Consider the following 144,179-nt stretch of genomic DNA (forward strand, 5'->3'; position numbering starts at 1 on the left):
GAAAATGGAAATGGAGAATAGGGTCTCTTGAGAATAGTTTGTAGAAAGATATTCGTGCTTCGAAATATGGCTTATGGAAGAATCTATCTAGTTCTAGAACTTCAAAGCATGCGTATAGATGGTGGTCTATATTAAACAAAACATGTAAGGTTGGGCAGGGTACTGATTGGTTTGATTCTAATATGGAATGAGCAATTGGGTCTGGTGAAAAAGTCATGTCGTGGGAAGACGTTTGGGTTGATAATTGTCAAATGAAGTCAAATTTCAAAGGTTGTTTAATAATTCCCTCATCTTAGACAACCCCCTGTGTGGCTTTGGTAAATGGTATAAAGACAACTAGGTTTGAGACTTCAAGTAGAGAAGAGAGTAGTTTGAGTGGGAGAAGGCTCAAGTAGATGAATTTATGTCTATGTTCGAAAGTCAAACCTTGAAATCAGGTAGGGACAACAAATAGTTACGGAGAGACCCACAAACTTGTGAGTACTTTGTTAATCCGCCTATGCAATCATTTCCAATTCACTCTCGGGTGCAAATAATGTTATGTTTAGGGTTTTGTGGGGTTTGTTGGTGCAACCATCGGGACAATGCTTTGTTTGGAGGGCATTGCAAAATAGGATATCTACAAATGAAAATTGATTAGATGGTCGGTCCATCTTGCAGATTCATTGTTTTCTTTATGTTTAGGATTTAGGATTTAGAGTTTCGTCACACCTTCTCTTAACTTGCCAAATTGTGAATGATGTTTGAAATTTATGTAGTAAATTGATTGGGGTTAGATCTGTAAATCATTATGCTCTGAAGGAACACTTCGACCAATTCCATTGTCCTTGGTTTAGCAAAGAAGGCAATAGGTGTTGGAAAGAAGTGTGGGAATCCATCATCTGGTGCAATTTGGAAACATAGGAATGGGATAGTGTTAGTCAAGCAAAAGTGGATGCAAGTGAAATTTTCTTCTTGACTCAAGTGCAATCATGGGCTTGGTTAAAAAACAAGGTCCCAATGGCGTCTTTTTCTTTCTCCGATTGGGTCCAATGTCCGAATACATGTATTAATATGACAACAAAATGTTGAATTTTGTGTGGGTAGATAGGGTGAAATTCTCTTCTAGCACTTGGTCGAGCAAGTGTTGTTTACAGGTTTGGTAGGTGGAGTTTCAGTATAGGGAAGGAAAGCTATATTGAATGGTAGATTGGACGGAAGCAAAGACAATATGGATTAGTTCTGAGGGATTAGTCGAAGCAAATTGGTAGCAGATCGATATATGAGGCTGTTTGTCTTTTTACGTGCAGATGCAATCTTTTGAAACATCCAATCACGGGGAATGGATGTGTTCTTAGTATATATTTTCTTCTATGTTTCTATGGTTATAATCTGTTGTGAGGTGCAGTTTTCTTTTCTCTTTTGTGAATCTGTAATGCGTATCCTGCACTCAATTATGGGAATTCTCGTATGGTAGGTAGTATCTTTCAATGTTGATATGATGTTTTTTCTGATTTACATTGCTCTTAATTGGAGAGTGCAGTGGACATTTTTGCTATATATTGGCAGGTTTGCATTCTTTTGTAGGGTGCTTAGAGAGTATATTTTGTGTTCTTAAAGTGTATAAGGGTTGAAGCACCTCTTTGTATTTTTTTTTCAATTAATTTATTGTCTGTTGATTAAAAAAAATGGAAAAGTAAAATAAGCATCTAGCAATTACATGAGCAATCCAAAAGAAATATTAATAAACAAATTAAAATAATAACAAAGTATGAAGGAATAAGGAGTGAAAGAAAACTCAATTATCATAGTAGCAAAGTAGGAAGGACAAAGGAGTGGGAGGAAGATTATAATTGGGATTTGCATAGCAGCCAATAGGCTAGGTGCAACCTTAACATGGATGGAGTGCATGTGTTTTGTTAATTATGCTATGAAGTGGCTGGTGAGGAGAAGATGGGCAGAAACTAAGGCAGCAAACATAATAATCTCAGACTCAAGCATATCACTTGAGTATCTATTTGGATTAACAATATGTTGTCCAATGCATAATGGATTTAGGATCTAGTAGCCTGAAAAAGGGTGTTGAACTACAAATTGATAAGAAGTGAAGGAAACATGGAAAGTTTAACAATTAAATGTTGAATTTCTAATGTTATTTGATGACAAACAATGTTTTTCTTAGAATCAAACCAACTTTGATTAGATTAGTTTGAACACACTGATATAAAAAGGAAAAAAATGAAAAAATATTCTCAATTGTTTTAAAACCCCAACTCCATCACCAATATTTGAAATCCTACTGTTCTAATGATGAAACGGTGACTTTTACTCTTTGTTGAGTTACAGAAAGAATTTCTCACCGTAGATTTGAATTTCAACCTTAAAACTTTGCCGTAACTTTTGGGATTTTGTTCCCTGAATTTAATGAGGATACCATTCATGGCTGTGCTAATTGGTGGTTACTAAAGTTCAAAGAGATTGGTCATGGCTAAGGTAGATGAGAAGTAAGAAAAATTAGTAGAAGTTGAAAAAAAAAGCCACGAAAAGATTGGTTATTGTGGTGATGTATTGCCTTTTTTTTTTACTTATTTTCTGTTCTTTTCATTTATCTATATTATGAAATGAAACTTCATTTTAATGTTGGAATAAAATTATATAGAAGTTAAAAGAGAATAAATTGGTCTGGTAATGTGAGGGAGATCAATGATTTTATAGTGACTTTCTATCAATTTGTTTTACAATTATATTTTATATATTGCTAAAAATATTATAATAAAAAAATGATTTTGGGATATATTAGAAAAAATTGGTTAAAATAGATTACATCTAAAATATTTTTTAAAATCTAGAATAATTCATACAAAAATAAATAAAAGTAGGAATTACATATGTAATAAATCATAGTTTCTTATATTCTAATCAATATATATATATATATAAATTTATCTTTTTTGTAAAAAAAATATTAAAAAACGTGATAAAAAACCAAAGTTTTACATTTTTTAAGAAATCAACTCTATCCAGGAATAATTTAAAAAAAAAAAAAAACTTGTAACGAAATGTAACATTTTCATGTAATAAATACAAAAATTAATTTTGAGTAAAAAATAATACTAAATCAATTATATCTAATTTGGTTCATGGTCTGCAATAGGAATCATTGTCATCCCTGTCCCCATTATTATGAAATGAAGATAGATTATTAAAAAGCCTGCAACTTAATTAGAATGTATTTTCTTTATCATATGATGAAAAAATTATGATTCTATGTAAAATGGATCAACTGGATTAAAGGGTGTTTGAAGTTAATAATTATATTTGTCCTTGTTAATAACAATCTAAGAGAGATTCAAAAGTTCTAAAACAAGATAATTGTTAGCTTCATTCTTATTTTTGATAGTTGTCGACGGGTTATTTGGAATGATTAGATAAACTGTCAAACAACAAATGTTGGATGAAATAAAAGAGAGAAGACAAGATGTAGAAGTAATAGTCTCTTGATGGTTCTCTCTTTCTATATGTGAAGTAAAAGCACACAAAAAAAATCTTGGTTTTCAAATATATTCTAAGGTGCTTCAGACTCGCTTTTAGATAAAAAGTTAATTTCACTAAGAATAAATTAGGTGGAGTATGTAGAAAAAAACACATGAGTATATTTTCTCTAATTCTAAATTGTAGCTTAATGGAAATACCATTCATCTGTTAGAGGATGTCATTTACCTAAATTTGGTATATGTATTAGGTTTTGAGAAGATAAATGGGATGATGAGAAGTCACACTTACATAAATATCCTGAATTATTTGGAAACTCAAATTCAAAGGTCCACTGTGTAAATTGGAGAGACAAAGCGACAACACTTGAAAATTAGAGTGGACAAGAGAGTAGTTTAAATGAGAATATCTTAGGTAAAAGAATTGTCACAAGAGATATTAGGCTACCTATCTAGTAACCTAGGAGAAGATACTTGATTTAAGAAAAGTTTGGTTTGATTTGTAGTCATGTGTTTGCCACATGAGTTATGAGTTTTTTGGTGGTAACTTTTTCAGAAGTCAACCGGTGTTTTGATGTTGTAATTCCGATGTTTGTATGATTTGCTCGGATAAAATTAGGTATTCCTTGTTTGGGGAAGAATAGGTTTTTTTGGGAAAGGGAACTTTTCTGGTCTTTTATGGTTGTTTTTTTATTGTAAAAGGGTTGAAGTATCTCTCAAATACTTCAAGTAATTTAATTCATTCATTGCCGATAAAAAAAAAATTGAGAAGGAAAAGATGATTAAGTGATTTCCATTATATCAACATATATAAAATTCTACAAGATAATGTGTAGGGAAGAATATGAACTTTTCAATGAATTTTGGAGTATCAAGGATTTATCATCTGATATGCATTTTTCATGGAGAAAGTTATGTTGGAAAGAGAGTGGTTGGCACAAATAATATTATCCTGAAGGGAATCCAGTTGAGAAATACTTTTGTGTGCAATGTGTTGGTTAAGTACAAAAATAATTGATCACCTTTTTCTTACTCTCAAAATTGCTAGTTTTTTTTTTTTTTTGAATTAGTGCAATAAATGGATTTGAGTTATGCATAGGAAAACTAAAAGCCTCAAGAGTAAAGGGAGAAAAGGATTAATCAAGCGACATGTGTTCTAGGATCAACAATTAAGGTTAGAAATTTCATACTTGTAATAACTTAGTGTTTGATAATGCCATAACCAACTGTAATATATTGTCCTGGCTAAGAAATGTGCTTTATGAAGCAGTTAGACTTTGGAACCTAAGTAGGGATATAAGGGTCACGTTCTCTAAGAAAAAATGAAGTATAATAAGGAAAATAGAGGAAATGGAAGAAATGGATATTAGATAAGACAAAAAAATAGTTGATAGGAAAAAAGAAGGTAGTAAATGTAAATTATAAGTATAAACATAAGGGGAGGGGGGGTAATTGTCTAGTAACCCTAGTAAACATGTACTTGTCATGTGGATATAATGAAAATAAAATATGGGAGGAAGAAATTATTAGGGTTACGAAGGATGAAGAAAATAAGGCATGGGGTATGTTGGGGACTTTAATACGGTTAGGAACCTAGGTGAAATGAAATATCTCAGGAAAATGAGTAACAACAGAAAGTACATAAGTTTATTGATTTTATTGAACAATTGCAAAATGTTAGATATACCAATGATAGGGATAAAATACACTTGGTATAAACCAAATTCATCAGCTAAAAGCATATTAAATAGAGTTTTAGTATCACATGAATGGTTGGATAAATGGTCAGATGTAAGCAATATATTCTAGACAAAATAATGTTTGATCGTTGTGCCTTAGTGTTAAAGACAAATTTAGTTAATTGGGGCCCTAAATCCTTTAGAACTTTGGATGTTTGGCAGACAAATAGGCATTTTAGGGATAGCTTGGAAAGACAATGGAAAGACTATATTGGTTAGTGTATGCTAGAATTGAAGGAAAAACTAAAAAGACTAAAACAAGATCGAAAGTTTTGGAATAAAGAAGTCTTTGGGAATGTGAATCAAAGTAACCAAAATATTATAAAAAAATAAGTGAACTAGATAAATGGATGAAGAAAGTAGCATAGAGGAAAAGGGAAAGATTGAGAGAAAAATGTTATTCGTTGAGTGGAAAAAGATATGCTTTAGATGAGAATCACTAGCGAGACAGAAGTCTAATGTTAAATGGATAGCATTCAGTGACATGAGCATAAGGTACTTTCTTATGATCACCAACTAGAGGAGAGTAAATAATGCAATAAAAGAGAAAAAATTAATGGAAAGTGGTGTGAGGAACCAATAAGGGTCAAAAAGGAGGTTAAAGCTTTTTACACAACTAGATTGAATGAAACATCAAAGATGGATATTAGGTTGGGAAATATAGAGTTCTCCTCATTATCTTACAAAGATAAAAATATGTTAATTAATACCTTTATAAAAATAGAGATTAGGGAGGCTATGTGGAATTGTGAGAGTACCAATATCCTTGACCCAAACTACTACAATTTTAGTTTTAATAAGTACTTATGGGAAATTATAAAAGTGGATGTAATGAATGCAGTTAATAAATTTCATGGAAATGAGAAAGGGCCAAGAGGAAACAATGCATCATTTATAAGACTCATACCTAAATTAGATAATTCCAAAGGACTGATGAGTATATAAGTCAATATCCTTGATTGGTAGTATGTAGAAGATAAAATCAAAGGCATTATCTAATAAACTTAAAAATAGTCTTACAAAGGTCATTAATCATAAGTAATTAGCTTTCATTGAGGGTAAATGACTGATGGATAGTGTGTTAGTAGCTAATGAAGTTTGGATGAAGAAAGATTGAAAAAGAAAAATTGTACCACTGTAAAGATAGATTTCAAGAAAACATATGATACAATGAAGTGAGAATTTTTATAATATATGAGGAGAAGAATGGAATTTTTCACAAAATGAATTAATCAGATAAAAGAATTTGTAGAATCATCAACAAATTCAGTCTTAGTTAATGAAAATCCAACAAAAAAATTTAAACCATCACAATGACTAAGACATGGAAATCTGCTAGGACCATTTTTATATTTGATAGTGGTTGAAGAGTTAGTGAGAATGGTGAGATAAGCAATGAAAAAGCATAAGCTGCATGGGGTAAGGGTAAGAAGCAAGGATGGTCGTTGACATGATAGTGATGACATATTATTCATATGTGAAGTAAATAGGCAGAATATCTCAGTACTAAAAAAATTCTTAGATGCTTCGAACTCACATCAAGGATTGGGTGAACTTTTGTAAGAGTAAGATTGTGGGGGCGAGGGTAGAACCACATACCATAGAAAGATTCTCAACGATCCTAAGCAGTAACATCATAATTTATCCATTTGTATACCTCGAGGTGGCAGTCAAGAGAAATCCTAGGAAGAAACAATTATAACAATGTGTAATAGAGAAAATTAAGAAGAGACTTGCAAAATGAAAAGGAAAAAAAGTTATCTTTAACGGAAAAAGTGTGCCTAGTAGCATTTGTTATAATTGCCTTACACTTATTCTATTTACCAAGTTGCCTTCAAATGTGGGTAACAAGATTAGGAAGCTTCAAAGGGACTTTTTTGGGGCTCGAAAAGGGAAGGTAGGAAAATAACAAGGATTAAATAGGGAAAGGTAGCAAAATGAAGTAAAAAGATGGACTTAGAGTGAAAGATGTAAAGCTTTTTATCATTACCTTACTAGAAAAATGGAAATGGATATTAGAAATGGAAAAGAAAGGCTTGTCGAAGGACATATTGGAATCAAAATATGGGACATGAAGAAGTTTGAACAATAAGAGTGATACTATACATGGATTCTTGGTGGTGGAGGAATATAAGAAAGTTAAACATGGATGGAGAATGACGAGATTGGTTTGAAAGGAACATACATTAAAAAATGGGAACATGAAAGAAGAACAAGTTTTGGGAAGATAGGTGGATAAGAGATCTACCTCTAAAAAATAAGTTTCTAATGAACATAATTTTATTCACACTTTAAAGCTTTAATCATATATTCTTGGATTGCATTCATGAATAAATTCACTGTTTTAATTGAGATTCATATAATTGAGTTTATTTTGGCCTTAACTGTTATTTCTACTAATTTTGTGTGTTTAGTCAGAGTATACGATTTGACTACATGATCTAGTCGTTACACGTTATAGACAATTTGATAAGAGCCTCTAACTAGATGGTCTGAAGGAAGTGTCTACCTTTGCGAGTGAGCTGAATACACGATAACTCAAGTTGCTTCCTTTAATCAAAACAAAAGATAAAATTTGACTTAACTAAACGTCGTTATACCGTTCTTTTGTACTAGTGTTGGGGGAGGAAGGGTATATTGTAACTTTGCACAAGTGAATACGGACAGAACAATCTCTGTAGGCTGATAGAGATCTGTATATCTAATAATTAAGTGAAACTATGTTACCCAGTTTTTAACTTTAAGTTGATAAGATTGTTAGAACATGTTTTAAGAATTTTTTTCTGATGATGTTGTTGGAAAGAGCTTTCTATATATAGTCTTGAAATTATAGGTTACAAGAAAGGCTTAATCGTGAGTTGGAAGCTTCGTCATAGATTTTTTAGGGTTAAGAATGATTATACAGGAGAGTTAAAAGGAATATTATCTTTTTAGTAAGGTTCAAGCTCATGACTTATCATACTATATTAATTTTTTTAAGGATTGAAATCTCTCTTAAATGCTTCCATTTATTTATTTATTGTTAAAAAATATATCAAAAAAGATTAAGATAATAGAAAGATATAAGAGGAGTATTTTACTATGCATGTATTAGTTTATTTTGTATAAAGGTTAAACATAAGTCCCATTATAATATATATTTTTTCTTAAAGAAAATCTTTTAAACGTCTTCTTTTACTTTTTATTCTAAGTGGTTTTTATTTTTATAAAGTTTAGTTAAATGTACACAATTACATGTGTATGAAGTAAAGTTGTTTTCCAAACATATATGTTAGGATTTACTTGAATATAAAATTATTATTATTCAATTCTCGATATCAACACTCTTCTGGAGTCTATCCCAGATCTATTTCAAATATGTCAAAATCACGTCATTCTTAAGGTTAGTTGTTATTACTTTCAGATTTTTTTTTTATATTAGAAAAAGAAAAACTACTTTACAAAATCATTTCCAAAGACAGAAAGTGGTGAACTAATCCACTCCAAACACATGATGACTCTCATCTATCCCAAATATATTAAATTATTGTTTACCATATCTTAATTTGAATGGGTTATCTCTTCCCATATTCATGTATATGAGGCACAAGGCTATTTTTGAAGCTAAACAGTTCACCTTGTTCCATAATAAATATCTGACAAGGGAAGATGGTGACAGAGTGAACATCATCTCATGGTAAAAGCATATTGAAATGTTCAAAGCAACCACTCTCTTGTCTGTACTCAGTATCCAATAACTATGGTTTCACACTCTCTTCATACCTTCCAAAACCATGAAAGGGATCACATTCTATCACTATCATAATCATGTCAACACTCTCAGACACACATTTATTTTATTTTATCAATATACATTAATTGTATATATGTTTGTGTGTGTCATTTTTTTCATACTTTTCCTCATGAACAATACTTATATATTGTTTATATTTTGCAGAGCTTGATACTTCTAAGTTGAATTACTAATCAGATATAATCTAATACATATACTTTGCACAAAAGAAAGATGGTGAAAATAATGATAAATGGAAGATAGTGTGGAAGAAATATATATGGAAAGCTTTTTACAGAATTGGAAATATATATATATATATATATATATATATATATATAAATGATAAAGTATACATTAAATTAAATTATGATACATATATTTGAAATATCTTTTATGAATATAATTAATTATAAATAGAGTATACTTTTTTCTTCAATAATAAATATAAAAAGTATAATTAATAATTAATGGTAATAATAAATAAAATTATTAATATTTTTTATTTTACTCGGTTATTTTTTGCTGAAAAAAAAACTCGGTTATTTTAATTAAACATTTTATTTATATATTTTTTACTTATTGTTTCTTTCTTTCTACCAAGGACACGGATAGTTGTTCAATTTCTTATAATTTAATTTGAATTTCATTCAATATTATAAAATAATTTGTTAAACAAAATTTATTATATTACATTATATTTTTATCATAGTTTTAGTAATATAATTTATTCACAGAGAAATAAACATTTCCAACTATAAATTTGTTAACCATAACTAAATATCCTATTGTAATCCACTAAAACTTCAATACCAGAAAACTTATAACAATATTAATAAAGCCATGTAATTATCATATTAATTGATTATTTATCTTCCTAACAATGTAATTGATTTAATATATGTCGATAATTAAGTGTATGTGAACTCTTTAATGTTTTATTTTCAGAAAGATCGTGTTTGAATTGTGAATTAGATATTTAGCTTCTTCGTTTTTCTTCTCGGGGTTTTCTCTTCAACCAAAATACACAATTTGCAATAATCATTTCCTTGTGTGATTTCTGCAATCAGTGTAGGGGCCATGAAACGTGTCTTGTATAGGTTTTTTTTTCTTTTGGTGAACCTGTCTTCTTGTTGGCCTATGTATTCATCTTCTAAATTCATGCTTGCAATTCATATTTCCATTTACTTTTATTGGAAACAAGTTCTAGTAAGATGGATAAATTTGATTATATATATATATATATATATATATATATATATATGTGGGGGGGGGGGGGGGGGGGGGGTGTGCAAGCTCACCCTTTTTTAAAACTATTAATTAAATAATTTATGTTGGTTCCAAGTGCTTTATGATGGTAAAATAATTTATATTGAAGATCTTTTAACAGGCTTTGACTGTTATTTTTATTTTAATCAATGGGAGAAATTGAGTATGTAAATTTAGATTAATATATTATATTTGTAGAATACACTATTTGAAGGGATTTTTTGTGTTGTAATTTCAACTATGAAAAGAGAAGTGAATTAATAGAATAACTGGAAAATTTGAACAGAAATTTTAAACATCTAAGAATTGCTGCAACAACTTGATCACAATTTATAAGCAATCAAAACAAAGATGAAATTGAAACAAACCCATACAAATTCACCTCAATAAAGGGAATAATAATAACAATGATGATGATAATGTTTGAAGATATAGAGGACTTACCTCAAAGGTGCTTGTACCTCATAAGGGACAAAAAAATCCATAGCAAATGTGTCATTGTTGCTTGTTGATTACTTGGCTATATTTAGCAAAATAAATAAAAATAAAATGGGATTAGAAAACTTGAGATTCGAGTAGTTTTCTTTTTAGGGTAACAAATGAAATTTTGATACAAGCATTTCATAAGAAAAGAAGAAGTAGAAAAAAAAAATGAAAATGGCAATGATTGCTGACCTAGATATATAGCAGTGAACTTTTTTCATGGCTCGCTTCCACATCTGAGTCAATGTAGGCATAAGTGATAAAGCCATCATTCAAAAAGTCAATACAATCAATATCTTGCCATTGATGAGTGACGAAAGAAAAGATTTGCAAATTCGAAAAGTTGTGCTTCATACTAACAAATTGGGTAAATTCTCATTACGATTATTGATGTATAATCTCGTGTAATTTAATATATTAAAAAATAATTTTTTTTATTACTCATTATATTTTCTAATGATGATTTTGATTATTAAGTTATTTTTTAAGTCTAGTTTATTTCTAAAGTTCAAAAGATTTTGTAAAATAATATTTTACTTATGTTTCTATATATTCTGTATCATATGTGAAATAAATATATTATATAAATTATGGATGTGTATTAATTGCATACCTACAAATATATAATCGTAGATAATCATTCGATACCATAACGTATCAGCACTACTCATATTTTCACACTTATTTTTATTATAAAGAGAGAAATGCAATGTTTTTTTTATGAAAGCTATGTGATGTGCTCAAAATCACAAGAAAACATAGAAAGCAACAAGAACAAATGTGATTGAGTAGAAAATGTTGTAAAATGTGAAGTGAAAATAACACTACGTATCCTTTACCAAATGCCCAAGAATGAACACATTGTTCTGTTTCAATGGATTAAAAACATTCTTCGAATAAGACTGTAAGAATTCTCATAGAAAAGTAACTTGAAAATTCAAAATTAACCACCAAATTCGTGTATAGAAATTGAAATAAAAAAGGTATAGACAAGATTTTGGGTTGATTGTAAATATGAATTGAAAATCCAGTTTTGTTGAATATAAAATACTTATTATTATACTTTTATTTTTAATAAATAGTTCATATAATTATCCTTTAAAATAAAAAACTACCAAAAACGATTAACTTGTATTATAATTTATAAGACATTTTTTCAGAAGAAATAAAACCATTTTCTTTTCAGTAAAAATGCATCACTTTGAAACAAATGCATACATAATAAAAGAAAAAGAAATGGTCTTTTTATCCAACAGTGACTAAACATGAAACAGAAGAAAGGGGCAAGGTCTCAATGCAGAGACAAATTGACCAAACCAGAAACACAAAGAGAGAAAGACAGATCTAGCTAGAGAGAGAAGACACAAATAGTTACCTGAGAGAAGAACTTGTTGAACACAGCAACTGCAGATGATATAGTATTCTTTATCAGGCAGATATGTGTAAGTTATCAGCATCTCTCGACAGAAGATAAGTGTTCCAAGAACAGAAGAAAATTAAGTAGCAATGCATAACCTATAGAGTTGAGACACAGAGATGAATGAATGGTAAGAGAGTGTTTTTGTGTGAGTTGACAAACACAACATGTGAAAGCAAATATGCATCATATATAGAGAGAGGGATAATAGATGTTATATTTAGAAAGAGAACTGCGTGTGCATTTTAGGTTTGGTTGCAGAAAATGAGTAAAGTGAAGTAGTTTTCTTAGGTTCTATTGCATAAAAATAAGATCTGACTGGTACTCTGCAAGCCTTGGATGTCATATGGTAGAAGCCTAATTGCTACAATTCAGAAATAGAGAGAGAATTTAATGTGTGTGTGTGCATGGAAGGCCAGTGTTGCAGTATCATACGTCACTCTCTCCCTTGGGCTTTCTCTCTGGGCTGTATGCAGCAGCAATTATAAAAAACACTGTTATTGACTATGACAAAATGGTTTTCTTGCACCCTTATGAAGAAAATGCAGAAAAAGCAAAAGGGGTGATAAAAAGATAAGTGTTGATTGAGAATTTGGAATTTAGAAAAACAAATAGGAATGCGTGTTGATTCTGAAATATCACTAATTTAACACTGTTAGTAAACAATTTGAGAGAAATGTATATGATTATAGTGACATCATTCATGTAAAATAACAAAAGGAGGGGCAAAGTTTTTCTTTTATGTGAGGCGACATCAAATTTATTTTAAATATAAATAGGGTTAATCAACTTCACTTTTTTTATTCGAAAATAGTTAATGTGTATATCGTTATTATAGAACTCAATTAGTATTATAAAGGTAAGAATTTAGAAAAAATAACATATAAATATTTTATTATTAAATTTAAAAATATATATAAATAAAAAAATCGGTTATTTAAGTTTTATTTTGATATAACTGATATTTCTTTTGTATTTTTCTCTCTTTTAAGATTTTAACCACCTCCTTCATCAAACTGCATCAAACTGAAGTTCAGAGGTTTCCCTGATAGTAAATAAAAGAAAATTATCCGATCAGAATTTTAGTTAGAGTAAGTTCATAATTTCTCATTTTCCTTTTGAATAATTAGTGTTTACCAAAGTAGATGTGTTTGTATGTGATATTTATAGCTTTAGAATTAATTCCTATTAGTTCAGAGTACTGTCTGGATCATTAATAAGGACTCTGTAATGCATGTTAAGTTATTTATATGTTATTTAGGATTTTGAACTCTTTGTAAGCATGCCTACTTCTAATAAGGTAAGTAAAACTAGTTTTACCTTTAAATAGAGTTCTAGGTTAGAAGATCTAGATGTGAATGTTATGTGGTCACAAGCTTCAAATTATCTTGCAGGATTTATTGTTGAGTAAATTAAAGTATTTTGATTGAGATTGAATGTGAAAATATAGAGATTGTCAATCTTATTAATTTGGTAAATTACAGGTTGATTGTGATGTGAATAAGATTTTGAATGTGTTTGAATTGTATTATGTATCATTTGAAGTGTAGACTTTAGTTAATGTTGGTTGTTTGAATCTGGATGTTGAATCTAAACGAAATTGATTTAGAAATCATGAATATATACATATATAGTTTGACATGGGAGTTCTATGTACCTGTCCAACTCTGAGCAAGGTGGTATCATTTTGGACTTATATATTTGTGAAAATATATATTTGGTATTAAATTTTGAGAGAAAGCTTGAAAGATATCAAAATTGTGAGTTTTATTTATACGAATTTTGCTCAAATGAGAGATATTCGCTTAAGCGAAAGATCCTCGCTCAAGCTAGATTAGGTTAGAAAAATCCACCTTGTTCTCAGATCCTTCTAACTCAAGCGAAAACGGGGTGAAAATTTGGGTTTCTCTCGAGTCTATTTTCGCTTAAATAAGGGAATTTTCGCTCAAGTGACGAGATTTTCGCTTAGGCAAGAGCAATTTTCGTCAAGCTAAAAGAAACTTAAACTTTGAAATTTACTTATGAAATATTGTTTTATAATTGTTTATTGTTTTAATTAAATTTTATGTAAATTTTTATTTATATATGTAGTTGAAAACAATTAATTGTGTGTTTATGTGTTTTTCTATGAGATTTTTGGATTGTTTAAAATTCTAAACTTTGGTGTGATTGAATGGGTGTATTTATGTGTGAAATGAAATATGAATTATATGAAAATATGATCAAGAGATAGTATTTTCAAGAAATGAAATACCGTGTAGAGATTGTTATGATGTCCATTGACTAGTGATTCGTTTAGAAGAAGATACCCTGACTCTACTGATATATTGAAATCATATAGATAAGATTATCAGGTGGAGACAGTCGAACGAGGTTCATATAAATGGGTATGCGGTTTAAAAGATAACTAGTCTGACCTGTTATATGAATGAACTCTGTCATATGATATGAATTGGTGTTGAGATTATTATGTGCATAGTTGTGTGGATTTCATAGTGGGGTAGTATGACAAGTGCAAATCTCTAAGTCTAAGTCAATATACAAATCTTTCGAAAATAAATTCAAGTGTTTGTGTATGTTGGTTAGTGGAATTCTCACATAAGTAATATTGAGTATGAATTATTTATAGGCACTTATTGTTTTGATAAAATGTAATGTATGAACATTGATACATTTTATGTTTGTGATCTAAAGTTACATTTATATTGGAAGTTTTAAAAAAAAATATAGAATTTACCTTATTGTTTGTGTTGTATTTATTTATTTTATCTGTGATGATTGTGTATTACATGAGAGCAAATGATGGTGCAGGTGATAGAGCTCCATATTAAATGGATGGAGGGTTTTATTTTCTTTTGACTTTTTGTTTTTGATACATGTAAATATTAAAATCCTTATAAAGATAGATATATAAAAAATATAAATTATGAGAAGACTAAGATTAAAAAACGGAATCAAATAATCTATATTCAAGAAACTGATTACAGGGAGTGGGTTAACGATAGTTGGGAGTGGAAGTTGGGAGAGGTTTGTTTGATTGGAAAAATAGTCAGGAAGTCCAGTTGTTACAAGAGGTGCATGGAAAGGCCCAGATCTTTAGTATTGAAGATAGTCGGGTTTGGAAGGTTGGTAAAGATAGCGGATTTTCGGTAAATTCTGCCTATGCTAAATTAAGAGGCTCCTATGAGGGAGATAGTCTGCTTGTCTCCCTCTGCAAGACTTATGCTTTGCCTTCTTCCCAGTTTACTGCTTAGAGGGTGTTGATTAATTCGGTTGCTACAAAAGTTAACTTGGAAAGGCGTGGGGTTTCGGTTGATAGCAACCTCTGTAGCTTTTGCAGGATGGAAGTGGAGTCGAAAAATCATTTGTTTTTTGAATGCAGGATTGCTTGGCTTGTCTAGAAACAATGTTTTACATGGATGGGGATTACGTCGATTGATCACGTTGATCCAGTTTCTCACTTCTTGCAGTTTAATTTGTTAAATGCTTCTGCCTAGGTTAACGTTGTTTGGAGTAGCGTTTAGATTGTAGTAGTAAATGAAATATGGAAGCATAGGAATAAACTTATTTTCCAAGGTGGAGTGATCGATCATTCAGAAATGTTCACCTTGGCTCAATTAAAGGTTTGGTCTTGGGTAACGTCTAAATCTGATTCTGCTTGTTTTACTTATTCTGAGTGGTGCATTGATCCTATGGTTTGTATGTTTTCAATTAAGTGAGCTTTTGCAAGGTTATTTCCTTTGGCTCGGGTGTTTGTTGTTTTAAGTTTATAAGGATTAGGTTGGTTTGAAGGGGTTTTGAGGGTTTGTTGTGTTATGGTTATGTATAAGGGTTGAGTCACCCCTACAGTGATTCATATTTATTTACTTTTTCTTGCCGATAAAAAAAAGGAGTAAGAATAAAAAACTAAATCAAATCATTTATATTAAAAGAACTCAAATATATTTATATACATCATTCATAACTCTTTTAAAAAATAGTTAACCCAAAAGAGAACTCATTACAAGAAAATCATCAAATAAAAACTAATTTTAATTAGATAATATTTTGGAGACAAAGAAAATTATTGATATATAAGATAGTTTTTGTTATTAATAAATAATTTCAAAATTAGTATCTAACTTGTTAACAATGTTTTAACTACCGACTTTAGATTCTAAAGTAGTTGGTAACTAAAATCTTGATAGCTATTTAAATATTAATTTAAAAATTAGTTTAAATTTTTTATTAATAATAAAAATTATTTAGATATTAATAATTATTTAGTTTTTAAAATAATATTTAACTTAGTAAATATAATAATTAATTATTTTTGTTTTTGAAAATTTATTTTTATTTAATAAAATATTGGTAGTAACTCTTCTTTGATTTATGCTTAAATGTATTGATTTTTTTATAAAACTAGACACTTATTTTCATATTCTAAAATTAAGTGTAAGAGACTTTAAAACACATGCCAATAAATATTCACCACATTATATCTATAGACAATTACATCATTTTATTTTTACTTGTTCAAGGGCTATTATCATGACCCCGACTTGAAACCACTTTAATATCATTATAAGCCATATAACCGTGAATGTATTCACTGTTAAAGTCTCTAAAAATATCAGCATTTAAAGAAGGACTAGGAACACATTTAATTTCCAATTTATTATTTTTCTTTTAATCAGCATTTAATTTCCAATTAATATGGCACTTAAAGATGTCAGCTAAGAGTTTTATTTTTCCATTGAACCATAATGATAATTTTTTTTTGCCTTTTCTTGGTCAAGTTGTCAAGTCACCTCTGGGCAAACATTCTAGAAACTTTTAAAACATTTAATAAACTTCTAAATTTTTTACAAATTAATGTACTTTAATCTTCCCAACTCTTGCTCTTCTCTTCCTTGTCTTTGAATATTTTGGTACTACATAGAAAAAGAAAGTACAGCTTATAATTTTAAAAAGAAAAGAAAATTTTAGTGTTATATATATATATATATATATATATTTGTTTTTTTTATTTCAGAGAGATTGTCTTCTTAATGTTATGAAATGTTTTTTCAAAATATTTTGAAATTCCTAAATTTCTAATTTTTTCATTGAACATTAATTTCCATTATATTAAAAAGAGAATATGAAAATAATTTGCTATTTTGTGATACTCATAACATCGACTTTACCCATAAAATTTAACACAAACGATATAAAATGTTTATATAAAATTTTGTCAGTAAAAAATTATTATATAACAACTACTTTTAGAAATAAAAATAATTAATTATTATATTAATTAAATTAAATATTAAAAATAAATTAAAAAATTATTAATATCTAAAATAATTTTTATTATTAATAAAAAAATTTAAATTAATATCTAACATTAATTATCAAAATTTTAATTATTAACTATTTTAGCTCTTAAATTAAATTTTATAGTAACTAATTTGGTAATTAGAAATGAACACATCTATACTCCAAATTCGGATTCAAAATTATTGATTAAATTTCGCACATTTTATGGGTATTAATGGTGATACCATCATAGTTACACGTACAATTTGAAACATTAAATAATTATTATTTTTATTTAATGAAGAGGGGTTAGTAAGATATTATGAAGTTGAGCCATGACGATGAGTCGCAGAGCCATCATTGTCATTGAATTCTCGGTTTCTTTCACTGGAAATAATGTTTTGTATGCACTATATAGTTCTGCAAAGAGGAGCAGAAAATCCAATATTATAATGTGAAGAAATCTTAGAAAATGATCTTCCAGAGACTAAAGGGCTTCATCAGAGTGCAGCATCATTGGAATATGAAATCTCTACTACATGACACATCTCTTTCTCCAGCTATTTTCCTGTCCCTCTTATGCACTACCAATTCCTTGCATATGATGCAGAATCTCAAGGCTTCCTTTCCTACCTCTTACCAACTATATAATGCATTATTAGATTTCACATTTTTAATTTATAAGAGTTTTTATTATCTAAATTTTTACTTTTACTTATTGTATAAACTATAATTTGAATTTGTTGAATTATTTTATTTTATTTTTTTCCCTAAAAATGCTTATAAAGAAACTGTGAACTTAACCTTACCTAAAATCCTAATTGTATATATAACTTATATTACAGATACCCTAAGTTTGGTGGTTTGAAATCCTAACTATGCACTGCATAAGTAGAGGCACTGATTACATATTTAGAAAATAGAATCTGTGTTCAGAACATAAAACAATTTTATACACTTAAAATGTAAAATATCAAATCAATTTTTAGAGATCAAAATAATTAATTATAATAGTAATTAAATTAGAAACATTTCAAAAACTAATTTTTTATTTATTTTTAAATTAGTTTCTATTATTGTTAAATAGTTTATAAATTGGTATTTAATTAGCAATTAATGTTTTAACTACTAATTATTTAGTTTTTAAATTTGATAACAAAAACAGTGGTTGCTCTTTAGATACCAATTTAAAAACTATTTAATAATAATAGAAATTAATTTAAAAATCAATATTTTTTTTTAATTTTTAAAATAGTCTCTAATTTAGTTATTATTGTAACTAATTATTTTGGTTTCTAAAAATAGTTTCTATTTCATGATTTTAATGATTAAGTACTTATTATAAAATGGTGATTGAAAAACAAAATCAGTTTTATAACATGTTTGATCATGTTCAGAAATACAGTTTTACATTAAAATTCTGTTTATGAACTTGGTTCATATATATAAAAAAAGACTTGGGTTATTTTCTTAAACTCAACTTTTAAGTTTTTAAACTTAAATCTCTAAAGATACAGAAAGTTGTTTTGTATGTATTTTCAAATGCTTGGAACTGCTTCTTGAGATTATCAATCACTAATGATTTGTCGTAGTCTTTGGAATATGTGTCATTTCATTCAAATACATTATTATTCCCCACTCCCCATTTTGTACCCAATATAACGAACTCATGACAGCCACATAACTAGCAAATCAACCATCATTTGTGATTCTTAATTAGCACAAAATTTGAACCAGTTTCCTATTATTGAGGTTTTAAGCTTATTACACTTATATAATTAACCTTAAAAGATAAAGTACCATTTTCTTCAAGGTTTTCCAATGTACGATATATATACTTCCACAATTACAATTTTTACATAAAAAAATGTTTTGTTTTCTAATTATTTGGTTAGTTTAATAAAAGATAATGAATGGTTTTTAGTACAAAACCCTATTAATAGTGTTTGAATTTCAACGTTGGATTCGGCTAAGTTACATGCAAATGATCGCTACTATGACATAGCCTGTGTTCATTGACTGCCACGAAATTGTTTTGACCAACATAGCATTGCTACATGCAATTTGTTGAATATTTTAATACTTTGGAAGAATAAAATTGTACGAGGAGTACGTGTGAGTGTATCATAATGAACCCTAGCTAGGCATAGGACGTAATGAACACGACCTTTAATGGTTTGACCAACCTCGCTGTGTCATCTTCCTTTCATTCATCTTTTTAATTACCACCGAAATTTTGTTGAAAGAATGCATTTTGTGGATTTTTCATCACATTTTTACAAAATAATTTACGGGACAGTTGAATGAGACATGAGGCACTGGGTGATGACATAAACCTCTTAGTTTTCATGATGAATATTACCTCAAACCAACCAATCTAATAAAATTGTTGGAAGAAAGAATAAAAAAATGCTATTTTTTAAAAACTAAATATTGTTTACAACATACTCTAATTTATAATTGAGTTTTTTTTATATATATCAATTTAGAGCATTTAATGGATGTTCAAATTCTTTATATAAAAAGAGTTAACTTAAAAAATAATAAACTTAATCATTTGGTTTGCACCCTAACATCCCTCTAAACCGAATAGCCATGCCTATGCAACACAAATTTATGGACCTGCTCAAATTCTTATTTCTAACAAATTAAAGTCTATAGCTGAACTAGACAATAACATAAATTCTTTTAAAAAATATTGGGAAAGATTTCTTGAAATAAAATAATCAAATCAAAAAATTAAGCAACATCATAAGGTTGAAAAAAATACAAAAGTACTTTTCGGATTCATCTTAACTATATCACAAGTAAGTGCACATTAACCTTGAAACAAATGTCATTTCTTTCAGTTTTCTTTTTCTTACTTATATCTTTCTCAACCAAACCTTTTCGCATGTTACAATCTTCTTTTGAGAGAGGTACTTCTTTTTATACTCCTACGTCATATCTTAAAAAAGATTTTCAAAATAAAAAAAAAAAGAAAAATTTTACTTCTTTGTATTCTTCTCATGTTTCCAATTTTCTTCAAAATAAAAAAAAGAAAACTTTTACTTCTTTGTATTCTTCTCATGTTTCCAATTTTCTTCATGTGGATCTTTGAACCTCGAGGAATATGCTGAATTTTTTTATCATGGTGGCTAAATGATAAAAAGGAGTTACATCTAAGGTCATATCTTTTTCTAAGGAGGGAAGTCTAATGGAGGACCATCTTTACTAAAGTCATCATTCTTCTCAACTAAGAGCAAAAGTTTAACTTGGAAAAATTCTTCATAAATAGTATCCACCTTAATTTTTTTTGTATAAACTGTAAATTATAGAATAATATTTTTTGGCTTTGTATTTCTTGAGCCAACTTTAAAATAAGAATATCATTCTCTCCAAGCAAGACTACCTTCCTTTGACGCCTTTGGCTTTGCATGTTGGCTCCTTAAGAAGCTAGACGCCTCCTTCCACGATTCTCCAAATCACTCAAAGACACATGGCAAGCTATGATTGGAGAGCTTTTTGTAAATAGAATTGCCACATGGCAAGCTAGGAAGGGAGAGCCTCTTGTAAAAAGTGAGAAGTTAGGAATGGAGAGTTTTATATCCATAGGATTGCCACATGGCATGTTAGGAGTGGAGAGTATTTTGAGAACTCACTAGTCATTTTTAGGAGTCTTTTAGATTATAAATAAGAGACTTCCCTCTTGTAATTTTCAGACTTGCTTGATATATGAAATCATGTTTATGAAATTCTCAACAAATTTTATCCAAGTCTCTTTCTATGATGTTTCTTGCATTCTTAGAAACTCAAGGAAATTGACCTAATATCTTCCTTAACCCTTACACCTTTTAAAACTCATACCCAAACCGAGAACTTCCATGACCATTCGGTGCTTCCTCCACAAATCTACAAGTCTTATGTTACCTTCCATCAAACTCCAGTCAACATTTAAGAAGAATTACATCACAACATGATGTGAGTTGATTTTAAGATTGCACATTTTATGGGTTGCACTTTGTTTATGGTTTTTAATTTTAAGTAGAATATGGTGAGAAACCCAAAGAAGATTCCCACTGGACACCAACGTAATCATGTGGTTAAGTAAGTGTGAAGGTTCACTTCTAGAGGACAAAGAAAAAACACAATTATATGGTGTTCATGATGAAAAGGTGCGAAAATAAATAGCATATAAGGGAAAGAAAGAAGATGTAAACTGAATAGAAAAAGATGAACACAAGAACATAAAAGAATGGAAAATAAAAAGATGAAAGGAAAGAGAAGCTTAGGATGATGAAGGTGTCACACCACTTGGAGGGGGAAGAGTGATAAGTTCCTAATTTCCGTAATAATTCATATTAAAATATAGGAACTTATGAGTATTAATTGCTAATTTACATATAAAATAATCCCTAATTTATGAATTTATACCTTTTTACATTTTTTATGATCTTTAATTGAATAAAAGCATTTTATTCTCAAATTTGTTGTTAATTGCAGGTTTCTAGGGAAGAATGAAGATTTGAACTAAAGAAGAATGATATATGCTAAAAGAAGAAAGTTGGAAGGCCCAGAACGCACAAAAGAGAGAAAAAAAAAGAGTCAAACTCAAAACTGAGAATGCGACAAATTAATTGAGCTATTTTTATGTTTTTATCATTAAGCCCATGAGCGCGACGCATGAAGTCACATAACCCTAGCAAATTAGGTTAAATAGGGGCTAGAGGCACAACCCTAGTGTGCTAGATTGATGGAGATCAAGCTCAAGAGGAAATAGAGGCCGAAGATCAAGGACAAAAGGAGGTAGAGGCCGAAGTTGAAGAAGCTCAAGGAGACAGTACCTTACCTCAAAGGCTTACAAGGAGCAAGTTTAAGGAATTAGGAAGTAGTGGTAGATTGTTTTCTCTTTTTATAGTGTCTCTTGTATAAAAAGTAGAATGTTTAAATACATAGTCTTTAGGAAGGTGCTTAGAGGGAAACATTAGACACCTCTTTTGTAAAAGCATCTTTAGGCTTTAGCTTAGAAAATTCTAGAAGCTTAGGCATTAGCTTAGGAGAGGCGGTAGCTTAGGAGACTTTTGAGTAGCTTAGGATACAAGCTTTGTAAAGCTAATGACCGACCCTTGCTCCTATAAAAGGAGGGCTTGGGTCCTTCATAATTCAGAATTGGAATTTGTAGTATCAAAACTCTCCCAAATTGGTGATTGAGTGTAGTGAGAACCTGTCTTCTCCTCTTCCTAGTCTCATCTTGAGTGCCTTGGTTATCTCAAGTGGCGGCATTGCACACTTATCTTGGAGCATTCACACTTCAAGTGGCGTGTTCATCAACCAAGAACTACAACCACATAAGTCTTCTTTCTTCTCCATCTTCTCCTTCCATTTCTGTGCCTATTTGAACTCCTAAACATGTCTTAGATTCTTTTCTTGCAATTTCATTCGGTGCTTTAGCTTTTGTTCATGTTTTGTTCAGTTCATATTCTCTTTTGCTGGATTCAATTGGTTCTTCTTCATTTCCTATTTATTTGTTCGGTGCATTTCAATTTCTAAGCAATTTAAACGGTTCATTTGGTTTTTTACCTCTTTTAATCGGTTCAATTGGCAAGAAATGGGTCTTCCATGTGAGCTTTGGTGTTTGGCACAAGTTTTGGTGAGTTCTTGAAACATAGAACATTGATTCATTTCTATAAAAGTGCCTATTCAATCTCCAACTCAAGTTGATTCCATAAAATGTCAAAGAATCATCTATATTTTGCTATTGGAATCATATCATGTGGTATCATGAGTTTAGGTTTCTTCTTCTTTGTGTTTTGAGTTGTGTTGCACTTTTAATTCAAGAACTCTATATTCTTGTTGTTTCCTTTCTGTTTTTAGTTATTTTTTAGTTTTCTTGCTGTTTTCTTTTTGATATTACATTGTGTTTGTGTCATTTTAATTTTTGAATCCTTATAAGTTTTGTCATAGTCATGTTTTTCCAAGAATGTCATCACTTCTTTGTAGTCCTGTTGTTGTAATTTTTGTTTCTTGTTTTGTGTTAAGAACAATTTTTTGTGTTTGATTCTTGATCCTTTGATGCATTTTCTTTTTAGTATTGAGTTCATACTTGTATTTTAGACCTATACAAGTTCTTACACATCATTTCCATTATGTCTTTGCTAGTTCTTAATTTTGTTTTTCATTCCTATTAGGATTCCTCTGTTTTCATGCAAATGTGCTGACTGTTTCGCCTTATTGCAATTGATTTACTTACTGGAAATTTCTGAAATTTGGATTTGTGTTCGTCAAAGTGTTATAAAAAAGTAGAAAAAAGTACATCAAAATTCAAAGTACAAAAAAAATGATAAATCAAAAACAAAAAGTGTGTAATTCTGCCGAAAAAAATATGGTAATCTGGCAGTGATTTTAGAAAATTTATCTCAATTAATTGGCTTACTGTTTTTGCGTAATTTCAGTGCCATTGTTGAGCTAAGATCTTGAATTTTCTGTGGTTACAATTTCCTTATCCAGTTCGCTTTATATCATTCCAGATGAATCGGTGAACATCAAGCACAGTTTGCACAAAAATATTTTCCAGTAGTTCTCTTTTTGTTTTTTTTTTTCATCTACTCTAGTGCTTTTCTTTAGGTCTCTTTTGTGTGCCTTCTTTTTCATTGAGTACCTTATTTTCTTGCTTGTCTTTTCTTCATTACTCTTTGAGTTTGTCATACATCTTGTATTCCTTTTGTTATAGCCTTTTCTTGTTTGTCTTTTATTGTTTCTTTGGTTTTGTGGTGATTAGCTTTGAGATTGTGTGCTCTTGCTTTGACATCTTTCATTTGAGGTTACTAAAGGCCTCAAGTTCAGATTGGTAAAGGGGAGTATTCTTTCTTTGGAGTGTTTTTAAGTGACACTTCACTTCGGCATTTGTTTTAAATTTTGTGTTGCTAACATTGTTTCTTAACATTTGTGTGCTATTTTGTTTGCTGTTTTTCTTTTATAAATGGCTTCATATTCCAGCAGTGATTCTTCCAAACAGCATTCTCCTAGCAAAGCTTCTGTTCTTGTTGAATTAAAAAAAGGCAAATCGAACCATTAATCTCAAAGATGAAGCTATAAGAAAGTTGGAGGAAAGATTACAAAAACTTGAAATGAAGCAACCTAGGTCCTCTCATTCTATCAATGAAGAACATCATTCTCATAGACCTTCATCTAGAGGTTCTTCCAATGATCATGGCCGTGAAGAGGAACATAGAAGAAGGAGACATCATCACCATTTTCATGGATATAGACCTCACGCTCATGGAGAAAGACATAACTGTGAAGATGCATATCACCAAGAAGCCAAGTCTAAAATTCCTTTTGTAAAAGTTCCTAGTTTTAGTGGTGATAGTGATCCTAATGTGTACTTAGATTGGGAGGCTAAATGTGAACAAATCTTTGATGTCCATGAGGTCCATGAAGACCACAAAGTTAAGATAGCCTCCTTAGAATTCATTGATTATGCCATGAAATGGTGGCATAGTGTTGTAAAGGACATTATCTATAACAAGGGTCCTCTCGTGGACTCTTGGAACACTATAAAGCAACGCATGCGCCTTAGATTTGTGCCACCACACTTTAGGAAAGACCTCATGTTGAAGCTCCAACGGTTTCAACAAGGCACGCTAAGTGTGGATGCTTATTACAAAGAATTAGAAACGCTTTTGCTTAAGGTAGATATGCATGAGAGTGATGAAGCTATGATAGCTAGGTTTGTGAGTGGTCTAAGGAAGGATATTCAAGATATTGTTAAGCTTCAATAGTATTCATCATTGGGTTCTTTGGTTCATCTTGCAATGAAGGTGGAAGCCCAACTTGCAAAGAAAAATGCTTTTAAAAATGCTCCTAATGATGGTTACTACAACAATACTTGGAAAAATAAAAAGTCTTTTTCAAAATTTCCTTCTAAAGATTCTTCTTTCAAACCTAAGGAATCTAAGCCTTCTACTTCTACTCCTAAATCTCCAATTAAATCGTCTAGTAAGAAATGCTTTAAGTGTATGGGTTATGGTCACATTGCGGCTAATTGTCCTTCTAAGAGGAATATGTTTGTGCATAATGGCATTGTGATGAGTGAGCATGATTCAGATTCACCTAGGCATTCTCCACATTCTAGATCATCCAGTGAGCATGAGAGTGAGAGTCCACTTGAAGGAGATTTGTTGGCTGTGAGAAGACTTCTTGGACAAGTTTTACAACCTTTTGATGAAAGTCAAAGGGAAAATATTTTCCATACAAGATGTCTTATTCAAAACAACATTTGTTCTTTAATAGTGGATGGGGGAAGTTGTGCTAATGTGGCCAGTACAAGAGTAGTAGATAAGCTTGGATTGCCTACTATCTCTCATACAAAGCCCTACAAATTGCAATGGTTTAGTGAAGTAGGCGAAATCATTGTGAATAAACAAGTCCTCATTCATTTTTCTATTGGAAAATACAAAGATGAGGTATTATGTGATGTTGTGCCCATGGAAACCACCCATGTTCTTTTGGGAAGGCCTTGGCAATATGATAGAAAAGTTTTTCATGATGGTTTTACAAATAAACTTTCTTTTGATTTCCATGGTCACAAGGTCATTTTAAAATCTCTCTCTCCTAGAGAAGTCCATGAGGACCAAATTCTTATGAAGAAAAAGAAGGAGAGTGAAAAAGAAAAGAGTCATAAGCATTCGCTTTTCATTTCTAGGCATGAGGTCCAAAGGGATATAGTGCCTCACAATCCTATCTTCTTAGCTATTCCTAGACCTCATAAGTTAGAACCACTTGTAGATAGTCCTCATTGTTTGGATAATTTGGTAAAAGAGTTTCATGATGTGTTTCAAGATCCTCCAAAAGGCCTTCCACCTTTGAGAGGGATTGAGCACCAAATTGATTTAATTCCGGGATCTTCTTTACCCAATCGTCCGGCCTATAGGACAAATCCAAGTGAGACTAAGGAAATTCGCCAACAAGTTGATGATTTAATTGCTAAAGGTTGGGTTCAAGATAGCATGAGCCCTTGTGCTATGCCTATTATCCTTGTCCCTAAGAAAGATGGCACATGGAGGATGTGTTCGGATTGTAGGGCTATAAATAACATCACAATTAAGTATAGGCATCTCATACCTAGGCTTGATGATTTGTTGGATGAATTGCATGGTTCAAATTTTTTTACAAAGATTGATCTTAAAAGTGGCTACAATCAAATCCGTATAAAACCGGGTGATGAATGGAAGATGGCTTTTAAGACCAACTTTGGTTTATATGAGTGGTTAGTTATGCCCTTTGGCTTAACTAATGCTCCTAGTACTTTCATGCGCCTCATGCATCATGTTTTAAGACCATTCATTGGCAAGTTTGTTGTTGTTTATTTTGATGATATACTCATTTATAGCTTGTCTTTGTATGACCATGGGATGCATGTTAGACAAGTCTTGGAAACCCTTAGGAAGGAACATTTGTATGCTAACCTTGCTAAATGTATGTTTGCACTTGATCATATAGAATTCCTAGGGTTTGTTGTGAGTAGTAAAGGGGTCCATGTGGATCAAGCTAAGGTTGTGGCCATTCAAAATTGGCCTACACCTACAAATGTGAATGAGGTCCGAAGTTTTCATGGTCTTGCTTCTTTTTATAGAAGATTTGTACCCAACTTTGGTACCATAGCTGCACCTCTCAATGATATAGTGAAAAAGGATGTGGTTTTTAAATGGGGAGAAGCACAACAAAATGCTTTTGATGTTTTGAAAGAAAAATTGACTAATGCTTCCATTTTAGCCCTTCCTAATTTCACTAAAACATGTGAGATTGAGTGTGATGCTTCAAGTATAGGCATTGGGGCTGTTCTCCTTCAAGAGGGCCACCCCATAGCTTATTTTAGTGAGAAATTGAAAGGAAGTCCTCTCAACTATTCCACTTATTATAAAGAATTATATGCACTTGTTAGAGCTTTGTTTACTTGACAACATTATCTTTTTCCTAAAGAGTTTGTGATTCATAGTGATCATGAATCTCTTAAATATTTGAAAAGCCAAAACAAATTTAACAAGAGGCATGCTAAGTGGGTGGAATTCCTTGAGCAATTTCCTTATGTGATCAAGCATAAGCAAGGCAAAAATAATGTTGTGGCCGATGCACTTTCTAGACGCTATGCCTTGCTAAATCTTTTGGGTTCTCAATTTTTTGGCTTTGATCACATTAAGGATCTTCATCATGATGAATTTGATTTTTCTCTTATCTATCAAGAGTGTATCAAAGGAGGACACAGATTTTTTTATCCAAGATGGCTTTCTCTTTAAAGGAAAACGTCTTTGTGTTCCTCAAAGCTCCATTAGATTATCTCTTGTTAGAGAAGCACATGAGGGAGGATTAATGGGTCACTTTGGGGTTGCAAAAACTTTGGATGTGTTGCATGAACATTTCTATTGGCCTCATATGCATAAACATGTTCATAGTTTGTGTGAAAAATGCATAGCTTGCCACAAAGCTAAATCTAGATTGCATCCCCATGGTTTATATACTCCTCTTCCTATTCCTTCAATGCCTTGGGTTGACATTTCTATGGATTTCATCTTAGGATTACCCAAGACATCAAAGGGAAAGGATTCCATTTTTGTGGTAGTGGATCGTTTTTCAAAGATGGCTCACTTTATTCCTTGCCACAAAGTGGATGATGCATGTCATATTGCAAACCTCTTCTTTCAAAAAGTGGTTCGTTTGCATGGGATTCCTAGAACTATTGTGTCCGATAGGGATTCCAAGTTCTTGAGTCACTTTTGGAAGACCTTGTGGGGTAAGCTTGGTACTAAACTTTTATTTTCTACCACTTGTCACCCACAAATCGATGGTCAAACTGAAGTGGTAAATAGAACTTTGGGACAAATGTTGCGATGCGTTATTTCCGGGAATCCTAGAGTGTGGGAGAATTTACTACCCCATGTTGAATTTGCTTATAATCGTGTAGTAAATTCTACCACCTCACATTCTCCTTTTGAGGTTGTCTATGGGTTTAATCCCTTAACACCTCTTGATCTTCTTCTTATTCCCATACTTGATGATGTCTTGTGCAAAGATGGGGATGAAAAGGCTTCTTTTTCTGAAAAATTTGCATAAAGACATCAAGTTGAGAATTGAGAAGAAGGTTGGCAAGTATGCTGAACTTGCCAATAAAAGGAGAAAAGCATTGTTATTTGATGCAGGTGATTGGATTTGGCTTCACTTGAGGAAAGATCGTTTTCCTACTCAAAGGAAGTCCAAACTAATGCCTCGTGGTGATGGACCTTTTCAAGTCCTAAAGAGGATTAATGACAATGCTTATGAGTTAGATATGCCTGATACATACCTTGGTAGTCATACATTTAATATCAATGATCTAACTCCTTTTTCAGTAGGTCTCTAGAATTTGTGGTCAAATTCTCTCCAACTCGGGGAGTATGATGGAGATCAAGCTCAAGAGGAAATAGAGGCCGAAGATCAAGGACAAAAGGAGGTAGAGGCCGAAGTTGAAGAAGCTCAAGGAGACACTACCTTACCTCAAAGGCTTATAAGGAGCAAGTTTAAGGAATTAGGAAGTAGTGGTAGATTGTTTTCTCTTTTTATAGTGTCTCTTGTATAGAAGTAGAATGTTTAAATACATAGTCTTTAGGAAGGTGCTTAGAGGGAAACATTAGACACCTCTTTTGTAAAAGCATCTTTAGGCTTTAGCTTAGAAAATTCTAGAAGCTTAGGCGTTAGCTTAGGAGAGGCGGTAGCTTAGGAGACTTGAGTAGCTTAGGATACAAGCTTTGTAAAGCTAATGACCGACCCTTGCTCCTATAAAAGGAAGGCTTGGGTCCTTCATAATTCAGAATTGGAATTTGTAGTATCAAAACTCTCCCAAATTGGTGATTAAGTGTAGTGAGAACTTGTCTTCTCCTCTTCCTAGTCTCATCTTGAATGCCTTGGTTCTCTCAAGTGGCGGCATTGCACACTTATCTTGGAGCATTCACACTTCAAGTGGCGTGTTCATCAACCAAGAACTACAACCACATAAGTTTTCTCTCTTCTCCATTTTCTCATTCCATTTCCGTGTCTATTTGAACTCCTAAACATGTCTTAGGTTCTTTTCTTGCAATTTCATTCGGTGCTTTAGCTTTTGTTCATGTTTTGTTCGGTTCATATTCTCTTTTGCTGGATTCAATTGGTTCTTCTTCATTTCCTATTTATTTGTTCGGTGCATTTCAATTTCTAAGCAATTTAAACGGTTCATTTGGTTTCTTACCTCTTTTAATCGGTTCAATTGGCAAGAAATGGGTCTTCCATGTGAGCTTTGGTGTTTGGCACAAGTTTTGGTGAGTTCTTGAAACATAGAACATTGATCCATTTCTATAAAAGTGCCTATTCAATCTCCAACTCAAGTTGATTCCATAAAATGTCAAAGAATCATCTATATCTTGTTATTGGAATCATATCACAGATTGAGAGGAAAATACCATTGAGTAAATTGTAACCAATTGGAAGAATGGAAGGTGTTAGAAGTATGTGTGGCTAATTATACCTTTTGAGATTGAGAGTGATCTCTTGAAACCCTTATGTATTGAGGTGATATTTAATTATGATATAATATTATGTTCTTGATTGATTATTGGTATTGTTGTTTTGCTTTTAAATATTTGTGACATGTTTGAGGATCTTAAATCTGGCTGGGAAGTATTTTTAGGATTCTGACCTAAACAACAATACTTAATATATTTGAGTGCTAGGAATAAACTTGAAATATTAATTGTTATTTTCTAAGTTGTTCTTATAACTATGTGAGGGATCGATATTTAGGGAACATTCTTAAGAATTTTATATGCAAGGAATCGATATAAATGAATTTTATTCATACATAAATTTCAATCAAAGAACATAATGTTAACATGCTAATCAAAATACGTAAGAGTGGGATAGATGAAACCTAATCCCTATTTTTCCAACTTGAAGCAACCGATTCTTTGTCTGTTTTCTTATTGATCATTGCCAACACAACAAATTTCAACGCACTTTTAATTGTTTTTTTTTATATTTAGCGATTATTGTACTTGATAATTCATTGTTCTTTGTGAGATCAATATTCGTTCTTAGGAACAAATTATTACTTCTGACAATACGGTACACTTGTCGTAAAAAGTCCTCAAGTTTTTGGCGTCGTTGCGGGAGAACATGTTTGAGTTTTTTAGCATAGTTTCCTAAATATTGTGAATATTTTAATTTTTTTGATTTGTTTTTATTTTTGTTTATTTTATTTTATTACAAATTTGATTTGATTTTAATTTATAGATTTGTTGTTTTAAAAGGATTTTTTTTCTTTACGGTATTTATTTTATTTTATTTTGATTTTGATTTTGTTTTGTTATATTTTATTTTTACTTAAGTTTACATAGTTATCTTTAAATTATTTTACTTACTTTTTTTACAGTTATAATTTTCTGTTTTATTTTGTTTTTGTTTTACTCTTAGTATTTATTTGTTATTTCAAGTACTTTATTATATTGTATTTTTAAGTTTTTATTTATTTTTGTTTTATAATTTTATTTATTCATTTTGTTGTTGTTTTTATTGTTTTCTTTTATCTTGTCTTTAGTTTTTATTTTATTCATATTTTTGTTATTTCTTTTCTCTTAGCGTCATTTTAGTGTTTTATTTTATTTTTAAGTTTTAATTTGTAGTTTAGCCAGTTATTGATTTTATTTTAGTTAGTTATTTAAATTATTGTTTATTAAATTTTTGAAAATAAAATACTCTATTTTTCCCCACGCAACATGGTAGAAGAACAAGCATCACCTCCTATGAGGACACTTGGAGATTATGTCATGTACCAATGGTCAAGACATTTTTCTAGTATTGCAATACCTGTTATTGCCAAGGCCTTGAAAATAGATCCCGATTTTCTCACTCTCATAAGTGCCTATGAATTTACAGCAATGGAACATGAGGATCCATATTCACATTTGGACACATTTTATGAATTGGTGGGAACAATGAGTTTTCTATAAGCTGATATTGAAATTGTTTATATGCGCTTGTTTCCTTTTTCATTGGCAGGAAAGGCTAAGGAATGACTCAAATCACTTTCAAATCAGAGCCTCACTAGCTGGGAAGATGTAGAGGAAAAAAATTTGTAAAGATTTTTTCCAATCTCTCGCTACATAAAAGCAAAGTCTGAAATCTCTATGTTCGGACAAGGAGCATATGAGGTCTTCTGTGAGACATGGGAAAGATTTAAGACGATATTGAGAAAGTTCCCAAATCATGGGTTTGAAGATATTGCTCAACTGAGTATATTTCTTAATGGTCTCGAATTTGATATACAAATGTTCCTAGATGCTGCAGCTGGCGACACAATGATGGCTTTTGATGTAGAACAAGCAACAAGGATTATTGATGCATTGACATTAACTGATTATCAAGCCCCACATGATAGACAAGATATTCAGAAACTCTTGTCTCAAAATAAAATTCTCACAAGCAGATTGAGCAACTAACCGTACAAATGTCTAAATTGCCCCAATTACATGTTGTTCATTCATATCAAAGTCAGAGTCAACCGATGATGTGTGATTTTTGTGGAGGTGATCATCATAATGGTCACTGTTTCTATCATAACAACTCATCTGAAGTAAAAGTAAATTAAATGGGTGATCAGGGAAGGCAAGGTAGTTTCTCCAACGATAGTAATTATTCTCAAGGTTGGAGAAGCAATAAACATCAAAATTTTGGATGGAATCAAGATTATCGTTCATCCAATATGCAAGGTCCTTTTCCAACAACAACAACCCCTATATCCTTTAGATACTGAAAAACTAAATAAATCGGAAGATACCTCGGAGAAATTCATGAAAGCTATTATGGCTAGTCACGAGAATAATATGGCGACAACCATAAATATAGATGTTTATGTTAGAAATGATGGCTTCAACAAGATAGGGGGTGAATTATTTTATCAAAGATTTTCGGAAATACTTGCTTCAAAATGAATTCTTAACAAACAACTCAGATAAACACTTAAGGAAGGCAATCAAACAATCTAACAGAAACAGTTATCAGAATTTCAACCGGTTAAAGTTACGATTTAATCGGTTGTTTATAGTAGCGAAATATCAAACAGTTAGAGAGTTTGAGGGAAAGAGAGATTTACACACAGGATTTATACTGGTTCACTCAATCATTGAGCTACATCCAATCCTCAGTCAAACTACTGAGTATTCCACTATGTAACCAAACACAGATTATACAAACCAAACCATAAAGAGGTGACTTTGAATCACACAAAGCCTACTCACCCCCTTTGCACAAACAACACCTCTAGACAGAACACCCTCTGTCTTTACAGGCTTTCAAATACAAACAGAATGTAATATGAACAATTACAAGATACTAAACAGGATAGAAAGTATCTGGATTTACAGAACCAGAAATCCTATGATCAGCACTTGTCACCACACAACAAAGCTTAACAACAATCTTGCTTTTTAAAATCCTTTCTTAAAATCAAATCTCTTTCTTAAATCTAAATCAATCCTTTGAAAAGCTACCGTTCAAGGCAGATTTGAACAACTGAATCAATTTAAACAGGTTTTCAAAATACTGTTATGAAAACACACATTTAACCGGTTGAAACCACTATTCAATCGGTTGAATGAGTCGAACAGTTACACAAGTGATTCAAAAAGTAGTTTCACAACTTCCAGACAGCTAAGTGACTAACAACCGGTTATTTCGATAAATCAATCGGTTGTTTTCCCTTTGCTTGGAAAAACACTTAGTTTCTTAAAACAATTTTAATCAAGCTTTGTGTAGGCTTTAAGAGCTAATCTTACAAAGATTCTAAACACCCTACACTTAAACCCAAACCTAGAAAGTAGCACAGCTCCAGGCTTCATGAGGGTTTGATACATCAAAGCTCCCATCTTCAACATTCTTCCCCTATTTGATGGAGACAAATCCTTGGGATGCTTTTAGGAATGTTCTTTGTTTAGAATCTGTTGAGTCCTTCATTCATTGAACAAACACAGGGTAATCTAATCCAAGACAGATATATAGCATACACCAGTTCTCACTAGGTGATTTCCAAAAGGAACATCAACCACAATCAGATGAGAAACTAGCCATCATACAAGAAATTTATAAGAACAGTCGGTTATTTCGCAGATATAACCGGTGAAAATTCTGTAAACCAGAACTAACAGATTAACATTCTTCAAATTTAAACCAGTTAAAATAGTTTATAATAACAATGTTCAAAAACAGTAAAAATCACAATTAAGAAAATTACAAATCCCAACAACATTTCTCCCTCTATTGGTCTCATCAAATAGACAAATGGTAGGATTTAAAACAATATAAGGAAAAATAAAATAAAATTTAACAACAATTAAGCTAGAATGAAGGGCTATCCTCCCTTTGAAATTGCAGTTCCAGAATCTGTCTTTGAACTTCCTCAATTTGCTCATCCAGTGTTGAAAAGCGTGTATCCATGTTGCTGAACCTTAACTCACACATATCGTAAAGGTTCCTTTGATTGTCAACAAAGGTGTCCATACGATTGATCATCAATCTTTCAAAGGATGACATGCTAGGCATTCTTTCACCTATATTGATGTCATTGTGATAATCTTCTTGAGTTTCAACAACAGGTTCATCTTGCATTGTTGTCTCCTCAGGTTCATCACCTTCATTTGTTCCACTCGGACCAACTTGATCACTATCTTTGCTCACCCATCTTCCATCAATCTTAGTAAATCCCATCTTACTAAGGGATCCACTGTTGATTTCACTTGAGGGCTTGATTACCTCAGCTAGTTCTCCTTCTATGTTCACTTCAAAATAATGAAGAAACTTAGAAATCAAAATGGCATAGGGATAATGAAAGTCACATAACCTCAGGGGTTTTTGCATGTGCTCTTTGATTGTGTGAATCTAGTTGATCTTTACTTTATTCATGATACAGTAGATCAAAAGGAGATCTTCTTCAGATAGGGTTGAATGGTTGCTCCCCTTAGGTGTGAGAATCCATGAAACTATGAAAGCCATAAGCCTTTCATCAAGCTTTAGTCCACCAACTGAAAAATTCCTCTCTTTGGAGTGGGGATTCTTGAGACAACCTTTGTAAAACTGGATTTTATTGAAATCTTCCACTACTCCAAGGTTTCCCCTATTGATTCTTAGTCCAGAAGATTTAAGTCCAGTCACAGCAGCTCATACATCACTTGTGATGACCATCTCTACACCTTTGACATATGAAACAAGTGAGTCACCATCAAAATGAAGGTTAGTGTAAAATACCTTCACCAAATCTGGATATGTGTTTCCAGTAAGCTCTAGGAATCTTTTCAATTTTTGTTCCTTGAGAATACTTCTTACAGAGTCCAGCTTTTGCTGCTTCATCCAAGTGAAAGAGACCATTTTGGGTGTGTTCACACTCTTTCTACTTGTCTCAAGTAGATACTTGTTTATGAGACCAACATCACCTGAAAACATCCTTCAAGTTTTCCACTGCTCTTAACATCCCTGGACTTCATTCTCTTTGCTGAGGGAGGAGTTCCAGCCATTGCTCAAATCAGAAACAACTTTGGCACACTGTAGAAAAAGCTCAAAACAGAGAAGAAAAGAAAAATAAATTCTATGTGTGAAAGAATACTGCAATTGTATGCACTTATTTTATAGCTAAAAAACCTGGTCAAGGCTGGTTGTATTCAACACAGAAAACGAATCAAATCTTGAACCATAAAGCTGACAGTGTCAGACAAAACAGAAAGGTACAGATTCACATGTGATTTTGACTAAGCATTAAAGGCAGTTTTGATTTTCAAGATTTGAAGGAATCTGATCTATTAATAGCAGATGTAACAAAGGTAAACAATATTCAAACATTCAATTAATACAATTTTTACCACACACATCACTAGGTTAAACATAATTATAAATCATAATTTTTAACATTTAAAAATAGATTTGCCCAGTGATTGTCAGATAGAAAATAATTGGTTGAATTTCTGTTTTGAAACAAAATTTTAATTTCATATGCTGCATACAATTTATATTACTTACCATGTTAACAAGATATCAAAAGTTTGAGGAATAGGTGGAGCACACAGTAATTACATATTGAGACATAAAGAATAACATTGGATTTGAATTCAAGTATCAATTGTTCTCAACAAGGAATAAGACTTTTATTCTCATATTTCATATTTCCTAATTACAGAAAGTTCAAGAAATCAGCATTAGATCTTGGCATGTTGACATGTACAGAGAGCCAGTCTTTGCTGAACCTTTTCAGAAAGAATCAGAAATATGCAAAACAAAACTTTGTCAAATTACAAGATTTGATCCCTTGAAGAATTTGGGACCTTCAGTGTTAGAATTATCTTTTGAACCAGTAACGCATCTAGGAATCCACTTAAAGATGCCCTTAGGTACAAGAGTTTTATGAAACCTGCAGTGCCTGACAGAATGACCTTTCTTCATGGAGTAGAAGCATGTAACAACTGGTTGAAACAATTTTTTAACCGATTGTTTTTCTGATACACTTGAAAAAGGTTAAGTAATTTTATTTTGTTTGCTTTGAGGGTAAAAACCCAAACCTTCTTTTCCAAAAACATATTTTTGAGATGCTAGAACATCTTCAAAATTGGACTTTCCAGTTGTAAGCTTGTCTAAGGTCTTCAAAAGGTAGTAAATATTCTTTTCAAGAAGTTCACAATTTTCACAAGCTTTTATCTCACAACTGCAAGAATAATTTTTGTAGATTAACTCCATATTTTCAAAATCTTATTTTGTCTCGCTTAGCTCTTTCTCTAGAGACTTAACTCTTTTTTCCAACTAGTTATTTAATCCTTTCAACCGGTTGAGAGAAAGTGTCAATCGGTTGGCTTCATCAAGAGTTTCATAAAAAGCATTAAACAATTGATAGTAGGTGGTACCTTTACTTGATGAGGTAGAATTCACACTACTTGTTACTGATGCTAGAAGACAAAGATAAGTGTCCTCATCATCTGAAGAACTTGAGGATGAGACATCATTGTCATCCCATGCTACATAAGCTTTCTTAGCTTTTCCCTTTTTCTCCGTTTTGAAGTCACTCTTTTCTTTAACTTCATTGTTTGGACATTAAACTTTGATGTGACCATGTTCTCCACAGCCATAACAAGTATACTTGTTAGAATTGAATTCACTAGGGTTTTTTGAATCATACCTTTTAGAAGCTTGTCTCTTTCTCAAGAATTTGCTGAATTTTCTTGATAACAGACTTATGTTCTCTTCTTCACTGTCACTGGAAATTGGTTGTTGCTTACTAGCTTTAAGAGTTATGCTCTTGTTGTGCTTGTCTTCACTTTCTTGAACAACAAGCCTATGAATCTCAATCTCATGCTCTCTGAGTTTACCAAACAGAGATGCCACAGTCATTGAGGTGAGATCCTTTGATTCAGAGATAGCAGTGACCTTTGGTTGTCATGTTCTATCAAGACATTTCAGTATCTTGATGTTGAGCTCCTCTTCATCAAACTTCTTACCAAGACTCATAAGATGATTCACAATATGAGAAAACCTCTTCTGCACATCACAAATAGTTTCTCCCTTTTGCATTATGAAGAGTTCATACTCTTGAATCAGAGCATGCTTCCTAACTCTCTTAACATCAGTTGTTCCTTCATATGTGACCTCCAAAATGTCCCACATTTCTTTAGCAGAACTGCATTGTGAAACCCTGAAAAGCTCATCACAGCTTAGAGCAGATGTTATAATGTTTTTAGCTATCCAATCAAACTTAACTTTCTTACTTTCTGCCTCAGTCCACTCGAATGAAGGTTTATGAACTAAAACATCATCTTTCTTAACTTGAGGTACAAAGGGACCATTTTCAATTGATTACCAAATGCCCTTATCGGTTGAGTGTATCAAAATTTTCATTATGACATTCCAAAACTGGTAGTTAACCCCACAAAACAGTGGTGACTTGTTTATAGAAGCACGTTCCCCAAAAGGCATTTAATCAACCATCAGAATTTTTTTTCAGAAAATAGAAACAAGGACTTGAGTAATTTTCAAGAACCTAGCTCTTGATACCAATTGTTAGAAATGATGGCTTCAACAAGATAGGGGGTGAATTGTTTTATCAAAGATTTTCGGAAATACTTGCTTCAAAATGAATTCTTAACAAACAACTCAGATAAACACTTAAGGAAGGCAATCAAACAATCTAACAGAAACAGTTATCAGAATTTCAACCGGTTAAAGTTACGATTTAATCGGTTGTTTATAGTAGCGAAATATCAAACAGTTAGAGAGTTTGAGGGAAAGAGAGATTTACACACAGGATTGATACTGGTTCACTCAATCATTGAGCTACATCCAGTCCTCAGTCAAACTACTAAGTATTCCAATATGTAACCAAACACAGATTATACAAACCAAACCACAAAGAGGTGACTTTGAATCACACAAAGCCTACTCACCCCCTTTGCACAAACAACACCTCTAGACAGAACACTCTCTGTCTTTACAGGCTTTCAAATACAAACAGAATGTAATATGAACAATTACAAGATACTAAACAGGATAGAAAGTGTCTGGATTTACAGAACAAGAAATCCTATGATCAGCACTTGTCACCACACAGCAAAGCTTAACAACAATCTTGCTTTTTAAAATCCTTTCTTAAAATCAAATCTCTTTCTTAAATCTGAATTAATACTCGTTGTATTTTCTCTCTTGTTTTTTGATTTGAAAACAAAGTCATATTTATAGCCTTTGAAAAGCTACCGTTCAAGGCAGATTTGAACAACTGAATCAGTTTAAATAGGTTTTCAAATTATTGTTATGAAAACCGGTTGAAACCACGATTCAATTGGTTAAATGAGTTAAAAGTTACACAACTGATTCAAAAAGCAGTTTCACAACTTCCAGACATCTAAATGACAAACAACCGGTTATTTCGACAAATCAATCGGTTGTTTTCCCTGTGCTTGGAAAAACACTAAGTTTCTTAAAACAGTTTTAATCAAGCTTTTGCAGGCTTTAAGAACTGATCTTACAAAGATTCTAAAAACCCTACTCTTAAACCCAAACCTAGAAAGCAGCACAGCTCCAGGCTTCATGAGGATTTGATACATCAAAGCTCCCATCTTCAACAATTTAGATGGAACAGATGGCCAAACAAGTAGCAGAAAGACAAAGTGACTAGTTTTCAACCAACTCCCAAACCAACCCACAAGAACATTGCAATAAAATTGCCTCTAAAAGTGGTAGAATAGAAGGGGAAAGGGATGGTAATGAGGTAGGGGTTGCAAAAGGGAAGAAAAATGAGATTGAGGGAAAGAGAGATGAAAAAGAAAGAGAGAAGAAAAGAAGTGAGGAGGAAAAAAGTGAAAATAAGGAGAGAGGTGTTCTTGAAAAAAATTTATCATATCCTCATGCTCCTTTAAAAAAAAGAGAATGAGAGAAAGTTTTTTAACAATTTGCTCCCTAGAAATTATTTGGCAGGAAATCTGAAGAAAAATTCAACATTTGAGAGATTTATGAAGAATAAGAGCTATATTGAAGAGATAAATAGAGAGATGGAGGCTAGATGCAGTATCATGACTCAAAAAGGCTTGCTTCAAAAATCTAAGAATCCAAGAAGTTTTAATCTTCCCGTGTTTATTATCTGTGGACAGGGCCATACTGGATTTAGGCAATTTGGAGGTTCAACCCACCAAGATGAAGTTAGCAGAAAGATCCATCAAATATCCTTATGGTGTGGTTAAAGATGTTCTTGTAACGAGGAAGAATGCACACTAAAAGATGCAACAAAGGGACTTGTCCACCTCGAAATAAACAAGCGTCAAGTTAGATGACGTTAAACGAGCAGTTACTTGGAGGCAACCCAGTCCACTTTTTAGTTTTATGTTGTTTTCTTACCTTTGTTGCTTTTATTTTTCAAAATCATGTTTTCTTGCAAGAAGTCTCGCCCAAGCGAGTTAAATCTCGCTCAAGCAAGAAATTTATGAAAAGAAGAGTGCTCTCGGGATTTTCTCGCTCATGTGAGATATGTCTCGCTTGAGCGAGTTTGACAATGAAATTATCGCTCAAGTGAGAAAATTCTCACTCAAGCGATTTTTACGTCAAAAAATGGTGTTTTCTCGAAGGGATTATCGCTCAAGCAAGAAAAATCTCGTTCGAGCAAAATTTTTATGCAAAAAAAAAAAAATCTTTCTCAAAGGTAACCCACTTCCTACATGCTTCCTAATCATTTTGCAGCTTATGTAGTTTGACCTAGGGACAAGTTCTATTATTCGGGGGGGGGGGGGGGGGGGGGCAGATTCAGCAAAACTATAGATAAAGATTTTAACAAAAAGCTGGATGACTGCTTAGGAAGAGAGGATTGAGCAAAAATGTGGTTTTATCATTCTAATTCTCTTTTCTTTTCAGTTATTTGTATTTTTTATGTTTATTTTTTATTTTATTTTTTGCTTATTTTGTTTTTTTGTTTATTTGTTAGTTTTATGTATTGAATTATTTTTCTTGAATAAATTTTAGTTTTATTTTTTTTGTTTTCTAGTTTTATTTTTCTCAAATAAAAAAAAACTAGAATATTAATTTTGAATTGTGGAAAAAAAGAATTTGTGTTTAAATATTAAATAATAAGATGAATTAGACAAAGGTTAGAAAAGAAAATTTGATTGAATCCCTATTCAAATGTTATTGAAATTGTGACACATAAAAATTTAACAGAATGATTGATTGGGACAGAGAATGACAAAACAAAGAGGAATGAGGCCAATTAAACCAAGTGAGTGTGTGAACCTTAGACAATTTTGAGAGTTTTGCTGATGGATTGACAGTTGTGGTTGCTTAATTTTTATTTTTTGTTACATCATAAAAGACCATGAAGATGATTAAGGCATTTGTTTTGTTTTAATTAGGAACCTAGGGCCATATAGCCAACCTTAATTTTATTAGAATTAATTTTTTATATTTATTCCCTTTGGGCTAAGAATTGTTGTTATTATTTCACCCTAACCTTTGATGATATAGTTTCCTACCCTTTAGTATGTTTAAGGAAGAAGAACATAGATGCAATACATATAGAAAAAGGGAATGGTTGGTTCTGATTGTTGAAAGCTCAAAAAGTTGAGAATAGGAAGAATCTATTGCTATTGAAAAAAAAAACAAAAAAAAAAGAAATAGAAAATAAAAAATAAAAAATTCATCATGAAAATCATGAAAAGATAGAAATAAAATGTGGAAAAGTGTGAACTCAGAAGAAAATGGTGATTAAATAACATATATGTTTTCTATAATTGGATTGTATGTATGTTCTTATTCTTTAAGATGTGCATTTTGTTATCTGAAAAAATCAATATTTTTTGGAAGCCCAACCTCATCACAACCCCTGGAAAAGACCTCAGGATTCATGTTTCTAATATGTTTGTGATTTGAAGATGAAATGAAAAGCAATTGTTATTTGTTATGATTTAGTGAAAATAGAGAAAAACACTTACTCTGAGCTTACGAGAAGATATTCCTTGATGAATTGTCATTTATTTGTTTCGATTTGATCCCGGAAGTTGATTGTGTCTATATTTTTCTATATTTGAATTTGGAAGCATCATAAGTTTCTAATTTGATTTGTTGTTTAGTGAATTAAGTTGTTTGCTATTTAAATTCAAATATATTCATTTCATTTTCTTGAGGACAAACAAGATTCTAAGTTGGGGAGAGTAATAAGTGTCTAATTAGGTCATATTTCATATTAAAATATAGGCACTTATAAGTATTAATTGCTAATTTACATAAAAAATAATCCCTAATTTATGAATTTATACCTTTTTACATTTTTTAATGATCTTTAATGGAATAAGAGCATTTTATTCCCAAATTTGATGTTAATTGCAAGTTTCTAGGAAGAATGGAGATTTGGACTAAAGAAGAATGATATACGCTAAAAGGAGAAAGTTGGAAGGCCAAGAACACACAAAAGAGAGAAAAAAGTTCAACTCAGCAGTGAGAATGCGTCAGATTAGTTGGGCTATTTTTATGTTTTTATCAATAAGCCCATGAGCGCGACGCAGGAAGTCACATAACCCTAGAAAATTAGGTTAAATAGGGGGCTAGAGGCACAACCCTAGTGTATCAGATTGAGAGGAAAACACCATTGAGTGAATTGTAACCAATTGAGAGAATGGAAGGTGCTAGAAGTGTGCGTGGCTAATTCTACCTATTGGGATTGGGAGTAATTTGTTCAAAACCTTATGTATTGAGGTGATATTTAATAATGATATAATATTTTGTTCTTGATTGATTATTGATATTGTTGTTTTGCTTTTAAATATTTGTGACATGTTTGATGATCTTTAATCTGAATGGGAAGTAGTTTTAGGGTTCTGACCTAAACAAAAATACTTAACATATTTGAATGTTAAAAATAGACTTGAAATGTTAATTGTTATTAATTTCTGAGCTTGATTCTAAGTTTTTCTTATAATTATGCTAGGGATCGATATTTAGGGAACATTCTTAAGAATTTTATATGCGAGGAATCAATGTAAATGACTTTTATACGAGCATCAATTTCAATCAAAGAACATAATGTTAACATGCTAATCAAAATACGTAAGAGTGAGATAGATGAAACTTAATCCCTAATTTTCCAACTTGAAGCAACCAATTTTTTGTCTGTTTTCTTATTGATCATCGCCAACACAACCACTTTTAACAAACTTTTTATTGTTCTGCTTTATATTTAGCGATTATTGTACTTGATAAGTCACTGTTCCTTATGTGAATGATATCCGTTCTGAGGGACAAATTATTACTTTTGACTACAGGGTGCACTTGCCGTAAAAAGTCATCAAGGAGACTCCAAGATGAGTGGTGTAGAGACGCCACTTGAAGTGTAGTGCACTCAAGATAAGACCCAAGAATAATGGGAGACTCAGCTCACTAAAAACTCTGACAGATTTTCTTTACTTTCAAAATTCAATGTGTAAAAATACATGAGGCAAGATACCCTTTATGATGGAGGACCATCCAGAAAGACACATATTTGTTGAACCAAGTGGTGTCAAGCTTTGAAGAATCCAAACCCTTTGAAGGATGATGAAGGCTGGCTGTGCTTGCTGTTGCTGAGTTGTCCTTTAGATAGGATCTGGGGTAGATTTAATGTGTAATCCACTCTTGATTGAATCCAAAGCATAAGCACTCTCAATCCTTTTAAAAGAAAAGTGTTTTTCAAGCTAAGTGAAAAACAACCTGTTGTTTTGTCGAAACAACTGATTGTTTTATACTTAGGTGTTTTTAGAAAAGGTTGAAAACTGTTTTTATGGTTGACTTGCTGTTAAAACCAAAACAACCGATTGATTCGTGGAAACAACCGATTGTTTGTTTTGGTACCATAACAGAGAAATGGTTTGTGCTTTGACTGCATTAAGTGATTTTCTAACTGTTTACGCTCCAGTTTTTAATGCTTTGACCAATCTTTAAATGCAATTAATCGTTTGTTAAGATTTGATAACAAACAACATCTTTGATATATACAAAAAAAACAGATTTGAGTTTTTCACAGATTTTGAGTTTTTTAAAGAGTTGAGATTGCTTAGAGATTGAGATTGATCAAAGAGTGTGAGCTAGGATTTTCTCTTGTATTGATTTCAGATTTGTTCTCTAAACAAGTGTAATCCTTGTATCTGTTGAAAGAAACCTTGTGTGTTTGCTGAGAAGTGTTGTGTGTTCTTGAGGGGATCAAGATCAACATTCTTAGTGTTGGTGTGTTGACCAAGAGGAGTGTGTGTGTTGAGGGGATCAATGTCACTTCTTTAGTTATGGTGTAAGTGATCTAGGTTTCATTGCTTAGTGGAATTCCTCATTGGTTTCTGAGAAGACTAGATGTAGGTTTAGAGTGAACCAGTATAAATATCTGTGTGCATTCTCTCTATCCTTAATCTCTTTAAATTCAGTTTTAATATTTGCAAACTGGTATAAACATCCGATTGTTTCTGTGAAACAACTGATTGTTTATCTGGTGCTGTTGTTTTTGCTTTGTGTTTTGGCAAACTGAATTTCTTATCATTTATTTCTCGAAGAAATTTCATTCTTGGATTAAAAGTTTGCGAAAACCCTCTTTAAACAATTCACCCCCCTCTAGTTTAAAGCCATCCTTTCTAACAATATTGGGACTTTAACTAGGGTCATGGCTAGAAGAATGGAATAAGAAGAAAAATGAATTCAGAAAACTCTATTTTTATGGAGAACTAATTTTTAACTTTTTCTTCCAAATTTCTTTGTCTTATAAATTTGTACAAAGTAGTATAGGCTTTATTTTGGGCTTGTATTCCGACCATTATCTTGGGCCATGTTTTAGACCAATTTTTCCAATTAGAGTAGAGTGTAAATAGAAAAAGAAAGAGTCTAGCTAGAGTTAGAATTGGGTCTCCTTGAACCCAATGCAATTCTAGACCATCTGAAGAGTTTTTTTAGGGTTGAAGCTTGCACCTTGCCTGTCTATAGCACTATAAATACAAGTGTTAGCACTCTTGTAAAACATATTTGAATTGGTAAAGAAATGCTGCCCAAGAAATTCCCACTGTCAAGTTTGCACTTCTATTAGTGTTTTGCTTGAATCTTCTTAGGAGTTGACCTAACCTCTCTTAAGATTCGTTATCATTCTCCATACACCAATACTTCACAATTTCTTTCACCCATTTTACATACCCAATCCCACCAAATTTCGCACCCCAAAATACAAAACAAAAGACTCATAGCAATGCAAGCTAGGATTGCATCACTTTATATAGGAGAGAGTGACTTGGGGAGCAAGAGTGAAAGCGGTACGGGTGTCATTTTTTAGAAACCTTATAGAAGGTAGGTTAAAGAAACCCTAAAGGTGGGCTGGGCAAAGACCCAAATTACTAAGCACACCATACTCTAGCTTATTCTTTTATTTGGACCCCCAAAAGTCAGCCCAACTTATTTACATAAACTGATCTTTTAAAAAGACCATAACAAAGAACATTTGATGCTTTAGCCTATGTCTAGTTCTTCTTCTGGTGAGGTCCTTCTGAAGTTTGGTGGGGCCTTGTCTTGGATGATGAGATGATTGACTTAATTGTGAAGTGTTTGTTGTGTCCTTGGTTACCTCATTGTCTAGTTGGGTTGTATCAGAACAGCTGCCACATTAATATGTTGTCCTCTTCCTGGCTTCATTCAATATGTATTATCCCCATGTGCACTAAGATCAAGCCATAACTGACATGTTTATAGATAAAAAAAAAGTATTATTGATTGGGTATCTTGTGTTTATAATTTTAAAAGATTTTAAGCAAGTTACTGCATCAATGTACCATTCAACAATATGAAAAACTGACCATTTTAGTTTTACATGTTATCCATGACCAAGCTTTAGGTGGTGCCACTATGAAAGTTTCAACCGAATCAAGAATTTAAAAACTATGTTGTTTCTATGTCTCTAGATCTTACTAATTATGCTTACCCACATACAACCCCACATCCTATTTCCAAACTTAAATAATCGCAAACTCTTAAACTGTTTAAAGTGGGATTTTGGTAGATAGTGAGTTCACCAAACCATTTGTAGCATTGATTCCATACAAACCATGTGATATTGCACCCAAAAAACAAATGATTGACAATTCTTATATCCCTATGACACAACACACACATAGTGTTTTCTAGCTTTATGCCACTAGTATGCAAATTATCTTTAGTTGCAACGCTGTTTAGTAATGCTTTCCATCTAACAAATTATTCAGAGTGTAGTGCCTTAATATTCCAAAACTGGTCCAAAATAATATTGTTTTCCCCATTGTCCTCATTCTCTAGCAATTTATAAGCAGATTTGACAATTGATGACTATTTTACAACAAGTGTACCATGTTAGAAGTAATAATTTGTCCTTAAGAAAAGATATTGAACCTACAAGGAATAATTGAATTATCAAGTAAAGATTCACTAAGTAGAAAACAAAATAATAAAGTTTGTTGGGAGTTTGTTATAATGATTGAAAGAATTATAAAGAAAGTAAGTCAAAGAGTTTGTTGGTTCAATTGGGAAAATTGGGATTGAGGTTCATCCTTCTTACTCTTTTGTATTTTGAAAAGCATAATAATATTTTATCCTTTAATTGATGTTGATGCCCATATAAAATTCATTTATATCGATTCCTCGCATATAAAACTATTAATAGAGTCTTCTAAATATCGATTCCTTGCATATTTATAAAAACTCTTTAGGATTACGATTAGATGTTGATAACAATTAACCTTTCAAATATATTCCTAGCATTCAAAATTTGGGTAAAAAACATAGAAATACTTTTCAGTCAAATCTAAGGATCTCGATCATGGTGAACAAACATAACAAATAAAATGACAATACTAATCATCAATCAAGAACAAAATATTATAATTAAAAATCACATCAATACATAAGAGTTTGAACAGATTAATCTGAATCCCAAATGGTAGAATTAGCTACTCATGTTAGCCATTACAAGCATGGAAAACAAGAAAAGAAGATCCAGGATGTTTCTCCTTGACGGTTACCTCCTCTAGGGTTTTCTATCACCTCCTATTCTCCGAATTGATGTCTAGGGTTGTGCCTCACACCTCATGTTTAACCTAGTTGGGCTTGGACTAAGTGACTTCTCACCTGGCGTGATTGGGCTCGCCTGGGCATGTTGGATGAAAATAGGCCCAACGTCTCTAGAGTGATCTTGCTTGGGCGTGATTGAGCTCACTTGGCGAGATCCATTGGGAGCTTCTGGCTTACCCGAGTTTGAGCGAGTATTTGGAGCTTTCCAGCTTTCCCTTTATATCTTGTATATTCTCCTTTTTCCCTTTCATCTCCTATTTTTCCTAAAATCCTGAAATTAACAAAAATTTGGGAATAAATTGTTCTTATTCATATTACAATCACAAAATATTTAAAAATGTCTAAATTCATAAATTAAGGGTTATATTATAGTTATTTTATCAATTAATATCCATAAGTGCCTGTATTTTAATATGAAATATTACTGAAATATGACACTTATCAACTTCCCCCAACTTAGATTTTTGCTTGACCTCGAGCAAAGTAAATAAATATAACTAAATCATATTTGAATTTAAATATCAAAAAAACTTTATTCACTAAACAACAAATAAAATTAGAAACTTGTGTTGCTTCCAAATTTAAATATAGCAAATTATAGATACAATCAACTTCCAGAATCAAACTAAAACAATAAAATGATAATTCATCAAGGAATTTCTTCTCATATGCTCACAGGTAAGTGTTTCTCTCTATTTTCACTGAATCATAACAAACACAATTGCTTTTCATTTCATCTTCATATCACAAACATATTAAAAGCATGAATCTTAAGGTCTTTAACAAGGTTATAATGAGGTTAAGCTTCCAAAAAGTATTGTTTTTCCAGATAACAAAATGCACATTTTAAAGAAGAAGAACATACCTACAATTCAATTATTGTACATATATGTTATATGATCACCATTTTCTTTGACTTCACACTTTTCCTCATTTTCTTTTTACTTATTCATGATTTTAACTTGAATTTTTCTTTCTCTTTCTTTAATCAATAAGAATAAATTCTTCCTATTTCTAACTATTTGAACTTTCAACAATTAGAATCAACCATTCCCTTTCCTTCTCTCTCTCTCTCTCTCTCTCTCTCTCTCTCTCTCTCTCTCTATATATATATATATATATATATATATATATATATTTAATCTATGGAAATATATTATTCAAGGTTTAGGGTACAATAATAAAAAAAAGTATTGGCTCAAAGGGGATAAAAAAATGAATTCTAATAAGATAAATGTTGATTATTTTACCTTGGGTTCCTAATTAACACAATTGCCTCAATCATCTTCATGCTCTTTTATGATGTAACATAAAATAAAAATTAAGCAACCAAAACTGTTAGTTCATCAGTAAAACTCTCAATATTGTTTAAGTTTCACACACTCACTTGGTTTACTCATTCCTTATTATTTTGATATTCTCTGTTTTAATCAATCATCCTGTTAAATTTTCATGTATCACAATTTCAACTAAATTTGAATAGGGATTCAATCATATTTTTTTTTCTAAGTTATGTCTAATAATTTCATTATTTTAAAATTTAAATACAAAGTCTTTTTTTTCACAATTCAAATTTAATATTGCAGCTCTTATTTATTTAAGAAAAATAAAACTAGAAAACCACTTAGCAAATAATTTAAAATTGAAAATGATTCAAGGATATAATTCAAGCCATAAAAATAACAAAATAAGCAAAGAAAATTATTCAAGAGTAACAATAAAAGCAATTTAAAACAAAATAACAAAAAATAAGCAAATAAGAAAATACAAAGAAAAAGAAATAAACAAATAATACAAAATTTAAATAACTGAAAAGAAAAGAAAAATAGAAAAATAAAACCATATTTTTGTTAATCCTCTCTTCCTAGGAAGTCATCTAGCTCTGTATTAAAGTCTTCATCTATAGATGTAGATGACCCTGCTTCATTTGCTAGATCTATCCCTTGAATAATAGAATATGTCTTCAGGACAAGCTACATAAGCTTCAAATTGATCTGGAGGCGTATAGGGATTGGGTTGCCTAGAAGTTTGTACTTTTAGACCGTTAAACTCGCTCAAGTGAACTATATGTTTTTGTCAGGCGAGATTGTATAAGTGAAATCTCGCAGAAGCAAGATTTGTCCTTCTTGGGCGAGATTACTGTAGAGACCACCCCTTGTGTATTTGACTAACTCACCTATGTGAGATTAATGCACCTGGGCGAGGTTCCCTACAAGAGATACTAAGTTTACACCGTCAACCTCGCCTAGGTGAGATATATTACGCTTGGGCGAGGTTCCCTGCATAAAAATTGAATTTTACGTTGTGAAACTTGCCTAGGCGAGACATATGACGCGTGTGCGCCTTTGCATAAAAACATGGTTTTTTAAGGATAAAAATCAAAACAAAGATAACAAATCATCATAAAACTGAAATATGTATTGGGTTGCCTCTTAGTAAGCACTTCTTTAATGTCTTATAGCTTGACGCCTATTTATCTAGGATTCATTTAAAAGAATCATCGTAGTGAGGTTTTCCTTTTCATACCCAAATATGGCTTTACCCTTTCACCATTTACTACCCAGCTTCTATGTGATATTGGAACTTCTGACTTTATTGCTCCATAAGGCATAACCTCCTTCACAATATAAGGGTTTGACCACTTGGATTTTAACTTTCTAGGAAAAAGTCTCAATCTAGAGTTGAATAATAGCACAAATTTGTCAATATGAAAATTTCTTTCCACAATCTTCTTGTCATGATATTTTTGTGTGCGTTCTTTATAGGGTTTTGAGGAACTATATGCATTTAATCTCATCTCCTCAAGTTCCTATATTTGAAGTTTTCTCTTTTCTCCAGCAGCTTTATCATTTAAATTTAACGTCTTCATTGCCCAATATACTTTGTATTCTAATTCCACTGGAAGATGGCATGCTTTCCCATAGATCAAATAAAATAGAGAAAGAGCAGTAGGCATTTTATATGCAGTCCTATAAGCCCACAAAGCTTCATCAAGCTTGATTGGCCAACCTTTTCTAGATGATGCCATTGTTTTCTCTAATTTTTTTTTTTATTTCTCTATTAGAAACTTTTGCTTGGCCATTTTTTTGTGGATGATAAGATGAAGCTACCTTATGACTAACCCCATAATGTTCTAAAACTTTCTTCAACTGGGTATTACAAAAGTGAGAACCATCATCACTTGTCAATACTCTAGGAGTACCAAACATGCAAAAAATATTCCTTTTAAGAAATTTAATGATTGTTTTAGAATCTGCATGCTGTGATGAAATTGCTTCAACCCATTTAGAGACATACTCAACTGCCAATTATATATATATTCATTAGAAAAAGAAGATGGCAATGGTCTTATGAGATCAATGCCCCAACAATCAAAAACTTCAATTTCTTGAATATTTTGTAATGGCATCTCATGCCTTCTAGATATGCTTCTTGTTCTTTAACACATGTCACATCTTTGTACTAAAGCATGTGTATATTTGAATAATGAAGGCCAAAAGAAACTTGATTGAAGAATTTTTGCAGCTGTCTTTTCCCCATTAAAATGTTCTCCATATGATAAATTATGATATTTCCATATAATTTTCTTAGCTTCATCTAGTGGGACACATCTTCTTAGCAAATTATTTGCCCTAATTTTAAACAAATGAGGGTCATCTAAATCAAATTCGTGCAACAAAAGTATCCATCTTATAAGCCTTGGTTTAGAATCATATTTATTCAATAAATATTTAATTGCAACAGGATCAGTAAAAATAATAACTTTAAGCCTATCAAATAAGATAAAAAAAATTTCAAGTGCATACACTATAGCAAGTAATTTTTTCTGTTGTAGTGTAATTACTTTAAGTTTCATTTAAAACCTTGCTTACATAATGTATGACTTGAAAAATTCTTTCTTTCCTTTGTCCTAATACTGCTTCTAATACATAATCACTAACATCACACATTATTTTAAAATTAAATTTCCAATTAGGAGCAATTAGGATAGGTGTAGTAATCAGCTTTTCTTTCAAAATGTTAAAAGCAGTTAAACAATTATCATCAAATTTAAAAGAAGTATCCTTATTGAGAAGGTTGCACATAGGCTTTGGAATCTTGAAGAAGTCCTTAATAAACTTACGTAAAATCCAGCATGCCCTAGGAAACTTTTAATTCCTTTAATGTTAACTGGTGGAGGTAGCTTCTCAATGACTTCAACTTTTGCTTTATCTACCTCATTCCCTTTATAAGAAATTTTATAGCTTAAGACAATTCCTTCTGTGATCATAAAATGACAAATTTCCCAATTTAGCACAAGATTTGTATCCATACATCGCTTCAGTATGATGTCAAGATTTGCTAGGTGAAAGTCAAAAGAAGACCCTAACACAGAAAAATCATCCAAGAATACTTCAACGCATTTCTCGATCATATATGCAAAAATAGAAAACATATACCTTTGGAAAGTTGTTGGAGCATTATGTTATAATTATAGGCTTTAAACAAGAGGGGGGTGAATTGTTTACGAAAGATTTTCGCAAATATTGAAAGTCAAAAGAAGACCTTAACACAGAAAAATCATCCAAGAATATTTCAACACATTTCTTGATCATATACGCAAAAATACACACACCTTTGGAAAGTTGCTAGAGCATTATGTTAGAATTATAGGTCTTAAACAAGAGGGGGGTGAATTGTTTACGAAAGATTTTCACAAATATTGAAGGTATTTTGAAAGACAATGAAGAATCAATCAATTAGAAATCAATTCAGCCAATTAGAAAATTGTTTTTAACTTGATTGCAGAAAATCAACCAGTTGTCTTTGTGAAACAATCAGTTGTTTATATCAGCAATGTTGAAAATCAAAGCAAAAGCAAATTTAAAGAGTGTAAGGTTTTCAAAAAGACAATCGATTGAAAACACGAAACAATCGATTGAATTGGCTGGACAATAAAGTCAAACAAAGTCAAGCTTTTTCAAATCCTTTTTAAAATACATTGAATGTAAAACAACGAGTTGAATAGAAATTTCAACAGGTTGATTTTTCACTTTCCTTAGAAAACACATATTTTTCAAAAGGATTAAAATCAAACAACCTTGGATCATCAATTAGAGTGGATTAACAAATTCAACAACTCTAGACACACACACAACCAACAATAAGGATCTTCATGCATTCCACTTGGATTTGGAGACAGCAAAGCAACTTGTTCAACAATCTCCCCCTATTTGATGAAGAAAAATCTCTGGTTTGTTTGTGTTGTCGTTTTTGAATTTGACAGATCCTGCAAAGCAGAAATTATGCATATACAAGGCATACATAGCAGCAGGATAAGCCAGGTTTGAAAATCACCCAAAAACTAGTTTTCTGCATAATCTATTCAATAAGAAAACCAAAAAACAAAGTATGGAAACTAGTGTTAAAACAGTGGTGAATTGAGGTGCAGATAAAAGATAAATCAGAGCCATAGCAGCAACATAATAAACTGAGCAATAACAACAACATTATAAAACAGAGTTATAGCAGTAAATAAAACACCAGAAACCACATCAATCTCCTCCTATTTTTCTTCACAAATAGAATTTGAGAGAAGGGATAAAAACAGAATTAAGAGAAAAAAGTGTTTATCAAGCTTAGGCAAAATAAACATTGAAGCATGAAATTCATCAATCATCCTTGCCATATTGAAGCTCAAACAGATGATTCTGAATAGCTTCAATCTGTTCATCCAGGTTCTGGAATCTTGCCATACAAAACTCATGATGGCTTCTTTAATCATATGTAAAGTTGTCCATGCGGCTTATCATCAACCTTTCAAAGGGTGACATGGAAGTGATACGTTCATCCATGTTTCCAGCACTTGGACCTTCATTGCCTTGCTTTCTCTCCCCAGCTTGTTGTCCATCATCACCATCAACTCCAGCAGCAGTAGCAGCTTGCTCCTCTCCATCATCTTCAACATGAATTTCACTTAAAGAACCAACTTGGTCACCATCTGTCCTGATCCATTTACCTCCAATTTTTTTTAATTCCATCGTGTTGAGTGAACCATCATTAACTTCATGTGATGGCTTCACCATCTTAGATAGCTCCTCCTCAAGATCAATTTCAAAATAATGCAAAAACTTAGAGATAAAAATAACATAGGGATAGTGGTAATCACTTAACCTCATAGATTTTTGCATGTGTTCCTTGAAAATGTGAATCCAATTGATCTTGATTTTGTTCATGATGCATTAGATAAGAACTAGATCCTCCTCAATCAGGACCGAATGATTGCTCCCTCTTGGAGTCAACATCCAAGATACAATGAAAGCAATAATTCTTTCATTTAGCTTCATGCCTCCCACAGAAAAATTCCTCACTTTGGATTGAAGATTTTTTAGGCTGCTTCTATAATACTGCATTTTGTTGAATTCTTCTACAACCCCAATGTTTCCTTTATTAATTCTTAGCCCAACATATTTTAACCCAGTTACAATAGACCATACTTTTGGAGTTATCTCCATTTCATTCCCTTTCACGTGTGAGCAAAGATTATCACCAACAATATGGAGTTTTGTATAGAAAAACTTCACTAGATTAGGATATATATTCCCTGACATCTCTTGAAACCATTTCAACAACTACTCCTTCAAGACTTTTCTCACTTTAATGAGGTTCTGCCCTTTCAGCCAGTTGAAGGTGATGGCTTTCCTACAAGATTCATGTAGGAATTTCTCTATCTTCTCATCATCCCCTAAAAACCAGTTTTCAAGGTTCCCACCCGTTTTAATGCACGAATCTTCATCCTTTTTGATGAGGGAGGTGTTGAATCCATGAGACAAAGGTGAAATTTTAGAGAAGGAAGAGAACCCAACATATTCAATAGATGTAACAGAAGAAAACAATGGGTTGATCCTGTGAAAAATCAGTTGAACCAACACATGTATTTAAGTGGAAAAAAGCAATTAAGATACATTGGCATTTAGTGGGTTGTTTTTCAACATAGAAAGAATATGTTGCAGTGGGAATATGCCATACGCCAGCCACAAACAGATTTGTCAGTGACAACATAGTCCAGATTTTACCATCCATAAAAGGCACTTAAATTTCTAAGAAGCCATGGAATATATTCGATTTTGGCCAGAATAACTCCCAATAAGATTGTATTCAAAGCCAAAATTAATGTAATTTTGACTCATAACAGATTTTGAATGAAAAGAAACAGTTGTACCCATGCACAAAAATTCAAAACAACTTTAATACAATGTTGCCAAAACAATCGGTTGTTTCGTGAAAACAATCAGTTGTTTTACTGAGACAACAATTGAGAATTTCACAAACCAAGGATCTTTCACAGAGATGGAAATGCATAATGCTGATTACATAAACCTTTGCATAGAGATATACCACAATAGATTTAGTCAAGAGAAAAAATAATTTGTGAGATTTCATTTAATCAATGTAAACCAAGCACACAAATCGATAAATGAAAAGACAAATAGTTCTTAGGTTTTGAATATTTTTCTTTCAAACAGCCACTGTAAATGAGTTAAGGATGTCACTTGACTTTAAAGAATTCTTTGTTCAATTGAGAATTGCACTCAAGAATTCACTTCATAACTTTTCCCTTGAGGCTTCATTCTTCACACCAATGATTCTTGGCTCTGAAGAGTACCTGCAAGAAAGATTTAAGTCCCCTAGTGAATTTGGGTCCATGGGCATTAATTGGATCATTAGGAACCTTAAATTCTTAGGAACCCATTTCAAAACACCCCTGGGAATAGAAAATTTCCTAACTCTGCAAAATCTAACAGAGTGGCCCTTCTTCATACAATAAAAGCATGAAACAACTGGTTGTTTCGAAAATTCAATCGGTTGTTTTTCAAAGCAGCTTGAAAATGGTTTTGCAACTGATCTTTTCTTGCTGTGTGGATTAAAACCCAATCCAGATTTGCTAAAAACACATTTTTGAGATGCAAAAAGAGTTTCAAAGTTTGATTGGCCTTTTGCAAACTTAACCACAATTTTTATAAGATAGTGAACCTTTTTTTGAAGTGATTTACAACTTTCAAAAAAGCGGATTTAGGGTACCTTTTTCTTTGTTGAGTTATGTCTCGGTTCTTCCTTTTTAGAAATCTGTTGAATTTTCTGGTTAGCAGACTCAAGGTCTCATCATGTTCAGGATTCTCCTCTTCCTCACTTGTATCATGCTCTATGCTAGTCTTCAAGGCAATTCCCTTAGTTCTTCTCTCCATTGTTTCTTGTTCTTTCAGTCTTTTGAGCTCTAGCTCATGCTCCATCAATTTCCCAAACAAGGCAGCTGTAGACAGCTTAGATAAATCTCTGGTTTCAGAGATTGCAGTTTCCTTAGGTTGCCAGCTTCTGTCAAGACACTTCAACACCTTTATGTTGAGCTCTTCCTTGTCAAAAACTTTACCTATTCCAGTGAGGTGATTTAAAATATGTGTAAACCTTTTCTGCACATATGCCATAGTCTCTTCTGGCTGCATCCTAAAGAATTCATACTCTTGGATGAGGGTATGCTTTCTAGCCCGTTTAACATCATCCGTGCCTTCATGTGTTACTTCCAATATTTCCCACATTTCTTTAGCCGAATTACACTGAGATACTCTAAAGAATTCATCCATGTTTAGAGCAGAAGTTATGGGAATCATACTAAGCCTTCTTCCTTTCACTTTCACTTCAATCGGACCAAGGCTTCTTCATTGTTTCTTCTTTGACAACCTGCATAGGTACAAAAGGTCCATTGACCATTGCATCCCAAATTCCCATGTCAATAGATTCCATGAAGATTTTCATTAATAGACGCACCTTCAGCAAAAGGCATTTTAAACTCAGACATAATGCACAAACTTGAGTAAAATACAAGTCCTAGCTCTTGATACCAATTGTTGGGTCTATTAGTGTCTAAGTTCAAAGGGGAGGAGTGAATTGAAGTTATAAAAATTTTCACAAACACAAACTGGTTTATAGTAATCCTAAAGAAAAAGAACAAATTGATATTGAAAAGAATAGATTTATTGGTTAGCACACTTTATCAAAACCAGAACTGGTTCATATTAGTATTGAGATCAAACAAAGAAATTTTCCATAACCATATGAGTTATTTTACAGTAGCTATAAGAACAAGATTTATACCAAGAGATCAACACAAGTTCTTTTAATATAATTCTTTAAAGAAAGTGAATCTTTAACAAAGAGATTGCAAAGAAATTGTTTGTTCTTAAAGCAATCAACACTCGGATTCAGAAAGCCTAATTGTGATTAAAAGAATTTTCCATAACAAGAAAGAACAGTATGAGCGAGCCCAAAAATAATAGATTCAATTTTGAAAGAACAGATTTATTTCCTGACAGATTATCCAATTAAGCAGTAAAGAGTGCAGGGATTGAGAAGAATGATGCAATCATAGTTTATACTGGTTCACTCATAAAGAGCTACATCCAGTTTCACCTCACTCCAAGGTGAAATTCACTAAAAATAGCTCAAATCAATACAACACCTTGCAGTTTTTGAACCCTACTAGAACAAGGCACTCAAAGCTGAAAAACCCTATTTCAACTACTTGCACTTCAAGAAACCCTATCAAGAAGTGACTTGCAAAACACTCTTACACAGGAATGAATCAAGGAAGGATAACACCTGGAAGAAGATGCAAGAAACTGAAAAACAGTAGCCTAAATTGCAGCACAACAACACCAACACCTTTACCAAGATCAAGGCATCCAAAGAACAAACACTCTTGAAGTTCTTTTTGCAAAACCTTTCAAAAAATCATTCAAATCCTTCTAACTCACTGAAAAACGTTTGATCTCGGTTTAAAACGTGATTGCACAAATACCTTTCATGTGAGAAGTGCCTATCTTTATATAGAAAGCAGTTTATAACAACTTTTCAAAAAACAGTTAAAAGTTGTTATAAAAAGAACATGTTAAATCCAAAACAAACAAATTGTTTCTCTAAAAAACTGCCAGCTCACCTTAACATAAATAACTGCTGAAACAAACTTTTTTTGGTGCCCTAACAGAATTTTGAAAAACATTTCAGCAGTTTAAAAATAAATCTATTGTTTTACAAATAAACAAATTTATTTTTGTGCAGTAACCTGATTTCTTTTAGAAAACTTTAAGATCTTTTAGGAAAACATTGAATCACTTCTTGTGCTTGATCTTACTACCTTGATTAGGCATATAAGGTAGGTCATGAAGCAAAAGGCAACCTTAAACTCACTCTAACCTATATACAAGATCACCTAATTACACACTACAACCTTGAAAGCAAACTTGCTATTTTCTTCATCAAACACACACTAAGACTTGGCAGAGAAGAAGTTTCATCCTTCTTCAACACATCTAACTTTACTGGATCAATGACTTTACAACAAATGGCAAGATCCCGCGAATAGCTACCGACAATAACTGTTGCATCAAGGTGTAATAATCACGATACTAGGCTCTTTACATTTGATGAATATCCTTGTGGCACTTTCACACCCTTTAGACATTGGAAAAAATATATTTTTTCATCTTTTCACATGGTGTAATAGGATAGGGGCAAATATGTACGCTTACACACCTGTATTGGTGCCAACTCACCTTGTATGTTATTCTCAATCAAATCTAAACGAGCATTTACACCATCCTTCGTCTTCCCATTAATTTTCCTAGTCATAAAGGAGAAAATAGCCTGAGAATATCGTTTACGAATTGAGTTAGTCACCCCCCCTCCTGTGAGCCCTCCTACTATCATGTTGAAATCTTGTATAATGGGTGTCTCATGCTCCGTGGCAGTTTGAGAACAAGGACCTGATATTAGTTTTGTTGCTCATGATCACTTTTCACAATTCTTTAAGTGACCTTCTTTCCAAATTTGGCGAGTTGATTTGCTAAGACATTAGATATTTCCATATCGTGCCCATGGACTTGATGATATTCAAAGACCAAGAAGTCGATTTTTTGGAAAATGCAGCTTGCTGAATACCTTATCGTCTTCAATGATCTATTTCCATGATAATGTGAAAGCCAAACATTTCATTTTTTCTCTTTCCTCTTGTGGCCTTTGAACCACGTAAAGTACATACCACCGATCCACATGCCCTACTAATGGTCAACCTCACTCTTCAACCTCCATTCATGGCTATTGTCCTTGTATTCCAAAGGTTGCTTACATTTTTCTTCTAACATCTTTTTGTCTCATTACCTCCTAAGCCTATTTGTGGAACGAGGCCCTGCTTTTGGATTTTGGCCATAGATTCATCCTTATTATGAATTAATGACTCACTAAAAAGGTTGGCTCGAATTCTCTTGATGAAAGCACCAACAAACATTTCCTCTTTTGGTTGATTACTACCTATCTAGATGTCGCATAAACTATTAAAGCAATTCTTTAGAGGCTCATTCTCCTATTGTTTGATATATATATAAAAAAAAAGATAAACAATTCGAGGAGGCTTCACTTTATTAGTCAATAAATTGCTCTACAAACATTTGAGAAGAAGTTTGGAAAGAGGTAATGGCTCTATCGGGAATTACGCTAAACCACTATAAGGCGATTCTCGTGAAGGTTCTTACGAATGTCTTGCTTTGGAACATTTGAGCCCTCCAAGATTAACATTTGAGCCCGAAAGGCTTTGATTTCGGGATCTCCTAACCCATAAAATGGCACGATTTTGGGTACCATGTAGTGCGACGATACCTGTTCCCCCACGATTGCCTAGGAGAAGGGTTGTGGATCGGCCTATCCTTAACGAGACATTTGTTGACGCAAGGCTTACTGTAATTCTTCATTGGTTTTCTATAATTCTTCATGGGCTTGTAATGCTTCCTCCATCAGGTGACACGACTACTTTGCTTCTTCACGTAATCAGTCTTATTTTGCTTATGCTTCATCTGCTCTCCTTCTTGCTTTCGCATTGTCTCATTGTAACTCTTTTCATGATTTCCAAGATTTGTTGCAAAGTTGGAACATGATCATCTTCTGCAAGTTGAACTGTTTGTCTCTAGTTTCTAGTGATTTTGTCTATTCTTCTATTCTAAAAGTACAAAAATTTATAATGGTTTCTCATGGAGGTAGGAAAAATTTTACTTGTTCCACAGTGAGCGCCAACTTGTTCTACTTCAAAGAGGTGACTAAGTCAATGACTTCACCTGTGCTATAGAGGATGTATCCTATTTATAGATGTTCTGTCCCTTGAGAGCCTTCATAGGATCAATTTTTAAGTTATGAAAGATGGAGATGTAAGGTACTAGAAAATGAATCCCAATATCCCAAGATTCAATGATTCCCAAAATTTCAATAATAAAATAATAATTTCTAGTAATCTTACTAAATGGTAGAAACAAAACTCTATTACCTACACATATAGAATGTCTAAGGAACAACCCAAAGTGGCTCTTAAGCTCCTATTTCTTAACCCTTTCTTGATAGGTGCTTTTGACATACACTTAACCAGTCACCAGTGATGGACATTGCCTCATGGCCCTATACACATACACTCTAATAAAAACATTATTTTCATTACAACTTTAAAAATAAGACTTTTTGTTTTTTTAAAAAAAATTGATGTTAGTACCATTTATTCCTTCTATATGCAATTATTAAGACCACTGGTTATCCAGGAAAAGGCACACTCCTAATAATACAATTCAAGAACGGACTCTTATAAAATACAACTTATATTTTAGAAATAAAGTGTACAAATCTTAATACTATATATACCTATATATATGTATATATTTAAATTTTCATATCTATATATTTAAATTATTAACCATAATTCAAAACCTTTAACTAGTTTATTAAGGTAATTTTTTATGCCCACCATAATGATAAACTTATCTACCTTTCCATCACAAACAAGTGATTATTGATTTCGGCTGCAAAGAAAGCAAGCCTGTGTGTGTTAGTAGTGGTTTCACGGTTTCACTCTTTGCTTTACTTCACTTGATGAAATTCCAGCCCCTCAAAATTTTGGCGAGAAAACAAAAGAAAACCTTCCGAATTTCGCTTCCATCCAAACACAGTCATTCTCTCTCGTAAACCCTACTTTTCTTTCTTCTTCTTCGATGGATCCCTCTCGCCGCGCCCCACGCGCCGTGATCGACCCCGTACCCAAGTTCCGCCAAGTCGGGTTCTTCGCTCCGCCCGAACGCTCCCAATCGGGTCCTCCCAACTCGACCCACTCCTCGCCCCCAGTCTCCAGCTCCCTTTCGCCTGTCATGATCCCGCCGCCGCGCCACCTCTCCGACAACCTCCTCCTCCACGCGCCCCCCGCCGCATCCCCCCTTCGGGCAGACTCCAGCGGCGGCGGAACCTCCTTCGATACCGTGGACTTCTTCCCCGCGCCGCTTTCGCCCGCTCTGCCGTCCTCGTCGTACTCGAGCAGGATCGCCGGCGACTTCTACAAGGGAAACGGTGGGAAGGTGGCAGCGTCGTCTTTCCCCCGCGGAGGATTCGACCTGACGGCGATGAAGGCGGCAGCGGCCGCGAGCGTCGTCGTGCCGGCGAGTGAGCTGACAACAGTTTCGGTGGTGAATGATTCGCTAGTGGTTCCTGGTGAGGTTCTTGTCAATTCTAGTTTGGTTTGAATTTGAAGTGGTTTGGGATGATAAATGGTGGAAATATGCTTTGAATGTGAATTTTTGTGGTATTTAGTGTGAAAGTAGGAACTGTGGTTTAAGTGATTTAGGGCGCGGTTGGGAAAGCATTTGCAGAATTATTGATTTGAACGGAATAAATTTTGCTAAATTGGTTTTGAAGTGATGGGATTTATGTTTATTGTAAAGGGACATTAATAATAAATATTGGTATAAAATATTGAATCCAACACTAGAATTGTTTCAAACCAATTAATTTTGGATTCTCAATCAATTTCTCAATGGAAACTGAACATATAAACATTCACCGTAAATCATGATAGTGCATTAGGATTATAGTTTTTTTTTTTGCGGTATAATTGAGTTTGCAACTGGGTTTGCATTAGCAACTCAAATCTGGCTTTTACAAAATTGAGTTACAAGACAAATTTTTAATGTATAAACGAACTTTTAAGAGTAGCCAAACATGTTATGAAATTAAGCATATACTTTCCAAACTGAGTATGGAGCAATCTAAACTGAGACCCCAAACATAGCCTTAGTTTGTATTTCAGTGTGAATCCCAGAGAATCCAAAAGTTACTTTAGTTGGCATTTTAATTTGAACTCAAACATGCACTTAGATGAGCTTTTGTGTAGTGTAGCTTGTGAGAAACTGTTTTTAAAGGCAAGGGCTAATAATCAATCTTCGTAAGATCCAGAGTGGATAGGGTCAGGTTTTTGAGAAGTAATGTAATGTGTTTCATGAAGAGAAGGAATCCCTATATAGTTTGTGAATTTGATTATTACATCGCAGGCTTAGAAAGAACGAACTTGTTTGAATTCCTTGTAATGTTTACAAGAAATGGAACAGAAGTTGAAGTTATATTTATTTATTTGCATTTTTATTGAATATATAATATATCTTTTGCTACATGTTCTTTTAATATCTACTTGGATTGTGTGTCAATTTTTACTATTTGCAGGCTTGAAATGACTAAAAGTTTTGAATTTTGTTTCATATCAATGTGAATATGTAGGTCAAGAGAACAGTTTAAATATGTTGTCTCTATGTTTTTACTTTTATTTTACTTTTTGCTTGATTCTGTTATCATTTTTTTCTCATATTCTTCCCTAATTCCCATTAGAAAAAGAAAAAGGAAGCAGAGGAGGAGGGTCAGCAGTGGAAGTGAAAGAGCAACCTGCTAGTTTAAAACAGAAACCAAAAACCTCAAAAGCTGAAAGACGTGCTCTTCAAGAATCTCAAAGAGCTGCAAAGGCTGCAGCAAAAGGTGCGTAGTTGATAATGTGTCCTATGAGTCTTTATTTAAGCTATTTGACTGAAAGTGCTTTTAAGCTGCACATATTATCTGTCATAAGCAATTTTGTGCTCATTGTATTCCTTAATGCTTATTTATGACTAATTCTTTGTCAGAACTACTGTGTTCATGGACCCTAATAATGTGTTTCTAATGATCTTAACATGCCTAAAAGTAGGAATTTATGATATTCTTTCATGGGTCACTTTTCTGCACAACTCATTGACAATGCTGATTAGTTAGCTTCAATAAAAATCGTGTCTCTAGCTGAAGGAAATAAAGCATCTGGAACTGCAGCTTCAGCGAATGCCAAACCGGCTAAAGCTGCAAAGCCTGCTCAGAAAATTGATAATGCACCTGTTGCAGCATCTGAAAAGAAGGGAGGTGAGATTCCACCAGAAAAGGATAGAAAAAAAGATGCTCCTCAACCACGCATGCAGTATGATGACAAGAGCCGAGTGGAGAAAGCTAAGCGTCGTGCAGTGGTGAAACAAACTGAAGCTAGGAACAGAGTTGAGTTGTTCAGGCATTTGCCACAGTATGAACATGGGAGTCAGCTTCCAGATCTCGAGGCAAGGTTTTTCCATCTTTCTCCAGTGCACCCGGCTGTTTATAAGGTATTTGCATTTGTTATGTCATCTTGTTACAATTCTACATATTCGGTGCGGGATTTGTTTACTGTAGTTATTTTTGGGTTATAGTAATTTAATGTAGTATGTACTGCACTGGGAGCATTGCAATGCCAAGCAGAACTGTGAGACCTTCCGAAAACTGAATGCATCAACATATGTCACTTGCATAGTAACTCTGAACACCCTTTTCAGTAGATTACATTGTATGGTTCATTGATAGGCACCATCAGTGCTTCCTTTGTTCCTTAGTTATCAATACCAACAGAAGGAGGAGCAGCTAAAAGAAAGATCAAGTACTACTTGATTGTGTAGTAGTGTAGTTTATATAGATCAATTTCTCTAAATCTGTTGAGTGAAAGGAATCTATCCAACTAGCATGATGCAATAGTCAATTTCCTTGACCGTTGTACTGCACTGCATCTTGTTGCCTATCATACCTTCTTCAACTTAAGGATTGAGTTGAATGACATCCACATGAAAGTAAAGTGCATTTAGCCGTCTATCTATACATTTGCAGAAAGGATATGAGCCAATTCAAAATTAAAACATGTGTTTTATTTTTAATGAGTAGGAAAGTTTTTAGGACCTGGGTCGATATTTGTGACCTAGACCTTTTTAACTATTTTTTCTCAAATCTTAAGATCTTCATTTTTTATGTTACAGGTGGGTTTGCAGTACCTAACTGGAGATATATCTGGTGCCAATGCTCGGTGTATTGCAATGCTACAAGCATTTCAGGAGGCCATCAAAGACTACAAGGTTCCACGAGAGAAGACTCTTGTGAGAGACTTAACAGCAAAAATTAGTAGTTATGTATCATTTCTTATTGAGTGTCGACCTCTGTCAATCAGCATGGGAAATGCAATTAGGTTTCTCAAAAGTCGGATAGCCAAGCTACCTTTGACCTTGTCTGAATCAGAAGCAAAAGCTTCTCTCCAGTCAGATATTGAGCGTTTTATTAGTGAGAAGATTATACTCGCCAACAAGGTGATAGTGAAGCATGCTGTCACCAAAATAAGAGATGGTGATGTTCTTCTAACTTATGGATCCTCGTCAGCTGTTAAAATGATACTATTACATGCACATGAGTTGGGAAGACAGTTTCGTGTTGTGGTAGTTGACTCTTCTCCGAAGCTTAGAGGGAAACTTTTGCTTCGCAGGCTGGTGGAGAAAGGTCTTAGCTGTACATACACTCATATAAATGCTGTTTCCTATATAATGCATGAAGTTACTCGAGTATTTCTGGGTGCTTCATCAGTTTTATCTAATGGAACAGTATATTCAAGAGTAGGGACTGCATGTGTTGCTATGGTTGCTCATGCATTCCGTGTACCTGTCATAGTATGTTGTGAGGCCTATAAATTTCATGAACGGGTACAGCTGGACTCAATATGCTCTAATGAACTTGGTATGTATATCTAACAATTGTGTAAGATGAGGATTCTATTTACAGTTCACAGTTAGCTTTTGCATTATCTCTGTAAGAAGGTTGATGTTTCTATGATGTTCTTACAGGTGATCCGGATGTAATTTCAAATGTACTGGGTAGAGAGGATGTCAACCACTTGGATGGCTGGGCCAATATTGAAAATCTGCAACTCTTAAATCTGATGTAAGCATTCATATTGATAAGATACCCTCCAAATTCTCATTTTCTTACTCTTAACATTGCACTTTTATTTAAATTGATTGCAGTTATGATGCAACACCTTCAGATTATGTTTCAATGATTGTCACAGATTATGGCATGGTAAGTACTGAAATCGTAAGAGTATTTTTGTCTTTGCTGCTAAAACATGCCTAAAATTCAGCTTCAGGATTTTATTATAGCTTGCATTATTTCTACCTTGAATTTGTCTAGATGAATTGAGCACACAAATTTTCTCACTATTTTTGGAAAAAAGATTTTGAATGAGGATATAATACCGCTTTGAAAATCCTAAAAGATTAAAATAAAAGATAACAAAAAAAGTGGAAAAATACTCGTAGAGGATGTTATAACATCGTATAAAACTATTTACGTAATTACTTAAAAGCTTAAGTTTGGCATTGTTAGTTCATTAGATAATGATACGGCATAAAGCCTTGGTGTCCAAGTGGTCTAGAGCTTGAGCTGTAACCTTTTCACTTCTCTATTCTAATAAAAAAGTTGAAAATTGCAAACTGTCAATGAGGTTGTGCATTATATCCATGCATTAAGCCTCAAAGGCTCGTGGCAGTGTCAGGGAAATAATACAGTATAGAAACCATTCCCGAGTGTTGGCCAGATAAGCTTTTAGGATTTGTTGGTTCAGGACAACACAATGTACATTTTGTTTTCAATTTTTCCTCATTCATTGAACATTTATATAAGCAAAAAGAAAATATGGAAATGAAGCAAGGAGGGATATTAGAAGAATAGAGATAAAGAACCATCCCTCTAAACGTTCAATGGCGGTAAGAACTAGCAAACGAGGCCTTTATCCTAGTGATTGTTTATATATATTATTATCAAAGGTCACAGTGCCCTTTATATTTGTTTCATTTTTAGATCGTGATGATTTACTAAGAAAACGTGTTTTGCTTGGCATTTTTATTGTCAGGTTCCCCCTACAAGTGTGCCTGTAATTGTAAGAGAATACGGAAGAGAACAGGTCTGGATATAAACTACGCAAATTTGTACCATCACCATTTTGTGGGCGTGCAAGATCCCTATTTAGAAGCCGAATATGTTGCACGCATGTTTTTGTATTATTTTCTCACCTTGAAATAATGTTAATGAGCCTTCCTGTCCCGAAATTTTGGACATTTCTGTCTGTATTCACCTATCCTAGAGAAGAGTGCAAATTTTCGCCTCTCCAGGAAGATTAGCCATGCATTCTCATCATCTGTAACACTTCATTTTATATTACTCTTCAAATTTTGGATAATTATTCTGTCACAATTTTGGTTTAGCAAGTTGTAATTGTGCTTAGCCCTTCTTTAGTTGCTGTACTGTAATGGTTGCACGAAAACATGCACTGTTGTCATTTCATCCCTTCATGTGAAGGGAGAAAGTTTGCAAGGAATAATTTAATGGTGTGACGAAAACATGCTCTGTTGTCATTTCATCCCTTCATGTGAAGGGAGAAAGTTTGCAAGGAATAATTTGAAGGCTAACAGAATTTGAATAATTTTTTTGTATGTTTGGTGATGAACGTTAGATTTGCGTCCAAAGGTGTCAATATTAAGAATCAGATGAAAATAAAATTTTATATTAAAATCGTTTATAAATTGTTTTATCTGATGTGGCCAGTTTCTAACTCATTACCTTATTCTTCTCCACCCTCCATGTTGGAAAAATAATTACAATGAAAATGTTATAGGAATGATAAAAAGTTGCCCAATTTAGAAAAATAATTGCTTCTTAATCATTTACATTAACATTTCATCATGAATCGCAATGACATGCAGTTATGCAATTTAAAATAAGAGGAGGAGATCCTAATGTCTGAAGGCAGTGGACCCTTTTATTAATTTAGAAGTAAATGATTTGGAATTATTAAATAGCAATTTCTCCCTGCACCAAATCTTCTTTTACGTGCACCCTACACAACTTTTAAAATTCCATTTTGTCATTGTCTTCTTTGTTTTGAAAAAAAGGTGCAAGGAGCTTGGTGTCTGGTTGAGGTTCAGAGGAGCTTGGTGTTCGTTTGAAGTGCAAAGGAGGTGTGGTTGGTGTAGTGTTGGTGTGGTGGTGGAGGGAACATTTCAGTTTTAATTGCAATTCACATTGTTCTGAGGTAAGACAACACATTCATCTTCTTTTTCGCTTTTTTGAGCTGAGATGTTCCCAGATAACGATAATTGAAAGCCTGGATATAGGCTTACAAATGCATGAGTCTGAAAGGCAATGTCAGTAACTCTGGATATAGAAATCCATAAGTTAATTTGATTTCAATTTAAAGATTTTGAATGCACATGTCTGAAAGTGAAAATTGAGTTCTGGATACCTATATCCAGAAGGAGTATTTGAGTTCCGGATATGAATATCTGGAATGGCTTTTTGGGGTCTGGATTTCTACATTCGAAAGATTTATTTTTAGGCTTACGGATATTAATATCCGGAAGGTAATTGATGTGTTGTTTTTTTCCAGCATTGTCAATGGATACAACAGATTCATACATGGGAATTTCATGCGAGATTGATGTATGAGATGGATTAGATGATGTTGATATGGAGCAGTTAATAACTTATAACACGTTAGATAATGAACAAGGGCACATGAGTGTAGTGAGGCATTTACTACAAATGAGGTAAGGTAAATATTAGGCGTGTGAATTGTAGTTTATGAATGATTTTAAAATTTGGCATATGTTATTGTAGGTATTTTGTAATCGAGATGAGCTGTTAGAGTGGGCAAGAAGTGTTGGCTATAATTATGGATTTGTTATTGTTATATTAAGGTCGGATACATGGACGGGACAACGAGGAAGGATGATGTATGTATTATTAGGCTGTGAGAGAAGAGGTAAATACATACAATATAAAAAAGACATAGATATCAGTTGAACTGAAAGTAAAAAGTGTGAATGTGCTTTTAGATTGCGAGGCAAACCGTTAAAGGTGGTCAAGGGTGGATGATTTAATTAATTTATGGTTCTCACAATCATGATTTGGCAAAGACATTAGTGGGTCATCCGTATGTTGTAAGGTTAAGTGTCGAGGAAAATTGATGTGAGTTGATTTTAGGATTGCATATTTTATGGCTTACTCTTTTGTTTATAAATTTTGAGATTAACAATTATGGTGAGAAATCCGAAGAAGATTCCCACTGGACATGAACTTAACCAAGTGGTTAAGTAAGTGTAAAGGTTCACTTCTAGAGACAAAGAGAAAACACAATTATATGGTGATTTAGATGATGACGGGCGGAAATGAAAAGCACATAAGAAAAAGAAAACACATTGAATTTTGAAAGTAAAGAAACTCTGTCAGGGTGTTTAGTGAGTCAAGTCTCCTATTATCCTTTGGTCTTATCTTGAGTGCTTTACACAACAAATGGCAGCTCTACACCACTCATCTTGGAGAATCCCATCCTCCAAGTGGCATGACAACCTCTCATCTTCATTAGCTTTCTTCATCTCTTCACCTTTTTCCTTCATTTTCTTTGCACCACTTTTCTCCATTCTTTATGTCATTTTGTTTTCTTTTTCTTATGTGCTTTTCATTTTCGCCCATCATCATCTAAATCACCATATAATTGTATTTTCTCTTTTTTCCCTAGAAGTGAACCTTCACACTTACTTAACCAACACTTACTTGGGGTTTCATGTCCAGTAGGAATCTTCTTGGGGTTTCTCACCATAATTGCTAATCTCAAAACTCAAACAAAAGAGTAACCCATAAAATGTGCAATCCAAAAATCAACTCACATAAAAAGGCTATGGTTGAGGATATGACTAATACTTTAGTGAAGCCAGGAAATATTTTACTAACCATGAAAGAGAGAAATGAGAAGAATGTGACGATGATAAAGCAAGTTTATAATACAATGAGTGTTCACCGAAGATCAAAACAAGGACACAAAATAGAAATGCATCAGTTCATGTTGTTACTAGAGCCTGACATGTATGTGTATTAGTGTAGGTGTGAAGAGGTGTCAAATGTCATGCAAGATATATTTTGGACACACCCAGATTCAGTAAAGCTAGTGAACTCGTTTAACAATGTCATATTGATGAATAATATGTACAAAACGAACAAGTATAGGATGTCATTACTTGAGGTTGTTGGGATTACATCAACTGGTTTGACTTTTTCCGTTGCATTTTGTTTACTAACAGCTGAAAAAGGAAAATAATTTTTGTGAGCCCTTGACAAACTTAAAAATGTTGTTTTTTAGAGTTGATTCATACCCTTAATGAATGCAATCAAAATCGTGTTTCCTGAAGCTTATAATTTGCTCTGTATTTCACATTGATAAAAATGTGAAAGTAAAATGTAAAATGTTGGTGCATCCAAAAGAGACATGAGATCAAGTAATGAAAGCTTGGGGATCTGTTGTAGATTGTGATATTGTTTAGGCCTTTGAAGATCGTGTCAATGCTTTTCATGTTGTTTGTTCTCCATGGCCTATATTTTTTTATTAGTTATGGCTACATGGTTACGTCCACATAAAGAAAAATTTGTGAAGGCATGGCCAGATAAGGTGATGACTTAGGAAACACAACAAGTAATAGGGTTGAGGTGGCACATTGGAGCCTAAAGAGAATTCTTCAAAATTCCATGGGGGATTTATGTTTCCGCTAGGATTCGATCAACAAGATAATTAATTTACAACATAATGCAATCAAAGCTTCATTCCAAAAGAGTCTGCATGCGGTAGGACACTGCTTTTAAAGTTACAACATACAAAAAATGTTAGGTTGTGTGTCTAACTATGCTTTGAACCTTATTGTCGAAGTGCTTGTTAGAGTTAAATCTGTGGGGTTTGATAAAAATAGGTGTGGTGGATGTACTCTTACATGTACTCATGGTCTTCCGTGTGCGTGGACTCGATTAAGCTTTAAAGATATTGCAACTCAACAATGTTCATATGAGTTGTCAATTGACAAAAAGTTTAAGGTGATCGCGAAGCGCTTTAAAAAGTTGGACATTGCAGGTAAGATTAACATCAAAACTAAATTGTAAGATATTACCTTTCCATAGAAGATATCTATTTGCGTACCACATGATAAGGTCAAAACAAAAGGTGCTGTAAAGATGGCTCATCATACCAAATTCATGAGATCAACTAAGCAAATCCCTTCTTATTTTGAACATGTGGATTTCTTACACTCACAACATGATAGTTGTTCGGGTAAAAAATCTAGTGAAGGACACATACCACAAATTCTACCAGCACAATCCATTATTTTGCCTGATCAGTTCCCTATAGGGTATCATCCATACATTCTTGATGTTGTTGACGTTAAGGCTAATGGCCATTGTGGGTACCATGTTGTTGTTGCCGAATTGAGCATGGGAGAGGAGTCATGAGTTGTTGTTTGAATGAATTTGTTAAAAGAACTTAGTGAATGGAGACAAGAATATGTTGAATGTTTGGTGGTGAGGAACGATATGGATACTTGAAGAAGTCACTTCTAGTTGACCACATGTCAATGGTACCAACCACTAACACCCTTTCATTTGCACTTTGCATTTCTTGATTTAACTCTGTTCGCCATTTGTACTTGCAGGCAGGAACAAATAAGTGGATGACAATTCCGGACATGGGATACGTTATTGCTAATCGGTATAACATCATTTTTTTTTGTCCATGATATAACCATCGACTATTTTTGCTTTAAGAACCCAAGCGCCAAGTAACTTGACTCATCACCAAATAATTACAATTGGCACGTGCACAAATTTTTTTTTGTCCAAGTATACCCTAAATCGAATAAAAACTAAGTCATGTTGTTAACTTAAAAGTTATGTAACTTATATTTATAACTTTTATAGGTGAAGCTGAAAGATGGTTGTCCAATTCCACCTACAGATATAATGTGGGCAGCACATCGTTATCCAACGACCCAATCTTAGTCAACATACTACACTAGCCGGATACAAGTTTATACACAAATAATGTCCATTAGACGACATTTGTAATTTTAACATTTGTAATAGATACTTAATGTTTATGTTTTAGGATGTTTAGCCTCTTTAAATACATGTCTTTGAATACATTTCTAATGCATATATGCTCTTACGGATGCTAATATCCAGAACTAATGTATATATTTATGGATAGCAAAATCTAGAACTCACGTATATAGTTGCGGATGCCAAAATCCAGAACTAACAATGTTGTCTGCGGATATTTAGATCCGAAACTAACAGTGTTGCCTCCGGATATCCATATTCAGAATTGATAGCCTTGCATATGGATTTCCACATCCAAAATTGACAGTGTTCACTACGGATATGGTTATCGAGAAGCAATTATTCTGAGCTTTTTCTTTTGGTGCTGTCATGAATTAAAACCAACTAAACCAAATCAATTTAAATAATATAATTAAAATCAACATTAAAAGATATTCATAAGGTCGAAAGATAATTTAGTCATACTTAAAGTTCAAGTTCTAACAAAAACATCGTTCATGGATAAAAATATTTCATAATCAATTGTCCTAATACATAATCATTCATTCCTACATGAATGTCTCCTAACATACATAACTCTATCATTTGTCGCTCCTCGTGCTAACATGATGGTTGGTTGTATTCCTTCCACATACAGTTGCCCTATACAACATCACCATGATTAAGTAATGGTTGCAATGATTGTGTAATTCTATGACAAATACCCTGCAAGCATGAATGTGATAATATTATAAAAGAATTAACATAAATGAAAATGTTATTAAGGGTTCATACATACCAGAGTAGGATGTTCAGGATGTGTCTCCTAAGGATGAGTGACCACTGGTCTGTGGGCTGGTGCTTCTAAGGGTATGAGTACAGGACGCTCATCCTCCGCCTTGTTAATGACATATAAATGTGATATCGACCAAAACCACTCCATGTACTGTTGAATGCAGGTGTCGGGATAAGGTGCTACGTCCATATCCTATATGACATAATCCTTAAAATGTAACCATCACTGGTTCATTTCATTTGTAGTGGGACCGCCATCTCTAACTACAGATGGGTGCTAAGGGATGATATGCACATATCCATACTGAAGGAGAAAACGTTCCGATTGTCTCCAATTTCCAAGCCTCAAATAACCAGAGAATATCGATATCCATTCAAATGAACATTCTTCCTTGTGCTCGTCGTATGGGGAAAACCAAATGCAAGCTGGTGTCAATGTATCTAGCTGCAATCGGACAACAATTGAAGTAACTTTCTCTAGTTCATACATCCTACACCGGGATTGGTCTTTAGAATAATGGGGTTGCATATGTCTCACCCTATAGACAGGAAATGTTCACAAATCCAACCCTGCAATAATGTCGTATAACCAACTAGTTGCCTAGTCTTTGCATAACTACAATCTCCTAATTACTCATACATGTGGGTTAATGCAGCTGTCGACTAAGCACATCCCCTAATCAGCTTCAATCGACAAACAATCCAAGATATATCACCCTAATCGAAATTAGCACTCTTGTTGGCAAATATAGTACAACCAACAAGGTGAAGTAAATAAGCTCTGGCAGCTACAGTCCACTGCCTCCTTGAGCATGTGACCTCGTACACATCTCGCAACCAACTAAGGTGCACAGGAGCTCCTTGGCAGTGTCTTGTCTCTTCAGATGCAACTCCATGGTCAACACGGAGGGATTCTACCAACAAATCATTCGCTGCATCTGCATCTAAGGTCTAGTGCATGTAAAATTGGTCGAGAATCAACAAATGCAACAAATTTGACACACCATCAAGAGTGATGGTCATCTCCTTGATAGGTAAATGAAATGCGTTTGTCTCTGCATGTCACCTCTCAACAAAAGCAAAAAGCATTCCTCGGTCTAAATTCTCATAACTAGCATGAACCAAACCACCTAAGTCAAACATGTCTACTGCAACCTCTATGCGCTCATGAGGTGCTCCTAACTTATTTATCTTTCTCCCATGAGAAATGACCTTCAGCTCGCCACGATCCTAAAATAATCAAGATATATCATCAATAAATACATACATACATATGACACTCAATTATAACACACTCAATTAATGTTCATTACTTACCAAACCATCACATAACTGTTTGGCCACATGATCTTCATAATTAATCAGTAATGACTTATCCACTAGCCCTCCTAGATAGCCTTCATCATCAATTTCAACTTTTTCTTTTTCAATATAATCTTCAAAGTCTTCATTTGGAACTGAAGTACTAGGACCACCATGCCTTCTTCTCACAGATGCAGTTGGTCACACACAGTCCAAATTAGAAGATCCTCCTCCTCTAGTCCTCACCATCTTAATATTCATAAAATACCATCAAATCAAAAATAAAATTGGTCCCCCGAAAAACAGGCAGGTTATTAAGGGTAATTTGAGGAACGAATCGTTCCAAATTGAAGACCAAATAAAACACTTGTTCAGTCATAAATAGCTAAGTGCACTAAACCAAAACTACAAAGCTAAAAGTAATGGCTAATTTCGTAAAGAATGAAAAAATTGATTTAGTCCTGAATCTGTAACAAATTTAAATTAATCACTAATATTATAAGGCCAATTTTGAGGGCAGAGATAGTAGGAACATCATTGAGGGCAGAAAAAAAAAACGCACATAAATTTACTTCCGAATTTCCAAATCCAGAACTACAAAAACACATTCTGGATCTGCTCATCCACTACTCATACGAATATTAATATCTGGAACTAATCAAGCAACACATTCTTTCAGACATAAGTATATGGACCTAAATTGGATATACACATCCAGAACGCATAACATAGTTACAAATAAACACATTTGGAACACACAAAAAATACGAAAACTAATCGTTATGCAACGCATCTCCTTCTCCGGTGCCTTCTCGTTATGCCTCCACTCTTTGTCATCGCCGCAGTGCCTCAAGAACGCTACACGAGCATTGGTTGGGTCTGTGTAAGAATTTTGGATGAGTTCCGTCCCTTGCTCTATAAGAATGAATGCGCACTATTCTTAGCTGCCAGTGTTGGATACACTTAAATGTAACCCAGTTTCCACTTCATTAAGGGTATTATAGTAATTTCACATGGACATGTTAGGTATCAATTTGAAATGATATGGTATAGGCCTTATTAAATATAACTAAAGTATATTAAATTTTTCATTACTTAATGAAAATTGATTCTTTTAGTATTAGTTTAAAGAGTGTCAACGTACATATCACATGGACATCTATTTTACATTGCAAATCATGCATATTCTTTTCTCCCACTTTCATACGCTCTAAAAAACGACTATTATTTTACGTCAAAACAATAAACATAGTAAAGATGTGACAAGTTGTGGAAACAAGTGGAAATAATGTTATAAAAAATACTTTTTTATAAGTTTTTTCTTAACATTTTTAGAAAAAAATAATTAATTTTTTATAACTTCAAAAATAAAAAAATTTAGAAAATTTTATATACAAACTAATTTTAATTTATATATAAATCATCCATATTTTTCTTGTCTGCATCTATCTTAACCATAAATCACTCATCGCACACATATACTAAGACAATTATTTCAATTTAATCAATACTCTCAAGTTAAACCATGAATATGAAGAAGTTAAATTTGATAATTAAACGCCAACATCTTTAAACAATTTCAAAGTTGCCTGAATTTTGATAACTAATATGCACGAAACACGAAAGCTAATTTGAATAGAAGGACAATAGACAAAGTAAAAAATCAAATTGAAAATTAAATCTGTATACATGTTCAATGAGTTTTTCATATATCCATGTCCATGTTCCTCAATTTTGGATTACATAGATTACAATATGGGTTACTCGTTTCCCCGTATGACATCAGCTTTACCATAAACTGGAGTAACAAGTCCAAGAATCACAAAGCCACCTAAAATGACTATCAAAATGCCTAAAGAATTGATCAGAAGTGCCTCATTGGAATAGCGTGATATGATATTGTTCACCTGAAGGAATGTAGCTTTTTCCAAAATACCAGTAGCAGCTGTGGCTATAGCCAAGGCATAGATATAAATACCAAAGAAAACATGCCATGGCAGTAAGGTTGCTCTTCTATTTCTTGACCCTCCAGGATACCAAAATGTTGCAAAGCCAGCAGCCCACTAATTAATATTGTAGCAAATAATTAGATACAATGAAAATGACAGAATCCAAGTTCGAAACAAAAATAAAATACTTTGATTGGCTCAAAATTTCTATATAAACACTTATAAAAGAAGAAAATGGTTTTTCCAAAAAACTAATTTTAATTATGAATATAAGCTTAATTTTAGTTTATTTATGGAAGTTTATTTAATTATTCTTTCTTATTTTCGTCTTAAATATAGGTAATAATGGAGATGTTTACCTAAACTAAGATTTAGAACAATTTGTGAGATGAAGTGTAGCTATTATACCTGGATGGAGAACAGGAAAAAACATGCAAGGCCTAACCATGAATGGAGGCTGTAGAAATTGTCAATGCCCTTGTCAATGTGAAACTTCCAAGCAGCCCAGATACCGATCAAGCTCAAAATGAGAGCAACAAACTGTAACGTTAAATGAACTGATTTTTTGAAACTTTTAGTTCCAGATAGAGTCTTGTATGCAAGCATACCTGCAAATTGCCATAGTGAATAAAAGAAGGTAGTTCTAACATGAAAGTATTTACAAAGAATCAAGGGATAGTAAGAAGAAACATTGTATGGAATTTAAGACAACAAGTTCCTTTGACTTGGGAAGTTATATTTTCAAAAAGGTTGTTATGAGCATGTTCAAGGTACTAGCCAGCTCAAGTTTGCTGTTTTTTACAATCTACCAGAATAAAACACCAAATGTTTTAATTCTAATTTGGCCTTTCCTGTTTCATTTTGGTCAGAGGAGGCTCTACTAGTTCAAAGGATTTAGATACCAAATGTAATCATGGTGGAAAAAATGTTTTATAGACACAAAGTCGGGCCCTACCACTGAGCAGCACCACAAGCATGTCAAATGATAGGGGATAACTAATCATCAGATATACTGTGTAAACTAAGTGCAAAACACTATAAATAATTGATATTGATCTACATTAGATTAGGACAGAAATCATACATGGAGATAAAACAAACATCAAATCTTATTTGAACTTATGTATTGTGCTTGTTTTCTTTAGAGGACAAAAAACATTTTCTTACAAAATGGAAACTTACAATTAAATGATAACAATTCAGACAAAGCACATATACTACAAAAATGGCAGAGTATCGGTATACTGATCCAATACCAATACATGTACAATACTTACAGATATGTATCCAATGAATATCCTCCTTTTTGGCTTCTTTCAATTTTAATGACTAATATGCTTTGGATCTAACTCAAATACGTTGAATAAGACTTCAGTCACATATAGTTCTATTTTTCCCTCTGTATCCTTAAACCTATAGCAGATAGTAGGCAATTATATAGAACCAAGACTCCTAGATGCTTTTGTCATATTCTAGCATGCACTAGGAAAATATGTGACTTCACTGTTCACAGGGAAAGGTTTTACTTTGATATGGAAGCATTGGAAAAATAAAATCTAACCCTGGATCGTGATGTCATCTGCTGATAGAATTATGTATTAATGAGAAATTATCAACATCTACAAATATAGTGTATTCATGTAAAATATTTTTTCAAACTTTATGTTCACATTTAATATATCAATGTTATATCTCAAACTTTTATTGATTTTTGCATCCTTGTATCAATGTCATATGGTACTCATGTTATATCAAGTACTCCGGCTTCTCAGAATGTAAACAAGAATAAAGACCATAGAATGCTTCACCTCCCAAGACACCCTAACCATAGAAAAACATTGTGAATCAATCAACAACAACCGAACTAGTGTACCATGGTGTCAAAAGACTCCTCACTATTCTCCATACAATGACTACAGTTTTAGCTATGTAAATTTTCTTTTTCATGTTGACTAATGTTTTCATATTCCAATTTCTTCCTAATTTGTCCACAAATCAATTACCCTCTCTCTCTTATTCAAAACAATGCATCTATTGTGAAAAATCCGAGACTATTCAAGTAAAATTGTTTCAAAGAGGGGTATATTTATTATTCTCCTTAATATGTGTGAGAAAACCTCATTTGGAACAGAGGATATGCAAAAGGACTGTTTCCATATTCGAGCCCATGACCAACCAGTCACCAAAGCACAACTTCATCGTCACGTCAGGATCATCGTGAAGAAATGAATCAACAATCATGAATAGCACCATATGTAAATGGACAAATGAGTTTTCTGATATCAATGGTTGCATTACACAAATACAGGGACACCTTAAATTTGATTTTAATACAAAGATCTAACAACAACTCTTCAATGCAACTGAAATATGATCGGTGACCACAAAAAGTTTCAAAGATACTAATATGCATAAAATGATGTACCAGTAGTGACATACGTAAGAAAAGTTAAAAACAAAAGGAACATTTACCTTCACCATTGATTAGAATAAGCCCAATCACCATCAGCACTGGATGGACCTACATTGGAAAAACCAAGCCAAGACAACAAAGCTAAAAATCAAACAAACATGGACCTAAAACAAATTGACAAAAAAAAGTCATCAAGACAACACAATTCATGATCAAACACTGAAAACCACTCGACCCTTCAGTTTCTCGTTCAAAATCAAATTCCCCATAACAGAAAAACGAAATTGTTGAGCAAACCACGTATACCCATCACCCGAAATCGAAAAGAGAAGGCAGTGAAGAGGGAAAGATACGTTAAAGATGAGATCTTTGTTGTCAGAGACGAGAGCGAGGCCACCCCGAAAATGGAGGGCCCATGTGAGGAGAAGAACGGTGACGGCGACGCCGACCACCCTGACCACCGTGAAGATCGGAAAATTTACGACGGGGAGAGTCGCCATTGGGATCTTTGTAGAGAGAGAAAATGAAAGGGACAGAAGAGAAGAGGGAGATAGAAGAAAGGGGAGAGAATATACAAAATGAGAATGGTGTAGTACAGTGATATCAGTTGCTTCCCACACCGGAAACAAACAAATTTCACATCCTAAATTAAAATTTAGGTTTAATTAGTAAGAATTTTCTCAACAATTTATCTTTTTAAAGTAATAATGAAAAGATAGTTCTATGTAATAATTCATTTATGTCGCAAATTGGTAAGATGTAGTTATTATAAAACTCCATAAATTTAATTTAATTTTTACATAGTAATTTTGTAAAATATGTTTTACGGGTAATTTCAAAATAGTAAGTTTTGGAGTTAGTTTATGGTGTTTTAAAATAGTACACGCCCATACTTTGCAGAGTTTAATAACTATAAAATAATTTAAACATGAAAATCAATTAAAAATTACTATTAATGTAAGTTTAAATAATTATTGTAAAAAACAAAAAAGATGATTCGATTTTTTTTTTTTTTTTTGCATAATTAATGAATAACTTATTTTCTCTAGTTTATAACAAATTTTGAAAATGTAAGATTCAATGAAAAATTTGCATGACCCATGACTAATACTATAGTAGTTTGAACATGTTTTATTTTTTAAAAAAAAGAAGTAAGATTTTCCTTCGCAATTCCCTTAAAAACGTGTAATAAAATAAATAATTTTATACCATCTTAATATTCGATAATAGCGTATTACTGTACATAAAATGTTTTAATTTTTATCCTGAGTGTATCAAGCAATTAAAAATGTTAGAAAAATTTGGAAGAACAGTATTATTGAAAATAAGTATGATTTTTTATATTAAATCTTTTGTCTTGATTAATGTTAAGATATAAATAAATAATTTATTATCTATTAACTAGATATCTTCTTTAATTTCAACCAAGTTTCAAGAAAAATTCGGACTAATTCCATCTTCTAGAAGGATTTTACTTAAAAATTTGGAGAAGATTATTTTCATGTTAAACCCAATTTTGCTTATTTTAGGCTTTCCAAGTAGTGTGGGACTTCCATATTGTATATTTTCGATTTTCATGTCTTGGCTGAACTAGGTCATGTCTTATAGGATTCGTTGACTAATTTATAAATAAATTAACACATAATGAAAACACACTTATATCTCTACAAAATCTTAAAAAAAATACAAGAAAAAAATACACCTATATAAATTATACAAAATTAAGAAGATAGTTTTTAATATTATACTATTCAAATGTATATTTTTCTTCCATGATGTTTCTTCTTCTATCTGTTGGGCAATAATTTTGTAATTAGATGATTTTCATAAAATTAATTGTTTTATAAGAAAAAAAAAAATCAAATTTCTTTATATAATTAAATTTTAATAATTTTTCTTATGAATTAGTGTATGAAAAATAATTACACGTTTATTTTGTTGAATTTGACTTAATCCCAAGTCTCACATCGGTGAGTTCATTGTTTGGGAAGGAGATCAGGGGGTTATAAATTAACCTCTCCTCGTTCACTGTAGAATATCTCAATTGTAATATTTTCTCCCTTAATAGTAAAGCGGGTTATTTCAACTAGGAGATTAGGCTAAATTGGCCGAACTCCAATAAAAATTCTCGGGTGTGTTCTTTCCTCTTTATCTATTTTATTTTTTTGCTCTATTTATTGGTATTATGTTGTTTTCTTTTCAGTAGTAGTATATTGTTCAATATTATTTGTCGGGTAGCTTTGTTAGTGTTTTGTTTGGTTCATTTGTTTTGTACTAGTTCATTTCACTAGTTGTGTTGTTTTAGTGGGGAAATTACCCGATTTCCCAACAAGTGGTATCAGAGCCAAAGGTTCGCCCTTGGGTTGTTTTAAATTGTTTGTAATATTGAATACTATATTTTGAGTTTGTAATGGCAAATCAAGAAGAAGAAGCGAAGGATGAATCCAGAGTGTTAGGCTCATCGTCATCATGGTCAAGGTTCCCGGTGTCCACTTTGAAATTGGCAGTGGAAATATTTGATGGAACTGGACATTTCGGCATGTGGCAAGGAGAGGTCTTGGACTCTCTTTTTCAGCACGGTCTTGATATTGCTATTGAAGAAGAGAAACCAAAAGAGGTAGAGGAGAAAGACTGGAGCATCATCAACCTGTTGGCATGCGGAACTATTCGATCATGGCTGTCCACAGAGCAGAAGTATGCTGTAAAAAAACAAAACTTCTGCACACAAACTGTGGAAGGCATTGGAGGACAAGTTTCTAAAGAAGAGTGGTCAGAACAAGCTCCTAATGAAGAAAAGATTGTTCTGATTTGACTACCAACAAGGTACTACTATGAATGCACACATCACTATGCTTAATCAATTAGAAGCAGACCTGTTGAATTTAGATGTGAAGTTTGAGGATGAGGATTTGGCTTTGATGTTGTTATCATCTCTTCCTAATGAATTTGAACATTTGGAGACTACGCTCCTTCATGGGAAGGATAATGTGTCATTAGATGTTTTTTGTTCTGCTTTATATAGTTATGAATTGAGAAAGCATGATAAGATGAAAACCAAATAAACGACATCAGAAGAAGCATTGATGGCAAAAGGTCGTCAGCAAAGCCAGACAAAGGGGAGAAGAGGGAGGTCTAAGTCTAAAGGTCGAGTCATTGCCAAAGATGAATGTGCTTTCTGTCATAAGAAAGGACACTGGAAGAAAGACTGTCCAAAACTGCAGAAGAAAGGGAAGGCTCTACAAGATGCAAATGTTGCAGAATTCAAAAGTGATGTGGAATCAGATATCTCTTTGATTGTTTCACCTTCAGCATCATCGCATCCAGATGAGTGGATATTGGATTCAAGTTGTACCTATCATATGTGTCCCATTCGGAAATGGTTCTTTGAATTTCAGGAACTCGATGGCGGGGTTGTTTACATGGGTAATGATAATTCATGTAAGACAGCCGGGATAGGTTCAATAAAGTTGCGGAATCATGATGGATCGACCAGAATTTTGCGGGATGTGCGTTACGTGCCAAAGTTGAAGAAGAATCTCATCTCATCGGGGGCTTTAGAATCTAAAGGCCTAGTTGTGATCATGCGAGATGGAGTTCTTAAAGCAACTTTAGAAGCATTGGTGATGATGAAAGGCGTGAGGAAGAACAATTTGTATTACTACCAAGGTAGTACAATGGTAGGGAAAGTAACGACAACAACTTCTAGCCTTAAGAAGGATGTCGAGGCAACGAAGCTGTGGCATATGAGGTTGAGACATGTTGGAGAGAATTCCTTGCAAATTCATGCCAAGCAGGGATTGTTGAAAGGTACGAAGGCTTGCAAACTTGAATTTAGTGAGCATTGTGTTATGGGAAAACAACGAAGAATGAAGTTTGGCACTGGAATTCACAATATCAAGGGTATTCTAGATTATGTGCATTCAGATGTGTGGGGATCTGCTAAGACTCCATTAATCGGAGGTAGGCATTATTTTGTCACTTTTGTTGATGATTTTTTCAGGAGAGTTTAGGTGTTTACCATGAAGAACAAAGATGATGTGCTTGGAATTTTCCTTAACTAGAAAGCTCAAGTTGAAAACCAGACAGGAAGGAAGATCAAGGTTCTCCGAACAGACAATGGATGAGAATACAAAAGTGATCCGTTCTTGAAGGTATGCCAAGATTGTGACATAGTTCGGGACTTCACTATTAGAAAAACACCATAGCAGAATGGGGTGTCAAAGCATATGAATAAGACATTTGTGGAGAAATTTCGTTATATGTTATCAAATGCTGAGTTAGGCAAAAAGTTTTGGGTTGAGGTTGTGACATACGCTTAACATCTCGTCAATCGTTTGCCATCATCTGCAATAGATGGAAAAACCCCGTTAGAGATATGGTCTAGAAAACCTGCAACTGATTATGATTCTTTGCACGTTTTTGGTTTTATTGCATATTACCATGTGATTAGATCAAAGTTGGATTCACAGGCAAATAAGGCTCTTTTCATGGGCTTTAGTCTTGGAGTGAAGGGATACCGTTTGTGGTGTCTAGAGGCAAAGAAGACGATTATCAGCAGGGATGTTACCTTTGATGAATCTGCCATGTTAAAGAAGGTAAATCCAGAAGGAGCTAATAGTACTCCGCAGCAGGTGGAGTTTGAGCAGTCAGTGGTGATCCCAGCACGAAACACCACTAGTAACTCTCTTATGGCAGAAGAAGAGTCAGATGAGGAAGAGGTTCCTACCCAAGGACCTTAACAACAATCAGTGCCAATTGCAGTTAGAAGACAGATACGAGATATTCAGAAGCTTGCTCGTTTCATGGATATGGTTGCCTATGCACTTCCAGTTGTTGATGACATTCCATCCACTTATCCAGAAGCCATTCTGAGTTCAGAGAGTGGTAATTGGGCAGGTGCGATGGAAGAGGAGATGCAGTCTTTGAAGAAGAACAAGACATGGAAGCTGGCACAATTACCAAAAGGTAAGAAAGCAATTGGGTGCAAATGGGTATTTGCAAAGAAAGTTTTCCTACTAAAGAAGATGTTCGCTACAAGGCAAGGTTGGTTGCTAAAGGTTTTGCTTAGAGAGAGGGAATTGATTATAATGAGGTATTTTCTCCAGTTGTTAAACATTCCTCCATTCGAATTTTGTTGGCCTTGGTAGCATAGTTGAATTTGGAGCTAGCTCAACTTGATGTAAAGACCGCGTTCCTACATGGTGATTTGAAGGAGGAAATCTATATGACTCAACCAGAAGGATACAAGGTTGCTGGTAAAGAAGATTGGGTTTGTAAACTTAGCAAATCGTTGTACGGACTGGAACAATCTCCGAGACAGTGGTACAAACGTTTTGATAAGTTCATGAAGGGTCAGAAGTACAAGAGAAGCAAATACGATCATTGTGTGTTTTTGCACAAACTTCAAGATGGTTCCTACATGTACTTACTCTTATATGTTGATGATATGCTGATTGCAGCAAAGAGCCAAGTCTATATTGACAGGTTAAAGGCTCAGTTGAGTAAAGAGTTTGAGATAAAGGATTTGGGGGAAACCAAGAAGATTCTCGGCATGGAGATAAACGGGGATAGGGAGAGGGGGAAACTTTGGCTGTCACAGAAGCAGTATTTGCAGAAAGTACTACAACGTTTTGGTATGCACGAAGATACAAAACCTGTAAGTACTCCACTTGCTTCTCATTTGAAATTGAGTGGTCGTTTATCTCTGACGACTGATGAAGAACGAGAATACATGGCGAAAGTCCCATATGCAAATGCAGTTGGAAGCTTGATGTATGCAAGAGACCATATATTTCACAGGTTGTTAGTGTTGTTAGCAGATACATGCATGATCCGGGCAAGAGTCATTGGCAAGCTATGAAATGGATTCTACGGTACCTCCAAAATACCGTAGATGTTGGATTGACATTTGAACAAGATGAATCACTTAGGCAATGCATAATTGGATATTGTGATTATGATTATGCAGGTGATTTGGATAACCGATGGTCTACAATTGGCTATTTGTTCACTTTAGCAAAATCGCCAGTTAGTTGGAAGTCTACCTTGTAATCTACAGTGGCTTTGTCTACGACAGAGGTATAGTATATAGCGATTACAGAGGCTGTGAAGGAAGCAATTTGGCTTCATGGGTTGCTTAAAGACTTGGGAGTTGGTCAGAAACAACTTGAGGTATATTCTGACAATCAGAGTGTTATTCATTTAGCAAAGAATCAAGTCTTTCATGCACGGACAAAGCACATTGATGTTCGTTATCTCTTTGTGCGTGAGATTCTCAAAGAAGAGGAGATTGTTCTCTAGAAGATTCACACTACGGAGAGTCCTGCAGATATGCTCACCAAGGTGGTTACAAGGGTCAAGTTCGAACACTGTTTAGACTTGGTTAATATCTTGCATATTTGAAGTCGGCGCCCGGAGGCACTAATTTGAAACACCGCAAAGTTTGTTCTTGTTATGTTTTGACAAGATTTGTACTAGGGGGGACTTGAAATTAAGACAAGGTGGAGATTTGTTGAATTTGGCTTAATCCCAAGTCTCACATCGGTGGGTTCATTGTTTGGGAAGGAGGTATGAGGGTTATAAATTAACCTCTCCTCATTCACGGTAGAATATCCCAATTGTAATATCTTGTCCCATAATAAGTAAAGCGGGCTATTTCAGCTGTGCTAGGAGATTAGGCTAAATTGGCCGAACTCCAATAAAAATTCTCGGGTGTGTTCTTTCCTCTTTATCTATTTTATTTTTCTGCTGTATTTATTGGTATTTTTGTGTTTTCTTTTCAGTAGTAGTATAGTATTTGATATTATTTGTTGGGTAGCTTTATTAGTGTTTTGTTGGTTCATTTATTTTGTACTAGTTCATTTCACTAGTTGTATTTACCCGATTTCCCCAACATATTTAACTTAATTTTAATGTTATGGACTGAAAAAGTTGACACCCACCTTTTATAATGTGCGAAGATTTTAAGTATGAATTGTATACATATAAAAGAAAATAGCTTTTACTTAAATAAAAATTGTATTATCTTGAATAAAAATAACTAAGAGATAAGACTTTCATAATTTTTATTACATATGTAAAAAATTTAAAATAAAATAAAATTTACGTTCAATTATGATGACAATAATACTATATATTTTTTAAAGAAGTAATAACATACGAAGATTGAAAATTTAACTTTGCGAAGATGAGATTAATTCGTAATAAATAGAAACATAAACTATGGATAATGATATAAGAATGTTACACTAAGTATAGTTCTTAATTAATTGATCGGGTAATTTAACAAAAATCTAAGAATATTCAAAACTCTTTCAACAAGTACTGATAATTCTTAATGGAGAACATGAAACGATTCCATTACAAAGAGTGTTGTCTTATTATATAGAAATATTCCATGGTTTAAGTAAAATAGTAAAACCTTCTGCCCGTTGATTCTATTATTGAATTATAAGTTTCTAAGTGGGAAAAGTTACATTCTATCATTTTGTAAAAAATAATATATTTTTAATAAATAGAATATGTGTAAATGATTTTTCAAACTCTCGTCTAATTATAAAGCAATAATTTAGCAAGTTGTTTATTTTTTGCTAAAATGATCTTTCAAGTTTGTTAGAGACCCACTTATCGATCGATTAGAGTATTTCATTGTATATAAGTGGGTGCAAACCTCGCCCCAAGAGTCAGTTTTATGAGATTGAGTTAGGTTTAAAGTTCACCTCGTAATATGGTATCAGAGTCATTTAAAACCTATCCTAACGAGAACCGATTTTATGGGGTTGAGTTAGACTTAAAATCCACTTCGTAATATATAACGATTAAAATAGTAAAATAGTACGTTTCTTTATTTAATATATAAAAAAATATTTATAATGATATAAAGTTGAACTAAGTATAAACGGCGTATGAATTTCATTCAGTAAAACGTTAATAAAATATTACAAGTCAATATTAAAATAAGTTTATTAATTAAAAAGTAAATTGTACAAACACGACTAATGGTATTGACTACATAATCTTACGGAAGATATGTTCTCGAAGTCTCGAACCAAAGATAACTTGTATAAATCAAAGGTTGAATGGTATCAAAATTATTATAAAAAAGCAACATGATTCTTTTCTTTTTAGGATCTCCGACCATTTTTCTTCTTCCTTTTTTTTTATAAATATGGAAAAAAACACTAATATTTTTTTTAGTTATATCATAGTTTCCCCTCTTCTACCTAACAGAATTAAAGTTATTATAAGGATTTGTATGCTTTGGTTAGAGCTTTAAAGAATTGGTAGCATTACCTTTACTCAAATAGGGATAATGAGTAGTTAAAGTACTTAAAAGATAAGGTAATTTTAATAAGAGACACGTTAAATGGATAGAATTTCTATAGCAATTTTTATATGTCATTAAGCATAAAAAGGAAAAGGGAATGTAGTGATTGATGTGCTTTCTAAGAGACATGCATTGCTTTCTATCCTTGAAACCAAATTATGTGTTTGAAGCAAATAAATTGTGTGTGCCTAAGTGTTCCATAAGTGTTCCAAAAGAGAGGTGCTTGTGAGTTAATCACATGAGGTTTTATAGGTATTTTGGGGTTCAAAAGACTTTGGAAATCTTGCAAGAACATCTCTATTGACCCATATGAAGCATGATGCACATAAATTTTGTTATAATTGTATTATTTGTAAAATGGCTAAATCTAAAAGTAGGAATCATGAGTTGTATACTCCTTTGCCTATTCCCGAATGTCTTTGGAGTAACATTTCAATGGACTTTGTTTTGAGGCTGTGTAAACAAAGAATGTAAATAATTTTGTGTTTGTTGTTGTTGATAGGTTTATAAGATGACACATTTCATACATTGCAATAAGGTAGATGGTGCTTGTGATGTAACTTTTTAATATGATCCAACTTTACAAGAAGATGAGCACAAGCACAAAAGACTATTCGAGGCTAGGTCAACATCTCAGGCTGAGACACAAGACCATATCATCTATTAGAAGATCCTTAGGAGAAGAACACCCAGGCATGAGCCAGAATATCAATTGTTCTTCCTTATAGTCTTCTTAAGACAAGATTAAGTTGTAATCAGCTTGACTCACATTGGCCCAACTAGCATAGGCTTCTAGAAACCCTAGTTTCTAGAAGATCACCCCATGTGTCACCCATGTGCTACACTCTTTTGACCTAGCTTCTAGAATGACCATTTTAACCTAGTTTCTAGAAGGTTTTCCCTTCCACGTGTGGCACCTTTGACCAACCCTAGGTTCTAGATTGTTTCCCTCATGTGCGCCCCTTCTCCACCTCTCTTGTTCAACAAGGCATTTGTATCTATAAATATGGTGCCTCGCCTCTTATAAAATCACATTGAATGAATAGTAAAGAAACTCTGCTTGAGTAAGTCTTGAGTGTTCCTAAATTCTTTTGAGTCTTATCTTGGCAGAGATGACTGCAAATGACGACTCACATCTTCACTCATCTAGGAGCTTCCTCCTCAAGTGGCATGATTTACCCTCATTTCTCCATCTCCATAAGCTTTTTCTCCTGTTTACTCTTTTCCTTTTTTTTCCTTTCATTTATGCCAATGTTCTTCAATTCTTTTGTTCATTCTCTTTATTGTGTTCTGCCATTTATCTCTTCCTTGTCTTGTTTTTAATTTTGTGTTCATCATCCATCAAAAGGCGTGGGTGTTTTTCCATTTATTATTTTGAAGAGAACCTTCACACTTACTTAACCACTTATTAAGTTTGTGTCCAATGGTAATCTTCACTAAGTTTTACCTTATCTTGCTAATCACAATCTTAATCCAAGTGAAAACCATAAAAACATGTGCAATTCTAAAATCAACTCACATCACCTTTAGTTGCGTCAGGTATTCAAACAAAACTAAGTTCCCCTAGTGTGATATAAGGCTAACCTAGGCCGAATACCCAAAGGTTCATCGTATATTATATTTCCACTGCTTCATATTCTCCTTAAACAAATCAAAATTGGGGGGAAATGAATCGAAATTGGAACGAAAAAAATGAATTAGAATGTAAAATAGAGTGAAGAATAGATCATTTATAGAAAATGATCTAATAGACCGTTTATCAATACATAAGATGTAAAGAACTAAAATATAAATGGTAGAATCTAAAATACATAAACATAGATTGCAATGCACACTAAAGTGTACAAAAAATTGGGCAGAAGAAGCTAAATACAATTGTTAGACCATATAGTCAACAGTCGCTTACTAGACTGTCTAATGGTTTTACTTAGTAAGAGAGAGAAAGAAAAAGAGCATTGATGACTCTTTACGGCAAGAGCACCGCATTATCAGAAGTAATAATGTGTCCCTAAGGACGAATATCAAACCTACAAGGAACAACTGAATAATTAAGTTAAATATTTGCTAAATATAAAACAGAATAATAAAAGTTTGTTGAAATTTGTTATGATGGCAATGATTAACAAGAAAACAAGGCAAAAAGTTGTTGCTTCAATTTCAAAAATAGGGATTGGGTTTCATCTTTCTCACTCTTTTGTATTTTGATTAGTATGGTAGTATTGTGCCCTTTGGTTGATATTGATGCACGTATAAAAATCATTTATATTGATTCCTTGCATATAAAATTATTAAGATACTTCCTAAATATCGATTCCTCGCATATTTATAAAACAACTTAGTATTCAGATTAGACGATGATAACAATTAACATTTCAAGTCTATTCCTAGCACTCAAATATGTTAAGTATTATTGATTAGGTCAGAACCCTAAAAATACTTTCCAGTCAAATTTAAGATTCTAGATCAAGAATCAGAAAAAAAAAAAATACCAATAATCAAGCAAGAACAAAATATTTAAATGTCATCTCAATACATAACAGTTTGAACAGATTACTCCTAATCCAAAGGGTAGAATTAGCTACACATCTTTTAACACCTTTTATTCTCCCAATTGGGTTACAAGTCACTCAATGGTGTTTCTCTCTCTCTATATTGCACACTAGGTTGTTGCCTCAAGCCCCATATTTAACCTAATTTGTTAGGGCTTAAGTGGATTCTCGCTCAAGTGAGATTTACTCGCTTGAGCGAGTAAAACGTCGAATTTGTCGAATGCTGTTGGAGCATTCTCGCTCAAGCGAGAATGGTCTCGCTAGTGCAAGATGCTCTGATGCTAAGTTGGGCTTTTTGTGCGCTTGTGCGTTCTGGGGCCTTCCAGCTTTCTTTTTTTAGCTTATATTATTCTTCTTTTGCCCAGTCATCTCCATTCTTCCCTAGAAACCTGTAATTAAAACAAATTTGGGAATAAAATGTTCTTATTCAACTAAAAATAATAAAATATGTAAAAATGTATAAATTCATAAATTAGGGTTTGTTTTATAATTATTTTAGAAATTAATACTCATAAGTGCCTATATTTTAATATGAAATATTACTGAAATTTGACACTTATCAACTCTCCCCAACTTAGAATCGTGCTTGTCCTCAAGCAAAATAAATGAATATATTTGAATTTAAACATCAAAGTAGCTTAATTCACTAAACAAAAGATTAGATTAGAAACTTATGATGCTACCAAATTCAAATATAGAAAAATATAGATACAATCAACTTCCAGGATCAAATCAAAACAAATAAATGACAATTCATCAAGGAATTTCTTCTCATATGCTCACAGATAAGTGTTTCTCTCTATTTTTACTAAATCATAACAAATCATAGTTGCTTTCATTTCATCTTCATATCACAAACATATTAGAAACTTGAATCTTAAGGTATTTTCCAGGGTTATAATGAGGTTGGGCTTCCAAAAAGTATTGGTTTTTTAGATAACAAAATGCAGATTTTAAAGAAGAACATACCTACAATCCAATTATAGCACATATGTGTTATCTAATCACCATTTTCTTTTGACTTCACATTTTTCCTCATTTTTTTCTACTATTCATGATTTTCAAGATGAGTTTTTCTTTTTTTCTCTTTCTGTTCTTTTTTTCATCAATAGTAGATTCTTCCTATTTTCCACTTTTTTGAACTTTCAATATTTTGAACCAACCATTCCCTTTTCTATATTTATTTCATTTATGTTCTCCTTCCTTAAACATGCTAAATGGTAGGAAATATGTCATTAAAGGTTTATGGTGCAATAATAACAAAAAAAAATTGTCTCAAAGGGGATAAATAAAAAAATGAATTCTAATAAGATAAAGATTGACTACAATCCAATTATAACACATATGTGTTATCTAATCACCATTTTCTTTTGACTTCACACTTTTCCTCATTTTCTTTCTACTATTCATGATTTTCAAGATGAGTTTTTCTTTTTTTCTCTTTCTGTTCTTTTTTTTCATCAGTAGGAATAAATTCTTCCCATTTTCCACTTTTTTGAACTTCCAATATTTAGAACCAACCATTCCCTTTTCTATATTTATTTCATCTATGTTCTCCATCCTTAAACATGTTAAATGGTAGGAAATATGTTATTAAAGGTTTAGGGTGCAATAATAACAAAAAAAATTGTCACAAAGGGGATATATAAAAAAATGAATTCTAATAAGATAAAGGTTGACTACAATCCAATTATAGCACATACGTGTTATCTAATAACCATTTTCTTTTGACTTCACACTTTTCCTCATTTTCTTTCTACTATTCATGATTTTCAAGATGAGTTTTTCTTCTTTCTCTTTCTGTTATTTTTTTCATCAATCTGAATAGATTCTTCCTATTTTCCACTTTTTTTAACCTCCGATATTTAGAACCAACCATTCCCTTTTCTATATTTATTGCGTCTATGTTCTCCTTCCTTAAACATGCTAAATGGTAGGAAATATATCATTAAAGGTATAGGGTGCAATAATAACAAAAAAAATTGTCTCAAAGGGGATATATAAAAAAATGAATTCTAATAAGATAAAGGTTGACTATTTGGCCCTGGGTTCCTAATTAACACAAATGCCTAATCATCTTCATGCTCTTTTTTTTATGTAACAAAAAATACAAATTAAGCAACCACAACTGTCAATTAATCAGTAAAACTTTCAAAACTGTTTAAGGTTCACACAATCACTTGGTTTAAATGGCCCCATTTCTTTTTGTTGTGTCATAATCTTTCCTAATCAATCATCCTGTGCAAGTTTTCATGTATCACAATTTCAACTACATTTGAATAGGGATTCAATCTTATTTTATTTTCTAACTTCTGACTAATTCATCTTACTATTTAATATTTAAACAAAAATTCTTTTTTTCACAATTTAAAATTAATATTTTAGTTCTTTTTTTATTTGAGAAAAATAAACTAGAAAACAAATTAAATTGAAATTGAAATTTATTCAAGAAAAATAATTCAAGACATAAAAATAACCAAATAAGCAATAAGAGCAAACTTATTCAAAATACAAAATAAGCAAATAAAACAAACTACACAAATAAACAAATAAAAATAAAACAAAATTAAAATAACTAAAAAGAAAAGAAAATCAGAAGGATAAAACTATATTTTTTGCTCAATTCTTACTTCCTAAGAAGTTATCTAACTTCGTGTTAAAATCTTCATCTATAGTTGTAGATGATCCTGCTTCATTTGCTGGATCTGCCTTCCTAAATAATAGAACCTGTCCCCAGGCCAAAATACATAAGCTTCAAACTGATTGGAAGATATAAGGATTGGGTTACCTTTGAAATTTATTTATTTATTGGAAATTTGTCTCACTTGAGCGAGATTCCCTACAAGAAAATCAATTTTTCGTCTTAAAACTTGCTCAAGCGTAAACAGTAAAAGAAAAGTGCAAAAATGTAAACAAACAAGAATTAAAATAAATTACAAACAAGAAAAAGAAAATTCAATATTGGAACATAAAACAAGGAAAAAAAAACCATGGTGTAGTAATCTTCAACATCAAATACAAGAGACCCAAATTTGGATACCTTGTTACTAAAGAAAACACAACCAATTGTTTTATATGTTCTTAGAAAACTATTTTCAATACAAAATAGAATTCCAAAATGAATTTGAAGAAGAAAACACTAAAACAGTGCATTGTCATACATGATTTTTAATTCATTTTTACCCAATTCCATAACTAAATTCACTTCAAAGGATAAAGTGCAAAAGGTAAAAGAGTAGAGAGAAGAAGAATTGCGAGAGAATGGAGAAGAAAGCTGAAGAACTTCTATAGAACTGAAAACAACAAAACTATTTACAGAAAAATAAAAACTAAATACTAAACTAGAACTATTGTCGCGCTATATTTTTGGTGTTTCTAATCTACTCGCTATATTTTTTTTTTAAGCTAATCTCTATGCATAGAGGTTCAAAGCTTTACAAATGAGTGGGCCTTAAATCATACCCCCAAAACTGATCTACAACTAACTAAACTAATTGCGTTGATTATCTTTAATTTTCTTTTCTTTGACTTTCGTTGACCGTCTAATGGTGTGTTGACCACTAACCTTTGATTGTCCAATTCCTATTTTGCAAATTTTCACTCTTTCAACTCATTCTTTTCCACACATTTACTAAATTTCCTTATGTCAAAGACTAGTTTGAAAATGTTCCTTCAAAATATCATAAATAATTGTTAAATGGTTCAAGCAAAATTTAAGTTGAAAAATCCAGTTTTTCTTATGTTTTTGTAAAAACTAGAATTTTCTACAAAAAAAATCAAATCTAAACTAAGGACAAAAAATGAGAACCAAAAAAGGCTCAAGAAAATGCAATTAGCCTAGAAAAATATGGGAAAACCGAGAGTTATAAGCTTGTTACGTGGATAACTTATTCTTCAAAGAGTTAGTAAGGCTTCATGGGTTGTTGAGGATCATTGGAAGTGATAGGGATACAAAATTCTTGTGTCACTTTTGGAGGACCTTGTGGGGAAAATTGGTATTGAATTGTTATTTTCTATTGCTTCTAACCGACAAACTGATGATCAAATAGAGGTAGTCAGTAGGACTTCAGGCACATTGCTTAAGACTATTTTAAAGGAAATTTTTTAGTCTAGGGAAACATGCTTGTCTCATGTTCAGTTTTCTTATAATAGGACTATCCATAACACAAAATATTTTTAACCTTTTTGAAAATTGTGTATGGATTTAATCTTTGACTCCTCTTGATTTGTTGTATGTGCCTAACCTTTCTATGTTTAAGTGTCTAGAAGCTCGGGCTAAAGTTGAATGTGTGAAGAAGTTGCACAAGAAAGTGAAGGCTCAGTTTGAAAAGAAAAATGAGATTTATGCAAGACAATCTAACAGAAGTAGAAAAAAAGGTGGTATTCCAACCTGGTGATTGAGTTTGGGTACACATTGATAGACTTCACTTCTTCTAGCATTACTTTTTTATTTATGTTTTCCTTGGATGTTGCAGAAGCTTGCTAGATTAGAGGTGGAGAATTTAGTGTTTGAAGAAGAAATATGGTGAAGATGCAAAGTGAGAGGTGAGGCCAACTCATGATGAAAGAGTCTAGAATTAGCAACAAAAGATGCTACCTTAGAGAGAGCTCAAGAAAAACATGTGTACTAACCAGTGCCTAGTTCTCGGTAGTATTTTCGTATGCTTGGTTCTTTTGCATCGTGAGGGATCTGCTCGGTTCCTTTGTGTGCCGCGAAGGGCCTACGTAAACTTGGGCCAATGACCTTGGACAGGCTAGGCATAGATCGCATGTTGAATACACAAAGCATATTCATTTGACACACCCGTTTAAAAGAGATATTCGTGTGGTAAATATAATTTTATTTTTATTGTTAATATATGGCAATATATCCTCTGTTACGTATTTGTTGCATGTTTTTGTTGCACGTGGCTAGCTGTTGTTAACCCTAGTAATATAGAGAGACGTTTGGGTAATAGAAAGGGGGTCTGCGGATAAGCACTTTGAAGATCATTAGTGCCCGTGGCAGGTGGTTTTCTGTTACCAATAAAATATTAATGTAATTATTTTCTATTAAGATTTGTTGAGCTCTAGGGAGAGTGGTTGCACGTCGCATGAGCAGTGATAAAAGGAGAGGAGGTCTCCAGGAAAGGTACGTTGTTTTTACACATTACATTAAAAAGCTTTTGGTGAGCCTTAGCTGAATTGATCGTCGGAGTGTCATCAACAGGTAGGACGTCCTCTGTTCCAACGGAGCCATGCTAGAAGCAACCAGGAGAGAGGAATTGAAGACGGTGCGTTCGTTCTAAAGTCAACCAACAGCTCAATCAACCGGCGAGAACAAGATGTACGGCCAAAATTGAATAGCATAACAATTCTCATTCAAGCTGAAAAATACATGAGTTGAGCTTACTTATTTATAGTGTTAGGGTCAGCCCAAAAGAGTTTCAAAATAAAACCCTAGATCTAAAAGAGCCAAAGAGAAAGTGTCATGTGACTAGTCACACTCTCCATTCCTTCTCACATGTGTAGCATATGTCTTCTCTTGTGTTCAGCCCTTTGGTAGAAGCTTGTGTTCCAAGACCGAACTAGGGTTTCCTTTAGGTCAATGGAAGCCCCATTGAAATCTAAGGTAGGTTTATAACTCTAACCCTAACCCTAATCTATCTTAAGTCAAAATAGAATACCAAAAATCATACTCTACTTGGCCTAAATACATGGCTTAATTTATTTAACAATTACAAACTCGAATAAATCATATTCTACTCTATACGTTTATACAAACTAAAGCTTGGACCAAATATGATAAGAGTTTAACCTTGTTGAGCTCAACTGAGTTTCATTCTTCATGTAATGTGTTGTCTAATGTTCTAGTTGTTCTTCTCTAAACTGGAGATAAGTTCTAGGTCTTTATTCTCCTTATTGTATGGATGTTGTGGTTGGATGAGTTTCCATCACACACAAGAAAGTAAAGGTTCCTTGAACAAAGAAACTCAAAACTCTAAACAAAGAAAGTTCAACTCCAACGGAGATAGTCCTTTCCAAGTGCTAGAAAAGACCAATGACAATGCACATAAATTGATCTACTTGGTAACTACAATATTAATGCTACTTTTAATGTGTTTGGTTTAACTCTTTTTTATCTAGATGATGATGTTTCTGATTTAAAGACAAATCCTTTTCAAAAGGGAAAAGTAATGATGACATAACAAAGAGCAAAGAGTTTGAAATAGTTAAAAGACTTGGAGGATGTATGACAAAGCAAGGACAAGGAGAGCCAATGAAGCTTTAAAACAAGTGTTGGTAGCTCTTACTAAAATAGAACCAAGTTTTGAAGAGTCAAAGTTCACGTAATCAATTGTCTCTTGATTGAAGAGAGGTTGTTTGACCTGAAGAGAAGAAACTTGTCATATTAAACTCGAGAATGATGGTTTATTTTTTCTTAATGGAGCACAAGCATCTTTTTAATTATTTGTACTTAGTTTCAAATTTAATTTGAAATTGTTACAAGTATTTAAAAGTGAATTCAAATTTGGTTAAAAATGGTAAGCTTAACATTAATAATTTTGACTGTTAATCTGCCAATTATTGATTTAATTTGGGGTAGTTATATTTTTGTCAATTATTTAGCTTTTTATGTTGGTTTATTTACCTTGTAATATTTATAAATGTCAAGAGACTATATGTAGTGCCCTAACAAGACAAAGAATGATCAATTATGTTAATCTATAATTGAGACTTACCGAAGGTCTTTCATCGTGTTGTGTGTGTAATCTCCAAGCCATATCTTCCATCCATGGAAGTGTGGCATCCTCCATTTCCATATCCTTTTCTAGTGTTCTTTTTCGTAATCCATAATATTGATTTTTTGCCTATGAAATTAAGTGTTTAATTTTATTTTTCTTTGTTTCAATTCTTACAAGCACGCAACCTCATTTCCTTGAGATCCTAACTCAGAATTCTAACAAGCAATAGGGTTTATATCAACTTATCAAACTAATGAACCTGTATGGATGTTGGATGGTTTTGGCCTACTGAATACACGTGTGTTCCTTCATATAACTTTCATTCTCCTTCTTGAGAAAAAAAATATGGTCCAATAACACCTTATCTACTAAATTTTTTGTTTTATGAAAGTTACTTCATAATTGTTTACCATCTGAGAAGCATGTTCAATCTTAAGGGATCAACATGTGTTCCAAGTGCAACTTTGCAACAATCAAAAAGAAATTTCGACTCACTTTTTCTTTAATTGTATTTTATCTAAAAGACTTTGGTCGTGATTATCTTCTACTTTTCCTAATTCTTATTCTTCAATTGGTTATATTTTTTTTTCTGAAAAAGTTGGACCTATTGTGTGTGATATTCAACTTGTTACTATCACTTTTATTATTTGAATTATTTGAAAACTTAAGAGTCATATGAAACGAAGAAACCATCATTTTTCATTATGTTCTTCATTTAGTATGATGGAATGTTCAAATATGGAATGGTCAAATGACAAGTAAAAAATCCTTTTGAGTATATAAATAATGATATGACTAAACTTTATAAATTTGAGATTCTTTTAATGTTCAAACTAGAACTCGAAAAGGTATTAGAATTAAACAGGTTGATTGGATTATCCCTAAAGAAGATGGATCAAGGTTAAGGTTCACTTAGCCATGCTTGTAGTAGGGAATCTTTATAAATAGCATATGGAAGTTCATTGGGAGATCTACTACTCATCATGGTTGTCATTTATGTTATTAAGATTTCTAAAATTAAAATCTACAAAAGAATATGGTTTGAGTATGATTCTTCTTATATATGTCATGGGTCATTTATGTTATTAAGATTTCTAAAATTAAAATCTACAAAAGAATATGGTTTGAGTATGATTCTTCTTAGATATGTCATGGGTTTGAGAACACAAAAATTATTTGATGAAAAAATGAAGACTAGTTAACAGAAAGCTCTAAAACACTTGCAAAACTTTAGAGTTTGAAGTTTCTCATATTTACAAAAAAAAAATGTTGATACTTTTAATAACATTAGTGTAGATAATAGACTCAATTTCTTTTAATTTGACAATATACCTTATTAAGTTTGATTTCTTTATTTATTTGAATGGTTAAATATGTTTTTCGTCCATGTATTATAACACGAAATTAATTTTCTTCTCTTGTCAAAACTTTAGACCATTGAAGTTCTTGTAGTTAAAAAAAGATTGGATGGGATCCTAGACAGTAAACAACGTCAAAAAAATTTGATGTGGCTAACGAAGTGCCAGCTTGGACTTCTTTTTGCATTCCACATGGTCATTCGGTATGAATTAGTGTTTTTGGAGAGAGAAACGAAAGGACTGTGAGTGTATATAGTTGGGTTTTTCATGTTGTTCAAATTTCTAATTACTTCACAGGTCTGCACTTTTTCTTCTTATTCTTCACTGATCTTGTTGTTCTTATTCTTGTTGTTGTTCTTCTTGTTTTTGTTTTATTGTTATCGATTTTTCTAAGAATGGTTTCTCATATGCAAGGTTTGGTAAGGTGTTAGGTTAAGGTTGGGCAATGAAATCCCAATGTTGTTCATATCAATCTGCATGGAACAGTTGGGGATCAAAATCTCCAACAGCAACAACATCATTTTTATGTTTAGATTTAGGAAGAAAAGTGTGTGGTTGTGGGGAAATATTATTGCTTATAAAAGCAAACACTTTGAAGAATAATGGAAGAATTTTTTGGCGTTGTAGGAATTGGGGAGTAAGAAATACTAATCGTTGTTAAATTGACTCCATATACTTATAATTATTGTTGTTAGTATTTTTTAAAATTCGTTGTTGTTTTGATTGTAGACTGATGCGCACTTTAACTATTTGTAGTGGGCTGATGAATTGGAACCTCAAATTGAACCAATTCCACATACACAAGGACAAAAACATTGTTGTGTTGGGTCTGAAATATTACAGGACCTGGCTAGGAACAATGCTAAGTTAAAGGAAAAATTAGTGGTAGAGAGAGAAAATTTGGGAAAATTAATGTGTATTTTGGGTGTCTCTTGATCTTTTACAATTGTGTTTTTTTCATGCTCTTGTTAAAGAGAAATTGTAATATGTAATGTAATGTTATCCCTTTGTAATGTGAATTTTTTTTATATTAAGTAAAATCAGTGTTAATTTATGATTGTATGAGGAAAAATAAACGATTTGAATAGGTAATATGAAAGTAATAAAAGTTATTAATTTTGGTCAAGAAATTTAAAAATAACAAGGTAATACAAGTTGTTCATACATGTTTGGTAAAGTAAATATAAAAGTTGGTGGACTATTGAATACAATGGGACAAAGTACATTAAAAAAACCATCCACCACATGGGACCAAAATAAGTTCTGATGAGCCAACACATGGCCATCAATAATCTAATATTTACACATCCCACATATATCAATAGTTTTACTTTTTCTTTTGAAAGTCCTTATTTGTACTTGCTTGGAAGCCTACAATAGGTGTCTCCATGTGAGGGGTGAAAGATCTGGTATTCTTCTTCCTTGTTGGTTGAGGTCTTGCGAAATTGCTTTTGTGTGTCATTCCAGATGTTGAAGCTTTACTCGTAGTTCTTATTGCAGTTTGTGTTGGATTGTTTGTTGCCTTCCTTTTCTCTTGCACATATAATACAAAATAGAAAAGAAATTTCGACAAAATCTTAATATTATTGTATGTGTTAAAAGGTTGATTACCCATGTATTTTTCTTGGACATATTTCTGGATCTATTTTTGCAACCTCTGCTATTGTGCCCATATTGTTGACATGTGCTACATTTCATCCTTAAGTTTGTTTTGTTTATTTGTTGGCATGGTCATCTTCATCCACTTCTCTCATCTTTAATTTTCTTAGCCTTCCTAAAGGTGTCTTATACAGTGGAGGTAGAATATGTTGGAATTAGTTCTTGGCCACAACTGTTGTCCATTTATGGCAAGAATTTCTTAGTTGCAACATGCAAGATATGCATCCCTTTTGTAGTATCTCAGTATTTGTAACATAATCTTCAGGCTATTCTAGCTTATAGTTGATTGCATCAACAACATATCTATAGGGTATACCTACTAAATTTCAGAAATAACAGGTACATGTGTGATGCTTAAGATCTACAACATATTTTTCTATTGTAAAACCCTGTGTAACCTCAAACTTCTCTTGTCCATACCACACAGGTAAACAATTTCCACTACTATGAACCTCCCTTTCTAACCTTATTAGGCTTTGGCATAATAGTCCTAATATAAGTACCAAATTTTTCATTCAATGTTGCAATTATTGGTCCTAATCTAGTCAATTATTGTAAGGATTAGTTTATTTCAAGCAATCAGTATTGTACCACTAAATGATTCTAAAAAGTTTTTCATAAGCACATCACACCAAGGGTAGTTGCTAAAAGCATGTCTACACCAAGTTGAACTTGAAATTCCAATTAACCAGTCATATGCATTTTCACTTACCTTTTCATCTCTTGCACCTTTGCATCATGAGATTGGTAGTAGGTTGCTTTAGCAGCATCCATTTTAAGGTCTCATATAAGTAAGTCCCTCTAAATCTTTTCTTAAAATTGTTATTCAAATTCCTAAGACAAAACCTCTGCTCCATCCTAGGTAAAATTTCATCAAATACTATCAAAAGTTCGTACACATAATGAATTTGTGATCAGTAATTCCATCATATAGTCATTAATACAAAAACTTTGGTACCTTCTATTGATTTGAAATAAACATCCAACGGTTGGTTTGGATATCAACAATATCCTCTAATAGTAACCGTCAAGAACCATCTCCACGGCTCCTTCCCTTCATTTTCCACAACTACAAATGCAAGGGGAAAGTATTGGTCATTTGCCTCTTTTCCTACTACTACCAACAATTGCCCATCATATTTACTTTTCAATTGACATCCATCTAGCCTACAACCAGCTAAAAATCCTCTTTTGCAACCCTCCAAACACATAGAAACTGCCAAACCCTGACTATAAAATTTGATTAGGTGGTTGGTTGACTTTAATCTTACAAATACTTGCAAAACTAACACGTTTTATTTCAGCCACGTAATCAAATAGTTGGAAATATTGTTGTTGTCAATCTCTCTCAATGATATGCATAACCTTATTTTTGGCCCTCAAAGCCCTCCAAGTAGTGACTCCAATAGTGTAAGTTCTTTTAATGTTATCAATAATCTTATTTGTTGTCATGTTCCCAACAGTTTTAAATTTCTCCAACACAACTTTTGGCAGGCAGTCTTTATTTTCATTTTTGTTGACAAATACCCTCCCACGTGTATGCCTCTGAACAAGTGTTTTCAATCTAAAAGTCTCACTGACACCCACCTCCAACATCACAAATCCAAACCTCTTTTTGCATATTGCCCTAACTCTAACATGATCATTTTTCACAAATTCAACTTCTCTACCATTCAACTCATAGTGCTTCATAATATCTTGTTTGAAGGATGCAAATTCCATCCCAACCTTGAATTTAAAGTTCATGGACAAGTCTTGCATTCTGAACTTTGGAAATTTTTGCACACAATTTCCTTCTTCATCAACATCACTAACTAACTCATCACTAGTGTAATCTTGGTGTATTTCATGATTATCAAAGGTTCCCTCACACTTACTCTTATCTCTATCTTGAGGTACACTCTCACCTTTGTTCATCTTGTTTATCAAACGTGCCCATCTTTTCACCACATAATCCAAATTTATGCCTAGACCAATTCCTTCAGCGTTTTCATCCTTATCTTCATTGTCATCCTCATCTTTATCAATCAGTTCATCATTATCATCTTCATCATGCATTACACTCACCAAATCCTCTATAACATCATCTTCTAAACCATCGAATTCAATCTCAAAATACTGCATTACATCATCATCTACATCACCAAATTCATTTCTTATATCCTTTATACTATCACATTCCACACCATGAAATTTAGTCCCCAATTCCTCTATTTCATCAACTCTAACACCAACATTTGTCTTATCATCCTCCATACTAGCACCAACATTTGTCTTATCTTCCTCCACACCACACCAGCAATCCCAAGCCCTTCTACACCAACAAATCTAGCATACTCAATTATATGTGGTTCACTAACCAGAATGTGTTGAACATAAATTTTTACTTCCTTATTTATGTTTTCTACATAGCGAATTCCATATCATCTCTGTCATCAATTAATTACTGAAATTTGTGTCCATCCTTCCTATCTTAGGTTTCCACCATAGCTCAATCTCACAACCATACTTCAAAATATGATTATGTGTCTTAATCCAATTCATGATAAACATGTTTTTCACCTCCTTGGTAATGTGACGAAGGAGATCTTATAATTTTTTCCATATGATGAAGACTCACAGTGAAACTCATTTCCTACATTTTTTTCGAATATCATTCTTGACAACAAAACAAACTAGAAACAAATAAAACCCTACATTTTCAACCAAAAAATTCTTGCCTTTTCAAGCCAAGGTCATTGTAAGAAAAAGCCCTAAAGATCACCCCACGAAAGCCCCAATTTATGAACAACAAATGATGTATAAAACACTTACCACGTTATCAACAAACACATTTGCACTACTCACAATCAACCAAAACACACAATCACGAACCAATGTGTCTTCACCTTGATTCCACAAGCGAAATCATATCCTCAAGTGCAATCTACTCACACAATAGAGCAAGTCAATGGAATTTTGAGTCAAACTTTGTCACTCTAGGTTATCAATCATTAAGTCATACTGAATGACCTATATGGAACACAAAAAGAAGTCCAAGTTGGCACTCTGTTAGCCACATCAAAAAAAAAATTAACACTTCGTCTTTTAATACAAAGACGAAAAATATATTTAATTCTTATTTGAAAGCTATTTTTTTCACATAAATTTCAACCTAATCCTCTCATGCTTTTTGTTAGGGATGACAATGTGAAACGGGTCATGCTGACCGGCCACAGCCAGCTACTGAAAAACGAAGGACGGACTCACTAATTCAACCCGTTGATCCGCTTAGATCCGCACTACATAACCTGCAATCCACACGGACCAACAACAAAACAAATTGGCCCACTAACATGTATAAATAAAAAATTAATTATTATTTTTTTTTAAAAAAAATATAATACTCCACTCATTCATTCATTATTACAATATGACTTTTACATTATTTTAAAAAAAAAATTTAATGTACTAAAATAAATATTTTATTTTATTCATCTGAAAAAGTTAATATTAAAAATAATAAATTTAATTTTCAGAAAAATATATTTAAAATATGTTAATAAAAATAGTATTAAAAGAGATATTTCAGTAAGATAATCACTAAAAAATTAGTTATTTTGTAGTAAAATTTTGATAGATACTCATATATATATATAGAAAAGAATATAAATATAAAATAAAATTTAATTATTTTTAATCAAACTCTATCATCCTGAATTCTTTTATATTATTATCTTAATTGAATTATCAACCTGAATTCTTTTATATTATTATCTTATTGAATGAAATGAAAGTGAGATGAAATTTTAATTTTTTAACGGCAGAAATAGGATTTTTTTATAATTAATAAAAATTTAATTTAAAAAAAAAAACTTTTCTACGCAAATTGACAAATGGCAACTGCAGGACGAGCCCAGCCCATGAAATAAACCTGCATTCCTTGACAGAATAGACCTATACAAGACGGATCAGGTCACCTATTTTTTACTTTTTTTCTTTTATAAATAATTCGTGTAACAAATGATTCATTAAACGTTAAAATGCAACCTAATTGAAATATTAAAGTTTCGTAATGATGTCAATCATGATTTTAATAACATATATAAATGTTAATGTTAGAAATCATTTATAGAGGACGAGCTCGTAGATTTAATATTTGATTATCCTTTACATAATAGGAATATTTTGATAAATATTACGTAATAAGAATATATTAAGTAAATTATTTCAGAGAGAATATTCCCCAAATAACTCATCTGCTTTGAAAGTTGAACAACAATACTAGTTCCGAGATAGACCCATTTGGACAAATTCTCCAGATGTCCATCAAGGAGAGAAATATAAAATTAAAAATATAAAATGAACTTCTTAAATTAAGATTAGTTTATACATAAACTTGTAAAAAACATCTTTATCTATCTTTATTTTAACTTGAGCACTAGCTTTTAGAAAAACTCTACTTATTTTTCCAATACAGACCCAAAATTAATTTCTCACTCACAAATTTATTAAAGCACGTCACAGTCAGAACTAACTGTCTATTTACCAAACTAACACTAACACTAATGAAGCTAAGTCATAAATGAAAAACCAAAACCTTGGCGTAAAACTCTTATTATATTCAATACTTGACTGAAGGCAATGCTTTTAATTCTGCAATACTAGCAAAAATGTAAACCGGACACATTTAACTGCGCAACCCACAGTAGGAAAAAAATTTGTATGACAGATAAGATACACCAATGGCTACATCATTAAAAACATAACTACTGTGACAAGGTAAACAAACGGCACTGACCCAAATTAAATATCTTCTCAATAATCAATAATGTATGAGATAGAATCAAATGATTTCACTTATCGAGGAGGTGGAGGAGGAGGAGGAGGAGGCAGGTTCGATTTTGCGAATCCCACCCATGCAACAATGCCAACTGCCAGAATTATCCATCCAAATATGTCATACTTCAGATCACTACTCTTCTTTTTCTTCTGCGTCTGACAAAAAACAAACAAAATAGGTAATAAAACTCCAATACAAAGCAGAAGACATGCTTACTGATATTCTTGTATGGGTTGTACTTGGCTCTTGAATTTTTCAAATAAAATGCACATCAATCTATCTCAAAGCATGTATACACTGATTAGGTAAACTAAGATCCATACAAAGTCACTTTGGTCCACTCATGGTAAAACCTACGAGTCCATAGTATAAAATTAGTCACGCATGCCTTAGTCACTAAGTTCCTACTTCACTACAAAAACCAAACTTATCGTAGAAAAGTTAACATTTAGCACCATTAACTTGCAAATGTAATGACACAGTACATTCGAGTCAACAAACTCCTTTATTTCACTGAATCTGCACTCCTTGTTTTTTTCTTCATCAAAGAACAGTGCATATATGAAGATGATTTCAAGTTAAGTTACTAAAATCTCAGAAAAATCAATTAATTAACAAATTGATGTGAAATATATATTGTTTGTTCATAAAAAGTCAAGAATTATACAAAAACAAAAAAAAAACTGATACAAAATAATCACAAGGTTAAGCTAGACAAACAAGACAAAAATATTACCTTTGTACCCGAAGATGTAGAGGATCCAGCTGTTGCTGCCTGCTGCTGCTGACCAAATCCATGCTTATGAAGTTCTACATGAAGCTCAGGAGCCTGAAAAGAAAGGCATTAGTAAATTGACCCAGAAGCCAATCTCAGAACAAGTTCATGATCCTTTTTTTTATTTAAATAAACAAAAAGATAATTCTTGAAAGAAGGAATTGGATGAGTGGATAAGGTACCATCAAATAAAAAACAAGGAACAAATCCACTTCAAAGAATAGTCAATTATGTATCAATCTTTTGACAAGGGGGAACGGAACCCTTTTGTGAAGGAACAAAACCTTTGGACATCTTCCTCTTATTTTCCATTATTTACATTGAATTCAATAAAAGCAAGATTTTCCTCCCCATTTATATGTCTGGTTCCTAACAACTCTCCTTACAACTAGATCAGTAGATGTCTTTTTCCTCACCCAATTTATACATAATTTTACTCTTCATCTTCTGCAAGTCCATTCCCCTTCCTAGAACTAGCAATGGTTTTCTCCAATCTTAGTTTCTTCCAAAAACCATTATAATCAGAAAGTGCCAATGGCCAGAAATATAACAGGAAGAAGTGAAGAAGAACCTTGGACAGAAAATGTTTGGGATGCAGAAGAAAAAAAAAGACAGAGGAAGAAAGAAGTATGAGGAAGTGACTGGTCTGAGTTCTTAAAACCCTATTTGGTATTATGAGGAGACAAAAACAACCAAAATCCATTGAAAATGTGAGGGAAGGAAAAAATAAATAGGGGCATTAAGGGCTTCTGATAAAGAATGAGAATAATTGCATCCTCCGTTCACCATGGCAGAGAACACTCTGCTCCCACTCCTCTCATTTTTTGAGGCATTGTGAGAGTTATTTTCTGATTGACAATTATGACAATAATTTATTAAAATTTCAGTAAGAAAATCTTAATCACCAAATCCTGAACAAATATATGCTTGTAGATTACAACATCTAGACAATAAAATTTTATAGTAAAAAATCACATTATATAGTTCAAGATTATTCCATTTAGAATAGTCTCAGCAAAGGGCAGGACAGAAGAGCAGGGTTTAGGGCGGCAAAGAGCTGGGCAGGGCAAAGCAGGGAGATCAAAAGGCATCACACATAATTGGCTTGGCTTTGGGTTACTAAGGACACAACCTGGATAAAAGATGGAACATCGAGATGCAAGATTTGTGCTCATCACAGACGTGCAAATCTGGTAAAATTGTCAGGACTCTTCGAAAATAATTGTGTGATCTATATAATGGGAGCTTTCTGAATCAGATCAAATAAGATGAATAGAATCAAATTCATTCAGATGTGGTCAACATGGATGTATTGACAATCTACAAATCAAGGCAAACTCATACTTTTAGCCATAAAAATAGATACCAGAACCGTTTTACAATAAAAAAATGAAAAACGCAATGAAAGACACAAAAGTGCCAACAAAATTGAACAAACTGCAACAACCGTTTATATATTCCATTGCAGCTTCCAAACACAAATCATAAGACAAAGGAGCCATTTAACCAATTTGATGGTACAAAACCAATACAATACAAAACATACCTTAGCAGCCACTTCCAACGATTTAAGGTAAAGTTCATTTAAAGGATCCTACATAAAACACAAGTACTCCATTACAAATTGTTTCAACTGCGAGTAAAATACATACCACGAGGCATCTCTGAGACTGACATTGACACTGAATAAAAAAATGGTACCTCATCAACAGCTTGTTGAAAGTACTTAGCTGCCTTATCAAAATAAACCTTTGCCTCCACCCGATCTGGAATTAAAAACGCCTGCGTGGTGTGAGCATTTCCAAGGCACCAAAGGGTGTCATGCTTCTTGGGATTCACCTCAAGCGCCTCCTCTAGCTTCGAAACAGCATCTGCTCAAAAACAGACCACAAACAAAATTTCAAAAACATAAGCACAAGAATACTCATAATATCATTATATGCTCCATTTAAAATATTAAAAAAAAAATCCGTAATTTGATAATTTCATGTTCAAACAAATGTAGGGCGCACTTGTTATATTGTATGTACTTTAAAAAAAATAAGTGTTGGCAGAATTTATGTTTCCTGAGAATTATAAAATATTAAAAAAAAACTGATTTCACGAGAAAGTCTTCAAAATAGCTCTTGATTTTGATCAGATTTTAAATTCTTCAACTACTTTCAGATTATTTGAAAAGCTGAACCGCATGAAAATCATTATCTTAAAAAAATAAGTGATAATGCCCTCAATTAACCAAAAAGGATTTAAGTAAAATAAGAAAATTAGCAGTACCTTCGGTCATTTTCTTCGACTCAGGAAAGTTCTGAAACTGAGACAACTCCAATAAAGCTCCACCCCATCTGGTTAAGTTCTGTAGAGATAAGGAGAAAAAAAACGGGTAATTTTTCGAAAAAAATGCAGAACATTTCCATTTCCATTTCCCAATCTAGCAGGCAACGACGAATTCATGTGAAAACAAAGCAAGAAAATGATGAAAACGAAAATAACAGATTAATTGCGATGATAATCTAAATAGAGTGCCGATGCGCCAATCCTGTGAGAGAAACTATCGGAGTTCGAAGGAAACGACGAATCTAAAATAAAATAAAACACAGAAAGGAAGAAGATATACGAACGTCGGCATCTGTAGGGTTCTTGACGTATTCGGCTTCTGCAGCCTTACAAGCGTGCTCGAAGAACATGAGACGATCGAAATCGGTCGGTTCCAAATCCATGGCAGTTTCAGAGCAAGAGAAATTTTGGGAACTTTCTTTTCGCTTTTAGGGTTTTGGGTTTTAGAATCAATATCTGCAGCTGCTCCTCTTATGAAGACAGTGTAACTGCTAATGACCTACTTGTAGACCTGAAATTGCCCACTCTTTTCTCAAATTACATTCCAACCACTTCTCAATTTTTTGATAAATATGATATTTGTTTTATGTGAATCAATAACCAATAAATCAATAAATATAAATATAATTTCAAACAGATGTAACACGAACGCCAAGTCTTTTACCCTTTTGTAACACCATTAAAAAAACTCACAAATAAAATAAAATATACTGAGAAAGAAAAAAAAAAAAAAAAAAAAAAAACGCAGCTTCACCATCCATTTGTGAGGTACGCTTCAGATTATTTTCTTCAAAAATAAACCCAAATAAAAAATTTTATGCTTTATCTTTTGAAATTAATTAGTTTAGTCTCTCTTCTTCTTATTAGATTTGGTGTTAAGTCGTCCAAACTCATGAATTCAAAATATCAAGAATGATCAATTTTTGTTTTGAAAGATTGTCTGGTTTAGGGTTTAGGTTTAGGGTTTAGGGTTTTACTGATATATTTGAGTGGAAGTCCACCTCTCGAGATCTCTGACGCTAAGTTAGTAAGAATATAATAATATATGAGTAGTAAGTATCAAAATATAAGTAAGAAATACCTCTTATAATTGTATTTATAGACTCAAAGAGTCATGACGTGTACTAATAACCGTTTTGATATGGTGTGAGTTTCATGGACACATTCTGGGTTTCATGGTCACGTTGGAGTGGTTATAACTACCTAAGGGCGATTATAAGCATGATTCATGGTTAATTACACGTGGTTGATATCCATCTTGCTAATGGATATTAGCTGCCCCGAATTTCGTGGGTCGGATGTAATACACAAGCCCCAAGCTTGGAAATCCAACTTGAAGAGATCTAGCTTGAACAATACAATTTACATAATTAAGGTTGACATTTGCAACCACTTATAGCTCCATGGTTTGAGCTTATCCAATTGATGACTTAAACTTAATGTAATAATTATGGTGATCATTGTTATTAAATAATAACTAAGAGACATCATAAATATGTAATAAATAATGAAATTATATGCGCATTAATGAAGGGGTTTTCTAACTAATGATGAAATATACATTTTCGATAAGTCATGTCAGCATAATAAACTGCATTTCAATTAATTTGGCCGAAAAGTACATGAGGTATGCAATCGAAATGACCCTTCATTTATCATGAAAAGACACATCGTCTCAAGGAAAGGAAATTAGGATTCTAGGATTTTCTTGAAATATTTTTTTCCCGCTTGAAACGAGTTTACGAAACAGTTCCACCTTACACATATAAAAGAATTTATTCCTTTCATTCAGACTTTTCACCTTCACTTGCTCTCTCTTTGCACTCTTGTGGTGTTGCTTGTTCCTCCATTGTCGCTTTCTTGTGTAAAAGCTTTCTTTGTCTAGGTAAGTACTTATGTCTTCTTCTTTATTTTCTTCTTCTTCACCCTCTGCCTCTTTTTCTTCAGGTAGGGATACCCCTCTAATGAATAGGGATGTTACCCCTATTGGTGTAGGATCTTCCTTGAGTCCCTCTTACTCATTCTCTATCCAAGGTGATTCCTTAGAGATTAAATCATCGCCAGTGACTACGTTGAAATCGCTCCCGTCACCATTGTCATGGCTTCTACTGCCATTCTACCTGGGTTTCCAAAGGCCTAAGGGTTGAAGGGTAAGTGAAAAGTCTTTACTCAAAACATTGCAAAAATCTCAACAACCATCGTTGTCAAGGGAAATATGAAGAATAAATTTCCTCATATCTCTGATTCTAAGTCCTCATGGGTACTCAGTGAGGTAAACCACTATACCTCAGTGTTTACTTCCAAAGATAAAGTTGGAGAGATTATCTCCATTTTCCATGTTTGCTAGGAAGCTTTGTCCGACTTTGTCTCAAACAAACCATGCTTTTCATCTAATCGGGCTTTCATGAAACCTACCCCTGATGGTGAGGACTTTACCTTTGTATATGAGTACTTTTTTAAAGAGTTTGATATTTCTTTCCTTTTATCTGCCTTCGAGTGTCGTATGTTGATGATGATTAATGTAGCTCTGAGCCAACTCCATCCCAATAGTTCAGCTTTTCTGAAGGCCTTCCTAGTTTTGTGTTGTTATCTCCACATTATGGGAAAAATCCTAGAGGGAGAGGCTCAATTGAAGGCTCTTGAAGAAGAAAATCAATAGCTATTAAAAAAGAAGGCGAAAGCGGATGGTGCTTCTCAAGTTTACACACTGATCATATTTCATTTATCATTTTTTTTGTACTAGGAATTTTGATGTACTTATTTCATTTACCTTTTTATAACACTTTGAAGAACTCAAATCCAGAATTTCAGAAATTTTCAGTAGGCAAATAAATTGCAATAAATCGAAACAGTCATCACGTTTTCAAGAAAACAGAGGAAACCTAACAAGAATGAAAAACAGAATTAAGAACTACAAAAGACATAATAGAAGTGATGTTTAAGAACTTGTATAGGTCCATGACACAAGTATGAACTCAAAACTAAAAAGAAAAGTACTAAAGGATCAAGAAAACAAACACATAAATTTGTACTCAACACAAAATCAAGAAACCAAAATTATCAATAAAAGGACTACATAGAATTGATAACATTTTTGGAGAAACATGACTTTGACAAAACATATAAGGATTCAAAAATCAAAATGACACAAACACAATATAATAAGAACAAGAAAACAGCAAGAAAACTAAAAAATAAACCTAAAACAGAAAGGTAACAACAAGAATGTAAAGCTCTTGAATTAAAAGTGCCAAAACAACCTAAACACACATAAGAACAAACCTAAGACTCATGATACCACATGATATGATTCCAATAACATGATAGAGATATTACAAGGACATGTTATGGATTCAACTTGAGTTGGAATATGATTAGGCACTTTTCTAGAATTGGATCAATGTTCTTAACATTCAAGAACTCACCAAATCACAAGCAACCAAGCCAAACTCATATAGAAACCCATTTTATGACAAAGGAACCGATTAAAACAAGTAAGAGAGCAAATGAACCGATTAAAACAACCTAGGAGTCAAATGAACCGAACAAAAACAAGATAAAATGCAAATGAACCGATTAAAACAAGATAGAAAGTAAATGAATCGATTAAAAGCAAGCTAGAACACAAATGAGCCGATTAAAATGACTAGAAATACCTAAGACATGTTTTAGAGTTTATTTGGACATGGAAATGGATAAATAAGATGGAAAGAAGAAGGGAACTTATATGGTTGGAGTCCTTGGAGAGGAGCACGCCACTTGAAGGATGCAAAGCTTCAAGATGAGTGTAGATGCCACCACTTGAGGTTCCAAGAGCGCGCTCAAGATAAGACTAGAATAAGAGAAGACACAAGTCTCTCAATCACTCACCAATTTGGGAGAATTTATGTACTCAAAATATCAAATCTGTATTTGAAGGACTCAAGCCCTCCTTTTATAGGAGAAGGACCGGTCATGAATGTACAAGAAGCTTACGAAGGAAGCTATCCAAGGTTGCCTTGCAACTCTTCCACTTCTAGCGCCTAAAGTGGAGAAAGAAGGGACACCTTCTAGACTTCTTCCTAAAGCTAATATCTAAAGATGCTTTACACAAGAGGTATCTTTAGGTTTCCCTCTTAGCACCTACCTAAACACTATTATAAGCATTTTAATTTTTATACAAAAGAAACTACAAAAAGAGAAAACATTTGAACACTATTTCCTAATTCTTTAAATTTGCTCCTTGTAATCCTTTGAGATAAAAAGGATGATGAGCTAATATTCCTCTGAGCATCTTCAACTTCGACCTCTTTCTCTTCTTCTTCTTCTTGATCTCCATCATAGGGATACTTAGGTTAGAAAGGATCAAGTGAGATCCTTGGAGAAACTTAGATAAAGAGGTTATGTTGGTTTAGGATCAGAGAGTTTGAACTTCAAAATCCAATCAAGCTAAGAAGGCCAAAGCCTCAAAATAAGTAAAGGACCAATCTATGAAGGAGGAAAACCTAAAGTCAGCCTGGTACCAACACTCAAGGATCCATGTTTGTTTTGTTTAACTTCTCATATTAAACTATTATTGTAAGATCTTATCACGAGTTGCTAAGTTAATCTTGTTGGGATTGGATGGTAATGTGATATTTTTGGAGTTATTGTTGTTTATAAATGCATGATTCTTTTCTATATTCAAATTTCTTGGGTTTGGTATAATGTGCTTTGTAAGAATTAATGGCCTTAACAAGAAAGGGGGTGAATTGTTTAAGGGAAGTTTTTCGTAAATACTGGCTAAGATTGAAGATTAATGATGATTTACAGATCAAGGAATCAGATCAGCCAAGAAAACAAATTTATTAAAACTGTTATCAGAAAAAAAACTGGTTGAATATACAAATTAACCGATTGTTTATGGCAACAGAGACAAATGAAACATATTTTAAATGAGTGAGAGAGAGAGAGAGAGAAAATTACACAAGCAATTATACTGGTTCACTCCTTACTAGAGCTACATCCAATCCCCAGAAAATCACTGGGTATTCACTAGGTAACCAACAACAAATTACAACACACCACAACCTCAAAGAGGTGATCTTAACCACTCAAGAACACACACACCCTCTTTGACTTCACATACACAGTCAAAACAACCCTCTGACCTTATAGATACACATTTTACAAGAATTCAAACTAAAAAAAAATTCAAGAGAATATGGAACAAATTACACCTGATTACAGGAAATCACAGTTGCTCCTAATCCACTCTTTAACCAAAGCACAACCCAAGGCAATCTTGCTTCCTTGAATCCAAATTTTCACTAAAAAATCCTTTATGAATCTCTTTTTTCTCTAAATGAAATAGGAAGGGTAATCACAACTTTATAGCTCATCAAACTAGCCGTTTTAATTAATTAAACATGAGCCAAAACAGTTTGTAAATAATTGAAAACAGATTTAACAGTTTTATGAAAAGCTATTAAGAAATTCAAAAATCAACATGTTGAAATGTCAATTCTTTGGGAAGATACCAGTGAGTTCAGACGGCGTCAGAACAATAGGGTGTAGTGTGTACTTGGAGACTTTAACTCCATTTGAAGACAGGAAGAGAGAAGGAGTATGCTCTAAGTGTCTGACTACAAAAGAGATATCATAGGGTTTAATGATTTATTGAAAAGTCTGAACTTGTGGATGTACCGATGGTAGGTTGAAAGTTTACTTGTTACAAGCCGAACAGGTCAGTTAAAAGAAGAATAGACAGGGTTTTGGTGTCTAGGGAATGGCTGGATGCGTGGTCGGATTGTAAACAATTTGTCTTAAGTATAATTGTTTCTAATTATTGCGCCTCAGTGTTTAAGGACTCGATAATGGATTGGGGTCCGAAACTGCTTAGAAACTTGGATGCGTGGCAGGGTGATGGTAGGTTTAAAGATTTTGTCAAGAGCAAGTGGCATATCTATGAAGTGCAAGGGGGAGGTATGTTTGTTTTAAAGAAACAATGATGAAGTTGAAGGCTGATTTAAAAATCTGGAATAGGGATGTCTTTGGTTTTATGAACCTTGCAAGGGACAAAATGTTCAAGTTACAAGAGTTGGATGAAAGAGACGATGAAAGCGATATCGATGAGCAAAGAAAGGAGGAGAGGCGGTTGTTGCTGGTAGAACATAGTCGGTTTCTATTTAAGCAAGAAGCCATCTTGAAGCAGAAAGCCCGACATTAGTGGTTGGAGCATGGAGACCTTAATACATGCTTTTTCCATTCAATTGTCAAGTGGAGGAGGGCGAGGAATGGTTTAAATGGAGTTTTCGTGGACGACTTATGGTGTGATGATAAATAGGTGGTAAAGGATAAGGTTAGAAGTTTTTTTAAATCTCGGTTTGATGGAGTTGACGAAGCTCCTGTCAGGTTGGATAATGTCAGTTTAGCTCAGTTTCTGGGGAGGAGAATAGAATGTTGGTCGAAGATATATCTAAAGAAGAAGTTAAATTTGTAGTATGGAGTTGTGAAAGCTTGAAGAGTCCTGGTCCCGACGGTTTTAACTTTGGCTTTTTTTAAAGTTCTGTTGGGAGATTTTAAAAGAGGATGTTCTGAAGGCTGTGAACGAGTTTGCAGATAGAGGCAGTTGGCCCAGAGGGTCAAATGCGTCTTTCATTTGTTTGGTTCCCAAGATTGACAGCAGCTAAGTGACTTCAGACCTATCTCTTTGGTAAGTTGTTTATACAAAATCGTTTCAAAGGTTTTGTCTCTTAAGTTGAAGAAGGTGACTAGTAAGTTGATTGATACTAAGTAATTTGCTTTCCTGGAAGGAAGGGACTTATTAGATAGTGTCCTCGTGGGCAATGAGGTTTTAGAGGAGGTGAAGCGGAGGAAGAAGAGTTGTGTATACTTTAAAGTTGATTACGAAAAGGCATATGCTCTGTAAGTTAGGAGTTTTTATATTACATGCTTGGAAGGTTAGGCTTATGCGAATAATGGATCAGATGGATTAAATCCTGTTTGGATTTTTCCTCTGTGTTGGTGCTTGTAAATGGGAGTCCTACTTCAGAGTTTTACCCGAAGAGGGGTTTACGTCAAGGCGACCCTCTTGCGCCTTTTCTGTTTCTTATTGTGGCGGAAGGATTGGCAGGTGCTATAAGGAAAGCTATAGAGCAGAATCTGGTGGAGAGTTTGGAGGTTGGGGTACAAAAGGTTAAGGTAAATATGCTTCAATATACGGATGATACTCTGTTTCTTTGTAAATCTAACTTTAAATATGTTTTCAATTTGAAAGTCATTCTGCATTATTTTGAGTTAGCCTCTAGTTTGAAGGTCAATTTTTCGAAGAGTAGAATTGGAGGGGTGGGGGTTGACCACACTGTGATTCAGTAGTTTGTTGTAATCCTTAATTGCGAAGTGATGAAAACTCCTTTCAAATATTTAGGGTTGCTTGTGGTGGGGAGCCACAAGAGAGTCTCGTTTTGGGAAAGAGTGATAGAAAGAGTTAAGAGTAGGTTGGGAAGATGGAAAGGTAGATTTCTTTCGTTGGTCGGGAGAGTTTTTCTCAGTAAGTCGGTTCTTTCTTCTATCTCGCTTTTTTATATATCTATGTATAAGTTGCCTTCTGCTGTGCTAAAGGAGATTGAAAAAAAATCAGAGAAGGTTTTTGTGGGGATGGGGTTCAGAAGGAAGGAAACTAGCGTGGGTTTCGTGGAAAAAGGCTTGCGAGCCTAGAGAAGCTGACGGTCTTGGTATTTTAAACTTAAAGCTTTTCAATACGACTCTGCTGGGAAAGTGGATTTGGCGTTTGGACCGAGAAAGGTGGTTTATGGAAGGAAATTCTCGACTCTAAGTACGAAGGTTGGAGAATCTTGCAAGAACAAATGAGTAATGCTAAGGATTCCAGCTGGTGGAGAGTTTTGAAGGTGGGGGATGGAGGAATGGGGTAGAACCTTTGAAAACTGTTGTGAGTGGAGAGTGGGAAACAGGAAGCATGTTCATTTCTGGAAAGATGTTTGGGTGGGCAACGAAGATTTGAAAAGTAAATTTCCAAGACTGTATTCTTTATGTGGTAATAAAGAAGGTAATTTAGAGTCTTGCGGGGAGTGGGTTAACGTTAGTTGGGAGTGGAAGTTAGTCTAAAGGAAAGGTTTGTTTGATTGAGAGAAAAGTCAGGAAGTCCAGTTGTTACAAGAGGTGCATGGAAAGGCCCCGGTCTTGAGTATTGAAGATAGTCGGGTTTGGAAGGTAGGTAAGAATAGTGGGTTTTCGGTAAAGTCTGCCTAGGCTAAATTAAGAGACCCCTATGAGGGAGATAGTGTGTTTGTCTCCCTCTAGAAGACTTATGCTTTACCTTCTGCCTAGTTTACTACTTGGAGGGTGTTGATTAATTCGGTTGCTACAAAAGTTAACTTGGAAAGGCGTGGGGTTTCGGTTGATAGCAACCTCTGTAGTTTTTGCAGGATGGAAGTGGAGTCGACAAATCCTCTGTTTTTTTAATGCAGGATTGCTTGGCTTGTCTAGAAACAGTGTTTTACGTGGATGGGGATTACGTCAGTTGATCATGTTGATCCAGTTTCTCACTTCTTGCAGTTTAATTTGTTAAATGTTTATGCCCAAGTTAACGTTGTTTGGAGTAGCGTTTGGATTGCAGTAGTTAATGAAATCTGGAAGCACAGAAATAAACATATTTTCCAAGGTGGTGTGATCGACCATTCGGAATGTTCACCTTGGCTCAATTAAAGGTTTGGCTTGGGTAACATCTAAATCTAATTTTGCTTGTTTTACTTATTCTGAGTGGTGCATTGATCTCGTGGCTTGTATGTTTTCAATTAAGTGAGCTTGTGCAAGGTTTATTTCTTTGGTTGGGGTGTTTGTTGTTTTAAGTTTATAAGGATTATGTTGATTAGAAGGGGTTATGTGGGCCTGTTGTGTTATGGTTATGTATAAGGGTTGAGTCACCCCTGAAGTGGTTCATATTTATTTATTTTTTCTTGCTGATAAAAAAAAAAGAATAAATCTTGGATTGACGTGCCTCAAAATACAGATCAAGATATGAATGAATTGAATAAATTTTTGGACTTTGCATTTGCTAATAAGAGCGTTGAGGGTAAGATAATTTGTTTATACATGTTTTATTTTTCAGATTTTACATTTCTAATTATGATACATTATTATATTGTAGGTTTCTGATCAAGGAAGTGTGTCAACTAATATACAAATTATGAATATCAAGAAGAACATGTGATAGTTGAAGAATATAGTATAATGAAAAAATGATATGTCCTATTAAGTGCTTTGTGAACAATATTTTAGGTTTTTATTTATAGTAGTTCATAACAATATTCTTTTGTTTTCATTATTTATCTTAGTTTATTAACTCATATTTTGTGTTTGAGTTTGATTTCAATGTGTGTAATTTATATATTTTAATATAAATTTAAGTTTGGTTATATATGTATAACTTATCAATTCAAGAGTGTTATATCAATTTATATGTTTTGTCCCGACCAGTCCTCGGCCATCGATCCAGAGACTGACCTCAGACATGATGCACTGATGATTGGTAATGGAAGGGGGCCACGTGAGGTGGGTCCCAGACTCACCTACTAGAGAATTGGTTAATCTTTGATATCCACACCCTAAACCCCGATGTTGGAGATCGAGATCGAACCCCACTAGCAGAGGAACAAGGTCGTACATCGGTCGTCAGGACGTGGTAGAGGGCCACATAAGGTGGGCCCTAGAGTTTCGTTAAGATAACAGTTAAAGACAAGAGATGTGTGGGAAGCCTAAGTCACGAGGGATCCATGCACCTGGTGTGTATGATGCAGCAAGATGTACCGATAATCCTAGGAGGCGTTAAGGTCCATTAGGGTTAGGGTCTCCAGGGAAAGCTGCATGCATGGCATGTGAATACTTAGGGCACCCACGAAGCAAATGGCGCTAGAGATTAGGTGCACAAGTTGGTACCAAAGCAGCCACTCTATCATTCGTTGCACTCCAGTTAAGGGAAGGTCATGTGCTAGATACGCTAAGATTCTATGAATAGCGACGCAAGGACATTCTCCAAGGAACCCTAGTCGAGGGTAACAACGCAAAGGTAAACCTTAGTTTCAACCTATATAAAGGGTGCCAAAACCCTAGTAAGGTACGTAGTTTCTATGACTGAAGCTAATATACACACTCGGTGTTTCTTTGCCCTAATACTGACTTGAGCGTCAGAGTGCAAACGACCGCTAGGGCGCCCCTTTGTCTTTGCAGGTGAGAGGTTTCTTGATCAAGAAGGCACATTTCTCAGGCAAGATTGAAGGGCGGCAACAGTTGTTAGAGTCAACCGGTAGGAACATTTGGCGCCCACTGTGGGGCCCGTTAAAACAAGGTCCCACTCGCAATTATGTTAAGAGTCTTTACCAACAGTATGAGGAGTACGAGAAAAGTAGCTGCTGGATCCGCAGGAAGGGTACCCTCCGGGGGAGACAATGTTACCACGCAGCAAATCTTGGATACGATGCGTGCCCTCCAAGCAGAAGTAGCGGCTTCCCGAGCGGACAGCGCAGAATTGCACATAGCCAATAAAGAACTACGTAGGGATTTACAACAGGTGGGGGAACGCGCGACAGACGAACGTGCCCCGCCGGCACCACCTAAGGCACGTTCCATGCCGTTCTCGCGAGCAATCATGAATACGACGTTACCAACGACGTCTCTGGGCCCGAAAGTCTCCTTAACAGGAGTAGAGGACCTAGAGGCCCATCTCACAGCGTTCCACACCCAGATGATGCTCACTAGAGGGTCTGATGCCGTGTACTGCAAGATGTTGATGAGCACGCTATCGGGCACGACATTGGAGTGGTTCGTTAGCCTTCCCAACGGACACATCACCAACTTCGACCAATTTGCTACACTATTCAGGGAGCAGTACTGATGGCAAATTCATGGAGCTCTTCTCGGAATCATGATCAAGGGTGCGGAAGCTATGGATTGAGATGTGCAAGATCCTCCTAGGAGCTATGGTGACCTTGAAGGTGCATGAAGAGTGTGGAAATGGGGAGGTTCAGCCAGCCCCTTTGAAGGTGGTGAAAGGTTTGAAGATTAAAAGCTTATTCCTAAGAAAGTTTAGGCAAAGAGTGAGAATGACACAATTTTGGCAGCATTTCACTATTCAATTAATCTTGAAAATACATGAGCCAAGCCCTCTTATTTATAGTGTTTAGGGGGCTGGAAATTAAAAAGAAAGTGGAGGGAAATTCAAATGAGAAGCATTTGAATTTGGAGCCAATTCCTAGTCACAAGGGAAGTGTGACTTGGTTTCTATTTTTGGCACCTCCTAAATCTATACCTACACCTTCTTTTGTGTCACATGGAAGTTGTGACTTAGCTTTATACATTTGCACCTCTTATATTTATATCTACACCTCCCTTTATGTTCTACTAAAAATACTCAAAAGTAATTACAAAAGAAAGACATCCAATGATGCTTAGTTTGCCCATATCTTCTATTTGTTGGGCTTGAGTTGAAGCTTGAACTTGTATTTGGGCTTGGGCTTTTTCTATCATGGGCTTGGGCCTCTTCCATCATCCCCTCCCTCTTGAAAAGGATTTGTCCTCAAATCCAATGCTTCTTCTTCATCATCATTATGTGAATGTATGTGGCTGGATGGTTTCCATCATCCCCTCCTTCTTGAGAGGATATGTCCTCAGATCTACAAGTTTGATCTCGAACAACAACCTTATTCCTATTTTGAAAACTAGGCTCGTCCTCCAGGATCAAATGTCCATCTCTGTGAGTCATCAAACAAATCAAATGTGTTAGTTTGAGCAGTTGTGTAAACATTAATTTTAGGAAGTTGCCATTCCTTTTGTTTTTCTATTGTTTTTGGCAACTTCTCATAATATTTCTCTATTTGTTGTTGTATTTGTTCTTGAATCCTCTCATGCATTTTCTTAACAAAATCATCTTTTGTAACTCCTTCCTTATGCACAAAGGTATGTGGATTACGAAGGGGTAATAAATCTAAAGGAGAAAGAGGATTAAGTCCATATACAACTTCAAATGGGAAAATATTGGTAGTTTTGTGAACTACGCTATGGTATGTATGCTCATCTCTAGAGTTGTGTTTGTTTTTTATGATTATTCTAGGCATATTTGAAAGAGCTATATTTTCAAATGTATTTTGACCATGCTTTTGAGGATGATAAGAATTTAAAGTGTACAACTTAGTTGCAAGTTTTCCCAAAAGAATCCTCAAATCATGGTTTGCGAAATTTGGAGCTCTATCCAACATTAGGCTTGAAGATAAACCATGAGGATGTATCACTTCTCTAGAGAAGAGTTTATCCATATCCATGAAAATGGAATCAAAACCTTTTGTTGTCCTAGGAAGCTCTAATATGAAATTTGTGTCTTCCCAAGGATCATTTGCAAAAGGTGAAGGAGTATAGAGTTTTTGAGACATTGCCTTAGGTGTAGTTTGAAAACAAGAATTGTACCTAAGGTAATGTCTTTGAACCTCTTTTCTCTTTGGGGACAAAAGTTTTCCTTTTAAAAGCGCTAGAGTTTTATCAACTCTAATTTGACCCATGAGTTCTCCTTCATGAAGACTTTCTCTCTTATGTGTAAAGATAGTCTCGTTGTTACAACCATTGTTTATGAGAATTTGTACACTTAGCAATGGTTGTCTCAATAAGACATGACAAGTTTCTTTAGGCACTACCTCACATAAAAATTTGTTTTTGTAAATGCTTATAGATAACTTGACATTCAATTGGTGATATCCTAGCACATATGAGAAATAATCTACTTTATCTTTATCTATGCAAGCTTCTTTTAAAGACTCTTCTTTTTTGCTTATGCTTGCAAGTGTTCCTTTACAAAAGGTAAGGCTTTGAGGTTGTTCAACAAGACACATATTTTCAAAGGTATTTTTAAATCTTTTGTCTTGTTGAATGACCTTGTGGGAAGGAACACTCTTCTCCCACGCCTTTTGTTTCTCAAGGGTCTTCTCATGCTTTTCTTTTTCTTTTTCTTTTTCTATAGCTTCCCTTTCGACTTCCTCTTTTTTCTTTTGTATTTTTCTTTCCTTTCTTTCTTTATGGGAAGCAAACAATTTTTCCACCCTCATTTTCCAATCTAGGCAAGCTTCTATATTTTCTTTTCCATGGAAATGGGGTTGGTCTACCCTAACCTCTCTTGGGTTTTCTTGTTCTTTTCTATCTCTTCTATGTCTTATAGGGGGTGCTTGATAATAATAATTTATTCTAAGGCTTCCCTCCCCAAAAGAATCATGATCTTTAGAGATAGATGCATGAGAAGGTAATTTTTTTAAAATGTGAGACTTCTCATCCTTTGCTTTAGTCAATTCATTAGTTTTAGCCTCATTCTCCAATTGTTTAGATGAAATTGATTGCATATCCTTGAAAAGTTGTTTCAAAAGAGATTTCAAGGATTTCACCTCACTTTTAAGAGATTTAGAGGAGTGAGAAGACATGACTAAAGCTTTGTGTATACAAGTATTTTACCTTGAGAAAATTTAGGAAAGTCAAAGAAGGTAGTTTTTCAGGTAAGGGAGGTGAGTCACAATGGACTACTTAAATACCAAGCCTTTGCCTTAGCCAAAAACTATCCCTCAATGTCTTCACACAAAGCTTTCTCTTAGTAAACCACTTAGAACACTATTAAGTTGAGAAATCAGATTTTAATGCAAGAAAACAATGCAAGCTAACTAATTAACCAAGCAAGGTTAACAAAGCTTAAACAAAGCAACACAATTGAAAAAAACGAAACTAATTAAGCAAGAGATGCAATTAAAAAAACAATTAACAATTGCTAAACTAGATAGTTCTACACTAGTCGGCCCTAGGTGAGGCTTCTTGGACACTTGGAGCCCTTGAAGACACACTCACCGTCTAATCACGTAATTAAAGAAGTAATTAACACAAGTTAAGTTGCAAAGAAAATTAAGAAAACTCCCTTTGTTGATATTTTTTTTTGCTATTGGCACTTCCTTGGTTGTCTTTTCTTGTTGGGCCCTCCAAGTGTTTGTGGTGTTTTGAGAAGTATTTGTTTCTGCCTTTGCTTTTGTTCCTCTTAGAATTAAGGACTTAATTCTCCAATTCTAGAACCTATCAAGAAGACTAGACCTTACTCAAGTCAAATTTCCACTCAAATAAGCACCAATTGAGAATGAATTCCAGCACCAAATTTAGAGGCCAAAGAATGAAAGCAAGAAACAATTTAATTGGAAAAACAGTACCACACAAATGGAGTTAGATTGTGACAACTAGAAAGAGTTCCAAGAAATATTAGACAAGCAAATAAAGGTACTAAAATAAAGGTAGGCACACAAAATGAATCCTAAGAATAGCACTATAATAGATTTCAAAATAAAAAAACAGCACCACTGGAATATTGTTGTGGGTCAGAGAACGTGATTTTCCCCAATTTATGCTGAGCTGCCCCTTTAAGATTTGATTCTGAAATTTTATATGCAAAATATTCAAGATCTTAACTAAAATCTGGCGTTGGTTTCACTCCAAACGCATGAGCCATTTTTTTTAATAAATTTTTCAAAATCAGTGTTCAGTTACGCCAACTGTAGCACCCAGATTTGCACACTGTTTTTAAAATATTTATCATTTTTTTTCTATTGACTCTTTTGAGTTGATTCTTTTTTTTTCTTTTCTGTAACACCTCAATCTTGCATAATCCTGAGAATCAAAAATTTCCTATGTAGGGAAATAATTTTCTGAAACAAAACAGCCAGCACAGAGTATGTAAAACAGGGGATTCTGGAAAAACTGGAAAAAACAACAAGAGACCAAAAGATAAACACAATGGAATTAATGTAGAGGAATTTGTGTAGATCTAAACACAAATATGAACTCAAACTAAAAAATAAAAGGCACCAAAAGATCAAAACACAGCAGATTCAAAACAAGTATTTAGACCAAAATCAAGAAACAATTAAGCCAAAGAAAGTACTACTTATGATTTGATGACATTATGGATGAACATGACTTGACAAAACATATATGGATTCAGAAATTAAAAGACTCAAAGAGCATAATATGAACCAAATAAAAGTGCAATAAAGACTCAAATACCTAAAAGAAAAAAACAGCAACTCAAAGGTGTATGGAATCCTATCACAAATTGCACAAGGATTGTTCAAGATCAATTGAACAAAGTGCACCGGTTGGATCTTCCAAATAGCACACCAAATCAAAGTAAAAAATTAAAAAACAGCAAGACAATTATGGAAACAAGATGAACAACATGAAATAAAGAAGAACTCAAAATGAAAAAGACCAAGAACTACTCATCTTTGAAGAACCTATGCTCATGATACCAAATGATGGCAAATTCATGAAGCTCTTCTTAGAATCATATGAAAGATGGTGCAGAAGCCATGGAAGTAAATGTGCAAGATCCTCCTAGGAGCTATGGTGATCTTGAAGGTGCATGATGTGTATGGAAGTAGGGAGGTTCGGCCAGCCCTATGGCAGGTGAGGAAGATGAAGATTAGAGCCTAGAAACTAGGTAGAAGCAAAGCATGGCACAATGTTGGCAACATAACTTTACTCTCATTAATCTTGAAAAATACAAGAGATGGCCTTCCCTTTTATAGGCTAATGGGCCGTGAAAGCTAAGCTAATTACACATGAAATTGGAACAAAATGAAATGCAAATGACAAGGCACATGGCCGGTCATGTGTGCTAAGGTTCTAGAAAGTGCACAAATCTAGGGTAAATCACATATAAGACAAATTTGTGCTTTCTAACACTACCCTAATTACTAAGCCACCCCTAATGGGCCTCCATGTAACATATACAAGGTCTTCTCTCTTCCATCCGTGGCTAGGTCCATGTGGGCGTGAATATGCTTAGCCATTGACCTTGTAATAGGGCCTAGACGGTCTAGACCTCCTCCTAGACATTCCATGTGTAGCCTTCCCTCATCACGTCCTAGACGCTCTTTCCTTGAGTCTAGACGCTCATCACGGTCTAGTCTTGGGTCTTGGCCTCCATGGTGAGGTGTGCTTGGCCCTCCTCCATCAAGTACCTTGTGAACAAGGCCCCCACCCGATTTTCTTATGACGTTTTCGATGTCAAGCAGTACCAGGGGGAGTCCATGAAAGACTACCTGAACAAGTTCGGTGTTCAAGTGGTGAGATTGAAGCTCACTGATGAAGCCATGATAGTACATGCCTTTGTCAAGGGAACGTTGTCGGGACCTTTTAGTCAGTCACTACTAAGGTTTTACCCGAAGACATTCACAGAGATTAGACGTCGTGCGTTAGCACACATCGCTACAGATGATCGAGTAACGCAGAAACAAGGTCTTATAGGCCTCGCCCGACCTCGAGCGACAACACGACCTCCAAAAATGAGAATGCATGAAGTAACCACGAAGAAAAAAGGGGCGGGAAAGCCCTATGAGCGGACACCCACACGCGCGCGAAAAGACCCACCCTCGAAGCATAACTTTCGTTTGGAACTCAAGGAGTTTATCGCCATCCCGAGCATAGCAGCGAAATTGAAGGTACCAGCGAAGACATATAGGAAGATAGGGCCCAACAAGAACGCTTGGTGTGAGTTTCACCAGGCAAATGACCACTACATACGAAATTGTTTGGCCTTGGCACATCAACTAGATGAACTGGTGAAGAGCGGTTTCTTGAAGGACTATCTTCAAGAGGCATAAGACGAACAAGTGTTGGTAGTTGCGGGAGCGGATCAAGGGCACGAGGTGCCTATCCACGGAGAGGTAAACACTTTCTCGGGAGGATTCTCCGGAGGAGGGTTCCCTGCCTCCCAACGAAAGAAGTATGCATGAGGGGTGATGGCAGAAAAGGTACTATAGACAGACCTGATCCCCGACGTCGACCTCACCTTCATGAAAGCTGACCTCCAAGATGTTATACCTCACGATAATGATCTAGTGGTAGTTTCGCTGGTCACAGCCGGGAGGAGGGTGCGTTGTGTCCTTGTAGATCAAGCAAGTTCGACCGATGTTATGTTCTTGACAACCTTCAACCGGTTACAGTTGTCTACGGACCAATTAAAGCCCTACACCAAATGTTTGTATGGTTTTGCAGGGAACGAGGTGGAGGTTCGTGGGCACATCGAATTGAGGACAACGTTCACAGATGGCACGTCTTCACGCACTACAAGCATCAGGTACCTCGTCGTTAACGCTCAATCGGCAACTAGAACAACCTCAAGACGAAGAGAGGTGTGTTTTTTGTCACAACTAGACCACCGAGGGAAGACGGAGTGACCCGTGAAGAGATCATCCGAGAAGACCGGCGCGAGCCCGCTGGAGGTGTGGTGGAGAAGGAGATCGGAGGAAAGATGTTCAAACTTGGGCAGTCTTTGAGTAAGGAGTCACAGGATCAAGTCGTCCGGGTCATAGCGCGACACCTCGACGCCTTCGCATGGTCTTCCGCTGACATGCCCGGTATTGACCCTGATTTTCTGTGTCATCGCCTCACTATGGACCCCAGCATCCAGCCTGTCTGCCAGAGAAGGCGAAAGTTTAACGGAGAGAAGCGTCAAATCATACGGGAAGAAACAGAGAAGCTGATGGAGGAGAGCCAAGCACATCTAGCCAAGGCAGCCAAAGCCCAAACCATGAAGAGCGTTTAGGAGAGCGTCTAGCTCCAAGGAATGAGCGTCTAGGACGTGAAGAAGGGAGGCTACCCATGGAGCGTCTAGATGTGGAATTAGACCGTCTAGGTCCTCTCACAAGGTCAATGGCTAAGCATGTACAAGCACAAGTGGATGAAGCCACGGATGGAAGAGAGAAAGCCTTGTACATGTTGCATAAAGGCCCAATAGGGGTACTTAGTAGATAGGGTAGTGTAGAAAGCACATTTGATGGAAACATTCTAGAAACTTGCTAGATGTGACCGGTCATAGCACATGGCCTATGCTTTGCATTTCATTTGGTTTACATTTCATTATGTATTAGCTTAAGAATCACGGCCATCTAGCTTATAAATAGGGAGGCCATCTCTTTGTATTGGCAAGTTTATTGTGAGTAAAGTTATGCTGCCCATTTGTGCTCAACTTTGCTTCTCCCTAGAATCCTAGGCTCTAAACTTCATTTCCTTCATCTTTTCCCTTGGGCTGGCCGAACCACCCAATAACCACACATAGCATGCACCTACAAGATCAACACCACTCCTAGGAGGATCTTGCTCACTTTCATTCATTGCTTCCGCCCCATTACTCTACATTGATTCAAGAAGAACTTCATGAAATGCCATCATTTGGTATCATGAGCTTTGGTTCTTCAAGATGAGTAGCTCTTGGTCTTTTCAATTTTAGTTCTTCTTTATTTCATATTGTCATTTAATTTCCATACTTGTCTTGCTGTTTTTTTACATTTTAATTTGTTTGGTGTGCTTTGTGGAAGATCCAACCGAAGCACTCTTGTTCAATTGATCTTGAACAAGTTCTTGTGCAATTTGTGATAGGATTCCATACACCTTTGAGTTGCTATTGTCTTTTAGGCTTTTGAGTCTTTATTGCTTTCATTATTTGGTTCATATTATGCTTTTGAGTCTTTAATTTCTGAATCTTATATGTTTTGTCAAGTCATGTTCATCCATATTGTCAACAATTCATAGTAGTCCTTTTATTTGGCTTGATTGTTTCTTGATTTTGGGTCTCTTTAATTGCTTGAATCTGCTGTTCTTTGATCTTTTGGTGCCTTTTTAATTTTAGTTTGAGTTCCATTTGTGTTTAGATCATACATAAATTCTATTTCACAATTTTTTTTCATTGTGTCTAAACTTTGGTATCTTGCTGTTTTTGTTTCCAGTTTTCAGATTCCCCTATTTTTCACCTTCTCTGTTTTGGCTGTTTTGATCCAGAAAAATATTTCCACTCATAGGAAAATTTTGATTCTCTGTAATATGCAAGTTTAAAGTGTTATAGAAAGGACAAAAAAATAATTAGGTCAAAAGAAGCAACAGAAAAAAAATGATAAATCTTTTAAAATCAGAGTGCAAATCTGAGGCGCTCCAGCTGGCCTAACTGAACACCAAAATTGCAAAATTTATTAAAAAAAAATGGTGCATGCGTTTTGAGTGATTCCAAAGCCAGATTTTAGATAAGATCCTGAATATCTTGCATATCAAATTTCAGAGTCAAATTTTAAAAATACAGCTCAACATAAATTGGGGAACAAACACGTTTTCTGGCCCACAACATTTTCCAGTGGTGCTGTTTTTTTTTTATTTGGTCATCTAATCTAGTGCTTTTCTTTAGGAATTCTTTTGTGTGCCAACCTTTAATTGAGTACCTTTTATTTGTTGCTTTAATTTCTTGACTCTCTTTCTAGTTGTCATAATCTAAATCCTTTTGGTGGTACTGTTTTATTCAATTTAATTGTTTCTTGCTTTTGTTCTTTGACCTCTAATTTGGGTGCTGGAATTTCTTCTCTTCTTTGGTGCTTATGTGGATTGAAACTTGACTTGGTTAAGGTTTAGCCCTTTGATAGGTGCTGGAATTTGGAGAATTAAGACCATCATTCTAAGGAGAAGACAAAGCCAAAGCCGAAACAAGCATTCTTGAAAAAAGAAAACACTACAAACACTTGGAGGATCAAACAAGCATAGACAACAAGGAAGTGCACTAACCAAAAAGAGGATCAACAAAGGGAGTTTTTCTTAATTCCTTTGCAACTTGGTTTATTGTTAATTACCCTTTTAATTACGTTTTAGACGGTGAGTGTGTCTTCAAGGGCTCCAAGTGTCCAAGAAGCCTCACCTAGGGCCGAATAGTATAGCATTCTTGTTTAGTAATTGTTACTTGTTTGAATTTGCTATTCTATTGCTTTAGTAGAAACGCTTTGCATGTTTAATTTTGTTTAAATTTTGTGCTAACCCGACTAGCCTTGTTGCATAGTTAGCTTACATTGTTTTCTTGCTTTTATTTTCTCAACTTATTTGTGTTCTAAGTGTTTCACTAAGAGAAAGTCTTGTGTGAAGATATTGGAGGATAGTTTTTGGCAAGGAAAAGGCTTGGTACTTAAGTAGTCCTTTGTGACTCACCTCCCTTACCTGGAAAACTACCTTCTTTAACTTTCCTAAACTTTCTCAAAGTAAAACACTTATATACACAAAGTTTTTGCCATGTCTTCTTCTTCTCACTCTCCAAAGTCTATAGAAAGTGAAGTAAAATCTTTGAAAACTCTTTTGAAAGAAGTATCACAAGCGGTCCAATTAATTTCTTTTAGACAATTGGAGAATGAGAACAAAATCAATGAGTTGGCTAAAGCTCAAGAAGAGAAATCACAAAAAACACAAAAATAAAAAAAAACGCTTACTCATGCATCTCAAAGTATTGAGTCTCTAGGGGAGGGAAGCCGTAGAATCAATGATTATTACCAACCACCCCCTGGAAGAACTAGGCAAAGGGAACAAGAGGTGCCAAGGGAAACTAGAGTAGACCTACCTCATTTTCATGGTAAGGAAAATGTAGAAATATATCTAGATTGGGAGATGAAGGTAGAGCAACTCTTTGCTTGCCATAGGGTAAGTGAGGAACGTAAGGTACCCTTAGCCACCCTTAGTTTCCAAGGGAACGCCATGTATTGGTGGACCTCTCTCGAAAGAGAAAGACGTCTTCATAGGGAACCTTCCATTACATATTGGAATGACCTTAGGGGAGCCCTAAGACGTCGACATATACCTTCCTACTACCATAGGGAGTTGATGGACAAGCTCCAAAGACTCCAACAAAAGAACATGAGTGTGGAAGAGTATAGGCAAAAAATGGAGCTCTACATGATGAGAGCATCCATTAGAGAAGAGGAGGAAACCACAATAGCTAGGTTCCTTAGTGGCCTATCACTTGAGATAAGAGATAGAGTAGAGCTCTTACCTTATCAAGACTTGAATGATTTGGTTCAACTTTGCATTAAAGTTGAGCAACAAAACTTGCGCAAAACATCAAGTCAAAAGGTGAGCCCCTATTCTAGCTTTTATCCCAAGAAAGAGTTTAGAAGGGAGGGTAGTACATCCAAGGAAAAACCAAAAGAGCCTACCAAGCCCTTTACCAAAGAAACCTCAACCCCACCCATCCGAGCTAGAGATGTTAAGTGTTTCAAGTGCTATGGTAGGGGGCATGTGCAAGCACAATGTCCAAACCAAAGGACTTTGTTTCTTAAAGGTGTAGATGAGTACACTAGTGGCGAGGATGAGCCTAGTGAGAGAGAGGAAGGGGGAGAGGATGAGAGGGTAGCTCCACTAGAGGGAGAATTGCTTATGATTAGGAGAACCCTCAACAATCACCCTAGCACATCCATTGAAACACAAAGAGAGAACATATTTCATACAAGATGCAATGTTTTAGAAAACATATGCTCTCTCATTGTGGATAGTGGATCTAGTTGTAATTGTTGTAGTGCTAGGATGGTTGAAAAGCTTAAGCTACAAGTGGTTCCTCACCCAAAACCTTACAAACTTCAATGGCTTAATGAAAATGGGGAACTACATGTAGACAAGCAAGTGGAAATCAAGTTTTCCATAGGGAACTACAAGGACAAAGTTTTATGTGATGTAGTTCCTATGGAAGCTTGCCATATCTTATTAGGGAGACCATGGCAATTTGATAAAAAAACCTTGCATGATGGTCTCACTAACGAGATTTCCTTCACCCATAAGTATAAAAAGTTTGTGCTTAGTCCTTTACCACATTCTCAAGTGGTAAAAGACCAAATACAAATGAAACAAAAGAGGGATGAGGAAAACAAAAAAAAAAGAGCGCTAGAAAAAGAGAAAATCCTTAGGGATAGAAAGGCGTGGGAGAAGAGTGTTCCTTCCCACAAGGTTGATCAACAAGACAAGCCTCTTGAAAACGTTTTTGAAAATTTGCTTCTTGTTGAACAACCAAGCCTTATCTTTTGTAAAGGAGCACTTACATGCACTGCCACAAGTAGTGAACTTATGAATTTACCTCCTCAAATCGAAAATCTTTTGAGTGAATTTGAAGATCTATTTTCCCATGAGGGGCCCATTGGGCTTCCTCCTCTAAGGGGGATAGAACATCAAATTGACTTTATTCCGGGGGCAAGCCTACCAAATAGGCCTGCTTATAGAACCAACCCCGAGGAAACAAAGGAGATAGAATCACAAGTTCAAGACTTGTTGGAGAAGGGATGGGTTCAAAAGAGCCTAAGCCCTTGTGTTGTACCTGTCTTGTTGGTGCCAAAAAAAGATGGAAAATGGCGCATGTGTTGTGATTGTCGAGCAATCAACAACATCACCATCAAGTATAGGCATCCAATTCCAAGGCTTGATGATATGCTTGATGAATTGCATGGGTCAACTCTATTCTCCAAAATTGACCTTAAAAGTGGATATCACCAAATTCGATTCAAGGAAGGTGATGAGTGGAAAACCGCTTTTAAGACCAAATTTGGATTATACGAGTGGTTGGTGATGCCCTTTGGGCTTACTAATGCCCCAAGTACATTCATGAGGCTTATGAATCACACCTTGAGGGATTGTATAGGTAAATATGTAGTAGTTTACTTTGATGATATCTTAGTATATAGTAAAACCCTAGAAGACCATCTAAGTCACCTTAGGGAAGTTCTTCTAGTTCTTAGGAAAAATAGTCTTTTTGCAAATAGGGATAAGTGTACCTTTTGTGTAGATAGTGTAGTCTTCTTAGGCTTCATAGTAAACAATAAGGGGGTACATGTAGATCCCGAGAAAATCAAAGTCATCCGCGAGTGGCCAACTCCACAAAATGTAAGTGATGTAAGAAGTTTTCATGGGTTAGCTAGCTTCTATAGAAGGTTTGTGCCTAATTTTTCTAGCCTAGCCTCTCCTTTGAATGAACTTGTTAAAAAAGATGTTGCATTTTGTTGGAATGAAAAGCATGAGCAAGCCTTTCAAAGGCTAAAAGCTCAACTCACCAATGCACCCATCCTATCTCTCCCAAATTTTTCCAAAACTTTTGATAAAGAGTGTGATGCATCGGGGGTAGGCATAGGTGCGGTTTTGTTGCAAGGTGGACACCCCATTGCTTATTTTAGTGGAAAACTCCATGGTGCCACCCTCAACTACCCCACCTATGACAAAGAGCTCTATGCTCTTGTGCGAGCCCTAAAGACTTGGGAACACTACCTCGTGTCCAAAGAATTTGTCATCCATAGTGATCACGAGTCTTTAAAATATTTAAAGGGCCAACACAAGCTCAACAAGAGACATGCTAAATGGATGGAATTTCTTGAACAATTTCCTTATGTAATCAAATACAAGAAAGGAAGCACCAATATAGTGGACGATGCTCTTTCAAGACGACATACACTCCTTTCAAAATTGGGTGCCCAAATTCTTGGATTTGACCACATAAGAGAGCTTTACCAAGAAGATCATGAACTCTCATCCATCTATGCCCAATGTCTACATAGAGCGCAAGGAGGTTACTATGTGTCCGAGGGATATCTTTTTAAAGAGGGAAAACTTTGCATTCCCCAAGGAACACATAGAAAACTCCTTGTCAAAGAATCACATGAGGGGGGACTCATGGGCCATTTTGGAGTTGATAAGACTCTAGATCTTTTAAAAGCAAAATTTTGTTGGCCACACATGAGGAAAGATGTCCAATTACATTGTTCTAGATGTATCTCATGTTTAAAAGCAAAGTCTAGAACAATGCCGCATGGACTCTACACCCCTTTGCCGATTGCAAATGCTCCTTGGGAAGACATTAGCATGGATTTCATTTTAGGACTTCCTAGGACTGCAAGAGGCCATGACTCTATCTTTGTGGTGGTGGACCGTTTTAGCAAAATGTCCCACTTTATTCCATGCCACAAAGTAGATGATGCTCAAAATATTTCTAAACTCTTCTTTAGAGAAGTGGTGAGACTCCATGGTCTCCCTAGAAGTATAGTGTTCGATAGAGATCCCAAGTTTATAAGCCACTTTTGGAAAACACTTTGGGGTAAACTTGGAACAAGACTACAATTTTCAACTTCTTGTCATCCTCAAACGGATGGGCAAACCGAAGTAGTCAATAGATCTCTTGGAACTATGCTTAGGGCTATCATGAAGGGCAGCCACAAATCTTGGGATGAGTACCTTCCCCACATTGAATTTGCTTACAATAGAGTAGTTCACAAGACTACTCATGCTTCTCCTTTTGAAGTAGTATATGGTTTTAATCCTCTCACACCCATGGATCTAATACCCCTTCCTAATCCACAAGATTTTGTGCATAAGGAAGGAGTAATCAAAGCTGATTTTGTCAAGAAAATGCATGAGAAGATTAAAATCCAAATACAAAAACAAAATGAGAAGTACACAAAATATAACAATAAAGGGAAGAGAGAAATAATTTTTGAGGAAGGAGACTTAGTTTGGCTTCACCTTCGCAAAGATAGATTTCCAACTCAAAGGAAGTCCAAACTAAGTCCCCGAGGAGATGGACCTTTCCAAGTTCTCAAGCGAGTCAACAACAATGCATATAAATTGGACCTACCTCTTGAATATGGAGTACATGACACTTTTAATGTAATTGATCTTTCTCCATTTGTAGGTACCAATGACGATGACGAGCTGGATTTGAGGACAAATCCTTTCCAAGGGGGAGTGGATGATGGAGGAGAGCCAAACACATCTAGCCAAGGCAGCCAAAGCCGAAACCATGAAGAACGTATAGACCAAGGAGAGCGTCTAGCTCCAAGGAATGAGCGTCTAGGACGTGAAGAAGGGAGGCTACCCATGGAGCGTCTAAATGTGGAATTAGACCGTCTAGGTCCTCTTACAAGGTCAATGGCTAAGCATGTACAAGCACAAGTGGATGAAGCCACGGATGGAAGAGAGAAAGCCTTGTACATGTTGCATAAAGGCCCAATAGGGGTACTTAGTAGATAGGGTAGTGTAGAAAGCACATTTGATGGAAACATTCTAGAAACTTGCTAGGTGTGACCGGTCATAGCACATGGCCTATGCTTTGCATTTCATTTGGTTTACATTTCATTATGTATTAGCTTAAGAATCACGGCCATCTAGCTTATAAATAGGGAGGCCATCTCTTTGTATTGACAAGTTTATTGTGAGTAAAGTTATGCTGCCCATTTGTGCTCAACTTTGCTTCTCCCTAGAATCCTAGGCTCTAAACTTCATTTCCTTCATCTTTTCCCTTGGGCTGGCCGAACCACCCAATAACCACACATAGCATGCACCTACAAGATCAACACCACTCCTAGGAGGATCTTGCTCACTTTCATTCATTGCTTCCGCCCCATTACTCTACATTTATACTCGTAAACAAATATCAAAACTGAATTTAAAGAGTTAAGGATAGAGAGAATGCACACAGATGTTTATACTGGTTCACTCTAAACCCAGAGCTACATCCAGTCTTCTCAGAAACCACTGAGGAATTCCACTAAGCAATCAAACCTATATAACTTACAACACAACTAAGAAAGTGACCTTGATCCCCTCAAGACACACACTTCTCTTGGCCAACATACCAACACTAAGAATGTTGATCTTGATCCCCTCAAGAACACACAACACTTCTCAGCAAACACACACAAATAATCTTGTTCAACAGAATACAAGGATTACACTTGTTACAGAAGAAAAACTGAAATCAATACAAGCAGAAATCCTATCTCACATTCTTTGATCAATCTCAATCTCTAAGCAATCTCAACTCTTTGAAAAACTCAAAAACTTGTTGTTCAAAATCTTATTACTCAAATATATTTTTCTGAATTTATTCAAAGATGTTTGTTATCAAATCTTAACAAACTATTAATTGCATTTAAAGATTGGTCAAAGCATTAAATACTGGAGCGTAAACAGTTAGAAAAACATTTAATGCTAAGTCAAAACTAAAACAGTTTTTTTGTTATGGTACCAAAACAAACAATCAGTTGTTTCCTCGAATCAATCGGTTGTTTTGGTTTTAACAGTTCAACCATTTTGAAAAACAGTTTTCAACCTTGTCTAAAAACACCTAAGTATAAAACAATCGGTTGTTTCGACAAAACAATCGGTTGTTTTTCACTTAGTTTGAAAAACACTTTTCTTTTAAAAGATTGAGAATGTCTATGCCTTGGATTCAATCTAGAGTGGATTACAAAACTCAAACTACCCCAGATCCTAACTAAGACAACTCAACAACAGCAAGCACAGCCAAGCCTTCAACATCCTTCAAAGGGTTTGGATTCTTCAAAGCTTGAACACCACTTGGTTCAACAGGAATGTCCAAGCGTACGTAGATGACATGGTGGTCACCTCCCAGCAGAGGGAGCAACACATAATTGACCTGGAAGAGCTATTCACTACGATAGCAAAGTACATGCTAAAGTTGAACCCGGAGAAGTGCGTGTTCGGAGTGGAGGCAGGGAAATTCTTGGGTTTCCTACTCACTGAACGAGAAATCGAGGCGAACTCTGAGAAGTGTGCTGCCATAATAGCTATGGGAAGCCCAATCTCAATGAAAGAAGTGCAGCAATTGACGGGGCGCATGGCCAGACCAGGGACACCCTTATTTCCAGTGCCTGAAAAGGAACAATAGGTTTGTCTGGACCCGTGAGTCTGAGGAGGCGTTCGTCAAATTGAAGGAGTACCTGGCCAGCCCTTCGGTGTTGTGCAAGCCAGAGTTAGGTATCTCACTCCTTTTATACTTCGCAGTTACAGAAAGGGCGATTAGTTCGGTCCTATAACATGAGCAAGACCAGGTACAAAGGCCAATCTATTTCGTCAGCAAGGTATTGTAGGGGCCGGAGGTGAGATACCAGGCCTTAGAAAAGGCAGCCTTAGCGGTGGTATTCTCAGCAAGAAGACTCTGCCACTACTTCCAGAGATTTACCGTGATAGTGATGACAAACCTTCCAATCCGCAAGGTTTTGCAAAAACCAGATGTGGCGGGAAGGATGGTGCGATGGGCAGTGGAACTATTTGAATTCGACATACACTACGAACTGAGAGGATCCATCAAGGGCCAGATCTATGCTGACTTCGTAGTGGAACTCTCCTCGGCAGCCACACATCAGGAAGGGGTAGATTTCAGGTGGGTACTCTCTGTATATGGTTCCTCAAACCAACAAGGTAGTGGAGCAGGTGTTATCTTAGAGGGACCGGATGGGTTGCTGATCGAGCAGGCCCTACGGTTTGCTTTCAAGGCCAGCAACAACCAGGCAGAGTATGAGACCCTGATCGCGAGAATGTTGTTGGCTAAGGAGATTGGAGCAAAGGGGTTGTTCGTAAAGAGCGATTCCTTGTTAGTTACAGGCCAGGTCACAGGGGAATACCAAGCCAAAGACCCTCAGATGGTCGCCTACCTAGAATACGTCCAGGAACTGAAGGAGTCATTCGAAGTGTTCGAGTTGGTCCATGTACCTAGAGAACAAAATGTCCGAGCTGACTTGCTTGCGAAACTCGCCAGTTCGGGCAAGGGGGGCAGGCAAAGGACGGTGATTCAAGAGACTCTGAAGACACCTTGAACTGCCACGGACAATGTGGCAGAAGTCCAACATGTTAGCACATCGGAAGGGACGAGGAGGAGTCATCGGTCGTTAACACAAGAGACGCTGAAAACACCCAGAATAAGCAGGTACTCGGTTGTTGGGGAGATAGTGTCGCAAGTTCACTAGGTCGAATCAAGAGAAACTTGGATGACGGCCTACCAGCGTTACTTGGCCATGAGATAATCCCGTTAGATCCCGCAGAAGCTCGGAAAATCAAGAAAAATTTGAGCAAGTACGCCCTGATCGATGGGAAATTATTCAGGCACAGATTCACCCATCCCATACTGGTATGCGTGGACGGTGAGCAATGCACGCGCATCATGGCAGAACTACACGAAGGGATATGCGGTAGCCACATCGGTGGCCGATCTCTCTCGTCAAAGGCCATTCGTGCAGGATATTACTGGCCAACCATGAGAGAGGATTGCACGAGATACGCCCAACGGTGCAAGAAGTGCCAACAACACACTGATTGGCACAAAGCGCCCCCAGAGGAGTTGAGATCGATATACAGCCCATGGCCATTTCTACTCAGAGGTCTAAAAAGAAGGCTGGACAAAGCCAAAGGGACCTGGGCAGAAGAAGTTCCTAGAATCGTGTGGGCCTACCACACTACCCCTCAGTCCACGACCAAGGAAACACCATTCAGCTTGGTGTACCGTTCTGACGCTATGATCCCAAGAGAAATCCAGGAGAACTCACCATGTTTCCAGAACTTCGTGGTCGAGGAGTCGAACGAGGAAAGAAAGGTGAACTTGGACCTATTGGATGAAGTGAGGGAAGAAGCAAGGATGAAAGCTAAAGCTTTGAAAAGGAGGGTGGAGTACAAGTACAACTCCAAGCTGAGACTTTGGCAGTTCCAGGTCGCTGACCTGGTGATGAGGAAGGCCCACTGGTACCAGTTAGAAAGAAAGTTATCTCCCAAGTGGACCGGTCCTTTCAGAATAACGAAGGCCCTTGGGAATGGAGCATACAACCTTGAGACATTAGAAGGCGATGTTATTCCTTGCACTTGGAACGCGACCAACCTGAAGTTTTATTTTAGTTAAATCTCGCATTTGTACATGATTAAGGGGACACTCTTTTTCCCTTGAGAGAGTTTTTTAACGAGGTCACCCGAATAAAATTTATTCAGCTAAATGTGCATTGCAATTAAACGAACCTCTCCCTTGTAGTGATAAGTCAAGAGCGGAAGTAGTATGGTCCCCCGAGTGGACCTCCCTCTTGCGTAAGTTCACCAAGTCCGAGAATAATATGGTTCGCTGAAATAAACAAACTTCTCCCTTGTAGTGATAAGTCCAGAGCGGAAGTAGTATGGTCCCCCGAGTTGACCTCCCTCTTGCGTAAGTTCTGTTAGAAAAGATGGCTTTAAACTATAGGGGGGGTGAATTGTTTAAAGGGGTTTTCGCAAACTTTTCAAAACTAGAATGAACTTATTTCAGAAACCAATTGATTAAGCAATTCAGTTAGCCAAAACAGCAAACAAAAGCTGTAGTACTAGAAAAACAATCGGTTGTTTCGTAGAAACAATTAGTTGTTTATACCAGCAAACAACAAAAAAACTGAATTTAAAGAGTTAGAGATAGAGAAATTGTACACAGTTGTTTATACTGGTTCACTCCTAACTAGAGCTACATCCAGTCTTCTCAGAAACCCTGAGGATATCCACTAAGCAATCACCACTTGATCACTTACACCACAACCAAGAGAATGACCTTGAACACCTCAAGAAACACACTCTCCTTGGCCAACACTAAGATTGCTGATCTTGAACACCTCAAGAACACACAGCCAATCTCAGCAAACACAGAAACAAATTGTTCAACAGATTACAAAGATTACACTTGTTACAGATGAATATCTGAAATCAATACAAGTAGAATCCTATTCTAGCACCTTGATCAATCACAAAATTCTTAAGCAATCTCAGTACTTTGAAAACTCTCTTAGAAAAACTTTGTCAAAAGATTCTTAATTCTTAAAACTATTTTTCTGAATATATTCAAAGATATAGTTTGTTATCAAATCTTAACAAACTTTTAAATTGCATTAAAAGATTGGTCAAAGCATTTAATGACTAGAGCGTATACAGTTAAAGCATTTAAAGCTCAGTCAAAGAAAACAGTTTTTTTGTTATGGTCCCAAAACAAACAATCGGTTGTTTCCTCGAATCAATCAGTTGTTTTTGTACTTAACAGTTTCAACTATTTGAAAACAGTTTTCAATCTTTCTCAAAACACCTAAGTATAAACAATTTTGAAAACACCTAAGTATAAACAATTTTGAAAACACCTAAGTAAAACTATTTGAAAACAGTTTTGGTACTTAACAGTTTCAACTATTTGAAAACAGTTTTCAATCTCACCGAAATAAAGGAACCTCTTCCCTTGAAGTGATACACGAAGAAACAGAGGTAGTTTGGTCTTCCTAATAAGCCCCTCTCGTGTAAGTTCACCTAGGCGAAGAATAGTATGGTTCGCTAAAACTAAAGGAACCTCCTTCCTTGAAGTAATATGAAGAGAACAGAGGTAGTTTGGCCTCCCCAATAAACCCCTCGCGTAAGCACACCAAGGCGGAAGGAGGTATGGTTTGAGTACCAAAGTTTCGTCCCTTGACTTTTGTAGCAAGGGCGAGATCAGTTATCCCCTGACTTTATATAGCAAGGGTGAAATTGAGAAAGTGTCGTTCACTTGGGGTAGAAACACCAAGGGGGGGGGGGGGGGGAGACATACGTATTAACTCTAAGGTCGAACAGGAATACGAGGCGAACGTGCTACCTAAAGGGCGAACCTAAACTGGAGGCGCTGTATGGAGAGCGAAGCGAATGGAGGCAACAGTTAAAAGGAATAAATACTTATAAAGTATACACACAAGAAAGTTTGGTTGTCGACAAAAACAGAATTACAAAGGGAGTCATTCTCGTGGCACGATTTGGCCGTCCACAACGCATTTGGACTCACCAAAGAGGGTAAGATCCACCTCAGGATGCGCATAGGCAAAATGAGCGACGGCGTCTTGAAACCCCTCACCGTAAGCTTCAGCGGCATCGTTAGTAAGATCCTCTCCTGTCCTTCTGAAGGATTCAATCGCCCGACCAAGGACTCGGTTTTCTCGGCCAACTCTCCTTCAACCCACCCCAGAAGGATCTCACGCTGCGTGCCCCTCTCTTCCAGATTAGCCACCTTTCCCTTCAGTTTGGCCACGAGATCTTCAAGCTGAATCGCATGCGTACGTAGAGGCAAGATCCTCGCTTCTAGTTCGACTGCCTCTAGGCCTTGTCTTGGAGGGCCTTTTTGGCGTCTTCCTCAGATTGGCGAAGGCTTGCTAGCTTTAGGTACAAGGCAGTTTCGCGATTGGCGTCCGAAGGTTTGGTTTCTCTGTCCAATACAAGGGAAACCCATATAGAAGAGAGGGGTCCCTCACCATTGAAGCTGACCCACAACTTTTTCCCTAGGTCTTTGACCTCGAAGAAATAAAGGAAGACATCTACGGACGGTGTGAGATCGAGGCTACAGCAAAGGATGGCAAAGGCCCTCACGAACGCCCAACTGTTAAGGTGCAGCTGGGTGGGGGCAAAGTTCACCTCAGTCAACAACGTGCGCTCGAAAGGGGCAAAGGGTAACCGAAACCCCAGTCTTCAGAAGAGGGTGGAATAAATGAAGTAGAAAGGGCCTTCGGGGTCGGAGGCTTCGTCAGAACATACTGGCTCCCCCTCGCGACAAGCCACCATCTGCACATACTTATCGTGATCTTTGCCAAAGACATGCGATGGATGGCAGGATTGCTTCTTCCTATAGGCTGTTATGCTCTTAAGGGTAGTAAAGGTGGACGTTTCCTCTAAAAGGTCCACCGGTGCCCAGCGGTATAAAGACTTATAGAGTGTTCTTTCGCAAATGCCAAGTGAAGGTTCGCGTAATCAAAAGTGATGAAACAGTGGGGAGAGCGTAAGGGTTAAAGTGTTTAAACAGTACACGAAGAAGTTCAAGCGCCAACACGGCTCAACCGTTGATCCCGACGCGTGTACGTTCACCAACGAGGAAATAATAAGATGTCACTTTCATGCACTATTCACACTCGTTACCCAGTGCCACGTAGGTCGCCCAACGTGACCACCATAGTCTCTTCACTGAAACAAGTTACAGCTCGAGATTGGGGGGCTTATGTCTCGACCAGTCCTCGACCATCGACCCAGAGACTGACCTCGGACATGATGCATCGATGTTTGGTAATGGAAGGGGGCCACGTGAGGTGGGCCTCATAATCACCTACTAGAGAATTGGTTAGTCTTTAATATCCACACCCTAAACCCCGATGTTGGAGATCGACCCACTAGTAAGGGAAGAAGGTCGGACATCGGTCATCAGGACATGGTAGAGAGCCACATAAGGTGAGCCCTAGAGTTTCGTTAAGATAATAGTTAAAGACAAGAGATGTGTGGAAAGCCTAAGTCACGAGGGATCCATGCACGTGGTGTGTATGATGCAACAAGGCGTAACACATGTGGATAATCCTAGGAGGTGTTAAGGCCCATTAGGGTTAGGGTCTCCAAGGAAAGCTGCATGCATGACACGTGAATACTTAGGGCACCCACGAAGAAGATGGCACTAGAGATTAGGTGCACAAGTTGGTACCTAGGCAACCACTCTGTCATTCGTTGCACTCCAGTTAAGGGAAGGTCATGTGCCAGATACGCTAAGATTCTATGAATAGTGGCACAAGGACATTCTCCAAGGAACTCTAGTCGAGGGTAACAATGCAAAGGTAAACCCTAGTTTCAACCTATATAAAGGGTGCCAAAACCCCAGTAAGGTATGCAGTTTCTAAGACTGAAGCTAATATACACACTTGGTGTTTCTTTGCCCTAATACTAACTTGAGTGTCGGAGTGCAAACGGCCGCTAGGGCACCCCTTTGTCTTTGCAGGTGAGAGGTTTCTTGATCAAGAAGGCACGTTTCTCAGGCAGGATTGAAGGGCGGCAGGCAACCACTCTGTCATTCGTTGCACTCCAGTTAAGGGAAGGTCATGTGCCATATACGCTAAGATTCTATGAATAGCGGCGCAAGAACAGTCTCCAAGGAACCCTAGTTGAGGGTAACAACGCAAAGGTAAACCCTAGTTTCAACCTATATAAAGGGTGCCAAAACTCTAGTAAGGTATGCAGTTTCTAAGACTAAAGCTAATATACACACTTGGTGTTTCTTTGCCCTAATACTGACTTAAGCGTCGGAGTGCAGACGGCCGCTAAGGCACCCCTTTGTCTTTGTAGGTGAGAGGTTTCTTGATCAAGAAGACACGTTTCTCAGGCAGGATTGAAGGGCGGCAGCAGTTGTTAGAGTCAACTGACAAAGCAAGTCAACCAGCAGGAACATGTTTTATTTATTTAAAGAGAACTTTATTAATCATAAATAAATAAATACAATAGATATAAATAATTGTGGTTGAAAAAGCACATAAATACTTAAAAATAATGGAATAAAAAAATAAATGTTTATAATTTTGAAAGGTATGATTTTTTACCGAAGTTTTGAAACTCATAATATTTAACAGAAGTTCTGAAACTTATGATAATTTATGGAGGTTATCTGAAACTCATGGTAATTAATAGGAGTTTAAAAACCTCTGTTAAATACTGAATTTATTGGGATTTAAAAAAACTCTGAAGAACATATTTCTAATAGATGGTTTGTCAAAAAAAATTACATCTTCGATTAAATGACTTAATAAAAGTTTTAATTGTTGGTAATATAAAAAAAAATCCCGTTAAAACTATTTTTTCATGGAAAAAAAATTGTTAAATATTAATAAATAAATATTTCTTTTGTTACAAATTGATTGTAAATAATATATATATATATGTATAATTTCCAAAGATGTACCCTTTTTTTTCTTTTCCCAAAATGTACAATTTTTTTTTTCTTTAAACAAGAAGAAATCAGAAGATAGGATGTTCCATTGCCCTTGTATTACAAAACAATAAGAAAGAAAATATATATTATGGAAATTAATAGGGTTGTAATGAGACACATTACATTAATTATATATGGAAAATAGTTTAATTATATATAGAGATGAAGCAGAGAGAATATTACTACTAATCAAGCAAATCAAATAGAAAGGGAAACTCATAATTAATGGTGGCTGAAGCCTGGCTGGGTCCTGCTTTCTTCTTCTTCTTCATCTTCTTCACATTTGGACAGCCTTGTTAGTTGAAGAGGCTCTAAAGTGCTTGATGAGGGTGCTGTGTGCATTGCAAGGTCAAAGCCAGCAGGGTTATTGTTGAAGCTGCTCAAGTTCATAAGGTTGGTGGAAGCACATGAGTTGTTGGAATATGCTGGTTGTAGTGCTGCTGCATTCATGTTTGGTTGCTGTACTTGTGTGCTCTCAAGAGCACTTGCATAGGCAAATCTACTATTCATCAGCTGAGTTTGCACCATAGCTACCTCTGCTTGCATAGATGCTACCTGAATTGGACAAAACCTAGGTATTTCATGGATAAAAAATGAACAACTACTTGAATTTTTTAACCATGTTATTTACAACTCTAAAGTGATTTTAATAATTTTAGAGCATGGTATCTTTCGAAGAGTTTTTCCTCTAAAACACTTGCATAAACATATAAAATAAAATAATTTTTCTGTAATCTAAAATTAATTTTTCATAAATTAAAAAAAAATTAAGATGAGTTATATCAGACACCTTTTACAAAATTAATTTCTATAAGTTAAGTTTGCTTATAAAAAAAATATTTTTATTTTTTCTTCAAAAAATGTGTAAAAATTATGTAAACCTAGTTTTAACTATTTATTCATTATCAGGTTGCTATTTTTTGTTGTTGTTGAGAGGAGATGTAGAAAGATTTTGACACTAATGAAATGTGACCAGAGATAATGAAATAATCTCTAATTTAAAATTTTAAGGTAATAAATTGTAGTTTTTTTTTATATTTTTATTTTTGTAAATTTCTACAATATGAGACTTCATTTCATATTTAACTCCTACCTATGATATTAATTTTTTAATTGAAGGTTTACTTAAAGTTTTTCAACATTTTTGGAATGTGTGATGCAATTCAACTCTTTGCTAGTATTTTTTCTTGCAAGTTTAGTGTAGGTTGAAAATTAAGGGACAGTTATTGGGTAGGGTTATTTAGTTATGAAAACATTTTTTTTTTACTTTTAATTAGAAAATATCAACAGATATTTTTACTTTAACTTTGGGTTTCCAAAGTTTGTGCACAAAAAATGCAAGTAAAACTTTTGTGACTAGAAAATGAAAGAAAATTAGTGGGATTTTTTGTATTTGAAAAGAAAAAAATACGTTTTCTTTGTTTATATTTAAAGTTTAGTGTCATAGAACAAAATTTCTGGTAATTCAAGACTTAAAAATTACAAAATATCATTTGCGATGCAACTGCCACATGAATAACATGATCTTTACCCATCCTTTAATAAAGGCACTAAAGAAACGTTTTTTCACAACTTACTTAAGAAAATATATTAATAATTTAATACATATCAACTGAAAGTAGAAAGAATTAAACTTAGTGTGACGTTATATATAATTTATTTATTGTATTGCCTATGTTCTTTTAATAAAAACAACAACTCTTTTTATGCAATAAAAATATCATATTGTCAACAACAAAAGAAACAAACGCATTTAATATGAAGAATATTTGAGAAAAGCCACAGTGAATTTTACCTGATATTCAAGAAACTAAACTTTTTCTAACATTAACAGTTTTTATGAATAAAAAAAAGTAATATCCTAAAAAATAATAAATAATTATGTTTCTTAGAAAATGAATGAATAGAATAAGCTAAAATCAGTTTTTTCTCTCCACATATTTTTGTTAATGTACAAATTTAGTTTCTATTAATACTACATTTTCATTTTCAATTTTTTAAAATTAAACAAGAAATATTAACGGGCTTTTAGTTTAATAAGTGATATGTACTATACGCAAATTAATTAGTAACCATTTATGAGCATACCAATATTTTCTAATAATACTCATTAACGGTGAAACCTAATTGCTTAATTTTAAAATATTAAAACATTATGATTTGAGTATAATACACTCATTCATTAATAATACCCCTCAAATTGCTTAATTATGTAAAACATTAACTATGTATTGTTATGACTAAAACATTAAAAATACATATTCACAAAATTATGGAGACCAAAAATTAAATTTATTCATAATAATACATACAGAAGTGTAAATCATATTTATATGGTTATTCAACTTTAAATCATATTTATAAATATATAAATATAAGTTTGTTGTTAACTTTTTACCATAATTATATACAATATATAAACATTAAACTCCAATTAGGTTAAACATTAGGATTAGTTTTAATTGATTGACATAACATTCATGTGCTGTTAAATGATGGATAGAATTATATAGGCTGTTAAATGATGGATAGAATTATATAGGAATAAATATGTTTTTGTTTATTGCGAAATTGGTTTTCATATTCCAAAGGCCAAATTTTAAATATTATGAGAATTTGTATTAACTAAACTATTAAATGAGTTTTTGTCAATTTTTTTACTCGATAAACATATTTTCAGTATAGATATATGTTAAATAATTTCATATTAACTACTGACTAAACTTGATATTATGATATTATAATATTATAATATAGTGTATATTGAAAATTCGTTTGTTAAAAAAAATTGGATAAAAATCCATTTCAATATTTTTTTATTATAAATATTTAAAATATTTAAAGTTTGGATTATGAATAAAAATATATAAAGTTTTATAGTATAAAGATGAAAAATATATTTAATTCAATTATAATTATATGTGATTGTATAGATGGTGTTAGCAATAAGTTTTCTTTTAAATATTTTTATTTAGTTAAGTTTATTGTAAACTATAAAATAATTATAAAATAATTAGAGACTTGATAATGTGGGATTCACAAAATTTTATATAGCTTTTAATAAGTTTTAATGAATATTAAAATTTGTCATGATTTGTTGACATTAAAAAAGAAAACCTACCTGTTGTTGGAGAGAAAGGATGGTGGAGACACAACCGTAAACAGGATCAGACAGCCTTGCCTGAGCCTCATAGGATATGGTCGTAGCCGCTTCATGGCGGCGGTTGGCCGGAATGTTGGACAGGAGCTTTGACACATTGCTAGCCCCAAACACCTTGTGCACAGCTGCAAACTTGGCTGCACCTTGGTCAGTGCCAAAGTGGGGTGCAAAGATGCAGCCTCCAATGCACTTCCTCCTCAAGAACTTGCAAGCCCCACACGGCGTTGCAGGCGAAGTTCCCAGCATTGGTTCATCTTGTGTTTGTGTTGCCATGGCACGTCTGAAACCAGGTCCTCTGCGTCTGCTTCCTGATCCAGCACTGTGATCGCCACCATTAGTATTAAGATCATGTGGCTCTGACATTCTGATAGCTAATGATGAGATTGAGTATTATGGTGTCAGAGAGTGAAAGGGAAAGGGGTGATGTTGATGCTTATATGGGGTGTTGTGGAGTTGCAGGGGAAGTGCACGTTGGTGTTGTGAGAGGGTTGGCAAGGCGAGTGTGGTTTGAGAAAGAAGACGTTTGAGGTTGGTGAGGGAGTATGTGAGGGACCACGTGCATGTGATGAAAATGTTGTTACTGTTTGCATGTTTGTTAGATTTATGTTTATAATATTGAGGTTGGGATGAAAGAGTAGCTGTATGAAGCTTTAAAAGGTTGTCTTTACGGGGAAACGCACAAGAACTACGCAGTCTTTGTTGCTCTTCGCGTGTGGGGTGGTAGAACCAAAACTGCATGCTTCTCGTGGCTACAAACTCATTCAAGATTATCTTCTTTTTTTTCTAATAAAAATATTTTTCTTTTCATCTTATTACAAGCAATAGAATAGAAAGTTAAATGGAAGAGCTTTTGAAAATGGTTAGGCTTCTTACTTATGGAAAATGAGAAGAAGAAAATAAAAAAAAAATAGTATTGGTTAAATAAATGTAAAATTCACGTAAAATAATATTAAAAAAGAATAAAATAATATTAATTAAGTTGTGTCGATACAAGTAATATAAAATGAAACAGTAAATTTATATGATAAGATAGATTTTACGGCAGTTAAAGATTTTAGAAAATTTAGAAGTTAATTTAAACTCATTTTATGTGGATGGAAATTTAGTCCAAAAAATAAATTCTTTTGTTTAGCGTGGATATTACCAATGGTTAGTTATTGTATGGAAAAAGATAAATATAAGAGTGTGGTGTTGTATGGAATAATTCTATGGTTTTTAGTAATGTAATTTTATTGTTGTCGATTATATATGTTGTGATTTTGTTATTAGTGAAATGTGATTTAAAGTAATGTAATTAAAAAATATTTATATGATATCATTTTAATGAAATAATGTGTACAATGATATTCTTATATAATACTTATGAGATATAATTTCAATTGAATAGTAAGACATTTTATAGTATGTATACATAAAATATTATTTGATGAGTTGAGAAGAACTTCGCATAAGCTTAAAAACTTAAAATGTAGTCTAAGTAACTATATTCTTCTCTTTGATAAAAATATATGATAAATATAAAAATACACCGTTGTTTAATTGTCATAGAAGAATATGTAATTATTTATTTCATTTGATTCTTAGAAGAATAACAAATGATAAAATTGTTTTAAACCAAGTTGTTGTTAAAAAATGTTAAAAAGAACTCTTTAATAGATAAAATACGTACTTATACTGATATTATTATTATTATAATTATATAATCTATATTCAAGAGTACTTTAATAATCCTGTATTTTGATTTATTTTCAAGAATACTTTGTAGATGAATCAAATACAACTTAGAAATCTTCACTTGTCATGGGAGCAAGGGTCTCTAGGGTATCTTAAGAGGACATATACGACCTTCCTTAAGTCACAAAACTCCACCATAGTTAAGGTTGCTTAACTAGGATTATGACAGCTTAAGAAACAAGCTACCCTCACTCTCTTCATCTATGAATACCTCATGTATTCAGATTTGTAATTAATGAATGAAGTATTCAAATTTTGAAACTCATTCTCTCCCAAATCTCCCTTGCTAGAGAGCCTTCTAGGCCTAGTAAAATCCTAAGAAAGTTTGTCACACCTCTTTCTTCTTCATAGCACCTCAAACTCTCTCGAAACCTCACCATTTTCTCACCCTTTTGTTGCAACTCTCCAATCAATTCTACTGCCACTCCACGACTTCATCCAACCACAAGCTTGGATTGCATCAAGAACTCAAGCTGAAATAGAAAAAATAATTGGAAAAACATAGTTGGATGGAGATTTTCCCTTGGATCTTGGTGTGCTCACCTGATGAAATCCAAGGAGATGGATTGGAGAATTCATGGAGTGGTAGGGGAATGGTTGAAGTTTTGTACCAAGATTGAGAGTGAATTGGTGAGGTTTGAGAGTGATTTAGGTGCTAAGAGGTGATCCCAAATTTCTAGGGTTTTCACTAAGTCTAAAAGTGATGGAGGACCATTCAAAGCCACCATACACAAGAATAAAAGATAGATGAATTGTCTATAGTAAAAATAACTTGTATAGAATCCATGTCTTTACTTTCCTTTAGAAGAGTATTTTATAGATGAAATATGGATATTCTAGAAACCCTAACTTGTCACAAAAGTAAGGGCTTCTGGAACACCTTAGAAGAGTGCCTACGGCTTCCTTAAGCTACCATACTCACCATAGTTAAGTCTACTTAACTAGAGTTAAGGTAGCTTAATGAGTAATCTACCTTCATCTATAAAACCCCCAAAATCCACCCATGTATTCAAATTTGCATATTATTGAATGAAGTATTCATAATTGAAGTTCATTCTCTTCCAAATCTCTCTTGCTAGTGAGCCTTTTTGGCCTAGTGAACTTAGGAAGGTTGGCCAAACCTCCTTCCTCTTCATTGCACCATCAAACCTCCAAAACCCTTGCACCTCTCATCCATTCGGTGCCATCATCTTCACTTCATTTTGTTGCATCTCCATTCATTCCTCCAACCAAGATCTTGGACTACACCATATGGATCAGAGCATACTAATGGTCCTTTGGCCAAGCTAAGTCATCTTTCACAATTTTTTTTCTATCCAATCTTGTTCATCACGATTCATGCTTGTCTTGGTTATTTCTTCCAACTTTTGTTTTGTTTTCCACCATTTATATTCGTTGTCCATCGATTATATTCAGTCTCCACTATATCCAAACACTTTTTCGCTGATCATTTTCCGTGAGACCCTCATCAAATACCTTCCTTGGCCATCCACTGCACAACCTCCAGTTTTGTTCTGTTTGTTCTTCAATTTTTGCTTGTTCTTGATGTTTTTTTTGCATTGGTCCATTTATATTCCTCTCCCAAGGTTTTTCTTTGTTTTCACCATTTGAAAAAACTTTTCCACCAATCAAATTCAATGCACCTTGCTTCATACAATTCCTGGTGAGTTCTACTACCTCTCCTTGTTGTTCTTCACTTGTTCTTGCTTTTTTTTTTTTTTCATTTGATCGGATTTAATTATGTTTTTGTGGGCATTTAAGTGTTATCTTCTGTTTGTTCCTTTTACATGTCACTTG

General features: G+C 34.3%; 4 protein-coding genes and 2 pseudogenes across 4 annotated transcripts; 1 reads left to right on the forward strand and 5 right to left on the reverse strand.

Moving 5' to 3' along the window:
- Window positions 1-31,578: 31,578 nt before the first annotated feature.
- On the reverse strand, window positions 31,579-31,684 carry LOC137838963 (small nucleolar RNA R71; annotated as a pseudogene).
- A 27,142-nt stretch (window positions 31,685-58,826) lies between these two features.
- Window positions 58,827-64,465, forward strand: LOC137837279 (uncharacterized). The gene is made up of 7 exons (XM_068646238.2): window positions 58,827-59,562; window positions 60,730-60,873; window positions 61,168-61,517; window positions 62,196-62,940; window positions 63,048-63,144; window positions 63,228-63,282; window positions 64,115-64,465. Exons 1-7 carry the CDS (start codon window positions 59,073-59,075, stop codon window positions 64,175-64,177), a joined length of 1,944 nt encoding a protein of 647 aa, XP_068502339.2. The 5' UTR covers window positions 58,827-59,072; the 3' UTR covers window positions 64,178-64,465.
- Window positions 64,466-72,861: 8,396 nt separating this feature from the next.
- On the reverse strand, window positions 72,862-76,237 carry CYB-1 (cytochrome B561-1). The gene is made up of 4 exons (XM_068646240.1): window positions 75,930-76,237; window positions 75,636-75,684; window positions 73,572-73,771; window positions 72,862-73,277 (listed from the first exon to the last, which is right to left on the reverse strand). Exons 1-4 carry the CDS (start codon window positions 76,074-76,076, stop codon window positions 72,975-72,977), a joined length of 699 nt encoding a protein of 232 aa, XP_068502341.1. The 5' UTR covers window positions 76,077-76,237; the 3' UTR covers window positions 72,862-72,974.
- Window positions 76,238-94,923: 18,686 nt separating this feature from the next.
- LOC150027912 (uncharacterized) lies at window positions 94,924-96,967 on the reverse strand (annotated as a pseudogene).
- A 3,789-nt stretch (window positions 96,968-100,756) lies between these two features.
- LOC137837283 (mitochondrial import receptor subunit TOM20) lies at window positions 100,757-104,710 on the reverse strand. The gene is made up of 6 exons (XM_068646241.2): window positions 104,409-104,710; window positions 104,065-104,143; window positions 103,492-103,661; window positions 103,337-103,384; window positions 101,752-101,844; window positions 100,757-101,170 (listed from the first exon to the last, which is right to left on the reverse strand). The coding sequence occupies exons 1-6, from the start codon at window positions 104,505-104,507 to the stop codon at window positions 101,033-101,035; spliced, it is 627 nt and encodes a 208-aa protein (XP_068502342.1). The 5' UTR covers window positions 104,508-104,710; the 3' UTR covers window positions 100,757-101,032.
- A 32,906-nt stretch (window positions 104,711-137,616) lies between these two features.
- On the reverse strand, window positions 137,617-141,011 carry LBD20 (LOB domain-containing protein 20). The gene is made up of 2 exons (XM_090301784.1): window positions 140,610-141,011; window positions 137,617-138,043 (listed from the first exon to the last, which is right to left on the reverse strand). Exons 1-2 carry the CDS (start codon window positions 141,009-141,011, stop codon window positions 137,711-137,713), a joined length of 735 nt encoding a protein of 244 aa, XP_090157910.1. The 3' UTR covers window positions 137,617-137,710.
- Between the last annotated feature and the right edge of the window lie 3,168 nt (window positions 141,012-144,179).

This window comes from Phaseolus vulgaris, chromosome 4, assembly GCF_051622355.1.
Source record: "Phaseolus vulgaris cultivar YP4 chromosome 4, ASM5162235v1, whole genome shotgun sequence".
Classification (NCBI taxonomy): domain Eukaryota; kingdom Viridiplantae; phylum Streptophyta; class Magnoliopsida; order Fabales; family Fabaceae; genus Phaseolus; species Phaseolus vulgaris.

Bases quoted from the DNA above. Each gene is read 5' to 3' on its own strand.
- LOC137837283 (XM_068646241.2), bottom strand. From the start codon at position 104,507: ATGGATTTGGAACCGACCGATTTCGATCGTCTCATGTTCTTCGAGCAC. The intron at 104,144-104,408 runs GTTCGTATATCT...TTATCTCTACAG, and splicing joins AGAACCCTACAGATGCCGAC to AACTTAACCAGATGGGGTGG. The intron at 103,385-103,491 runs GTACCATTTTTT...TGTTTTATGTAG, and splicing joins TTCAACAAGCTGTTGATGAG to GATCCTTTAAATGAACTTTA.
- LOC137837279 (XM_068646238.2), top strand. From the start codon at position 59,073: ATGGATCCCTCTCGCCGCGCCCCACGCGCCGTGATCGACCCCGTACCC. The intron at 60,874-61,167 runs GTGCGTAGTTGA...TCGTGTCTCTAG, and splicing joins TGCAAAGGCTGCAGCAAAAG to CTGAAGGAAATAAAGCATCT. The intron at 63,145-63,227 runs GTAAGCATTCAT...AATTGATTGCAG, and splicing joins CTGCAACTCTTAAATCTGAT to TTATGATGCAACACCTTCAG.
- CYB-1 (XM_068646240.1), bottom strand. From the start codon at position 76,076: ATGGCGACTCTCCCCGTCGTAAATTTTCCGATCTTCACGGTGGTCAGG. The intron at 75,685-75,929 runs GTATCTTTCCCT...TTTCCAATGTAG, and splicing joins ACAAAGATCTCATCTTTAAC to GTCCATCCAGTGCTGATGGT. The intron at 73,772-75,635 runs GTAAATGTTCCT...GGCAATTTGCAG, and splicing joins TATTCTAATCAATGGTGAAG to GTATGCTTGCATACAAGACT.
- LBD20 (XM_090301784.1), bottom strand. From the start codon at position 141,011: ATGTCAGAGCCACATGATCTTAATACTAATGGTGGCGATCACAGTGCT. The intron at 138,044-140,609 runs GTAGGTTTTCTT...TGTCCAATTCAG, and splicing joins TCCTTTCTCTCCAACAACAG to GTAGCATCTATGCAAGCAGA.